The sequence below is a fragment of the Eumetopias jubatus genome, unplaced genomic scaffold (assembly GCF_037043125.1).
Source record: "Eumetopias jubatus isolate StellerSeaLion01/CBP00866 unplaced genomic scaffold, mEumJub1_p1.0 scaffold_1, whole genome shotgun sequence".
NCBI classification, from domain to species: domain Eukaryota; kingdom Metazoa; phylum Chordata; class Mammalia; order Carnivora; family Otariidae; genus Eumetopias; species Eumetopias jubatus.
In genome coordinates, this window is record NW_028274807.1 from 203,996,366 (window position 1) to 204,118,261 (window position 121,896).

At 55.1% G+C, this 121,896-nt stretch overlaps 6 protein-coding genes across 10 annotated transcripts; 4 read left to right on the plus strand and 2 right to left on the minus strand.

Moving 5' to 3' along the window:
- Positions 1-23,291: 23,291 nt before the first annotated feature.
- HOMER3 (homer scaffold protein 3) lies at positions 23,292-30,872 on the plus strand. Of its 2 annotated transcripts, none has more exons than XM_028087141.2 (10): positions 23,292-23,385; positions 25,114-25,195; positions 25,275-25,431; positions 25,678-25,809; positions 26,900-27,007; positions 27,782-27,903; positions 28,368-28,524; positions 28,854-28,964; positions 29,060-29,146; positions 30,407-30,872. In XM_028087141.2, the coding sequence occupies exons 2-10, from the start codon at positions 25,182-25,184 to the stop codon at positions 30,596-30,598; spliced, it is 1,080 nt and encodes a 359-aa protein (XP_027942942.1). In that variant the 5' UTR covers positions 23,292-23,385; positions 25,114-25,181; the 3' UTR covers positions 30,599-30,872. The 2 variants fall into 2 exon arrangements, with proteins under 2 accessions (XP_027942942.1, XP_027942943.1); XM_028087142.2 differs by lacking the exon at positions 23,292-23,385 and adding an exon at positions 23,944-24,052.
- A 623-nt stretch (positions 30,873-31,495) lies between these two features.
- Positions 31,496-39,416, minus strand: DDX49 (DEAD-box helicase 49). Its single transcript, XM_028087239.2, has 13 exons — positions 39,265-39,416; positions 37,603-37,726; positions 36,318-36,403; positions 36,111-36,232; positions 35,618-35,805; positions 35,333-35,473; positions 34,534-34,609; positions 34,178-34,254; positions 33,899-33,996; positions 33,110-33,184; positions 32,270-32,358; positions 32,118-32,189; positions 31,496-32,025 (listed from the first exon to the last, which is right to left on the minus strand). The coding sequence occupies exons 1-13, from the start codon at positions 39,377-39,379 to the stop codon at positions 31,837-31,839; spliced, it is 1,452 nt and encodes a 483-aa protein (XP_027943040.1). The 5' UTR covers positions 39,380-39,416; the 3' UTR covers positions 31,496-31,836.
- A 224-nt stretch (positions 39,417-39,640) lies between these two features.
- COPE (coat protein complex I subunit epsilon) lies at positions 39,641-55,210 on the plus strand. Its single transcript, XM_028087153.2, has 10 exons — positions 39,641-39,878; positions 45,121-45,183; positions 46,500-46,600; positions 48,955-49,107; positions 50,321-50,374; positions 50,606-50,687; positions 51,636-51,791; positions 53,637-53,705; positions 54,767-54,841; positions 54,988-55,210. The coding sequence occupies exons 1-10, from the start codon at positions 39,753-39,755 to the stop codon at positions 55,033-55,035; spliced, it is 927 nt and encodes a 308-aa protein (XP_027942954.1). The 5' UTR covers positions 39,641-39,752; the 3' UTR covers positions 55,036-55,210.
- A 3,395-nt stretch (positions 55,211-58,605) lies between these two features.
- Positions 58,606-75,573, plus strand: CERS1 (ceramide synthase 1). Of its 3 annotated transcripts, XM_088022232.1 has the most exons (8): positions 58,606-58,854; positions 61,229-61,388; positions 65,305-65,485; positions 67,091-67,252; positions 67,588-67,854; positions 67,909-67,912; positions 67,952-68,061; positions 75,531-75,573. In XM_088022232.1, the coding sequence occupies exons 1-8, from the start codon at positions 58,606-58,608 to the stop codon at positions 75,571-75,573; spliced, it is 1,176 nt and encodes a 391-aa protein (XP_087878358.1). The 3 variants fall into 3 exon arrangements, with proteins under 3 accessions (XP_087878358.1, XP_027943060.1, XP_087878359.1); XM_028087259.2 differs by lacking the exon at positions 67,909-67,912 and having other exon boundaries at positions 67,588-67,735; XM_088022233.1 differs by lacking the exons at positions 67,909-67,912; positions 75,531-75,573 and having other exon boundaries at positions 67,136-67,252; positions 67,588-67,735; positions 67,952-68,065.
- Positions 75,574-75,900: 327 nt separating this feature from the next.
- Positions 75,901-77,695, plus strand: GDF1 (growth differentiation factor 1). Its single transcript, XM_028126823.2, has 2 exons — positions 75,901-76,236; positions 76,870-77,695. The coding sequence occupies exons 1-2, from the start codon at positions 75,912-75,914 to the stop codon at positions 77,661-77,663; spliced, it is 1,119 nt and encodes a 372-aa protein (XP_027982624.2). The 5' UTR covers positions 75,901-75,911; the 3' UTR covers positions 77,664-77,695.
- A 361-nt stretch (positions 77,696-78,056) lies between these two features.
- UPF1 (UPF1 RNA helicase and ATPase) lies at positions 78,057-115,366 on the minus strand. Of its 2 annotated transcripts, none has more exons than XM_028086995.2 (24): positions 114,881-115,366; positions 100,942-101,084; positions 99,215-99,304; positions 96,795-96,962; positions 96,250-96,430; positions 94,385-94,546; positions 93,644-93,728; positions 93,361-93,459; positions 92,768-92,876; positions 92,457-92,616; positions 92,225-92,343; positions 91,574-91,738; positions 91,358-91,472; positions 90,729-90,872; positions 89,868-90,081; positions 86,323-86,440; positions 85,790-85,946; positions 84,972-85,114; positions 83,424-83,598; positions 82,911-82,992; positions 81,360-81,521; positions 81,010-81,227; positions 80,558-80,680; positions 78,057-79,953 (listed from the first exon to the last, which is right to left on the minus strand). In XM_028086995.2, the coding sequence occupies exons 1-23, from the start codon at positions 115,109-115,111 to the stop codon at positions 80,561-80,563; spliced, it is 3,360 nt and encodes a 1,119-aa protein (XP_027942796.1). In that variant the 5' UTR covers positions 115,112-115,366; the 3' UTR covers positions 78,057-79,953; positions 80,558-80,560. The 2 variants fall into 2 exon arrangements, with proteins under 2 accessions (XP_027942796.1, XP_027942795.1); XM_028086994.2 differs by having other exon boundaries at positions 93,611-93,728.
- Between the last annotated feature and the right edge of the window lie 6,530 nt (positions 115,367-121,896).

The following is a 121,896-nucleotide window of genomic DNA, read 5'->3' on the forward strand; positions in this document are numbered from 1 at the left end:
ATCCCAAGGTCCTGGGATCAAGTCCCGCATCAGACTCCCTGCTGGACAGGGAAGCCTGCTTCTCCCTCTCCCGCTCCCCCTGCTGTGTTCCCTCTCTCACTGCGTCTCTGTCAAAGAAATAAAACCTTTAAAAAAATAATAAAAAAGAAAAAAGAAAAGAAAAGGTAGTTCCAGAAACTGGTGCCACTATGCTCATGTTCACATCATTTGTTTACAAATATTACGGATGCCTCTGCTCTGTGCATGGCCCCAGGGCCCAGTGATTCTGGACCCATGAAAGGCTTCAGTCTTGAAGATTCCCCCCTGGCTGAAGAGCAGAACCAAACCCAGATACTCCCAGCCCCACAGGGTCAGGGCTAGGCTAGAGGGAGGAATTGAGGCTGGGGGATCCCCAGAGTAGGGGGCTGGGCCCTGCCTGGGGGGTTAGACAGGGCTTCCTGGGAAAAAGGTACTGGGTATTAAGGGATGAATAGGAGGTCGGCAGGTGGCAAGGTAGTGGGGGTGACCCTGACAGAGGAAATCTGCAAGAGCATGAGGGCAGGAACATTGAGCAAACATGGGAAGCCATGAGCAGGTGCGCACACCAAGGCCAGGGACGCCGCTCAGGGATCCCTGGTTGCAGAGCAACCTTAGGGGTGGGGGGGGAGCGGCTCCTGCAGAAACAGTGGCCATGTCTTCCTTGAGGTCTGCCTCTTCTGCTTCATCCTGAGACCAGTTCCCACTTCAATGTCCTGCAAGAGAGAAACTTGCTCTTCCCAGGATCCTTATGCTGCAGCGGTAAGTGGGCACCATCTCTGTGCCTCTGGAGAGCAATAATGTGACACCCACTGCATGCTGGCCACATGTCAGCCTCTTGTTGTCAGAGGCTAAAACAGCCATTCAGGGAGGTTCTTGGTTTTGGATTTGAACCCCAGCCTGCAGGGAGGGGTAACTCTGACCTGCTCCCTGGACCAAGTGGAGACATCCCTCTCCTGGATCCTGCATCACTTCATTTCGTCACCCCAACGCAGGGAGGCGGTGGCGACAAAGAGTCTGATCTCCATGTAGTGAGCCTCCAAAAGAGCATTCCTGCTCCAGGATCCACAGTGCAATTCCAAGGCATTGCAGTGCCTGTGACCCCCGCTTGCACTCATCCGCTCTCAGGAGCTCAAACTGGGCATGGGACCAAGACCCACCCTCAAGACCAGTCCCTGCAAGAGGGTGCACCCAGGGTAACTGCCCCACCCCAGTGACCATTTTCCCCTGATTATAAAAATGTTGGGCAATTTCCTGATAGAGAATCAAAGAAGCAGAAAAGAAAACAAACGAAAAAAGTCACAACCTCTCCCATGATCGCTCAGCACAGAGATAATCTCTGTTGGTATTTTCGTGCACTGCCTTCCAGCCTCTAAAAAATGGTCTCATTATTTTGTTGTCGTTGTTATCCAAGTAATGTGACTCTACTGCAGAAAAAGCAACCGATGAGATAAGCAGAAAGAAAAAATAAACTGAAATTACCTATCATTTCCAAGGCAAGAATTGCTAATACTTTCAAGTATTTATTTTTCTTTGTAGGCAACCCTTCACATCTACTGCAGACGATTTAGGAAATGCAGAATAACCAAAAGCAGAGCAGTTGCTTTTTCATTCCTCCACCCAGAGACAAGTCCAGTTAAACTCTAGTTAGATGGTTTTCCAGACTATGAATGCTCCTGAGATGAAGGATAGCAAGCGGTTTTGAGCAAAGACTCTTGGACCCAGACAGCTCAGGTTCAGATCCCAGCTCCTCCCCCTGGCTGTGTGAGTTTGGACAAGTAGCTTCACCTCTCTGAGCCCTAGTTTCCTTGTCTGTACACCAGGAAGGATGATAATCATGCTGACTGCCTCCAAGGGCACAGTGAAAATTGAGATCATGCAGCCGCTGTACCTAAGACATTTTTTAAAAACTTAATTTTTATAATTCTTTCCTCTGCTTACAAAAATAAGACATGCGTACCACACCCACAATACCTGATGTAGGAAGGGCAAGACTGGTAGTCCCATGCAGCAGAGCCCAGCCTGATCCTAGATGGAGCCAAGGAGCAGGAATAGCCCCCCAAAGTTTGTGTAGCCTTGAGGCGAGGAGCTGGGCTAGTATATCCAAATCTGCCTTCCCAGGGTCTATTATTTCTCTCCATTTTACAGAAGAGGAAACTGAGGCCCAGAAAGGGGTAGGTGACTTGTCCAAGGTCCAGATTTGATCCATGATGTGGATGAAAGAATCAAGTTATAAGGAAAAAAGGTAATTCTTTTTTTAACTAATTAGCTTTATTTATTTGAGAGAGAGAACGAGAGAGAAAGCACCACTAGCAGGGAGAGGGAAAGGGAGAAGGAGACTCCCCGCTGAGCAGGGAGCCCGATGAAGGGCTTGATCCCAGGACCCAGGGATCATGACCTGAGCTGAAGGCAGGTGCTTAACCAACTGAGCCACCCAGATGCCACAAAAGGTAATTCTTCAAACGAAGCTTCCTTTTGTTATTTTATTCTAAATACAAAAATGGGGGGTGGGCAACATGGGTGAAAGTAGTCAAAAAGTATAAACTTCCAGTTATAAATAAAGAAATCCTGGGATGGAATGTCCAGCATGGTGACTAGTGTTAACAACACTGTATTTATTGTATACTTGAAAGTTGCTAAGAGAGTAGATCTTAAAGTTTCTCATCACAAGTAAAAATACTTTGTAACTCTGTGTGGTCATGGATGTTAACTAGACTTGTTAGGGTGATCATTTCACAATATACACAAATATTAAATCATGTGTACATCTGAAACTAATGTAATGTTACATGTCAATTTCATCTCAATAAAAAATGATATATACTCAGTGTGAAAAATTCAAATTTACTGAGTTCTGTGGAATAAAGAGAAAACCTCGACTATGCTCTTTGGAGAGCAGTTTGACATGTATCCTGCCAGGAATAAATACACAGATGCAGAAATGGGTGTGTGTGTATAATTTTAATTTCACCAAAATGTTATTCTACTCTACATATCATCTGCAAATTGTTTGACTCACCAACTCTGTGTCGTGAATGTATGTGCACATCTATCCTCATGGATCTACCTCATTTTTTTCCCTTAAAGGGACCACATAAGCCCCCATTTGCATTTTTTGTAATATTTTTTCAAATTTGTTGTGAAATGCAAATTTATATTTTTCATCTTTTCTCTATTATTACGGTAGGATGTATACTCAGGAACATGCATAAGGTACACTAATCTTAGGTGTGGAGTTTGGTTAATTTTTTATATGGGCACATGTGGGTAACTACCACCCAGGTCAACCTAGAAGTTTCCCTTGGTCCCCTCCCATACATCATCCTGTTTCAAATAGCCGTTTGTGTTCTACCATTTTCACAAAGGTTGTCTCCCACTTTACAAAATAATATTTATTGTTTTCTGTTCTTTTTGATAGGGGATCTTAATCCCTCAGCATTGCAAGTTTTTGCTTGTTTGTTTGTTTGTTTGTTTTTTGTCTGTCTGTTTGTTTTTGTTTTTTAAGTAAGCTCTATACCCAACATGGGGCTTGAACTCACGACCATGAGATCAAGAATCTCATGCTCTACCGGCTGAGCCAGCCAGACACATCTCTTTTTTTCCCTTTCATTAAACTTTTTTTTTAAATTAACTTTTATTTTATTTTTTAAGATTTTTTATTTATTTTTTGACAGAGAGAGACACAGCGAGAGCGGGAACACAAGCAGGGGGAGTGGGAGAGGGAGAAGCAGACTTCCCGCCGAGCAGGGAGCCCGATGCGGGGCTCCATCCCAGGACCCTGGGATCATGACCCGAGCCGAAGGCAGACGCTCAACGACTGAGCCACCCAGGTGCCCTTTCATTAAACTTTTTATTTTGAAATAATTCTAGATTCATGTGTAGTTGTAAAAAGTAAGAGAGAGAATTGAAAGCATGTGCTCACATAAAAACTTATAGATGAATATTCATAGTAGTGTTATTTAGAATAGTCAAAAGTAGAAACCATCCAGGGCGCCTGGGTGGCTCAGTTGGTTGCGCAACTGCCTTCGGCTCAGGTCATGATCCTGGAGTCCCGGGATCGAGTCCCACATCGGGCTCCCCGCTCAGCAGGGAGTCTGCTTCTCCCTCTGACCCTCTTCCCTCTCGTGCTCTCTATCTCTCATTGTCTCTCTCTCAAATAAATAAAATCTTAAAAAAAAAAGTAGAAACCATCCAAATGTCTACCAATTGATGAAGGGACGCATAAAATGTGAACTCTCTATGCAGCGAAATATTACTCAGCCACAAAAAAGGAATGAACTATTGAAACGTGCTAAACGTGGAGGAATCTTAAACATGACGCCGAGTGAAAGAAGCCAGACATAAAAGACCACATATTATATGAGTCCCTTTCTATGAAAGGTCCAAAATAGACAAATCTATAGAGACAAAAAGTAGATTAGTGGCTAGCACGAGGTGAGGGGGAGGGGAGAATGAGAAGTGACAGCTAATGGGCATGGAGTTTCTGTGGGTGATGAAAATATTCTGGAATTAGACAGTGGTGATGGTGGTGTAACTTTGTGAATATACTACAAAAAACACTGAATTGAACCCTTTAAAAGAGTGAATTTTATGGTATGTGAGTCATATCTCAATAAAGCTATTTAAAAAAATAAAAAGAAAGAATACAAAGAGGTCTGGGTTACCTTTCACGTCACTTCCCCCGATGCTAACATCCTGCGTGATTCGTACATTATCATAACCAGGAAGTTGATATTCATACAATCAAGAGACCTTATTCAGATTTCTCTTGTTTTATATGTACTCATGTGTGCCTTGTAGAATTTTAAAGAAATAATTAATAATAATAATAATAATAATGGCAGTGGTTGCTTGAGTTCCAACCACACAACAGGCCTACTGGATCCAAGAGCACAACAGCTTTGCAAGGTGGGGACCATCTCCCAGAGGAGACTAAGGTTTTTTTTTTTTTTTTTTAAAGATTTTATTTATTTATTTGACAGAGAGAGACACAGCGAGAGAGGGAACACAAGCAGGGGGAGTGGGAGAGGGAGAAGCAGGCTCCCCGCGAAGCAGGGAGCCGGATGTGGGGCTCGATCCCAGGACCCCGGGATCATGACCTGAGCCAAAGGCAGACGCTCAACCAGCTGAGCCACCCAGGCACCCCAGGGCTTTGCCTAAGGTTGAAATTTTGTATACGGCACGAGGTAGGGATTGAGGTCTGATTTGTCCCACATGGATATCTGGTCGACCCAGAACAATTTTTTGAAAAGGCCATCCGTGTCTAAGCTCGCACAGGTAACCAGGGAAGGAACAGGGATTCCAAGCCACATCCGTCTGACTCAACGCTCAACTCCACTCTGGAACAGTCTCCGCATTCCCTGGGGGCCTGTCTTAACAGCCAGCAGCTGAGCAAGCTTTGCCCTGTCAGCAAAACGCAATGACTTTCTAGAGCATTGACAAAGGATGCAGGGTGGGGAGGCACAGGCCAGCTCTAACTCGCTTCCTTCCTGCAGGGACGATGAAACATCTCACTCGGCCTCCTGCCTGCTCTGACCCCACCTATTTTTATTTTTTCCCTTTTCCTGCCTTCTTCCAAGGGGAAAGGTGCATGTCTTGGCTGTGTGTCCATGCCCCGTGTAGGAGATCCAGCATGTCTTCACCAAGGGGATGTTTAAGATCATGCCCATGTCCAACACCTTCCTTCGTCCATTGGGATTTGTGGATGTGAGGCTCCCAGGCCACCCTCAAACCTGCCCAGTGCCCCCCAAGTCTCCCCAAATCAAGGACAGTCTTCGTCAAACACCCAGACATCCAGGAGTCTCCCTAGACTCCTCTCCTCCCTCACCCTGCTGAACATTCCCCATCCTGGCCAACTTCTCAGGATCGCTCCCTGATCCCCCCCACCCCCCAGGCAGGCTGTCTCTCCCACAGAGGCTGCTCCAGTTCATCTTTGGTCTGGGGATGGTCAGGGAGCCAGGAGGCCAGGGGCCACAGTTGGTGCCAAATCAATGCTGAATGGAACCATAGTTACACTTTATGCCTCCTGCCACCACCCAGTTCCTTCTCCCTACAGCAGGCACAGGGAGCTTTTCAGAACTTGAAGAACACACCGTTACCCCTTAAAAGTCGCCTGTGGCTCCCATCATCCTAGAATGGAACCCCCCTATTCCCTGCAGCCCTGCCAGGAGGCCCAGTCCCTGCCCATCTCCCTGGTCTTCTCTCCCTCCTTCTCCCCCTTGCTCACCCTCCTCCAGCCTCAGCACCCTCCTTGATGCTCCTCAAACACACCCAGCTCTTTTCCTCAAATATGCCCAACTCCTTTCCACCTCAGGACCTTTGCATGTGCTGTCCCTCCAGCTGGGATGCCCTTCCCCCCCATCTCAATGTGTCTGACTCTTTCCCCTCTTTCAGATCTCAGCTCAAAGGTCACTTCCTCAGAACACCCCCCACTATGCTCTCCAGGCCATCTCCCATTTCCTGTTTGATTCCCTTCTCAGTACATATTGCCATGTGACCTCTCCTTGTTTATATATTTGCCTTTTATGTTTATTATATCCCCACACTCAGCCCAGAACCTGTGATGTAAAGATGCCTTGATACATGTTTGTAGAATGGAAGAGTGAATGGAGGGACAGATACAGTTAAGGGACCAGAAATGACAAGAATCCCCTTCGGAGGCCCAGCTACAGGGTGGACTGCTTATACCTTCCCCAGTTTGGAGATGGGTACCTGGGGAAGCAGCAGGTAGGGGTGGAGGGTGAGGGTGCAGCCCAGAGCCCGCCCCCTCCCCCCCCCAACACCCGCCACTGGATTTAGCCTTGCGCTCACCTGGCGTGGTGCCCTGGGGCAACGCCAGCCGTTCTGAGCCTCAGTTTCCTTCTTGGAAAAACAGGCATAGTAATCACTGTGACCTGTCCCGCCCTCCTCCATCCTCCTGGTTTGGGCCAGGGCAGGGTCCAGGCACATCAGCTGCTGTCATCAACTGGGATGGTGGGGGGAGCTGGGAGGCCTGGGAGCCATGGTTGGTGCCTAATCAATGCTGAGGGGAGTCATAGTTATACTCCATGCCTCCTTTTGGGTCTTAGTTTGCGGAGCTCCTAGTGCTTCTCTCTGCCTCTCCTCCCCCTGCCCCGGGGCGGAGGGAAGGGAATGCTTCTTCTCTCTGGCCCTCCCTGAACCTCCAGATTTAGGAGAAGATGGGGCATTGGGGCCTTGGGGGTCCCCACTCTCACCTCACCCCAATGAGGGAACATCCACAGTACCCTGAGCGTCATGCCAGCCCAGATGGGGAAACTGAGGCTCAGAGATGCTTCCCTACCTGTTCAGCCTGAGAAGGAAGACCTTGACAAGGTCTTCCCAGCAATGCTTCTCTGGGCCTCTCCAGTACAGCCTGAGGAGGGGCCCTGGGGCTCAGGCTCAGGGAGGTTGCTTTGTCCACCCGGAGGCACAGAGCGGGGAGGGACAAAGCCAGGGTCCTCTTGATACAAGGGGGTCCAGGCTGGCTGTGCACGCTGCAGGACGACAGCAAAAGCCACCAAACACTCCTGCTTCCAAATGCTGATGACTGCCAGGCACACACGGGCCCAGGCTATAGAAACGTGAGATGATTCTGAATATCTCCCACCAGACACCCAGGAAATCCCTCCTTCCCTCCCTGTCTTGTTCCCTCCCTCCCTCCCTCCTTCCTCTAAGCATCCCCCCGAACTCATGGATTTTTATCACATCTGATGTGCTTCAGTCCTAAGGGTCCTTATCTTATTCCTGTTTACTCATCCCGTAGTCAGCTTGCAGGCGCCCGTCAGTGTTTGCTTCTTTGGCAGGACCTTGATGATCTTTAGAAGCTTCCTTGCTTTCTGGTCTCACAATATACTCCTGGCTCTTCTGGCCCTTCTTCCAGGAGCCCTGGCTTCTTTTGTGGGAAGCGAGACCAGAGTGGGCATGAAGGGGCTCATTGCTACAGGTCCGGTTTTTGCTTCCAGGCCTTTTCAGTGGACTGAGCCAAAGCATGCTTTTTCTTTTTAGAAGATAATACATTCTGTGTTCCTACTGATTTTCCCATTCAGTTATCTAGGATAGCAGAATTTTATTTAACTTCCTTGCTTTTATATGTGTACATCTTTCCTGTATCATTGAAAGCCTTGGTTGCTGACATTCACAAAATTACTTATTTGCTTTATCAAAAAAATATAATAGTTTCAGAATAGCAACACCAATATTATTACTAACACTACGATTGTCAAAAACAGTTTAAACTTTCTTAGTGATTCTGTTTGTCCTTGGAGTAAAGCCCACCAGGGAATGTACTGTGTTCAGATGACTGCATTTTAAAGTCATCTGAAGTAATTCCTATTTGTGGCATTAAACCACCAACTCAAAACCAGAGTTAGTTTCATTTGTCTCATTTTGATTTCAGGGTTTTGTTTTGTTGTTTTTTTTTTTTTCTTTCTCTCTCTCATTTAATTTTTTTTTAAGATTTTACTTATTTATTTGACAGAGAGAGACACAGCGAGAGAGGGAACACAAGCAGGGGGAGTGGGAGAGGGAGAAGCAGACTCCCCGCTGAGCAGGGAGCCCGATGCGGGACTCGATCCCAGGACCCCGGGATCATGACCTGAGCCGAAGGCAAATGATTAACCGACTGAGCCACCCAGGCGCCCTTAATTTTGTTTTATAACCATACAAAACATTGACATGATCCCAAAATTGCATTTAGAAAACAAGGTAAACTCAGAAAAAGCAGATTTTAGACTGTCCCTTTCATCCTGTTTCTTACTCTTAAATTTTGAGGATTAATGAAATCCTCATTTATTTCATTAAATGAATTAATGAATGAAATGAATTAAATAAAAAATGGATTTTCCATTTAAAATATAAGCAACAAATGACAGCATATTCTGTGCACTTTTCCCTACTTTGCTCTTTGCACTTTATAACATACTGAATGTTTACTCTGGTTGCTTACAGTTGTGTGTTCCACTGGGTGGACGTATGGGTCGTTCACCCCACCATCCCCTCTAAATTGTTTACAGTCTCTGTTATTACTAAGCATTTCATGTACGTCTCTTTGGGAAAGATCCCTAGAAGTAGAGTTGCTAGTTCAAAGGGTAAATGAACGTGTAGATTTGTTACATACGTTCACATTCCCCTCCATCACCATGCCATTATACTATTTTACATTCCTACCAGCAATGAACGAAAGTACCTGTTTCTCTGCAGCCTCACCAAGGTTGTAGGGTCATACTTCTAACTCCATGTATTTTTCTTCCCCCAAACAAAATGGAAATTTAATTTCTTTCTTGTAAAAATTTAGAAGTAGATGGTCCAGGGCAGGCCTGGCGACTGTTCCACAAAGTCCTCTGAGATTCAGGATCCATCCATCTTGACCTCCATGCCCAATGTCTCTTGGCTCAAGGTGGCTGCTTCAGCTCCAGCCATCATTTGCATTCCAGGTAGCAGGAAGGAGGAGTGGATAGAGAAGTTGCAAAGAGGTGCCCTCCGTGTAATTTTAATTTGCATTTCTCATTAGAGCATGTTTTCAAGGCAATTGCATTTATTTACTGTGATTTCTTGCCCATTTTTTTGATATAGTATAATTGATTTTCTTATTTGTTTTTGGAAAATATATATTAGGAATATTAACTCTTTGTAATATAAGTTGCAAGTATTTTTCCTACTTCATCGTCTATTATATTACATTGATAATGACGTATGGTGACATACAAAACTTTTGTTCTGTTTTACATATTCCTAACACATACATCCTTTCCCTTATTACTTCTGGGCTCTGAATAACCATTAGGAAAGCTCTCTTCATTCCCAAACAGTAAAGGAGTGCGCACACATTGTCTTCTAGTGTTTGTAGGGTGTATGTTTACAAGTACATCTCTGATCCATTAGGAATTATCCTAGTATACCTGGTGAGGTATGGACCCAATTTTATACATTTTTGTATTACTCTCCAGTTGTCTCAACAACCTTCTTCTTCTCATAGATTTGAAACTGGGAGGAGGGAGCTACTTTGGCCAGGGTGGCAGCATTTGAGCTGAGTGACCTGAAGGAACAGCCAGTCAGGAGGAAGAGCTGAGGGGAGGAGCTGCAGGCAGAGGGACCAGCATGTGCAAAGGTCCTGAGGTGGGAATGTTGTTGCCCTGTGCGAGGACCAACAGGGACGCTTGTGGCTAGAGCGGAGCGAATGAGGAAGAGTGGAGGGAAGAGAAGGTGGAGAGGAGAGTGGTCTGACTATTCTGAAGCCCCCGGGGCGCAGAGAAAGGTCCAGCTCTGGTGCACCAAAGGTTCCGTCTGGCTTGGGTATGGCATGGCGTGCTATTTGTCAGATGCGGAGACAGGCTTAGAGCGGCCAGGGGGAATGGAGGGCCGACAGGCGATGAGGATCGCGACCTCATTTTCCTGAAGAGGAGCTTAGGCCAGCGGCCTCCCCCCTCTCCTAGTGCGTGGATCACGTGGGCCGGCAGCCTCGTCTACACTCGCTCCCTGTAGTTGCCAGAGGGGACACCGCAATTCGTGCGCTACCTCCCGCGACCGGCTCGCCTAATCTGGCCGCCAGTTCATTCCCAACCGCGTAAACTTCCTCCGCCCCGCCCAGACCCCGCCCACCAGGTACGGCTCCACCTAACCCCGCCCACCAAGGGGTAACCCCTCCCCCAGCCCTGTGGCTCCGCCGACCCGACGCGAGTAGCCCTGCACCGCCGGGCGCAACCTCGCCACCCGCGCCCTGGAAATCCAGACACCAAGCTGCGCGCGGCCTCAGCTTAGGTGCGCCACGTCTAGCCCACAGAACCCGCCAGGGGCGTCTGGGTTCAAGTCCATTCCTCGCTGCCTGCCGCTGTGTGGCCTCCGGCACCCCGCTGATCTCTGTGCTTCCACTCCCCTCCCCTCCATGCAGTGAACACGGGACTAGCCTTGCCCACAAAACTGCCCCTGCACGTTCTTGCTTGTGACCCCAGGTATGTCACTTCAGCTCTCCGAACCTCAGCTTACCCTTCTGTACGATGGGTGTGGGTTGAACTCCCTCTTCAAAACTCTGCCCCTGGTTTCCCAGCCGTTTTCGCTTTGGCAAGCACTTAACTGCTTTTTGCCTCGGGTTACTCACCGATAGTGGGCTGCTGGGAGGGCAAACTTCGGGCCTGCAGGTTGGTCGCTCAACATAGAGCAGGTACTCAATAAATGTTTGAGTTGTTCACTCATTTGGTCCAGGAGAGGAGATGCAGAAACAGGCTGTGGTTGGAGGGGGCTGGCTGAGGGAGAAGCCAGCAGATTGAGGTCCCAGGGCAACACTGAACCTCAGTTTCTTTATCTGCAAAATGGGCCTGTGAGGTTGTGGTGAGGTCAAAGGGGATTCACCCTTGGGGGCTTGGTGACAGCTTTAGAAATGAGAGTTTTCCCTCTGGTCGTGTCAGTAACAGCCATCCCCAGCTGGTCTACCCTCATTCTAGAAACATTTCTTGTTGGCCACAGCCTCAGGCAGACCTATGGCGCTCCAAAGGCCTGGAGGCGGGCATGTGCTTGGCACTTTCAAGGACAAGATTTCTGAGCCTGGCTGGAGTGGGGAGGAGCTGAGAGGGGCAGGAACTGGGCATCTGAAGCCAAGGAGGATCCATCTCCACTCGGGCTTGAGCTGATGGGAGGGGAGAGTGTGACTGACCTGTGTGCAGTTCAATGGGGCCTGTAGCAGAAGAAGGGGCTGAGAAGCCAACTCCAGGTACTGAGTCCTGGCCTGGAGTCGGCCTGGCTCTCCTCACATCTGCCCCTGCACAGACACCTCACCCCCAACTCACATTCCAAGCCCCACACAACCGGGGCCTTTGGGAGGAGTTGGGAGGATGAGGAGGGTCTGGAGTCAGGCCTGTGTTCGAGCTCCAGTGCTACCCCGGCTCCTCCTCCCCCATGGGCCCAGGGCCTGTGCCCATGGCCATCACAGTCCTTGGGCTCAGGTTCTGCATCTGTGGCATGGGGATGATCATGTGAGCTCGGGAGGTTGCAATACCCCAGAGAAGAGGGGGGTGCTGGCTGTGTGTGTGTGTGTGTGTGTGTGTGTGTGTGTGTGTGCAGGGGCTGGGGAGGGGGTCCTCTTTAAAGGGCTGTAGAAAAAATGAGCAAATCCAGTGCATGTGGCATTCAATTTGGTCACTGTTATCTTAGTTGGGACTCCCGTAAGCTGACCCCAGGAAGCCATGGTGCAGAGTGGGGACATAAGACAGGGAGGGAGGGGGGGAGCCTTGCAGGTGACACTGGGCAATAGGGGCTCAGTCCCACTGAGGACCTCAGGGACATAGCAGAATGGTCCCACCCTAGGGATGACTTGGCACTTCTGGCCAGCCCCACAGGTGGGCAAAGCGGGCTAAGGCCAGAGCAATGGCATTAGGACCTGGGCAGGTCCTAGGGGGACAGAGGACACCCCACCAGCAGTCTCTCTTCACACCTCATCTCAGTGAATCCTCACCTGCCCCTCGAGCCTGGCATCAATGCCCTCTTGTGTAGCTAAAATAACCGAGGCCCAGAGAGGTGTGCACCTGCCCCCATCACACAGCCAGGACAGGGCAGACCCAAGATCTCCCCAGGGTCTGTGTGGGACAGGCAAAGTCTGGAGCACTAGCCCACCTCTGTGTCCTACCCCCAGACAATGGGGACCTGCACAAGACCCATGGCGACTGCCGTGATGGTCAGCAGGGAAGAGGCCCCAGGATTCCCAGGCCGTCGGTTCCATGGAGCCAACTTCCGGAAGGGAAGACCAGCACTTCCTTGGTCATCAGCGTGACCCATAAAGAGTCTCTCCCTCAGTACAACTTATCCCTTCAGCCCCGAAGACATCCTGACGCCACCTACTTTTACCTGGTGCTGCCCCAGTTTCCTCCCAGAAGCCCCCAGCCCTGCCTCCGACCCAGATTCCCTAATTTTGCCAAAGAGGGCTTCTCCAAATCCTGTGATCCTCCAGCCCGATGGAAACAGAACTCAAACTCCCCACCAAGACCTTGCCCCATCTGGCCCCTCCCAACGCCCCCAGCTGCAAATGAACTCAGGCTACTCTTTGCCTCCCTCTGTTCACACTGCCATGTACATCATTCCCACCGCTGGCCCTTTGCATATGCAATGCCCTCTACAGGAACACTTTCTCCTGTATCTGCCCCTTTCCCTGAGTTCCTCCATCCTTGAGCTGTAGCCACCCCTTTTCCAACTCCCCCAGCCCAGATCTGGGTCCCTGATATAAGCTCTCATAGAACAAATTCTTTTCTTTTTTTTTTTTTTTTAAGATTTTATTTATTTATTTGACAGAGAGAGACGCAGCGAGAGAGGGAACACAAGCATGGGGATCAGGAGAGGGAGAAGCAGGCTTCCTGATGAGCAGGGAGCCCGATGCGGGGCTCGATCCCAGGACCGCAGGATCGTGACCTGAGCCGAAGGCAGACGCTTAACGACTGAGCCACCCAGGAGCCCCAGGACAAATTCTTTTCTTTCCAGATAGCTCTGTTCATACTTAGACATTCATTTCTCTGACTGTATCTTCTGCACTGGATCATTGCTCCATGGGGACAGGCCCAGGTCTCTACCTATTCCCATAGCATCCCAGGCTCAGCCCAGGGCTGGCACACAGTAGGACTCAATGAATGCTGAATAAACCCCTGCCATCACCTCCCCATCCCCACCCAGGCCAGGACCTCCCTTCTCCATTCTTGCCTCCGGCAAACAGTTATTGATTGTGTGCCCCATGTGATCTACAGGACTGCAGGCCAGGAAAGGACCCAGCATCTCAGCCCTGAAGTTCCCTGAATGTCCCTCTCTCAGTGCCACGTGTCCCCAAAGTAACCCTGGTCTCAGGCCATCCTCCTCACCTACTCCAGGCCCCTGAGCCTGAAACCAGGGGTGTCCCTGATGCTTCTGACTCCCAAACCCACATTCCTTCAGGTCCCTCGTCCTCAACTTTTCAGCTCATCCCGTTTGCTGTCCCCATGTCTCCCAGGTTCCCACCCAGACCCCACCTGGACTCCTCCCTAGATCCCAGGTCTGGCTCACCCCAGAGGGTCATGCCTGGCCCCCTCCCCTGCTCATACACCTTCATGGCTCCCCAACACCCTCAGGTGCTAGAAGGAGGGCCCCGTTGCAGCCCTGCCGTCCTGGAGGCCCTGCCCTGGTGTTCAGGGCCCACAGGAGGCCAGGAGCCCTGGGACAAAACCAGAGAAGAGGCTACAGATCCCTGTACTTACCCCTTGCCCACTTCACCCAAAGGCTGCCGGGCCACAGAGGGAGCCTGTTTTTGCAGGTCAGAGGCAGCCTGCCGCTCAGCAGCCCCTCAGCTCGTCCCACAACGGCTCCCACTTACAGCCTCACAGAGTTGAGTAGTGTGGCTTCCGCTAATGGCCTGAGGCCACTGCCCGCTCTGCTTTGACCAAGCCCTGGCCTGAGACCCCGCCCTACCGCTCCTGGGCCCCGCCCCCCACCTGCAGCATCCCCCTGGCCCAGCCCCCTGGACACGCAGCCCAACCCGAGTCCTGGCCAGCCCACGGAGGCGGGGACTGAGGGCATCTCTCGCTCCCATTTCATAGGAGAGGGAACCACTCTTGTAGAAACCAACGACGACGGTAACCATAATTGATGTGTCGAGCAGCCCCAAAGCAGGCTCAAAACAGTCCTGTTTCAGGAGCAGGCACCACACTTCACCTTGCCAGAATGCTTTCTCCGGGGTGGGTTTTGCTTTTTCTTGCCTGGCCCTGATCCCGCTGTCTGTGGTGTATCGTGCCGGGCCTTTCTTTCTTTCTTTTTTTAAAGATTTTATTTATTATTTATTTATTTATTTGTCAGAGAGAGAGAGCACAAGCAGGGGGAGAGGCAGAGGGAGAGAGAGAAGCAGGCTTCCCGCTGAGCAGGGAGCCGAACGCGGGACTCGATCCCAAGACCCTGGGATCATGACCCGAGCTGAAAGCAGATGCTTAACCATCCAGGCGCCCTGTGCCTGGCCTTTCTGGTAGACATGACAGCAATAATTGGGTTGTGACAGTGGTTTCATAAACAATCTTGTGTTCAACAAATTTTTACTGAGGACCTACTGTGCGCCCAGCAAGGCTAGTGAATGAGTGAATGCATATATGAATGAAACAATGCCAGGGAGTGATGGGAGTTATGGAGACAGTACGAAGACAAATGGAAAGTGCTAGAGGATGTATGGTGGGGGATTGGGAGTGGTAATAAGGTGAAGCTTCTAGAGGAGGTGGCATTTGAGCAGAGTTTTGAGGACTTTCTGGAAGCCAGGTTGGGGCCTCTGATTTTTTTTTTTTTTAATCACAGAAAATAAAACTGTCAACACAAGAGGGTAGATTGGTGTCCAACAGTGTGGAACGTGGTCCTTGACTGGCAAATCATGTGTATATATAACAAAGGAACCCCCCCCACCCCCGCCATGGAGTCCTGGTTGATTCCTCAATGAGCTTTGGGCAGAGATCACTGGTCTTCTCCTCAGTACCCACCTCCCACTGGGGTTGCTGGGCTCCCAAGGAGCCTCAGCCCCAGGCCCTCAAAGAGCCCCCAGTCTGGGGAGGCCAAGTCAGACACATTCACTCTCAGCTCCACTGGGTCAGGCATGAACCAAGTGCTCTGTCTGAAGAGAATGGAGGGCTGCATGGAGGAGGGGACACAGAGTTGGGGCTTGAAGAAGGAGTGTGCTAGACTGAGAATAGCTACACAGATGGAGAAGCTGGGGGTAAATCTTGGACGATTCCTGCATCTGTGGGAGGGCAGGCAGATGGGGGGGATGGGTGGGAGGGTGAATGGGTGGGAGGGTGGGTGGTGAATGGCTGAATGGATGGGTGGGTGGGTGGGCAGGTGGACAAAGAGGTATGGGAGTGGAGAGGAGGCACTTGGCCTTGGGCCTCCACACTCTGTAAGCACCCCAGCACCACCTACCTCCCAGAGACCCCAATGTAAAATGTCACAGTGGTGGCAGTCCACAGCACCGCCTGCCCTGCAGCCCCTTCTCCCACCTGGCCCCCACAGGGGGCTCTTGAAGGGCCAGCCCCTTCACTCACGTGACTCCTGGACACCTGCCCTTGAACCAGCCTGATGTTGCTCAACACCACGGAGACCCAGGCTACGCACTATGACTGCCAGTTGGTGGAGGGCGCTGGCGGGTGTCACCTGCAGGTCTCTGTGGCCAGCTGCACCCTGTTTTGGATGAGGGGCTCCACTGCAGTTTCCCAGCTGGGCTCAGAGGTGCCCCCAGGAGACAGGCCAGCCCCCGAGGGCAATCCCTGGGAGTGGCCATTCTCCCAGATCTGTAGGTGCGCGTTTGCCTTCCTGTCCCTCACCCTCCTCACCTAGAGCCTCGTGGGGGATCAATATGCTCCCAGGCGGCCCAGACCCTTGTAGAAGGCCCCTGATTGTAGCCTGGACATAGTGTCTCCCCGTGTATGCAGTTGGTGCCCAGTGTGTGATCTTTTCTCTTCCCTTCAGTGGTCCCCCTCCCCCAGCCCGGGGGCAGCAGGCTCCTCTGTGACCTCCTATGGGGCCGCTCAGGGAAGCAGGTGTTTCCGTCCAGTTGGAGGCCTGGGATCTCAGTGATAAGTCCAGGGCCAGCATCAGGGCTAATGCATGGGTGAGAAAGGAAGGCTGGACAAGGCGGAAAGAGGGTTATTGAGATGGACTTCCTCCCTGAGGCCCTGGGAAGGATATAAACTCAGAGCCTGTGGGCATCCCCAAAGAAATAATGATAGTGTTAATAACAGTGTCATTTGTTTGTCAAGCACAGCCCCAGGATACCTTCTCCATCGTGACAATGGTGGAGGAAAGTTTTAAAATCAGTCCATCTGTTAAAAGCCTCCTGTGGTTCTCCATGAAGTCCATACTCTTTGCTGGGGCCCCCTGTGATGCAGCCTATGGGTCTGCCCACCCCTCACTTGTCCCCCCAACTCACCCTGTTCCAGCCACATCCACTTCCTTGATGCTGCTGCTCCAAGGAGCTGAGCGCATCTCCACCTGAGGGCCTTTGCACATGCTATTCCCCTGAATCACTACCACATCAGAGGTCACTGCTTATTGCTTTGCCTGGTTTTCTTTCCTTTGCAAATTGCTGTCAGAAGTCATCCTACCGGGGCACCTGGGTGGCTCAGTTGGTTAAGCAACTGCCTTCAGCTCAGGTCATGATCTCACGGTCCTGGGATCGAGCCCCACATCGGGCTCCTTGCTTGGCCAGAAGCCTGCTTCTCTCTCTCCCACTCCCCCTACTTGTGTTCTCTCTCACGCTGTCTCTCTCTCTCTATCTCTCTGTCAATTAAATAAATAAATAAAATCTTTAAAAAAAAAAAAAAAAGAAGTCGTCCTACCTAGTCTTCTATTTGTCTTGTTCACCAGATAGCTGAAGCGCCCTAGGTCAGGGCCTTCTGCAGTGCTGACACATAGTAGGTGCTCAATAAACATGAGTTAACAGATGAACCCCCATCTTACAGAGAAGGAAACCCTCAGGGAGGCCTCCGCTGTGTCCATGGAGACAGCTGTCAGATCCCTGGAGGCTGAGTCCAGATTGTACCAAATCTGCCTGCAGGCAAGTGAATGCTCCCTGTCCCCTCCTGTGGGTAAATAAGCCTCCAAAAGCTGCAGAGAACAGGGTCTGATCTCTCAGACCTAGGTTTGAGGCCAGGCTTTTCCACTTTGCCAGCTTTTAATTTGGGAAATTGGCTTAAGCCTCCTGAGCCTCAGTTTCCTTTTCTATAAAAATGGAGCCTGGGTGGCTTAGTTGGTTAAGCATCCAACTCTTGATTTTGGCTCGGGTCATGAGATCAAGCCCCGTGTCAGGCGCTGCGCTGGCCGTGGAGCCTGATTGAGATTCTCCCTCTCCCTCTGCCGCTCCCCTGCTCTCTCTCTCTCTCTGGGGGGAAAAAAAAGGAATTAAAGGTAGGGCCAAGGAGGTTCCTCATCCCCTAGGGTCCCTTTGTTCCTCCCTGCACGGGGCAACAATAGGGCCCCTGAGAGGCCTTGCCCTGAGCTGGGACTCCAAGGAGCCCCCAGTCTGCAGTGGGAACAGAGCTGGATGCAGACACACCCAATCCTGTGTGGTCAGGGTTGGGGCAGTAGAGGGAGTCTGGGAAGGCTTCCTGGAGGAGAAGGTGTCAGAGCTGGCATTTTAGGCCATAGGTGGGGCTAAGGGCAAGGGTTCAGGGATAGGGTTCAGCTGGTAGGACAATAACAATGAGAAGCCAGATTCTCCAGCCTCCAGCAGAGCTATAGAGGGTACCAGAGGAGGGAAGTGAACAATGCATCCAGTTAAGGGGATCCCTGCAGTGGAGGCTGGAGCTGGTTTGGGGGCTACGCAGAGGGGCACATGCTGATTCTCGCCTGTGCCTACAGACCAGGATTGGCCTCCCCTAGCAGACTGAGGGAGGAGGCTGCAGCATCTGAGTCACCCAGTTCCTGTAAGAACATTCGGCACCCAGTGGCCCCATGTGGGCTGTCACCAAGTGGGAACACGGCCCCCGGAGCCCCTCTATGTTGCTTTCCCCATGGCTTCCCGCTCTCTGTTCCCACAGCTGTTCCTTCAAGGCCACAGAAGGAGAGTAGGAGGGGAGGGCAGGCAGAGAGGAGGCCAAGTAGGAATTTAGGAGCTTGGGGGGAAGGGAGCTTCCCTGGCTGAGGGTCCAGTGTGTCCTGGGGCTGTCTGGGCCTCAGAACTCTGTCTCAGATGGGAAAATGGAGAGGCTCGAAGAAAGGGAAGGTCTGCCCCCATTCTGCACATGTACGGATACCTGATTCTCTCTCAAGAACTGAAACCCTGCCCTGGAACTTGCAATGTAAATCTGATCATGTCCCTCCCTCTCTGTCTTCAAACTCTCCCATGGCTCCCCAGTACCCCTGGGACAAAACTCACACATTGCACCACCACTTATGAGATGTCACCTGGCTCCTGTGACCTTCTTAGCCCTCAGTGACCCCTAGTCTCTTCCCATTCACTCCTCTCTGACTCCCCTGGGCCCCCACTGTTTCTCCAACACACTCAGCCCATCCCCCACTCAGGGCCTTTGCATATGCTGTGCCCTCTGCCCAGAGTACTCTTTGTGAATTGTTATCCCCGTCTGACCCCTCAGGAAAGGTGCAAAGAGAGGAGCTCACATGTTCAGTAACATGCATCAAATTGATGGAAGTCGGGATTTGCACCCAGGCCCATCTGACTATCCACCCAAGCCTTCTCCCACCGGTGGTGCCACATTTAAAACAGGCCTCCAGAGCAGTGCACCTTAGAGCTGGATGATTCTCAGTCCCTCCAGGTCTTGCTGCGTCCAGCTGGGTGCCAAAGACTCTGAGGCCTGGGGCCCAAACCCCCCTGCTCAGGGAGCTCCTGGGCCAACCTGACCCCTAAATCTCCTACTACCTTCCTGATGTGGCCACAGTTTTTCTGCCCCACTTTCTGCCCTTCACGCAGAAGGATGGCGGAGCCTTCAAGGACGACACAGCCAAAAATAATCAGTCCCCGACCTACCTCCCCAAAGTGGGGCAGCCCCGCCCAGCCACCTGGTACCGCAGAGGTAATTAGTGCATGTGGCAAATGAGGGTAATTAGGTCTGTGGGAACCAAACCACAGATCCAGGTTTGGAGTTTGGAGGGGGCTCAAGTGCTGCTTAGCCCCACCCCACACCTATCCCTGCTCCTGGGAGCTCAAGTCTATAACCCAGTGTCACTTGCCCTGCCACCCAGCCCCTTCACGCCTTCCTGGGGACTGCTTGTTTAATGAATTAACCTTGGCCTTGTGCAGAATTTGAGTTGGATCTGAATTTAAGGTGGGGTCTCGCAAGTGATGAAAAATCACCAATATTGAGTCATCAAATTCTCCTATGCCATGACCCCCATGTATCCACTCCACGCTGGGAGATGCCAAGTCCAAGAGAAGCTGCAGCCCAGCCCTTGAGGTGCCTTCAGGCTGGGGGAGTGAGGGCTAGACACAGACGCCCCTAGTCCTTGGGATCATGGTTGGGTCAGAAGGAGGGAGGGTATCAGGGAGAGTCGAGAGGGAGACATGGGAGGGCTTCTCAGAGAAGAGGGCATTGGAGGTGGGACTTTGAGGGATGAATAGGATCTTCTCAGGATGCTAAGGTCTGGTGACTGGCCCAACTGGGCATGTCTGGGGGAACATGGAGAAAGAGGAGGAATGTGGCTAGAGGAGCATATAAGGGTCCCCTAGCTAAAGATTTAGAGGTTATCATGCCAAGTTGGACCTATTTCTGTCCTTGAAAGCTCATGTGTAGTTGGGATCCTTCAACCCCTGAAAGAAAATCTTGAGAATTTGGCTCAGGATCAAAACCATATGCCCAGACAGCCAAGAATAAATATAATGTTTATGGCAACCAGCATTTATTAAGCTCTCAGGGTCATGTTCTTTTCACACAAGGACTTGTTGGATCCTTAAAGGAAACTTCAGAAATGGGTACCATTTTTATGCCCATTTTATAGATGGAGTAACTAAGGCACAGAGAGGGAAAAGGCTTCTTTAAGGTCACGCTGCTAGTAAGAGGCAGGGCTGGGAGTCCCTCCCTGGTCATGTGACTCTGGAGACCACCAAGGACCAAGACTGAGGCTTGGAGATCCTCTCCTTCTTGAAACATTTAAAGAGTTCCTGCTGTAGGTCAGGCTTGCTCTAGGTGCAGACCCATGGAAGAGGTGGACAGTAACCAAATCATGTCATAAACAGATCTAAGTGGCCACTGTCATCCACGCCACAGGGTTGGGCATGTGGCTTTGGGAAAGAGTGACAGACTCCTCCTGATCCGGTGGGACAGGAACCCTCCAGGGAAGAGAGACAATTTAGCTTCAGTCCAGAGGTGGGTCAGCTTTAACTAGGCAGAGGCCAGAGTCTAACGCATAAGAGCCACTCTGCAAATGCAGCTTCCCTAGAGCTAAATAAACTGCTCAAGTCTCTGCTCGGTCCCTTCTGTGACAGGAAGTTCGTTTTCTTATATCCTCTTTGAGGCCCAAGGGAAAGTTATCACTTCTTATCAGCCACTCTGGGGTGGTGGCCTCTGTCCACCCTGTAAGGACATCCCTAGGCAGAAGAGGGCTCAGGCTGGGGTGGAGGTGGCAGCTTGGGGCAGCCCCCTACCTGACTCTACCCAGAGGAGGGTGAAGAGCTGCTCATGTTACCTGGATTCTCCTGCCTCCTCCCTCTATCCCCAGCCCTGCAAGCATCAGCCCATTCTCCAGGTGAAAAAAGTGAAGTCCACACTGACAAAGCCACTCCCTCAATTTGTACTTGAGTAACCCAACTTCAGGTCAGGGCTGCTCAAGGCGAGCCCCATCCCAACTCCTCCTAGAGGCCTGAAGGGGGCCCAGGGAAGTGATTCAACTCCCCACTCTCCCTCATGTTGTTGCCTTCTGCCCACACAAGGAGTAAAGTCGGCCTGGGCCCCTCTCCTGGCCACCCCCACAGAATGGCCGCCTGGCCCTGGCTCTGCAGCCGGCCAGCACTCAGCACACCCTGAGTGGCTTCCAGAAGCCTCGGTCCTGTGGGCACCTTTCCCAGTCACTTTTTTTTTATTTAATTATTTTTTTGGTAATAAGGAAAAGTCACTCTTTGCACAGAACAGACGGTATTTTCTTTGTTCCCCACAATGTTCAAAGCGTTTTGTGGCTTCAGGCCTGAAAGCCAAGCCAAATTATTTCCTTGTGCAGATGCCTTGTGAAGTTGGAAGCAGCTGGGGAAACTGAGCCTGAACCTCAGTTTCCCCAGCAGCGGTGAGCAGTTCCTCTCATACTGGGGCTTGGGGCGCCAGGATGGGCTAGCCCTCCAAAGAGTGCTCAGACCTGGCCGTGATGGAAGTAATACACAGATAATACAGATCAGGGATCCCAGAGAAAGTGATGGGGGCCCAGTGCAGAACATGGCAAGATCCTTTCCAAGCTCCAGGTAGTCAGAGAAGCTTCCAGGCAGAGAGGGGCCAGTGGAGCTGAGCCTGGAAGGACAAGGCAGAATTTACGCCTTGTCTGCAGAAAGGGCTTTCCAGGTGGAGGGAAGAACGTGGGCAAAGGTAACTCCATCTCGGCCTGGGAATAAGTCTCCAGAAACGACATGACCTGGAATTCACCTAAAGGTAATTTGAAGATAGCTCCCAGCCCAGATGTGTGATTCTTGTCAGGGGGAAACAGAAAGAAAATAGGGAAAGGAGATGGGACAGAGGAGACGAGAAGCAAAATCTCTGAGGTGGTCGGAAAATTCAAACATGAGGTTCCGAGCGTTAGGGACCTGCAAGCCTTGGTTCCGGGGAGCTGCAGCGCCTCTGTCCGTGAACCCGATGGCCCTGCGTGACTTTGGAGGAGTCCAGAGAAAGGACAGCCACAGATGGACAAGTGGGTTCCACAGGTAGACTCAGGCCTGTGGAGGCTGATCCTGGCTCATCTGGAGAAGGACCCTCTCTTGGCAAGTGTACAAAGGGCTCTCCCTGACCAGAGATGGCAAACCCAGGCCTGAGGACCTCCAGGGGATTCACTCATTTGGTGGGAACTGGGCCCCAACATTCCGTCTTCCTTAGGTTCTTGGGACCCTATAACAGAGCAATACTGATAATTCCACCATGGTTGGCATCCTCCCCTTCGCTCTCTTGGGAGACAAGGTGGGCAGAAGCCCCTCCCCAACTGGGGATCAGAGCCGGGTGGGAAGTCAGGCAGGAAGGATTCTGAACGGGGCACCGCTGATCAAGCCTTATTTAATACCTACTGTTTGCCTCTCTCAGCCTCTTCTAGCTCTCTCCCAGCCCGTGTCTCTTTCATTTCCTGGTAACACCCACGGAGCACCTACTGTGTGCAGGCACCCACCTCTGTGCGGTAGAGGTGCCCCTGCCCCAAATCCCTGTCAGGTGGAGAGGGACTCCCGTCAAAAGCAGGTCATGACCTCAGGCAGTGAGAGCCCGGGCAGCAGTGACGTGGAGGGTCAGGGCCACCCCTGACAGGACGATGAAGCCACATTCTCCACCTGTCTGTCTCCAGTGTCTCTCCCCGATATCTCTGCCTCTGGGTCGGGGTCTCTGTCCCCATCCTTAAGGGGCCCTTAACGCCCTCCCGCCGGTCCTGTCCCGCCCGCCTCCCGGCTTCCGCCCCTCCCTCTCCCCCTCCCCCCCGCGCCGCGGAGGGCCGGCAGGGGGCGCTGCGGGGCGGCCTCGGCGGCCCCGGGAGGCGGGGCGGGCGGCTGCCGCGTCGGGACCGGCCGCGATGGGACCGGAGGCGGCGCGGGCGGCGGCGGAGGCGCAGACAAAGGCGCGGGCGGTGCGGAGGGCGGCGCGGAGGGCGGCGCGGAGGGCGCGGGCCCCGGAGCCAGCAAGCGAGCGGGGCGCCCGGCTGCGGGGAGTCGGCGCCGCGGGGCAGCACCCGACTCGCGCCCGGACACTCGCGGGGCGCCGAGCTCGCAGGGTGAGCCCGGCTGTCCGAGCCTGCGCCGGGGACGCGGGGGGCCCGAGGTGCCAGGGCCAGGGGGAGGGCGCGGGGGTCCCCGAAATTCCGGACAGGGAGGCTGGGGGCGGCTCGGGGAGCCCCGAAATTCCCGGGCTTGAGAGGGCGCAGGGACCCCGAAGTTCCGGAGTCGGGGTCGGAGAGGGCACAGTGCGAGGGGTTCCCAAAGTTCCGGACCGGGCGTTGGAAGAGGCTGCGGTGTCCCCGACGTTCCGGGCCTGGGGTAGGGAGGCGGCACGAGGGGATCCCGAAATTCTGGACCCGGGGCTGGAGAGGTGGCAGGGAGTCCCCGAAATTTAGGAGTCGGAGGTGGCGCGAGGAATCCCCGAAGTTCTGAACCTGGGGTTGGAGGAGGCGGAGAACGTGTCCCTGAAGTTCTGGACCCGGAGTTGGGTCGGAAGTTCCCGGGTCGAGGGTGGCACTTCCCGAAATCGGGGCGCGTATTGGGCGCCCCGCTTCTGACGCGGATGGGAACTCCTTCCTTACTGAATATCAGGCCCCCCGGACTGGGGCGCATGGGGTGGGGCTTCGCCCCCACATGCGATTGGGGATCCTGGGCACCGGGCGGGGTCGGGGCCTCCTCCGGGAGCCCCGCGGGTCGGCGGCGTCCGAGGCACATGACTAGTTGGTGAGTAACTTTCCCCAAAGCTGCAAGTCGCGGCAGGACCGTCAGGGCCGGAAGGGCCTGAGTTTCTGGGACCCCTGCACCCTGGAACCCTGCTTTGTGCCCCAGGACCTGCTCCCAACCCAGGACAGAGCGGCCGCCCCTCCCCCACACAGGGGCTCCGGTTTCAGACCCTGTGACCCGGGCAGCAGCTGCCCAGGACAGGGTGGGGGGGCATCCCTCCTCTGACCAAGGAGACCGCTCCGCGGGGGACCTCCCTTCCCCCACTTTGCCACCTCCCTTCCCCGGGCCCCTCCTGGTCCCCTACAGATCTCCCGGATTCAGGTTTTGCCGGCACAGAGGTGAGGGTCAGGAATTCTCCAGGGTAGCCATTCCTGGTTTCTATGGGGTTGTGTCTAGAGGCACCAAGAGGGGCTGGGGAGCCCCCTCTCGCAATCCTTGATGCCACCCAGCCCTGCATGGTACTGGGATTGAGTGGGTATGGGTGATCAGGTAGTGGGTACCAGGATAAACTTGTCTGGCTACATCTTATCTTTTTAACTAGGCTGGGAGCTCCCTGGGGATTTGGACTCTGACTCCAAGGTGTGCCTCTGCCCTAGAGTGGAAGCTGAGGGGTCCCCCTGTGGGTTCTGGAGGGGACTGGCCTCCCAGTAGGCACCTGGTGCTGCCCCACATTTTGTTGGAGATCCTGGTTTGGGGAGTGATGAGTGAATGTGGCAGAAAATACCAAGCAGGGGTTCACCTTAGCCTTCTCTACCTAGCCCCAAGATTGAGGGGGTGTCACTGGGGGTTCAGTAAGCAGCATGCTGAGAAGTTTATGCTGGGATATCAGGGGCCACCTGGCTCCTCTCAAGAGAGCCATTTCCTGCTTGGGGTGTGTGGGGGCTTCCACCAGATGGAGAGGGACAGGGTCTTTTTGCTCTGAGTGATCGATCTGCTGATTCCCTTACCTTTTTGATTGGCATTCTGTGAATGGTGTCCTTGGCGGTAGGTCCTGAGTTTGGATCTGCTTGGTTTCCTTAAACCTGTCCTGAGGGACACTCACAAGCCCCGCCTCCCCACAGAGACTGAGCCGGCAGCTCCTGCTATCCCTCTGGCTGCCTCTTGGAGCCCACCCAGCCCAGCCTGACCAATGTCCACAGCCAGGTGAGCCCCTGCCTCCTCAGCTTGGTCCTGAGTCCCCTGGGGGATGCCCAGCCCCACTGAGAACGCTCTCCCCATGCAGGGAGCAGCCCATCTTCAGCACACGGGCACACGTGTTCCAGATTGACCCGGCCACCAAGCGGAACTGGATCCCCGCGGGCAAGCACGCACTCACTGTCTCCTACTTCTATGATGCCACCCGCAATGTCTACCGAATCATCAGCATTGGGGGTGCCAAGGTCCTGGCAGGGCCTGGGTGGGGTGGCAGACTCCTGGGGTCTCAGAGACAGGCCTGGGTCTGGTCATTACCTTGCTGTGTGCCTGGGGGGCTGGGGGTTGGGAGGAGCCCAGAAGCGGTCTCCCTCCTGAAATGGCTCACACCAGGGACCTCCCAGGAGCTAATACGATGTGACACCCTGGGGGTTTCGGGTTCATTATTATCCGTCTCATCAACAATTGAATTTTGTTCCCCCCCCTCTCCCCAGGCCATCATCAACAGCACTGTCACCCCCAACATGACCTTTACCAAAACCTCCCAGAAGTTCGGGCAGTGGGCAGACAGCCGCGCCAACACTGTCTATGGCCTTGGTTTTGCTTCTGAGCAGCATCTGACCCAGGTGGGCTTGCAGGTGGGAGGGACAGGGCTGGGGCTGGGTCTTCTCCCAGGTACACTGGGGCCCCTGGTCAGGTGCTGCAGAACGGGCCTCAGAATTAGACAACCTTCCTGCTTCCCTGGTTCATGTCTCAGCTCTGCTGGCCACCTACTCCAATTTTGGACACACCCTGCCCTTCTCTGGGCGCCTGGCACCGGCTGGGAGTTCCCTCACACACCCTAGCACTACCTTCATCATTGCCTCGCTCCACCCACTGCTGTCTCCAGACTTCAATATTGTCTCATCCCATTGTTTCCCCCGATGGGTAGTGCTTTCTGATTCCTAATGAGATCATGAGGATTCTCTTCGCTTCTAGAAGCTTTCATTTTCCTTTCAGATTTAGGTCTTGAATCAATTTCTGTTGGTGGTAGAAGGCAGGAGTATTTTTTCCCACTGAGTATTCAGTTGCTCTTGGACCCTTTTTTGAGATGATTTCCTCCCCCCATCCCCAATGAATGGCACTGGCCCCTTTGCCCCGATCAAGGGACTGTCAGTGTGTAAACATTTTCTTTAAAAAATTATTTTCCAACTAAAGAAATCTATTTTAAAATGAAAAACAGTGTATCCTACCCATCCTAATTGGAAAACCGGTATCAGTGGCAAACATTAATACAGTAGGAATGAGAACAGGGCAATTTACGTTCTCACTGGGTACAGGTGTCCTCTCAGAGGCTCTGAGCCAAAGACCTGCTTTCTCTTTGTTATAAAAAGATAGTCACAAGTGTCCCGGGCATTAAAGACAGCAACCACCTGAGGCTCTCCTTGCTGAAATAAGCCTGACCGAGAGGAAAAGCGAGCCCTTTCTCAAGGTGGTTCCATGTAATACACTTCCGTGAACACCCCACCCCCACCAGGATGCTCAGTCTACTCACTAGGACAACATTTTCCAAGCCTTCTGACCACTCTTCCAGTTCATGAGATGAGAGGATATTCATGGCTCCTAAAGCCCCTTCCAAAGTGACAGGGCTGGTGCTGGGTGGGGGTGACCAAGTGGGGCCCCGGGAGAGGGCGCTGGGTTTTCTTTGATTATTTGTTTTGCCCCCCCTCCCCCCAGTTTGCTGAGAAGTTCCAGGAAGTAAAGGAAGCAGCGAGGCTGGCGAGGGAGAAATCTCAGGATGGGGGGGAGCTCACCAGTCCAGCCCTGGGGCTCACTGCCCACCAGGTCAGTACTCCCTGTCCCATGCCTGCCAGTCACTCAGTTGATACTGAGGGTTGGTGCTGTGCGGGTGCCTAGGACCAAATGCTCACAGATCATGTAAAACTAGACCTACAGCAGGAGCCTTGGAGGGAGCACTTCCTGGGGTCTGGCCTAGCATTGAATCACAAAAGGCCTGGAAACCAGCTTAGTTGGCAGAGTAAAAACCTGGAGGTTGAAATAGCTAAGTAGGGGCCGGGCGGCAGAGTGAAAAACTGTCCTGGGAGCTTTCCCCCATTAATTTATTCAGCATAATTTACTGCCCACCTACTGTGTGCCAGGCCCAGGGCTGGGAAAGAGGGTTACAGAGATGAAAAAGCAGGCTCCTGGTGCAGGCAGTGAATTCAGTCAGCCTGGTAGAGGGCTTCCTGTCTGAATCTTAAAAGCATGTTGAAATTTGGCCCCAGGGAAGGGCATTGCTATGAGGGGATAGCACAGATGTTTCACAGTGCTCCCCTGACCTTTGCAGATTTTGAATATGTCAGTGGGTTTATTTAGACTAGCCTGCATCAGGTGTGCTCCTGGGGGCTTGGTGAGAGCCCAGGCAGGCAAGGTGGGGGTACAGTTCCCGAAACTCTGGCCCAGGGGTCATGGGGAGCCATAGAGGGTGGATGAGGAGAGGAGGGCCTTCGCTCGCATCCCAGCGCTGGAAAGGACAACAGCCCCGACCCCAACCAGGACCTAACCGGTCCTTGACCGAAGCCACCCCCAGTGTGACCCCGATTTTACCCACACCCTTAGGTGCCCCCAAGTCCTCTCGTCAGCGCCAACGGCCCCGGCGACGAAAAACTGTTCCGTAGCCAGAGTGCGGACGTCCCCGGCCCCGCCGAGCGCGAGCGGCTCAAGAAGATGCTGTCCGAGGGGTGAGGGGGGTAGGGCGGGCACAGGGTGTGGCGGGACGGAAGGCGCCGAGAGGACCTTCTCTGAAGCCGGTGCGGCGCGACGGGCCGCGGGATCTGACTGTGTACCCAAGGCCCGGGAAGGCCAGGGGGCTGACTCGGGTCCTGCCCCTTCTGGAGCGGACCTCGCCCCTCGAACGCCCTCCCCCTTTGACCACGCCTTCTAGGGGCGGACCCTGCCTCGACCGCGCCTCCCCGACAAAATTCAAAACCCACCCGGGCCTCCCGGGCCTCCCAACCCTCACCCGGTTCTGAGCCCGCCCCGATGGGCTGACCCCGCCCCCCGGCAAGACCGCGCTCGTCCGGGACGTCCCCACCCATGGCCCCGCCCCCGGCACCGCCCCACCCCCTAGCTCCGCCCCGCCCTGCCCCTGTCCCCTACCCGGTGCGGCCCGGCCTCGCCCCCGCCAACCCCCGCGTCCCTGCAGCTCGGTGGGCGAGGTGCAGTGGGAGGCCGAGTTCTTCGCGCTGCAGGACAGCAACAACAAGTTGGCGGGCGCCCTGCGAGAAGCCAACGCCGCCGCCGCCCAGTGGAGACAGCAGCTGGAGGCCCAGCGGGCCGAGGCCGAGAGGTTGAGACAGCGGGTGAGGGGACCCTTCCAGAGACTCCAAGTGGCCCCGGCAGGCAGCTGGGGAGCCCCTGCCTCCGCATGTCCTCTCCGTCCTGGGTTCACTGCCTGGCTGTGTGATCTCTGCAGGTCGTTTCCCTGAGCCTCAGTTTCTTGTTCTGTATTATGGGTCTGAGAGAATGCCAACCTTTGTCAAACCCTAAAGTCCTACCTGCTGCGAGGTGGTAGCCCCAGTCATAGGGGGTGAGTGCCTTGTCATGGGTGTGACGGAGCAAGGGACAGATTCCCCAGGGGTCAGGAGAGTGCAGGCTGGGGTGTCGGGGGCTGACTTTCCTGTGTGCACAGGTAGCTGAGCTGGAGGCCCAGGCAGCCGCCGAGCCCCCCTCAGTCAGTGAGAAGGAAGGGCCAGGTCAGTCGCTGGAGCAGCTGGAGGCATTGGTGCAAACCAAGGACCAGGTGAGCACTGAGCATGTGTCCCTGGGCTTCATCTTCCCTGACCTCCCACAGGGGAGCCAGGACCCCCAGAATAGACCCTGGGAACTCTTCTCTAGGAGATCCAGACGCTGAAGAGCCAGACTGGTGGTCCCCGTGAGGCCGTGGAGGCCACCGAGCGCGAGGAGACGCAGCAGAAAGTGCAGGTGTGTGTTGCTGTCACTGGGTGGGGTGACTGCACAGGGGCAGCCAGTCCCTGCTGTGGGACAGACCCGGGATCTTTCCTTCCTGATGGGTCCTGAGCAGCTGTGTGCCTCTCTGAGCCTCAGTTTCTTCCCCTGTAAGTGGGGTCAGAGATTTACCTAAGGTTGTGAAGGATTGGGAGGACCAGGGGTATGGAAAGTCTGAGTTGCAGCCAGTGTTTTGTAAAGGACAGTTGTTATTAGTACAATGTTTCGTATTTTTTGATGCAACAAGAAATTTTTTTTAAGATTTTATTTGTCAGAGAGAGAGAGGGAGAGAGCACAAGCAGGGAGAGGGGCAGGCAGAGAGAGAGGGAAAAGCAGGCTCCCCGCTGAGCAGGGACCCCCCCCCCCCGACGAGGGACTTGATCCCAGGATCCCGGGATCATGACCTGAGCTGAAGGCAGAGGCTTAACCAACTGAGCCACCCAGGCGTCCCTCAACAAGAAATTTTTAAAAAGATTGTATTTGACATAGAGCATCAGGGGAGAGGAGGGGCAGAGGGAGAGGGAGAAGCATGCTCCCTGCTGAGCAGGGAGCCCAACATGGAGCTCAATCCCAGGACCCTGAGACCAAGGCGGAAGCAGACGCTTAACCAGTTGAGCCACCCAGGCGCCCCTCAACGAGCAATTTTTGAGTCCCTGCTGAATTGCCATGCTTCACCCCATCAAACCCTCAGGTCCAGGAGCCTGCATTTGTACCCAGGTCTGACTGGCCTGGCTTTCACTGAAGACTTTATCTGAGAAATGTTCATGGGGCATGTCCTGTGAGTCCAGCAGGTGAAGAGGGGGATCTGGGGACCCAGAAGAGAGAAGTTGGGGAGATGCTCCCTGTTGTCTCCGGGGCAGAGTGCTCAGCCTGTGCAGAGGCCCTGAGGTGGGGAGAAACTCAACATGTACAAGGATCCACAAGGAAGCCAGCAAGTCCGAGCTGGAATGAATAAGGAAAGGGAGGGAGGGATGTGGATTTTGTTCCCAGCCTGATGGGTCACAGAGGGGTTTTGAGCAGAAGAGGGATGTGATCGGTTCTATTACCTTTAAATTGGCTAAGGGCTTAGGGAGTGTCTTGGGCAGAAGCTGCAGGGAGGATAAGAGATGAAGGGGGCATGGCATGGCCCAGAGTGGGGTCTGATGGGATGGCATTCAGATGCTGGATGCCCCAAGCAGGGCCGGTGACTCTAGAAACTTGTTGGGACTCCAAATCTTGTCTACCCTCTCCCTGCAGGACCTGGAGACCCGCAATGCCGAGCTGGAGCACCAGCTGCGGGCAACGGAGCGCAGCCTAGAGGAGGCGCGGGCCGAGCGGGAACGGGCGCGGGCTGAGGTGGGCCGGGCCGCACAGCTGCTGGACGTCAGGCTGTTTGAGCTGAGCGAGCTGCGAGAGGGCCTTGCCCGCCTGGCAGAGGGCACGCCCTGAGCCTGGCTGCAGGGTCTGCGTGGGAGCTGGGGCCTGCAGGAGCTGGTTTTAGACGCATGATTCCCGCCTGGGGCACGAGCCAGGCCGCGGGCGGCACAGTGGGCTGTTCACCCTGGCAGGGACTGGGGGGCCCAACTCGGCCTGGGGAGGGCCTGGCTACAGTGCCCCAGCTGGCCCTGGCCGCTCACAGCTCAGGGGCCGTTTCGGGTCTTTTCATTGTGTAGAATTTCTAGAATCCCAGGGCACGTGCTGGTGCCCAGATTACATTTCTAAGAGTGGCTGTGCATGTGTGTGTTATGTGGACACCCAGGCATCTAACCGCCGTCACTGGGCCCCGCTACCCACTTTCTCTTCGATGCACCTCAGCTGGTCTGTCTTTGTAGGGCTTACTAAGTCACTTACAGGTGAGAAGATTAAGTTTCACAGCCTGAGGAGCAGGCCCAGGCCACACAGCCAGGAGCCCAGCTCTGCCCAGCATAGCTGTCCCCACCCCCTTGGGCTCAACTCCTATTGTCTGGACCAGTTTGCCCTTAAGTGGCCCTTGGTTAAGCACCCCTCCCTTTATTCTGGCTCCAAGCCCCAAATTCCACCAGGTAGGCAGGTGGGGAAGCTCCTAGAACATGGTAGGTGTTCATGACACACAAGCATCCTGTCACTGAACTTGATGGCCACGTTTGGAAATTGGTGCCCTTGCTGTGCCCATTTTCCAGATGAGGAAGGGGGCTTCTCAAACCCAAGGTCACCTGGCCAGCACTGTAGTTCAAACCTTTGGCCTGGCCCGACGGGAATGGAGAACTGGCAGTGGGGTGGGGGTGACATGATGTTCTGGGGTCCTTGGGAAGCACCAGCAGCTGAACCCTCCTCCCCTGCCCCCACTCCCGCAGTCAGACCAGGAAGTTGAGAGACCCATTTATTAAGTGACTCCTGCAAGCAACACACCTTTGCTCTGGGGCCCTGTACATCCACTACCCCCCCAGGTGACCCAGGGTCACTGTGTGTGCTGCTGGGCCCAACCTCATAGCCAGTGTTCCTTCCTCATCCACAGCCTGACCCTTGGCAGGGGCTCTGAGAAGGGCCCAGCCGGGGGCTGCAAGGTGGAAAGCTGTGTGGTGCACAACATGGGTGTCCCTGGGTCGCAAGGACAGCGACTGAGCAGGCCCCGGGGGGAGGGGAGGAGCCCTCCCACCGTCAGTTCTGGGAAGGAATCCCAGGCGGGGCTGGTGGGGGCCACTTGGCGCTCAAGCCCGACCCTGGCTGGGTGCCGGGGCTGAGTGTGCTCCAGGTGGGGCCCTGGGTGGACGCCCCCGGCGGCTGGCCCCGCCAGCCTTCTGCCGCCGCAGCACCTGCTCCACCTTCTCCTTGAAGTGCCGGTTCTTCTGCTTGATCTTGGCCAGTTCAGCCTTACGTCTGGCCTCCAGGTCAGGGTCCTGGCATGGGAGGACCCGCAGGTGGCCGAGCTGCCCAATCTGCCCCCTGCAAGCCCTCCCCCCGCACCCCCACCTGCCAGCTCAGCCCTCACCTTCCCCTCCAGGATCAGCTGCTTCCGCTTATTGATCTCCTTCTTTTCGTCAAAGTTGGCTGCCTCCAGTTTCTGGGGAGGGAAGGAGAGACCATCATGGGGGCCCTCGTGTCAAAGGGGGCACCCTGGGCCCCAAGGCCTCCAGTACTCACGATTTCACACTCCCTCCGCACCACATTGACCTGCGTGAGGATCTGCAGCACCTTGGCCTCCTCCACGGAGAGCTCCTCCAGCTTCTTCTCTGTAGGGGCAGGGGTCCCAAGGGGCGGGAGAGGGCAGACAAGACAAGGGGAGGGATTCTGGCTTGCGAGTGAGCTCCCCATGCAGTGGGGCATGCAAGAATGGGGTCATATCAGAAAAGGGTCAGGTGGACGAGATCTGGGATTGTAGACCTAAAGGAGATCAGCTGTCCTTTATTCGTTGCTGTTAGCAATACTATGAACTTGACTGGAAGTATTTTTTTTTTTTTTTTAAACGCTATCCTTTAGGGGAGCCCGGCTGGCTCTGTCAGAACAGTGCAAGACTCTTTGATCTTGGCATCATGAGTTCGAGCCCCACGCTGGGGTACAGAGTACTCAAATACTGTCCTTTGCAGTCCAGAGATTCTGAATTTTAGGGCAGTCTGTACAGTGATTACAGATTTTCCAGTGCTTCTTGGTCTGGGCTAGACATTAAAAACCACCCAAGGGTTTTTAAACACACCCAGACCCTGGCCCTGGGGCCTCTGGCTCTCCACAGGGACCATCCATATATCCCAGGCTGAGAAACCAAAGTCCTTTCCCACTGGATGTGGCTTTTGGCGGCTAAGGGCCACTGTGGGAAGCTTTCTTTGATAAGTGGGCCAAAAACCTTCATTTGGGGTTGCAGAGGATAGAAGGTGCAGTTTAAGTTCTGCTCAGTGAGTAGGCCGGCAGGTGTCTGAGGGGGGTGAGTGGGCATCACACCCAGAGGCACCCGCCTCCCCCCAGCCCCTCTCGCACCCCTCCACTCACTGATCTGCTCCTCGATGGCATGGACAAGGTGGATATCATACTGCGTCACCAGGGTGATGGCCTGTCCTTGCCGCCCTGCGAGGACACACCACAGTTACCTGCTATGAGGGAGGAGCCGACAGACAGGCTGTGACTGCTAGGCAGCTCAGGGCCCCTCTTGGTGGGAACAGAGTGAGGGCTTGGTGAACGGGGTGAGGGCAGGTCCCTCCCAGAGGAGACACAGGACACCACGAGAGGTGGCTCTCCTGCCAGGCTGGCCTTACACTGGGGTGGGTGATGTGGTTGATTTCCCTCTGGGGCACGGCTATCAGAGTTTTGTCAGCAATAAGGCTTGACGGGCCTCAGCACAGAGCTGCGCACACTGGTGTATCCAGCCCGTTTCTGGGAGGGTGACGGTGTTGGAACAGCGCTCACAGCTGGTGAGGCCCACGACCCTTGGAGCAGCACCAAACAGGCGTCATTCTTGCTACCTGTCATTTGCTGAGGAGATGGGCCCAGAGAGCTGATGTGACCTGTCCCCAGGCCACAGGACAGGAGAGAAGGGCTAGGCCCAGTCTGGCCACCCCAGAATCCCTGCCTATCCCCACTCCAGGCATGACAGAATCTGAGAAACCAGAGCATTCCTGCCTTTGCTTTCAAAAGGATGATTCCCCCAATTTGTGAACACTGCCTCTCACCTGCGGGCTCTATCCCCACATCTTCTCCCACTGGCTCCTGACTTTGGTTCCTCATGGGGTGGGCAGGCCGGAAGGACGTGGGTCCGAAGACCACCCCGCCCTGTCCACTTACCTGCACGGGCTGTCCGGCCAACGCGATGTATGTAGATCTTGGGGAGCCCGGGGGTGTTGTGGTTGATAACCACCTGCACCGTGGGAATGTCCAGGCCCCTGGAAGCAGAGGCCAGGCAGTGCCACCATCCACATGGGGAAACCAAGGCGGGGACTCACCCCAGGTCACTCAGCCATGAAGTCGGGACTGCCCCACTTCTTGCCAGGGTCAGCCCTCTGGTCCCTCTGTGGGGGTGCCACTGGGCCAGCACAGGGGAGGGAGTACACTGGGGCTGCTCACCGGGAGGCCACGTCTGTGGCAATCAGGATCCTGTAGATGCTGGACTTGAATTTGGCCAGGGCAGCAAAGCGTTCTTTCTGTGGCCAAGTCGGGGAGAGAATTGGGAAGAACGGGGGTCAGGTGGCATCTCAGCAAACGTTTGAGCACTTATTGTGTGAGGCCTGGGGACAGGGTGGAGTCCAGGCAAGTCCCACCCTCCCAGGGCTCACCCAAGAGGACAGACCAAGGCAAATGGGGGGCAGGAAGTGTTCTAGGCAGAGGGAAGAGTGTGGGCAAAGGCCCTGAGGCTGGGACAAGTTGCCAGGGATAAGGCTAGGGATGGGGGGGTAGGTCTCTGGGGCAGCCTGGTCCCATACCTGTTTCATCATGGAATGCAGAGCCACAGTGGGGAAGCTGAATTTACGCAGCATCATGCACAGGATCTGGCAGGTCCTGGGGGGGAAGGACACGCTGTCAGCCTCTCCAGAGCCAGGGTCTTGGGAAGGCACTCTGCCCCAGCACACCCCAGGACTGCAAGGAGGTGGCCCTGCACAGCTGGTGAAGGAGAAGCAAGGGTGTGGGGTATCCCGCTTGCTGACATCCTCTCTGCCGACCCCTTCCCTGGCCTAAGCCAATGAGAGTCAGCCCTACATCCAGACTTTCCTCTTCTGGTAGCCAATAAATTCTTGGGGGGCAGCAGCCACTCAGGTCATCTCCTCCATGTGACGTAGGCTGCCTATCTACTCTGGCTCATGCTACAGCTTCCTAACGACCTCCCCAAGAGCTTCAAAGGATTCTGAAGGCCCCTGGGACTGTAGAGAGGAGGGCCTGGGTGTCGGAGCCGACGTGCTGGGCCTTAGTGACACCCCGACATACAGTGAAGAGGCTGCTTCAAGGCCTTCCCGGCTGCTGCAGAGGGCTTCTGGGGAACAGCCAGAGGACCCTGCACCTTCTGGTTAAGAGCGGGTCTGAGGAACCCCAAATCCTGGTCCTGCCTTCCGGAGGGGTGGCCTCAGCAAATTGACCTCTCTGAGTTTCCTTGAGTGAATCCTCTGAAATCCCTGGTCTGAGCAGAGGCCCTGGAGTGCCAAGACCGGCGGTGTGCCTCGTACCTCGGGCCTTTGTAAAGGGCTATGGGAGGGCGTCTGAGGAAGAGAGAGGCAGGGCCATGCTCACTTGCACGTGTTGGTAAAGATGATGATGGACCAGTCCTCGTGCTCGTCCTGGAAGTTCTGAATCAGGTGGACCAGATAGGCATCCTTGACCTTCTCAGGCACCAACAGGTAGCGCTGGTCCAGCTCTTCTACTGTACGTACCCTGGGGATGGTGGGGCCTCAGTTTCCCCTACTGCTGAACGGAGTCAATGCCCCTCACCATCCGAGTGCAGTAACCTCTGTTGGGTGTGGCCCCCCACCCCTTGCCTGCCCTGCCCTGCCCCTTGGGACCTGGCTGTGGACTCACGGGGCCTGAGCCTCCCAGAAGAAGGGCTGGTTGGTGGCCAGGCCCTGAAGCTCTCTGAGCGTGTCAGTCAGTGTGGCGCTGAAGAGCAGGGTCTGCCTGCGAGTGGGCACGGCCGCCAAGATGGCCTCCAGGTCGACAGTGAAGTCGGTGCAGCCCTGCTCCAACAGCCGGTCCGCCTCATCCATCACCTGCAGCACCAGTGGCCGGGGGTAGGGGAACAGGGGTGAGAGTGCTGTCCGAGGCTTGCTTCCCCCACATGCCGCCTTCCCAGCTTTGCACACGGGCCCTGGAGCTTTTTCTCCCTCTAGGTCTCGGATATCTGCTCCCTCAAGCATTTCTGCGCCTCAGAGAGGCCCTGCCCCCCACCACCCTGACTACTACAGGCCACCTCTTGTTGATCCCTCAGCTGTCCTTGTCACCCTTCCTAAGGCTCTGCTGGATGGCCTGTGGGACACGTCCCAAATGGATGAATCCGGGCCCCAGGCCGACTCACCAGGAAACGGATCTTCTTTATGCTAAAAGTGTTGGAGCTACGGAGGTGGTCAGCCAGGCGCCCTGGTGTGGCGATGACCACATGTGGTTTCCGGGAGAGCTCCAGGGCCTGGGCCACCATATCTGCAGGTGGAGTGTGAGAGGTCTGGGTGGGTGGCCTGAGGCCACGGGGGGTCCCCTACCCAGAGCCTCCCTGGGCCCTCTGTACCCATGCCGCCGACAATGATGCAGTCTTTCAGGCCCAGAGGCTTCCCCAGGACCCGGAACTGCTCTGCAATCTGGTAGGCCAGCTCCCTGTGGGTGTGAAGGGGCCAGGCTGGGTTAGACAGGGGTTGTATGCCTGCCTCCCATTCCCATGTCCATCCCTCAGACCTCCCGGCTGGCCCTCTCCTGTTTACACACCCACCACAGCTCCCAGGTCCTTCTGGATAAAGGCCCTGATACAGAGCACTGGAGCCCGGTTGCGGCCCCCTTCCACGGCTGGGAGCCAGACATCCCACGGCCCCTCTCCCACCGGTCCCACCCGAACTGGCCTCTCCTCCTCGGCAGTGGCCTCAACACCACAGTCACCAAATCCCAAGACCTAAGCGTCAGGCCCCTCTCCCCTGGGGCTGGTCAGTGTCCATGTCCTTTCTTCCCTACCCCTCAGTCCCAGCTCTGCCCAGGCCTCTCCTTGGCCCATGTGCCCACTTCCTGTCCTCCTGTCTTGCCCTCTCCTGCCGACATGCTCACAGAGTTGGTTCTAACTCTCAGACTTCTCTCAAGTTGGCTCTAACCTGCCTGGCCCCAATTACCCCAAGTTCCCTGCCTCTCTCACACCTCTGCTTGAACACACTAGCAGTTCCCTCAGCCTAGAATCTCTTTCCCCAACCTTGTCCCTTTGAGAGACCCCTGTCATCCTTTAAGGCATCCCGAGAATGAAGCCTTCCTCGAATCCCCCCTCCCCAGGCCACACCCTCACAGCATACACACTCTCCTACTGGCATTAGAGGACTTACCATGTCAACTGCCATATTTGTCTGCCCAAGAACATGAGATGTGTCTCTATCTTGGGCTACAAGACTACTGATAACTCCAGGGCGCCTGGGTGGCTCAGTTGGTTAGGCGACTGCCTTCGGCTCAGGTCATGATCCCAGAGTCCCGGGATCAAGTCCCGCATCGGGCTCCCTGCTCAGCAGGGAGTCTGCTTCTCCCTCTGACCCTCCCCCCTCTTGTGCTCTCTCACTCACTCTCTCTCTCTAAATAAATAAAATCTTTAAAAAAAAAAAAAAGAAGACTACTGATAACTCCTGTCTAGCCGGGGCTTGCCATGAGACAAGCCCTATGCTCAGCACTTCTCACACACTATCCTGGTTAATTCTGTACCTCCCTTAAGAGACAGGAATGATTTCTGTCCCCATTTTATATGTAGGGAAAGTGTGCTCAGAGAGGTAAAAGTGCTTGCCTAAAAACACAGATGGTTAACTCACCCAGAAAGCCTGTGGGGGGCTCACCTGGTGGGTGTCAGGACGAGGCAGAAGATGCCATAGGGATCCTCAGACAGCTTCTGCAAGATGGGCAGGACAAATGCTGCTGTCTTGCCACTGCCTGTCTTGGCACAGCCCAAGCAGTCCCGACCTGAGCAGAGGGCAAAGGAACGTCAATATACTCCAGGTATAGACAAGTGTTCTACTGGGCACAGTTTATAATAGCTAACGTTCCATGAGCAGTTACCATTATGTCCAAAACTGGCCTATGTCATTTACATTCTGGGCATACAGACAAATTCTAGGAGGGTGCGACCATTATCGTCTCCACTGAACAGAAAGGGAAATGGAGTCTCAGAGATGTGCCCAGAACACACAACCAGTGAGTAGCAGGCTGGAGTGGAACCCACATCCATCCGACCCAAGATGCTACTACTCACTCCTTTTTTTTTTTTTTTTTTAAGATTTTATTTATTTATTTGACAGAAAGAGAGTGAGAGAGCACAAGCAGGGGGAGCGGCAGAGGGACAGGGAGAAGCGGGCTCCCTGCCCAGGGTTCGATCCCAGGACGCCAGGATCATGACCTGAGCTGAAGGCAGATGCTTAACGGATGGAGCCATCCAGGCACCCTGCTACCGGTCGCTATCTCATTTTGACTCCCTCACAGAGCATCCCAGCTTAGGGAAACCTGAATGCCCTCCCCCAATTTGCATCCTAGGCTCCCTTGCTGATTTCTTCATCTTTGTTTATTTAATCCCTCAACCCTCAACTTGTTACTTCCTAGGCTTCCTAAGGGCCTCTGTCTCTCTCTCTCTTTTTTTTTATAGAGAGCGGGAAAGCATGGGGAAGGGGCAGAAGCAAAGGGAGAGGGGGAGAGAGAGAATCCCAAGCAGGCTCCACGCAATGCTGGGCTTGCTCTCGACCCTGACAACATAACCTGAGTGGAAATCAAGAGTCTGACGCTCAACGGACTAAGCCACCCAGGTGCCCCTAAGAGCATCTCTTTAATGGCAAACTGGGTTGGGCCAGAGCGGGTAGCCCAGGATTCATGGGACCAGAGTCCTGCATTTACCAGTAATCTTGACACCTCAGTTCCCATTTGTTGTTGTTGTTGTTTTAAAGATTTTTATTTAGTCATTTGACAGAGAGAGACACAGCGAGAGAGGGAACACAAGCAGGGGGAGGGGGAGAGGGAGAAGCAGGGGGAGGGGGAGAGGGAGAAGCAGGCTTCCCGCGGAGCAGGGAGCCTGATGCGGGGCTCGATTCCAGGACCCTAGGATCACGACACGAGCCGAAGGCAGACGCCCAACGACTGAGCCACCCAGGCGCCCCCTCAGTTTCCATTTGTAAAATTAAGATGGTAATGCAAACTACCAAAGTTTTCCAGTAGTATCGACTAGTCATTCATCCCTGGTAGCTGCCAATGTAGAAGGCATTCTTCACGTCGAACAGCTCGTCCACAGGTCACGAAAGTTCTGGGATTATATCACATGTGTGCGGACACACAGGGAGTCAATTGTGCATTCCAAACGCTAACAATGCCCAGTCTACCTTTGGGACCCAGGCTCGCCCATAACGCCCAAGGGTATCCCTCGCCTTGCAAGAGTGGCGTGGGTAAAGGCTGCGCGAAGGAAAGGGAGCCGACGGCGGGGGGGGGGCTTCCTGGGGAAGAGGACGAGCCACACTTACCCTCTAGGATGGCGGGGATGCAGCCGAGCTGTACAGGCGTGGGCTGCTTCAAACCCAGCTGCCGACATTGTTCCACAAGCCACGATGACAGCCCGAGCTCCGCGAAGCCAGCCATCCTGCCCGCCAGACCCGTGCGAGCACCCGTGTGAGCTGTGCTTTCCGGCGCGTACCGATGACGTCACAGAAACCCTCCCGTTTACTGGATCGCTCGCTGCGTGGTCCCACCCACCTCTAGCCCGCTCTGCCATTCCCAGCCTCGACCCCATGCCTACCATGTTTCCCCGATTTCCATTGGCTCGCGCTATAAAATCAAACTACAATTCCCGAATGCCCTGCGAATCGCACTTGCGACTCCCGTCCTTTAATTCCCGTTTGGTTCATCTCCAGGCAGGAACGAGTAAACTACAATACCCAGCGTGCATTGCGGTGACTCTCTGCTTCCGGCCGACGTGTCCCTCCGGAAGAGGAGCAACTGGGACCACAGCGCTATGGCGCCTCCGGCTCCCGGCCCGGCCTCCGGCGGCTCCGGGGAAGTGGACGAGCTGTTCGACGTGAAGAATGCCTTCTACATTGGCACCTACCAGCAGTGCATTAACGAGGCGCAGCGGGTGAAGGTGCGGCCGCTCGGGGGCGAGGGGATGGTGGGCGAAAGACGCTTCCTGGTGGCCGCTAGTCGCGCTCTGATTTTTTAAAAACTCTTCCTTCTTCTTGCGGCGTTTTCCCCCCAACGTATCTCTTCAGAGCGCTGTGAGGAGTTACCCTTGCCTGTGACAAAATTCAAAGCCGTGACAGTTTTTGATATTTCTCACTCTGAGAGCTCGTTCTGCGCCGTGGAAGGCATTTGAGTAAGGGAGGTGTTTATGCCACTATAGTATTAATAATAGTAATTTTCACTTGTGGAGAGCCCACGTGTGCCACCATACCCTCAATACCCGTGAAGTAGGGATTGTTGTTTGTTCTCATTTTAGGATGCTAAAGAGAGAAATGGCTTCCTCGACGTTACCCTGCTCCACTAGCTCGGTTATTTCTCCCCAAACTTGCCCATTCATTTCATTCATTCATTCATTCATTCATTTCCTCATTGAGCTTCTCTATGGGTAAGGCAGTGTATTCGTGCTGGGTTCAAAGCAGTGATAAAATAGGTAAAACTCCGTGGTCTCTTGGAAATCTCAAGTTCCTCAGGGAGACAGTAAACGAGTAAATAAACAAGAAGTCAGGGGGTGGTGTGATGGACAGTGATGGGAATGAGGTTGGCCATTTGAGAGCTAGAAAATAGCCCTGCTAGGCAGGGCCCAGCCAGTGGATAACAAGAGGGGGCGGCAGGTCCTTTAGCAGGAACTTTTAGGGAGTGACATGGACGTTACTGACACTTTGTGAAATTTTGGCGATTCTCTAAGAGTGGTGAAATTGACAGGGTCTTGCCGGCCCTCGTTGTTGTTACCCTTAAAAAGAAAACTGGCAGTTATTTTACCAGCAAAATGGGTTTATTGGGGAAATGGATAATTGCAGTTTAGGACGTGTAACCTCTGGCAAAACCATAGGCAAATCCAGAGAACAAAGAGGACTACTCTTTCACAGGGGCAAGGGGGAATTGAGAGGGGCTGTTATAAACAAAAAAATCCATTGGAGTAAACTGGGAGCTCAAAGTCTAGTGGCTTCTCATTGCCTGAGTTGTGACAGTCTCTCCTTGGCTAGGCAGTTGCCAGGCAAGGAGGAAATCTTTCATCCTCCTGTGGGGGTGGTAAAGTGTATGTTTCCTCCTGTGGGGAATGCATGGTACCTCTCTTCTGTTGGGGTCTGCCATTGACCTGGAGTGTCAGGGCTTGAGAGCTCCCCCTTCTGGCCTCCTGACTCTGTTTTCAACTAGTTTTGTTTTTATTAGTTTTCATATAGCCTGGTGTCCTAGAGAGGTTAAACGAGTAAAGAAGCGAGTAAATATGTAATAACTTGAGTGCTTAAGGGGTGAGACAAAAAGTGCTGAGTTGGAGGGGTGTCTGGCTGGCTCAGTCAGAAGAGCATACGACTTTTTTTTTAAAGATTATATTTATTTATTTGACAGAGAGAGACACAGCGAGAGAGGGAACACAAGCAGGGGGAGTGGGAGAGGGAGAAGCAGGCTTCCCATTGAGCAGGGAGCCCGATACGGGGCTCGATCCCAGGACCCTGGGATCATGACCTGAGCTGAAGGCAGATACTTAATGACTGAGCCAACCAGGCACCCGAGCATATGACTCTTGATCTTGGTTGTGAGTTTGAGTTCGAGCCCCATGTTGGGTGTAGAGATGAGTAAAAAAAAATAAATAAACTTAAAGAAAAAAAAAAAACCCAACACATACACCTCTCTTAAAAAAAAGAAGGTTTTGAGTTGGAAAATGGGGGTGAGGAGGCTGCTGACTCTGGGAGTGATCCAGTAAGCACCAGCCTCTCTGACCATCATTTGAACCTGAGACTGAACCTTGAGATGCATCTAACCCCATAAATTGCTGCCAAGGTCCTGAGGCAGAGATGAGCTCCGGGTAGTCCAAGCATAAAAGGTTGGTGTAGCAGAAGTGGGGTGAGTGCAGGCAGGGGGAGGATGGAGAATGAAGTGGGCAGGGCCCTAGGCAGGGCCTCCGGAGCCACAGTCGGGGTTTGGATTTTATTCTGAAGGCGTGGGAGGCCATTGGAGCACCAAGCAGAGGAGCGGAGGACTTCTTCACCGAGGCAGCCAGAGGCTTGGGAGGACTTTGGACTCTGAAATAGAGAAGGCTTGCTTGGTCATGCTTCTGGCTTTTGACAGTGTACCTGGTTTCCCTGAGCATCATGGGGATAAAGCCTAAAATGGACTTCAGGTAGCTGTCACACTTGAAATGACACTTGTGCAGTTGTATTTGTTTTCTGATGCTGCTGTGACAAATGACCACAAACGGCAGCTTGTAGCCACACAAGTTCATTATCTCTCAGTTTCTGTAGATGGGAAGTCCTACATGGCTCACATCAGGCTAAAATCAAGGTGTTGGCCAAGCTGTGTCTCTTCTGGAGATTCTAGGGAAGAATATGCTTCCGGGTTGCTAGCTCTGAGCCAGGGGCCAGCCTCAGTTCCCAGAGGCTTCTCTCCAATCCTCAGTCTTGTATAGGGTCTCTCCATGTCAGAACCAGCCCCAGGGTGTCGGGTCGAATCCTTCTCACACTTGGGCTCGCTGGGATTTCTCCTGCTGCTGCATTATTTCTGACTATCCTTTGCTATTAAAGTTCTTGCTATTAAGGGCTTCTGAGATTAGGCTGGGCCCTCCCCCATGACTTGGCATACTCTCCCCATTTTTAGGATCCATAACCTTCGTCACATCTTTGAGGTCCCTTTGGTGACAGAATGGAAGCTGTTCCCAGGGACTGGCATGGACATCGCAGGGGGGTGTCCTTTATTCGGCTCACCACCACAGTTGTGTGCCTCCTTCCTGGGGCATGTAGACGGTGAGAAGATCAGGAAAGACCTGTGCTCAGACTCTGGCTCTGTTACGTTCTCTCTGCAGCCAGGGCCAAATCCCTGCATTTCTGTGCACCTGTCTCCCCTCTTGTCCAATAGGGACAATGACACCTGTCTCGCCAGGGTCACTGTGAGATTCAGTGTCACAGTCATGCTCTGCTGTCTGGCTTCTGTTGTGTGTTCTACTTACATCAGCCATACGTTCTTTGCGTCTTCTCCTGTCATAATGTTCAGACTTTCCGTCGCTGCTGGAAGGGAGGACCAGCGTGCTCTGCTATACTTAGAGAGGGACTGGAAACAGTCATGGAAACCGGACTGGTAGTCGCTGTGGGTGGAGGCACACTGCAGCCCAGCCTCTGAGCCAGGGAACTGCTCTCTCTTTGGTGACGTGGGGAACATGCACTGGCCCAAAACCATGCCATTCTCCCTATCCCCACTGAGCCATTCGATGCGATTTAATTCTGGTCCGTGGGCCACCTAAACCTTCTCTTAGGCAGCCTATACTGGGTTGAACGGTGTCCCCTAAAAGATATGTTCACCTGAAACCTGTGAACATGACTTATTTGGCAAAAGGATCATTACAGTTATAATTCCATAAAGGATCTCTGGATGTGATCAGCTGGGATTTCAGATAGGCCCTAAATCCAGTGAGTGGTGCTCTTCTAAGAAAAAGGCAAAGAGAGGTTGGAGGCAGACAGAGAAGTTGGAGGCAGAGTTGGGGGGCGATGGGGCCACAAGCCAAGCCATGCTTGGAGCCCCCAGAAGCCGGAAGAGGCCAGGAAGTATCCTCCTATAGAGCCTTTGATGGGAGCATGGTCCTGCTGACACCTTGATTTTGAGCTGCTAGCCTCCAGGACCATGAGAGAATAATATTCTGTTATTTCCAACCACCTAGTTTATGGTAGTTCATTACAGTGGCCCCAGCAATCTCTGACAGACTTGAGCTGAGGTGGCCCCGCGTGGAACACCCAGGGTGTCATTGCCCTTGATCGGATGTAGTGCTATGTCACCATCGTGACGTTTCCTTGTTTGTCAGACATTCTTAAGTGCCCACAAGATGGTGACGAAGTGTTGGGGACGAAGCAGTGAAGAAAGCCTCAAGGAGCTGAAGGTCCAGTGTGGCCATCCTGACGGTGGCCCCCATCCCATCACTACCCAACCCCCCATGGTACTCACTGTCCTCTGGATTGGCTGCACCTCTGAGCTGTCTGGGGGCAGTCAGGGGCCACTCTGGGGTCGGCTGGCATTGGTGGGTGTGGGCCTCCTGGCTTTGTTCTCAGGTAATTCTGGCGAGCTATTCCCAAGCCGCAAATGGAGAAGCATTTGCTCAGAAACACGCCATTCCTGTTTTCTCAGATCTGGAGATCTGCCTAGCACTCACCACACAGCTTCTGCCCGAGTCCTTACGAGCCTTCTTCCTTTCCTGGCTCTGGTCGGCTCCCCCAGAGCCTCGTGGCCTGGCCAGGGCTCAGGGGCTTCCCCACAGTCCCAGAGTGAGCAGTGTGTGAAGTCTTCTCACCAGGCCTCCCCGGCTGTGCAGCGGTGGGGCTGAGCGGCATGGCCCCAGCTGGACACGGATGTCCCTGTGCCCGGGCAGCTGGCTGAGCTCTCCTAGAAATGTCCTCTGAGTGAGGCAAACCTTTGTCTCTTCTGTTTTCTGTGTTTAGAAAGTGTTTCGGAACAAAAACAGGACAGGAACAGGCTGCGTGGAAATATTTGTTACAAAAAGTAAAGTCCCTTTTGCACATGTCCTGGGTCCCATCGGTTCTTCAGAATCACCCATCCACCTCTGGATGGGAATCCTCCCAGGCCTCTTTTCTCTACCTTTTTTTTTTTTTAACATATTATTTATTTATTAGAGAGAGGGAGGGAGACCATGAGCCGGGGGAGGGGCAGAGGGAGAAGCGGACTCCCCACTGAGCAGGGAGCCCGATGCGGGGTTTGATCCCAGGACCCTGGGATCACTGCCTGAGCCAAAGGCAGACACTTAACTGGCTGAGTCACCCAGGTGCCTCTGTTTTCTCTACTTTTACAAACCCAGGCACTGGGGCATTTTCCCCCAACATCTCGGACCACCCATACCACTGCGCAGCTTCTGTTTTGATCTGCTGCACCCTGGGGGTGCCTGTCAGTATGAGTGGCCACATGTCCAGTGGTTAAAGGCGTGGGCTCCACCCTGGCTCCTTGCTGTGCTGCTGGAGTGGGTGCCCCACTTTCTTCACCTGGACGGATGTGGGTGAGGATTGAGCCCCCTTCCCAGGGTGGTGGTGGTCTTGGACAAGATCAGGGCTGGGACGTAGGCCCAGTGTCCACTGGGCAGGCTGCCTGCTCCTGGCTTCCATGTGTCTGGCACGTGGCTCCAGGCACCCTGACCTGTCTCTCTCTCTCCGCAGCCCTCAAGCCCGGAGAGAGACGTGGAAAGGGATGTCTTCCTGTACAGAGCATACCTTGCACAGGTGAGTGTGGGCTAGTGACCGCCAAAGCCCTGGGACCACAGAGTAAAGGAACAGAGTGCTGGGCGGGGACGGGGGTGGGGACGACAGACAAGGAAGGGCAGAGTCCAGGACGTTGAGCAGCCAGTGTGGCCTCCACAGGTAGGTGGCCGTGTCCCTGAGGTTGTGGACTCACCAGGCCCAAGGCCCAGTGTAGGGATTTCTCCCTTTTCTTTTTTTAGGTAATCAACAGGTTTTGTTTGTTTAGTACGGTTTTAGGTTTGCGGAATAACCAAGTAGATAGTAAAGAGCCTCCCATGTACCCACCCCCAGCCCACAGGCCGCTTTTCTTACTACTCACGTCTTAGATTGATGGGGTGCTTTCATGGGTGGGTGCACCAGGGTTGACACTGCTGTTAAGTCGAGGCCATAGTGGATTCCAGGCTCTAGGAATGTTGCCCTGGGCGTGCAAACAGTCCAGATGGTGCAGAGAGGACCGAGTTGTGCCCTGTCCCAGTCTCCCCTGCCAGCGCCCACCGGCAGCCGGCCTCCCACCTGCCTCCTCCCCCCGGCCTCAGTCTTGGACTGTGATCTGTCCTGGGCACATGGCTCCGCGGCTGCCCCCACCTCACATCAGGCCCTGCGTGGCTCCCTGGTCCTGTTCATGTCTTTCCCCCTGTGGAGTGTTCTGGAGTCTGATGGGACCTCCCCCCCGCCCGCCCCCTGCCCTTGACAGTATGTGTGGCCTTCGGCAGAGGGGCTGCCATAGTGTCCCTCGGAATCTCCTTGTGATGTATTTGTGCGAAGTGTACACACAGAACACCTGTAGGTGGCAGCAGAAACATCAAAACTACCTAGAGAGGGTTGTAGTGAAAATGGGACCTTGACTCCAGTTCCCCTCCCAGCAGTGACCACTACCACCAGTTCTGTGTGTCAGCAGGGAGGGGGTGTGTGTCCTGACGCCCAGACCCCCTGTCCCTGGGCGATGCATTCCCCCCAGAGCTGGCAGGGCCCTCGCCCTGTCACCTCAGCGCTAGGGGCTGGACAGCGGGGGTCTTCAGCTAGAGTGGTGGGCATCGTGGCCTGACAGGTGACAAGTGATGCCATGCTGGCTTCCAGCAGGTGCTGTAGCAGGGCTGGCCCCTGGCAGGCTGGGAGGCGGGGGGGGGGTGGCGTCCCTGGGGGTGGTGGGTGCTGGTGGCAGCCGCTCGTTCCAGGCATTGGGGCTCTGCCAGGGTGCTGCTAGAGCCCTAAGAAGCTCTCATGTGTTCCTGGAGCTGAGGTCTGAGCCCCACAGCGGAGAGTAGGCCAAGCTGACGGCGTGCTTATCTTGACTGCAGAGGAAGTATGGTGTGGTCCTGGACGAGATCAAGCCCTCCTCGGCCCCTGAGCTCCAGGCCGTGCGCATGTTCGCTGAGTACCTGGCCAACGACAGCCGGAGGTGAGGATGGGAGGGTAGGGGTGGGCTCTCTCTCCCTACCTTCTTACCTCCCCGAGCCTCAGTGAAAGCACATTGCTACCCTGCGGGGGCATTTGTATGAGCCATTCATTCTGTTTCTGGCCAGGATACTTGCCCAGGTGCTTATGGGCTCTGCCTCTGCCTCTGCAGGTGGGAGTCGTGAGACCTTATCTCGCCCGTGCCGTGGGGCACCAGCATGACGTGGCGGGCCCCACGGCTCCTCTGTACCCTTTCCCCCACCCCAGGAATGGCTGGTCGTGAGGCCCCCCTGGGATTAGGAACTTTTATGTTCACATCTGCTCCCCACAGGGTGCCTGGGATAGGGCAACAGCCTAGCCCATGACATGGAGACGCTCTGCTCTGTGGGTCTTCCTCTGCTCCCCTGCGCAGCCCTGAGACCCCACCTCCACCCTGGAGCCTCCCTCTTAGCGGCAAGGAGCCTCACAGAACAGTCTTGCCCAGTCTCTGCCTAGTGGAACTTCCTTAGATCAGGACTTGACCGTGACCTCATTGATACCGTGCTCCTCTTATGGGCCACAGAGGCTGTCTTCGGGTCCCAGGTGTGGGTGAGACCACCTGCTGTGGCCCCTGCCACCGTGCTATGGAGGGCAGCATTATGTGCCCTGGCTCCTGATTGGGCTCCTTCTCCCTTAAAGCTTGAGGCTCAGGGCTTTACTTTGTCAGCAGTGACAGCTGAATGGGGCCCCCCCGGTTCTGATCCCCAGAACCCACAAATGCAACATCATTGGAAATGAGGTGTTTGCAAATGTAAATAGGTAATAGGATATACGGTGGACCCTGAATCCAGAGGCTGGTGTCCTCATAAGAGGAGAAGACAGAGAAGGGTACAGAGGGAGGCACGTGTGAAGATGCAGAATCGGGGTGACACATGCCAAGGGGTGCCAAGGGCTGTGGGCGGCCAGCTGAAGCCAGGAGAGAGGCTTGGGATAGATTCATCCTCAGAGGCCGCAGAAGGAACCTTTCCTGCTCACACTTGGATATCAGACTCCTGCTTCCTAGAGCGTCTTCTCTCTGAGAGAGTCTATTCCTGTTTGCCTCTTCCCAGTCTGTGGTGCTTTGTGACGGCAGCCCCAGGACACCAAGACAGGCAGGCTCCTGAGGCTATCCTTTCTCCCTCTCCACACTTCATGAGCCAGGGTGACAAGCCCTATTCTCCTTTCGGAAGAGGAAGGGACTCTGGGACCCTCTAGGAGCAGGGGCTGCTGTGGGGCCTGGGGCAGGGGCCCAGGAGGGCAGAGGGGTTCAGGGTGCATCCGTCCTGGCAGCCCAAACTACTGCCCCTTAGCCAGCCCAGCAAGCAGGCTGTGGAGCAAGTCCCAGCACCTGTAGGTGAACAATGACATGTTTGAGTAACAGAGCGCATGACGCTCGCATCACATCAACAATGGCAGGTGGCATGTCTACTCTCAGTAAGTTCCCAGGCAGGGAACATCATGGGGTGGCCGCGAGGGCTCCATGCCAACTCTCTGTCACACCCTGTATGCGGTCCAGGTGTGCAGGGCAGGAAATAGTCTCAGATGTGAAGTCATTTGTCCATCAGGCCCCTTGGTGGTCATGAGGACAGTGACAGGAGTGTCCCCATCCTCCAGGGCCTTAGATGTAGATCCTGACCAGCAGCCCCCCAGCAGCCCACGTGACCTGCATGTGTTTGTGGAGATCCCGTGGACTCTGAACAGCAGCTTTTGTCTGGTGGTGACTCGGAGCCTGGCCCTTCCCTTCTCCTGTCAACTGTTCAGCAGCCTTTTGGAACAAGGGGTTTTGGCTCTGTTTTCTAGTTAAGCAGATCATGGTTCAGATGTTCTATGGCCTTTGGGGGAACTGGCTGATTCTTGGCGGAGCGCTGACTCCAGCCTGGCCCCCAGCCCAGCATGTGGCCTACCTGCCAGGAGCAGCCAGCCTCCTTGGGGAGGCAGCGATGTCACTGGGGTGAGATTCATCTGTGTGGCTTCCTGTCTCCAGAGAGGCGTCCCCGGCGAGTTGGCCCGGCCCTCCACGTCCGGGGCGGTGTGGACACCACAGCCCCCTGGATCTGTAGGCCTAGGCAGTCATCTGCACTGCTCTGTGGACATGGCCCCTCCTGCACCACATCTCCTCACGAGGCCTCCGTTTCTTTGCCTGATGGTGGGAAGTGCCAGGTGGGAAGGCGGTGAAGCTGGCACCCAGTGGGGCTCGACGGAGACAGCTGGGCCCATTCTGCCTGCAGCTGCTGTGTTCCCCTGGGCGCCTGACCCACCCTCTCTGGACCTGTCTGCTCCCATGGGGGCAAGGCTGCTTCCCACCCCTGGCTGCAGGCCCTCAGCAGCCTTGTCTTGCAGGGACTCAATTGTGGCTGAGCTGGACCGGGAGATGAGCAGGAGCGTGGATGTGACCAACACCACCTTCCTGCTGATGGCTGCCTCCATCTACTTTCACGACCAGAACCCAGATGCAGCCCTGCGTGCCCTGCACCAGGGGGACAGCCTGGAGTGGTGAGTGTCCTCCCTGTTCCAGGGGGAAGGCCTGGTGGCCTGAGCGGCCCCTCTGGTCTCCAGGCTGCTCAGTGCCTCATTGGCCGTTGTCATGGGAACAGTGGGGGGCTGCTGGCAGAGACCGGTGGGGCCCAGGCTTCCCATTCAGGCTGCAGCTCCCGTCCTCGGTCCTTTCTGCACGGCTGGGCTGCCGTTCCCAAGGACACGGCTCCCAGGGCTGGAAACCCTCCGTTCCCGGTGGCAGAGGAGAAAGCACCTTTGTTTCTGCCTGTGGTTTCTGTACCCCCACCCCCACCATGGAGCCTTGTGTTCCTGGGCCCGGGCCTTTCCATGTCCTCCCCGCGTTCCCCCAGGCCCTCCCCCGAGGCTGGCCCCCATTCACGGCACTCCAGGGCTTGCGGCGCGCCATAGGCTCTACCCCTCACCCCAGAAGGTGACTCTGGCCAGCGCTGCATCTACGGCGCCATGTCCCGGAGAGTGCGACACCCCTCCCCTGTGAATTCTCTGGGGCCTGCTGTCCCTTGGTTGGTTGGTTACAGGTTCATTTTTGTTTCTTGTTTCTATCCCTGTTCTATCCAGAAAGGGATTTGTGGTGGTTTAGAAATCGGTCTGGCACACAGCTCACAAAGCAGCAGACTCTGTAACTATTTCTCAGACGCCTACAGAGGTTGATCTGGGCGGGAAAATGTGGGAACAAGTGACTACATACATCATCGGTGGTCATAGCTGTCAGGCAGAGAGGGAAGCCACGGGTGCGGGAACCAGAGGGGGTGAGCACCTGCCCCATGCAGCACCTCTGTGACTGGACCCACAGCCTTCCCTGGGCCTGACCCTGGGCGTGGCTGCTCAGCTTGCTCCCTGGGCTCCTGCCACTGGGCGGTGGCCAGTGTCCCCCTCACACCAGGAGTGGGGCGCAGAAAGGATGCCCAGCCTCAGGGTAGTCAGAGTGGGACGATTTGGGACCTCATGAAAGCTCCAGCCCCACGTGTGCTTGGTGAAATGGGGAAGCCAGGGCCCTGGGAAGCGGTGGGAAGCTTGGCCCATTGCACAGTGCCTGGGTCTAAGTCCAGTGTGGCTCAGCATCGCCCTAGGCAAGGCAGGGCTGGTGGCCTAAGCACTCCTAGGAATGTTCTGGAGGTGGCGCCCACACGGGGGAGTCCTGATAGGCAGCAGAGTGGCGAGGGTGCCGGCTGACTGCCTCTCTATCCTGCAGCATGGCCATGACCGTGCAGATCCTGCTGAAGCTGGACCGCCTAGACCTTGCCCGGTACGTCTCTCCCATGCGACCCTCCCCGCAGGGTGTTGCCTGGGACGAGGGATGGTGCCGTCCTTGCCTCAGTTTCCTTCTGTGATGTGGAGGGTGGGACCTGCAGAGTTGGGGTGGGCTTCCCAAGTGTGTAGTGGGGGCGGCCGGGTCAGGGCCGCGATCCGGCACCAGTGTGTGCCCTTTGAGCAGGAGTGCGGGGGGCTCCCTCCTACCCTCCTGTTCCATCCCCAGGAAGGAGCTGAAGAAAATGCAGGACCAGGACGAGGACGCTACCCTCACCCAGCTGGCCACCGCATGGGTCAATCTGGCTGTGGTGAGCCCCTGGGCCGTGCTGGGGGAACGAGGGAGCATCGGAGAGCTGGGAGGTGGGGGGTGCCCCCTGCATCCCGTGCTGGCCGCTTCTGTGGGGAGGGTGCTGGTACAGGCTGCTGTGGACACATTGGACCTGCTCCTTCCTTTGGGGCCAGGACCCGTCCCCCAGGGGAGCCCCCAGCTCAGTGCGCCCCGGCACATTTTGCACTTGCGCAGCCCCAGCCCCATTCCTGGCTCCTCACAGCTGAGCAGCGTGACCAGAGCCAGAGTGAATGAGCTTGGGGTGCTCTGGAACCAGACTTGATGGCGCGAGTGGGCCTGCCTGGCAGTGCAGCCTCCCAGGGCTCACCCTGGGCTTGGCTCCTGCTCAGCTTGCTCCCTGGGCTCCTGGCACTGGGCAGTGGACAGTGTCCCCCCATACACACACCTTCCCCTGTGCCCAGCCCCTATCTCCCCCCATGCCTGGGCACCCGCTCCCCCTTTCTTGGCAATGGCCCTTTTTCTGGGTTTTGGCACTGGGCTTCCTCTCTAAGCTATGTTTTTTGTTTTTTGTTTTGTATGGGCTGTTTAAAATGTGTTCCCCATCCGCGTGCGCCTGCACTGGCCTTGGGGGACTGAGGCCTCACCCAAGCTGGCTTCCAGTATCTAGTTTAGCGGGGTGAACCCTGCCCACTCTTCACCAGCTCTGCGTTTTTTCACAAGCACGTCTTGGTCTCAGGCTCCCCTCTAAGAGTGATGCTGCGTCTTTAGCAGGCAGACAGAACCTTTCATTCAGAACCCGGACTGCCAGTGACAGGGCTCCAGGGACTGCCTGCCGCGCTCTGGCCACGCCGGCATCACCTCAGCAAATTGCTGGCATGCTGGCATCACCCTGCTCTGTGAGGGAGCGGGTGGTGGTAGGGCTGGGAAGCAGGGTGACAAACCGGTGATGTTGGAACTGTCCCTGCAGGGTGGCGAGAAGCTGCAGGATGCCTACTACATCTTTCAGGAAATGGCTGACAAGTGCTCATCCACCCTGCTGCTGCTCAACGGGCAGGCGGCCTGCCACATGGCCCAGGGCCGATGGGAGGCCGCTGAAGGCGTGCTCCAGGAGGCGCTGGACAAGGTACGGCAGGCCCAGCCTGCACCGAGGCTCCCGGTGGGGGCGGCAGGGGATGCGGGGCTTGCTGCAGAGGCAGCGCCATGGGCCTGGCATGTGACCATGTGGGAGTTTATTTTAACACCAAATCAGCTAAGAATCGGATTGCAAATAGAAATGTTGATCGTGGCTTCTCTTAGAAATGGGAAGATCCCATCGGCCTGGGCTTTAGCTGGCCTGAGCTGAGCAAGAGGTCTCCCTGTCACCTTGGCTGCCGGGCCTGGGGGCCTCTTGATGTGACTCCTCACCTGAACCAGTACTTGGAAGAGATGCCTGCCGTTCATTACCAAGGGGAGGGCGGGATGCAGATGGGAGACGTTGCCTGCCCGGGTCTAGAAGAGGGACTGAGAGTGGGGCCCTGGCAGGGCAGCCCTCGCTCTCTTCCCCCGACCAACGCGTGAGGTCTTGTGTGTTACTTTTATAATCAGAGGAAACGTGAAAGTTTTTTCCGTTTTTGGAAAACATTTCGTGATGTAACAAGAAACAGACACCAGTAGGAGGCTTTCTCCCTTTTACCTGTGCGAGGGGTCGAGTTACCATCAGGAAGTTTTTTGCAGACCAGGGATGGGCCAGGGGCCATCAGTCAGGTGCTCCTTGGGCTGCACGCGTGGAGGTGCCTTGCCCCGCCAGGGTGCCCTGTGTCCATGCCGGCCACCGTGCCTTCCTCACAGGCTCTGACCTTAGCTGGACTGTTGGGTGCAGTCAGGCCTCGTCAGGAATGCCTGGCCTGGTGGGGCATCTCTGCCCCAAAACGAGAGGGCAGCGGGGTCCCCAGTTAAATGACACCCATCTGTCCTCATTCTCCGCGACCCCGCCTGGGCTGGCTTACTGCCCCGTGGCCCTGACCCCTCGATGGCCTGAGGCGTGCCATGGCCTGTCGTCCCGGTCCTGTGGGCCACCCCGTGCTTTCCCACTGTCCTTCCCATTCCTTTGGTGTTCCCCTCGTTTTGCTTCTGTGAACACGTGCCATTGTCCCCCATGACAACCGCTGAGGAAACTAAGGTGGGAAGGCGTTGAGTCTCCCCAAAGAAGAGCAGCCATGGAGTGGAGCCGGTCTGTGCAGAGGCTGGGGTCCGTGCGGCCCCTCGAACCTACAACGCCTCGGGTCCAGGTTGCCGTGTCTCTGCTCCAAGTGCCCAGTCAGGGCTCCCTGCAGTGGTCTGACCGTCCTGGCCAAGGTGGTCCAGGGCCCGTTCCCGGGATTCCCTGTGCCTCAGAGCCCCGTGTGGGTGGGTGGGGTGAGGTCCCTCGCTTGGATGTTCTGATAATTTCCCGGCAGCTTCTTGCCAAGGGCCCTGGTGAGCAGGAGGGGCGGACGCAGTGTGCCCCGTGGTCTCAGACCTCATTTTTGCAGCGAGAGGGACAGCTTGCCTGTGATGGTGTTCAGGCTGCCTTGGGCTGGGCTCTGTTCCTTTGCGACTGGTGTGATAAATAACCCCTCCCAAACTGCAACCGGCAAGGGGGCTCTGTCTCATCCTGGCCCGCAGATGAGACAACAGGCTCAGAGGGGAAGAAGCCGCTGCTGGGGAGAGGCAGGGAGGCCAGGAAGGCGGGGTGGGGCTGGGGCCCCCCCTTGCCACCGCACTGCCTCCCAGGCAGAAAGGAGAGCCCTGAGGTCACTGCCTTGCAGAGTGGCCAGTGGGTGGGCTTTGGGTCTCCTAGCCCCACCCCCTGCCCCACCTCTGAGGGTGTGACTTTGTGTGGGTCATGTCTTCACCCTGGGTCAGTGGGAGCACCTGAGATGGGGGTGGGCAGGCCAAGTCGGGGGCCTGGGGGAGCTGACCCTGCTCGCTTATGCCCCTGTGTTTCCAGGACAGTGGCCACCCGGAGACACTGATCAACCTTATTGTCCTGTCACAGCACCTGGGCAAGCCCCCTGAGGTAGGACCCCCCCCCCCGGCACAGGGAGGTTTTCTGCTCTCCACGGCGCCAGCCTGAGGTGGGCAGAGGTCTGTGGTGTGGCCCCAGCTCTGAAGTTCAGGGTCTTGGGCACAAAGCCACTCCTTTGGACGGGGTGCAGTTGCCATCAGTGCTAGGGGCCCTGGGAAGGTGGTGTTGTGGGTGCCGAGGCTGTAGGCCAGCTGCTCCCGTGGGCCCCGTGAACTAGTGGCGTGTGTCTCAGAGCGTGCCCGGGCCAGGGCCAGCTGAGCCAGAACCCCCACCTGTGCTGCCTCTGGGTGGATGGTGGGCGAAAGAACAGAAGAAGAGGGGCCCGGGGAGCAATCCCTGTGAGCCCACGTTGTCTGAGGGCGGGGAGGGAGGGAGAACTCTGGGGCACCACTGGTTAGGTGGCTGACTGGCCCAGTTGGCTGGGGACCCACCCCCAGGCTTCCTGGCAGTCTGTCACCCATGCCTTATAGAAGGGCCCTGGGCAGCCTCGGGGCTAGTGTAGTACAGACAGGACTACTCTCCCAGTCACCCCACAAACAGCACTGAACCCCTAGTCTCAGGGAGACAGCTGCCCCCGCTCCATGTAGTGGGGGTGGGCCTGGGGAGGTGGGGCGAGTGGCAGCAAGGGCTCTGTCTGGGGTTCAGGTTCTAATACCAAGACCTCTGGGGTTTCTCCATACAGTGTGCCCAGAACAAACCCGCTTCCCCTCCCAGCCCTGTTCCCTCTGACCTGCCCTCTGCTCCTCCTGGCCCTCCGCCCTCTCCTAGGGCCTGGGTCCCTCCCACCCCACTCGCCTGAACCCTGTGGTGCATCCTTCCACTGTGTGCTGAATGTAGGCTCTGTGTCAGCTGCCCCCCTCTTCCCGCCCCAGCCCTGAGGGTCCTGTCATCAGCCAGATTCCAGGGTAGGCTGATGGAGATGATGGAAGATGGGGGCTCTTGCTTGGGGTCAGCTGGGCAGCCCCCACCCCACCCCAGCCCTCCCTTCACCCTGTATGTGAGAGGTGCCTGGGGGCCCCTGTTCAGCCCATCTGGCCTCCTCTCCCCTGCAGGTGACAAACCGCTACCTGTCCCAGCTGAAGGACGCTCACCGGTCCCACCCTTTCATCAAGGAGTACCAGGCCAAGGTGAGCCCGAACTGTTGGGCTGTCCCAGGTCCCCAGACCCCCAGGCGGGGCTGGGGAAGGCCAGTGACGGGGGTCCCGACTCATATTCTCTTTGTTTCTCTCCCCCCCCCCCCCCCCCCCCGCGCCATCCACACTCTGTGTTTAAGGAGAATGACTTTGACCGGCTGGTGCTACAGTACGCTCCCAGCGCGTGAGTGCGTGAGGCCGGCTCCAGCCGTGGTTCCCGAGCCACAGGACAGCGACCTGTGCCGCCGTCAAGGCGCCCCTTCTCCTGCTCTCCTGCTTGCTCTGGCCAGAAGTGGAGGCTGGAAGCCCAGCCCAGCCCCGCTCTTGTCAATAAACATCTCCACCGTGGGAAGCCCCACCTGATCCATGTCTGCTCTGGCCGCTTGGGGAGGGACATGTGGGAACCAAGGCTCAGAAGGGAGGGTCCTGGGCACCGTCCTCCAGGGCCTTCACTGGGAGGGGAGCCCTGGAGACCAGGGCCTGTGAGCAGCAGCTGCACCGACTGCCTGCCCCTCAGACAGCCACCCCATGCTGCTGAGCTCTGGGTGGCACAGCCATGTCTCCCAAGCTCCCTTGGCATCCAGGGAGACTGAGGTATAGAGTGGTGATCGCCATCACCTGGGGCATCAGGACTCCGAGCCAGTATCCCAGGGTGGTCTGTAGGTGGCAAGGGAGGTAGGAAGCACTCAGGCCTCAGTTCAGTCACATGGGGAGGGCAAGGAGCAAATGCATGCCCACCCTGCCCCGCCCGACCCGTCCCTGCTCCTCGCTGCTGCCCTGTGGGCAGTCCTTGGCCAAGACTGAGACCTGCCGTGGGGGCCGTGGGCGCAGGAGGGCCACAGTGGCTGAGGCGCTGAGCTCTCTACCTGGAGAAGCCCATGGTGAGCACTCTTCCATAAGAGAAAGCCAGGGCACCAGCTGGCCCCTGTTGTCCAGAGAGGGTGGTAGGCGGGCAGGGGAGAGTTGTTGGCTGGGCTTCTCAGATGAGGTCACCACCCGAACAACTAGAAGGATCTGCCAGTCCAGGTTCTGGGGGGACCAGCATTCATTCAAGGCAGCATGAACAGCCCCTGCAAAGCCCCTGTGGCTGCACTGGGCTCTGGGCTGGACAGGGTTTTGTGCCCTTTGTCCCGAGGTCAGTGTCTGGGCCTCTCCCAGGAAGGAGGGAAGACCTGTGTTGCCGGAGTCTGGCCTCATCTGCCTCAGAGGTGGCTGCCTGACCAAGCTGGTGCTTGGTCGCCAGGACAGGGCGTAGAGCTCAGAATTCCCAGGAGCAGGGCCCGCCCCTATCCCCTCCCTGCCTGGTGAGGAGCTCAGCAGGGGAGATAGGTGACAGAGGCATCCCGCAGGGCTGGGGATGGGGGTGCCTGGGGATGAGCTCCCCCCGGGGGAGAGGAGGCCTGCCGTCAGGTGGAACAGGGAAGGGGCGCCAGCCTTGGGACCTTAGCAGCCGCTTGTCAGGTCCCAGGGGCCGGCACCAGGAGCCACCTTCCCTTTCTGCCCTGCATCCACCCACTCACGAGCCCAGCCAACAACTCTCCCCTGCCTGCCTACCACCCTCTCTGGACAACAGGGGCCAGCTGGTGCCCTGGCTTTCTCTTATGGAAGAGTGCTCACCATGGGCTTCTCCAGGTAGAGAGCTCAGCGCCTCAGCCACTGTGGCCCTCCTGCACCCACGGCCCCCACAGCAGCAGGTCTCAGTCTTGGCCGAGGACTGCCCACAGGGCAGCAGCGAGGAGCAGGGACGGGTCAGGCGGGGCAGGGTGGGCGTGCATTTGCTCCTTGCACACACCCCTCCCCATGTGACTGAACTGAGGCCTGAGTGCTTCCTACCTTCCTACCTTCCTCCCAGCTGGCCCCACCAAGATGAAACTCAAGGCAGCTGGGGCTGGGCTGGTGGGCTGGGGCGCCTCTCCCATTACTGATGCTGCCATGGTGACCAGAGAGCGACAGATAGCGCCGGGTGGGAGGGCGGAGGTGGGGGAGTTGGAAGGTCTAGGGCTGAACCACAGGCCCAGCCAGACCTCTGGGGGCATGGCTAGCTAGCTGAGGATCGCCGAGGCCCCCTCTGCCTGCTAGGCAAGCTGCAGCATTAGTCAGGTCTCTGACCCCGGGCTGAGCCTTACTACTTGACCAGGCCAGGCAGGCCTCATACCCCCAACATGCTGGGCCTGTCACTTCCTGGTCTGATGGGCCGGATGGACCCTGGCCCACAGAGAGTGCACGTTCAAGAATAATGAGTAGGAGATAACAGTGAACATATGGTGACAACTGCCAAGAAGACTGATGGGAAAGTCAGGGGTGCACTGAGCAGGTGACACTTATAGGTAAAGTCTGAAGGAAGTGAGGGAAGGTCCCTGCTAGCACCTGGGGGAACAGGATTCTAGGCAGAGGGAACAGCCAGTGCCAAGGCCCTGAGGCAGGACTGTGCCAGGGGTGCTAGAGGAACAGTGAGGTGGCCAGTGTGGTGTATGGGGAGCAAGGTGGAGAGGAGAGCACGATGGTAGGATGTGAGTCACAGTGAGGAGGTGGCCTTTTACTCTGCATGATGGGAGCCATGGGGGCTGTGAACAGAGGAAGGACAGCAAGCAGACTCCTTCTGGCCTCTGTCCAGGGTAAGGAGGAAGCCAGGATACCAGGCAAGAGGCATTAGGGCCTCTTGTGGCCCTAATGTGGCCCAGGGCCACAAGAGGCCATACAGGTGCAGAGAAGTGGCTGAAGTGAACATTTCAGAGGTAGGGCCAACTGAGTGTGTTGCCAGACTGGATGAAGGTTGAGGGGAAGGAGGAGAGATGTTGCCTCCTCAGTCCTGCCTGTTTTCCCCCATGCACCTGAAGGTCAGGTCAGGCCTCCTGCGGGGCCCACACTGATTTTCACTCTGCATCTTAAAGGCTTTGGGATGACGTCCTTGGTGGGAGGGAAGGAGGAACACAGGAATGTGGGCGTCCTGGGGGGCTGTCAGTGTCAGGGAAGGTGATATTCGCAACAGGTGACTGGTGTCCTTGGTCATGGCCATTGGGGGCTTCAGACACAGGGCCTGGTCACTTACAGTAGAGTATCACCAGGGGTGGTCCCAATGGAGCCAGCAGTCTTGATCCAGTCTCTCAGTCCCAGCAGGTGTGTGTCCACTCTCTCTGCCTCTCCCGCAGGCAGGCCCGTGTTAACCTGCTGCGGGGGAGGGAGGCCTGCCAGGTCTTTAGGGTCAGGCATTGCAGCAGGTGGCCCTGACGGCAGGGAAAGGGAAAGAGTTACCTCTGAAGGGCACTGCCTGTTGGTGCTCACCGTGCCCCACATCGCAGACACCGAGTGGTGGGGTAGGGGAGCCCAGAGTGGGCAGGGGCACTACGGAGCGGGGACGGGGGTGCGGACACGGGGTCCAGGCCAGGCAGGCGCCTGGCAGACACCCTCCCCCCGTTGTTCCGCGCCTGTTTCCTCCACTGGAAAATTGAGCAGGAGCGCAAGCCCGGCTCCAGGACGCGTCGCGACAACGCCGGGTCTTATTTGCCCGTGGTCGCCGCTGCTGTCTCCGGGAGACCGAGCACCCGCGCGCCCTCAGGGTCTCGGACGTCGCGACCAGGCCCCAAGTCCCCGCCGCCCGCGCCCCCGCCGGGGCGGAGCTTACGCCGGCCCCGCCCCCCGGTCCCCAGCTCCGGCCGGCCCGCCCCCGGCCCAGCTGCGGCGCGTGACGCGGGGCGCGCGGCTCCGGCGGCCACCGCGGGCGGGCGCAAAGCGGCGGCGGCGGCCGGCGAGCGGGCGGCATGGCGGCGGCGGGGACAGCGGCGGGGCCGGAGGGGCCCGAGCCCATGCCGAGCTACGCGCAGCTGGTGCAGCGCAGCTGGGGCAGCGCGCTGGCGGCGGCGCGGGGCTGCGCGGACTGCGGCTGGGGGCTGGCGCGCCGCGGCCTGGCCGAGCACGCGCACCTGGCGCCGCCCGAGCTGCTGCTGCTGGCGCTCGGCGCTCTCGGCTGGACGGCGCTGCGCTCCGCGGCCACCGCGCGCCTCTTTCGGGTCAGTGCCGCCGGGGGCCGGGACGTGGGGCCGCGGGCTGGGGGGGGAGGCGGGGGTGCGGGCTGTTATGGGGGGCGCGGGACCCCGGGCCCTCGCGTACCCCTTTTTGCCTCTACGGGCCGGGTGAGGAACGTGGGGGGCCTCGGGCTGGAGGAGCTCGTCCCTTTCGGGCTGAGAGGGGTGGGGGTGGGGCGGATGCGGGGGTGTGGCCGAGCCGGAGCAAGCCCGGGATGTGGGGACCCCCACACGAACGCGGGGTGTTCGAGATGCGGGGGGAACCGAGGCCGACTTACGCGGGTCGGTGCGGGACGAGGGACGGTGCGGGCAGGGCCGAATCGGGGACGGAGGAGAGGAGGACGCGGGTGGGGTGGGCTCGGGACACAGAAGCCGCCTGCGCCTTGAGCCTCGGGGCCGTGCGGGGCGCTCCCGGAACCGGAGCGGGGCCCGAGGTCCACGCGGCGGCGGAGCGGACTTGTCCGCTGCTCACGGGAAGGAGGCAGGAGCTACCCGGTCGCTACCTCACGCATGTCTGGAGTCAGCGCCACCCTCCGACCCGGGGAAGCAAAGGCCTGGACTCCCCCAGCCACGCCGGTGGTCGCAGTTTTGAGAGGTGGCAAGGCCTGGGTCTTCAGAGCTGAACTGGGCTGCCTCCAAGGTGCTGCGTCCGAATTACCCGGTTTCTAGCGAGTCTGGGGAGGCTACCGCCCCAGGTGGAGAGTGACCCTGTGGGTGACATTGGCGCCAGGCCTCCCTCCCATCCTTAGGGAGGGGTCGCTGCTATGGGAGCTGGTGAGAAGGCATTTGGGCCCCTAGCTTGGCTGCGACTCCCTCATGGACTGACTGGGGTCACCCCGCCCCAATCTGGCTGGAGGTGGCAGGGGCTGCAGGGACAGAGAGCCCGTCGCCAACAAAGGGGCCTTTCTCTGCTGGCTGGGAAGAGGCTGGCCCTTGTTAAGTCAAGGATAGGGCGTTGTTTGGAGACTACTGTCCCCACCACCATCCCCTATCACCCACATGGGGAAGAGCCCCCCCCCCCCCCCCGCCACCACCCTTCTCCAGGCAGGGGGGAGGCAGGCATCAAGGCCCCTCCACGGGTCAGCCTTGGTCCCCATCTGGCTTTGTTGGTCCCCCTGCTTTCCCAGTTTCCAGCTGGGAAGTGGGAGGTCCAGGAGGTTGAGGGTCAGAGCCCAGGAGGGGCATGTGGTCGCTCTGGGACAACCAGAGTGTAGCGGGTGCCCTCCCTGAGGAGGCGGCTTGGCAATGAGGGAGCCTGATGGGGGACAGAAAGAGCATGTGCACCCACCCTTTTGGAATCCCGGGAGCTCTGGCCAGTGCGGCCCGTCCGGGTGGGGCAAGAGCAATTCGAGGCTCGCCCTTCCCAAGAAACGGGTGCAGGGGCTGCCCTTTCCTCCAAAGCTCATCTTCTTGGCAGCCGCCTGGTTGCCAGGGGTGACTGGAACTGGCTCTGGCTGTCTCCATGGCAACCGCTGGTGCTCCGGCCCCCACAAGCCTCTCCTCGCGGAAAGGGGGCGGGCTTGACCCAGCAGCTCTGGAGCCCCGCCCCCAGGGAGCTGGAGGCCGGGGCACCTGGACTCCTGGGGAGCTGCGCCCCTCAAGTTCCTCCATACTTCACAGTTACGTGACCTCTCTTTCTTCCAGTCCTCCCTGGTGTGTCCTTAGGTGACTCAGTTCATGTCCCCTATCTCACTGTACATCCTTTCCCTGCCCTGCCCCCTCTTTCTCTGCCCCATTCTCTCCTTTGTCCCCCTACATTGTCATGCTCCCCCATGTACCCACCCCATCTTCCCCAACCTCTTTTTCTCTCTAGCCTACCCCCAAATTCTCCGAGGTACACCTTCCCCTCAGGTTTCTCCCCGGTGTGGGGATCACTTGGGGCTCCAGCCTCCCCATGTTTTCCCAGATGCCCACATACTCACCTCCATGCTCTCTTCACAGCTTTGCCCCTACAGGCCCCTCCATATCTTCTCTTTAATCTCCCCTCCTCCCTGGTATAGCCGCAGCTCCCTCTGGGAACCCCAAGTCCCCCACCTCCCCTGGGCTGGCCCCATTGGTCTCTCTTGCACTGTACTCACATGTCCCCTTCCTCTCTGCCATGGCCTTCCCTTACGTTTCTTTCAGGTCTCCCCCCACTCCCCTCCCCACACTGCGCCGGACAGCTGGGCACTAAGTTTAGCCCTTGGCTGGCACACGTGGGCTCTGGTTACGCTCCAGGCGGCAGTGGGTACCAGGGCCTGGCCCTCCCCAACACTGCCCAGCCTGGAGAGCACCTGAGCCTGGCTTTCCCCACCCTGGAGGAGTGGTCCCTGGCCCTTGGCACCCAGCACTGATGGCCACCGCCTTCTCACCCATATAGCCCCTGGCCAAGCGGTGTCGCCTCCAGCCTAGAGATGCTGCCAAGATGCCCGAGAGCGCCTGGAAGTTTCTCTTCTATCTGGGCGCCTGGAGCTACAGCGCCTACCTGCTCTTCGGCACCGACTACCCCTTCTTTCACGACCCACCCTCTGTCTTCTACGGTAGGGGCCCTGCTGGACAGAGCAGGGTGGGGAAGGGTTCTGCTTGACATGGGGGAGTTGGACACTCATCACACATTTCATGCTGGATGTCAGCCCCAAGATAGGGCCGCCCCAAGGTAGCCCCAAGACAAGGGTGCCTAGAGGGCTCTGGGGACAGGAAAGGGTTCTGTTTAGGACTTGGTGCTATTAGGGCTCAGGGAGGTGTCCTGAATGAGATGACCCCTTGTGTGGACCCAGGTGGGCATTCCTGGTGTCTGGAACAGCATGTGCAAAGGCCCTGGGGCCTGCCTGAGCTTGGTGCGTGAGGACGAGAGGAGGGTAGGAGGAGTTTGAATTTCATTCTAAATGGGATGGGTTTGTGGATCATAAAAAGCTGCTTCTTCTGGCTGCTATGTGGAGGCAGGAGAGTCTCATATAAGGAAGAAAGGGCCCAGTGGGGAGGTGAGGGACTAATGTGGCTTGGACCAGCTTGGCGAAGAGATAAGGATGGTGAGAAATGGCTGCATCCATTGATTGGATTAGATGTGGGGGTCATCAAGGCCTGAGCTTGGTGGGGTAGGCAGGAAGGTGACTGTAGTGTCGTTTATCGCCTGCAGGCAGGCTGTTCTAGAAAACCCAATCTGTGATGGGGGTGTCGGGATTTCTCTATTCCTGTGCTGACCACTCAGGCTGTGTACCAGGGACACACATGGACGTGTTCCCTGCCACAGGATGTAAACAGTCTCTGAAGCCTCCTGGTGGCACCAAGCCCCACACTCCCATCCAAGGGCCGGGCACAGAGCTTTTGTGTTTCAGTTTCCCGGTGACGAGCTTTGCTGGGCACCTGTCTGTCTTGGTGGGACTGCGTCGCCCACATGGCCACTCTCCCCATGTGCATTGCCCTTGTTATAAACCGCTGGAGGGCAGGTTTTAGCTGTCATTCAATTTCCCTTTGTGTGACTGAACCACCGTAGATCCCTGTCAGTTTCAGGCATGGAGTTGCCTCTGGCTTTTTCTTTTAAATTATGCTGTGATAACATGCTTGCAGGTGAGCTGCTGCTTTGCATGTGCACTTATTGGACACCTACTGTGTACTAGCCACTGTGCTGACAGGGCTGTGAGTGTTCCAGAGAAAGTGCCCCCACCTTGATGTCTTGTGGTGACAGTTAAGTACAAAATCTGTTAACAGCTGATGAGAAAACAGGGGGGCGGGGAATGTTCTACAGAGATGGGGATGGCCCCACCAAAAGTGACCTTTGCATGGGGACCTGGAGGTGCCTGGAGCAGATAGGAATGCAAGGGCTACCATGGGACAGGCACACTCCTGGCAGGATGCTCAGAGGCAGAGAGCAGCCCCCCAGGACAGGGGGTAGCTACCGGGGGGGCTGTGAGCAGCGGGGGGTACTGACAGGCCCAACTGAGAAGGGGGCTGAGGGCAGGAGCCAGGACACGAGGAGGCTCTGCTCAGGATGGGGCCCAGAATGGGAGAGAAATGGCCGGCTTGAGAAAAGTTTTGAAGGCAGAACTGACAGGATCCCCTGCTGGGCCGGAGGCAGGGGTGAGCAGGGAGGATGGATGGGGATGACACCAGGGACTGGGATTCGGGGTAGGGAGCAGGTTTCAGGGAGAGCAGGAGCTGGGTTTGGGACGCCGCGGCGCTGATCCCAGAGGCCGGGGCGGGGGATGCGGTGGGGGTGACACGAAGCATCCAGAGCAGCAGGTTGGATGTGAATGCGGAGAGCAGGCTGGGGCTCCAGGGCCCCCCGAGTGCAGGGAGGTGCAGGCGGAGTCTGGATGGGGGGGTCCCCTGTGTGTCGCACTCTCCCTACCCCGCCCCAGATCCAGGGCTCGAGGGTGGAGGGGGATGCTCGCCCAATGGTAAAAGTCTTGCCAGTGCGATTGGTGGAAAGTTCGGTGTCCTGTTTCCACAGCGGGCTGGCTCTGTGCACTGAGGCGCCCCTACATCCCTTCCTTCTCAAGGGGGACAGAAGCGCCCGGCAGGTGTGTGTGTTGGGGGGGGCTCCACTGGCTGCAGCATTCCCACAGAGCTCGGAGGGAGGGTCCTGCCAGAAGTGTGCATTTTGCTGTCAGACTTTGAGGAGCCCCTGGACCTGATAAAGTGGTGGGAGGAGATCCATTGTGGGAGGGGGTGCATTTTTTTTTTTTAATTAGGTAAAATATACATGACGTAAAGTCAACCATAATTTGCCAGTCGCCGGTACTGTCCGCTTGCATGAGGTCCCTGGAGTAGCCAGATAAGTGGAGATGGAAGCCAGGACTCGGGGAGGGCACGGGGAGCCGGGGTTTAATGGGCACAGAGGTTCAGGTGTGCACCACGAGGAACGTTCTGGAGATGGCCGCGCCGTGGTGCGAACACAGTGGTGCCACGGAAAGGAAAAATGGCTGAGGTGTCAGTGTTCACGTGGTACGTGTCTTACCACAGTTTTTAAATATTCACCATGTTCAGGTGGGCATTTCAGTGGCACACGTAGCACATTCACCGTGTTGTGCCTCCATCCCCCCTGAAGGAGACCCCGTCCCTGCGGGCAGGTACTCCCCAGGCCCCCCCCCGCCCCCCCCTGCAACCACGGATCTGCTTTCTGTCTCTACGGATTTGCCTGTTCTGGACCTTTCCTAGACGTAGAAGGGGATTACGCTCTGTGTGACCTTTTGTGTCTGGCTTCTTTCACTCAGCACCGTGTTTTTGAGGTTCATCGACACCACAGTGGAGCTGGTGCCTCGCAGCTTTGTACGGCCGGGTGGTAGTCCGCTGTGCGCAGGGCCGTTTTGCTCACCCACTCACACGTTGGTGGGCACTTGGGTTCTTCCACCATTTGGTGGCGGCCCACGGTGCTACTGTGCACTTGCGTGTGCAAGGAGCCCTGGCTTGAGCTCCCTTGAGCACCTTACTAGGAGGGGACTTGCTGGAGCACATGGGGCTCGTGTGTTCACAGCCACTGCAGCCACCATGGGGAGGGTGGACCGTCGGGGACAGGCTCTGGAAGGCCAGGAGGAGCCGGGGCCAAGCTGAGCGGGAGACGGTGCCCGGAGCAGGGTCAGGGTGGCGAGGGCAGGGGAAGTGAGCAGAGGCCTGGACAGAGAGGGGCCCCCGGATGGGGGTCCACGTGGGTGGGTCCCTGTTGCATGAGGAGTCAAGGTGCAGATGAAGAAGTGTCGCCGAGGCGAGGCACTGGGCATGGGGGTTAGGGGACAGCCAGGCTCCAGGTGGCATGAGGGTCTGGCTCCAGGTCTCTGAGGGTGGAGGCAGGAGCCCCTGGCGGGGAGCCCAGGGCAGCTGTTTTGGGGGTGCGAGCAGAGAAGGAGTGGCCAGGGAAGTCCAGGTCGATGCAGGCCGAGGCCTCTTGGTGATGGTCCTGAGAGAGGAAACGGAGAGAGCCAGGGTCAGTGTCACCGGGAGCGGGTGAAGCCTGAGTGTGGGTGGGCACAGGTGCCAGGAGGAATGGGGTGGCCTCAGGAGCAGGTGGAGGGGAGCCACACCCCACTGGGTGGGACAGCCCATCCACAACGGGATTGGCCGGTCAGCTTTCTGCGTCAGCAGTCCCACCTGGCATGGTGAGGCAGGTGGCAGCCTCCATCCCGCAGGGGGATTTGCCGGGTTGGGAGAGCCTGGGACAGGGGCATCGAAGCTGCCTCCCGAGAGCCTGATAAGTAAGAGAAGACAGGAAGTTGAAACCAAGCCAGAGTTGGAAATCCTGGAAGGGACAGATTTCAGGGGTGGGAGCATCTTTTTCTATAAATCTAGAACCACTCCAAAAAAAGAACAACCGTTCGTAAAAAATAACGGGTAGAGAGTGGGAACAGACTACCGGAGACCAGTGTGCCTGCAGAAGGGGGTGGCACGCCCTGGCTTGTGGAGGCCGCACCCCAGCTGGAGGGGTCCTGGAGGCCCCTGACCACACAGGCCTGCTCTCCCCAGACTGGACGCCGGGCATGGCAGTGCCCCGGGACATCGCAGCCGCCTACCTGCTGCAAGGAAGCTTTTACGGCCACTCCATCTATGCCACGCTGTACATGGACGCCTGGCGCAAGGACTCGGTGGTCATGCTCATCCACCATGTGGTCACCCTGGTCCTCATCGTCTCCTCCTATGCCTTCCGGTGAGTCTGGGAACGGGCCGGAGGGCAGAGGGCACAGCATGAGCAGAGAGGGTAGGCTGGCGGGGGCCACAGTGGGTATCCATGGGGGTGGGTTCTGGAGAGAGACTGCAGAGGGATGGGGTATATCAGGTGCAGAGAACCCCCAGCCCGCTCATACCCCATCCGTCCCCCTCTGGCCCCTCCAACCCGGTGGCGGCCTTGGCCGGGTCACTCAGAAGTGCTTCCTGGGCCACCGGCCGTGCCAGGCTGCTGCAGGGGGTGCAGCTAGGAACACAGCCAACCCACCCTAGCATTCTAGAGCCCACGGCGGCCACCACACGTGGCCCCTGAGGGCCTCAGACGCGGCCCGTCTGTACCTCAACCTGCCGTACGTGTAAGGTCAAAGACGGTGGAGAGTGAGTATCTCTTGCCAATCCTTTTATTGTATCAGTCGCATGTGAAGATGACAACATTTTGGACTTACCGAGTTAATTAGAATATAGCGTTAAAATTAACTATGTCTTCTTTACCTCTTGTTTAAATGTGGCTGATAGAGAGTCTGAAGTAACATGCACGGTTCACCTGCTGTTCCCGTTGGACGGGCTGCTCCACGCCTCTAGAGCTGCCGGCCACCGGTGCCTATGTCAGCTCGGACTGAACTGAAATAAAGCTGCATGTTCTGTTCTGCAGCCACAGTAGCCACATGTCAGCTGCTTAGTGGTCACGTGTGGCTGCTGCCTCTCCTACTGGACACTGCAGGTTTAGAACATTCCTATCTTTCTAGAAAGTTCTATTAGGTAGCAATGTTCTAGAGTAGAATGAGATGATAAGACCCAAACAAACAAACAGACAAGAAAAGAACTAACAGTTTGTTTGAAGGTGATAACTATGGAGAAAAATCAAGTGGGAAGATACGGACCGTGGGGGTGGTGAGGTGTGGGTGGTTGGGTGATAGGTGAGCAAAGTCTGAAAGGTGAAGGAAGGCTCCGTGAACACTGGGGAGGTGCGTGTTAGGCGATGGGAATAGCATGTGCAAAGGGCCTGTGGCACGTGAACTGTCAGGAGGGCAGAGTGAGAGAGGTGCTCAGGCATGTCCAGGCTGAATTCAGGTCCAGTGGCCCAAGCAGCTGTCAGGTGGAATGCTGGGGAGGGACGGGGGGACGCCTTCAGGCTTCTTTAGAGCCTGGTGGGGACTCGGCCTTCCCTAGGCAGGTCTGCAGATTGCAGCAATGGTCAGGTTAAACAAACAGACCTAGGAGGGTCAGCGTGGCAATGATGTTGGAGGTGAGGGACAAACTTGTGGGGGATGCAAAATGGCCCAGGCCACTGAGGGTCAGGGGTCACAGAGACGAGGAGGGGCAGACAAGGAGCTTCCAGGGAGGCTCCTGGGTCCCCGGGGGGACAGTGAGGCAGGGAGGGTGAGGGGGTGGGTGGGGCCGCCAAGGCGCAGGCACAGCTTGGGTGCTGCCCCTGACCTGGCCCGGTGAGGAAATGGGCAGGTCACGGAGGCCAGGGAGGGCAGCTTTGAAGGGGCCCACAGGAGGCTTGGTGTGCAGCCTTGGTGCAGGGTAAGGGTCCCCAGTGCGACCCACCTTCTCTCCTGCCCTATCCCACTCCCCTCCCCAGGTACCACAATGTGGGCATCCTCGTGCTCTTCCTGCATGACATTAGCGACGTGCAGCTGGAATTCACCAAGCTCAATGTCTACTTCAAGTCCCGCGGGGGCTCCCATCACAGGCTCCATGCTCTGGCGGCCGACCTGGGCTGCCTCAGCTTCAGCCTCAGCTGGTGAGGGGGCAGGGAAGGGGGTGGGGCTGGTGAGAAGGGGAGGAGGTGGGGCTTGGGAGAGGGGGTGGGGCCTAGCTGGAAGGGGATGGGGCCTGGTGAGGTGGGCAGGGCCTGGCGGGACAGGGGCGAGCCGCAGGCAGGGCAGAAGCAGGGTTGGGCAGGGATGGAGACAGATGGGCAGGGGTTGGGCAAGGAAGGGGCAGGGGGACCGGGATGGGTGGGGGTGTCCAGGGACAGATGGATGAGTCCAGGTGGGTCAGCACAGGGCCCAGGTGGGGCAACCCTCCCCCTCTCCCCGACAGCTTCCCCAACCCCCCCCCCCCCCCCCGCTGCAGGTTCTGGTTCCGCCTCTACTGGTTCCCGCTCAAGGTTCTGTACGCCACGTGCCACAGCAGCCTGCGCTCCGTGCCTGACATCCCCTTCTACTTCTTCTTCAATGCACTCCTTCTGTTGCTAACCCTCATGAACCTCTACTGGTTCCTGGTGAGTCGGCAACCCACAGCTCCTTGCCCACCCTGTGATTGGTCCCCAAGCAGTGGTCCAGGCACAGGCCCTTCTCAGGCACGCCCAGGGAGGGGCATATTAGGCCCTGGGAACAACATGTGCAAAGGTCCGGTGGCAGGAGCACACAGCCATCGGGAGGGCAGCAGGGTCAGGGAAGTGGCTTTTTCTCACTTGTGCGCCCTCCTCCCCCCATAGTACATCGTGGCTTTTGCTGCCAAGGTGCTGACAGGCCAGGTACGCGAACTGAAGGACGTGCGGGAATACGACGCGGCAGAGGCCCAGAGCCCCAAGCCCAGCAAAGCTGAGTGAGTGTGGAGGGGCCACCGCCCCGGTTCATCCCTTTAGCCATATCTGTCTGGTGCGCACACTCTGGAGGCCGGCCCTGGAGACGAGGCAGCGGATGATGCTGCCACAGATAGCGACAGAGTTAGATGCCATCGGGCCAGACAGGAAATGGGTAGAGTAGCCTGGGGGTGGGGCAGGTTGGCGAGGGTGGAGAATCCGGGTCTCAGTGGTAGGAGCTAGGAGCATGAGGGCCAAGCTGAGTCGCTGGCCCAGTGGGTGAGCAGCCATGATCCAGGTCAGAGGGGAGCCTCTAAGCAGGTGGCAATGGGGGTGGGGAGGAGGGGGAGCCGTGGTGGCCCAGAGAGCCCACACTCGGTCTGTGTTGACGCTCCCTGGCCTTGAGGCCCAGCAGGGCAGCCCACAGGGCAGTCAAGCAGGAGAGGGGGCTGGGGGCTCAGACCCAGTCTGGCCCAGGCAGAGTCCTAGGGAAGGAGGGTGAAAGGGGCCTCATCAAGCACCACAGAGGTAGGACCCCCGGGATTCGCCAGCCCCAGGTTGTAAGCCAGATGATGTCCACTGCTCCCAGCCTGGAGGGGCCCCAGGAGTGAATGGAGGCAGTTTTGGGTGACCAACAGAGTCTAGGGTATACAACACCCCAAGGTGGGGGGCTGCTGACAGCTCGCAAGGTACCGGGTCGGTGGACCCTGTGATTTGGCTTCTAGGGGGCTCATCAGTGACCGACCTGAGAAAGGGGGTTTCAGGGAAGCAGTGTGCTCAGAGATCGATGAGATGGGTCAGAATGGGCTGTGAGGAGGATGAGAGAAGCAGAGATTTTAAAAATCCCCTTGGAATACATAAGAAGGGGAGCAGAGAACCGGGGGGTTCCAGAGTGGAGAGCTGAGGGCTCTCTGGCCAGTTCACATAAATAAAAGCACTTTGTACCCTCCAAGCATGGAACTACAGGTGGGGGGTGTTAAGGCCAAAAAGCCAGCGCCCAGACCAGAGAGGGACCAGACAGACGAGCAGGGATCACGGACATGAGAGGACTGCACAGCACGTGAGGTCTCCGCAGCTGGATGGTGTGGGGGCCTGTCGGCCAGGGTGACTGATCACCACGCGGCCGTCCCTGTCATCGGGGTGTGCGGGCACAGGGGCCGTCGCCAGGACGAGTGTGGTCAGTTCCCAGCTCTGCTATAGAACCTACCAGACTTGTTTTAGGTGAAACAGAAATAAAAAACAAAAAAAACAAAGACAATCCAAGACTTCCGGCTCGAGCTGCCATTTACTGAGATGGAAGTTGGGGCTGAGTTGGGGTAGGGCTGTGTGCACCGGCCAAGGGGGGGGCTGGGAATCAGGTGTCTAGTTTGGGGGCTGTTTTGGTCGTCTGATGTCCAGAGAACGTGAGTTGGGAATTCCACAAAGACATCAGTGAGGTCTCACCAAGGAGTCTGACCAACCCTCAGAGAAAACCCCAGAAAAAGCAACGGCTAAAGCAGCAGGTGGGAGAGGGGAGCACCTGCTTGGCCAAAACGAAAAACTGGAAAGATCTTCCTGCTGTAGACCGGTGAACTCCTGGTGGAGATGTCCAGACCGCCTAGCCCCACTCAGTGCGGCTCCCTAGCCTGTCTGCCCTGGGAACACCCGGCCAGAAGTGGGGTGGGGGCGGGGGCCTGGCACGTGGCCCGCGTGTCCAGTAGGATGAGAGCGTGAACTCCGCACAGAAAGGACAGGGCAGACCAGGGAGCGCACTGCCAGGATCCACCCCCCAGGCGTCACCCGCAGAGCTCAATTCCCCAAGGTTGGCCGGAGTTCGCGCAGTCGAGTATAACATGGATAAAGAAGCAAGGGGAATGTGGAACATGCTGCCAAAGAGTGCTCAGGGCGCCTCCAAACCCTCAGGTCGTGGAAAACAAGGCAGCTGAGGCGCTGTCCCCGGTCAGAGGCAATGAAGGCACGTTGACTGAACGCAGTGTGGGCTGGTGGGCCAGAAAAAGGACATCCGTGGAAAAACTCGGGAAATCAAATAAGGTCTACGTTTCATTCATAGCACTGTCCCGGCCTTGGTGTCCTCGTGACAAATACACGGTGGAGGTGTGAGATGGTAACGTTCAGGGAAGTCGGGCGAGGGCTACCCCACAGCTCCCTGTCCTGCCTTTGCAACATCTCCACAAACCGACGATTACCCTAAAATAAAAATCTTATTAAAAAAAAAAATGAAAGACCGTCAAAAATGACATTGGATGTCATAGTGTGTTGCCAGTTCTGTAGTAACAAAGTACCGTGAGTTGGGGGGCCTTAGAACAGAAATGTGTCTCTCACAGCCCCGGAGACCGGAAGTCTAACATCGTCAGCAGGGCCGTGCGTGCCCCCTCCGAAGTCTCTTCCAGCTTCCGGGGACTCCACGGGTCCCTTAGCTTGTGGCCGTGTCACTCCAGTGTCCATTCTCTGTCTTCATATGACCTGCTCTCCGGCTCTTCTCTCTTATGAGGACACTTGTCTTCAGACTGAGGGTCCATCCTAAATCCAGTCCAGCCCAGATTCTTTCACCTAATCACATCTGCAGAGAGCTTTTTTCCCTAATAAAGTCACATTCCCAGGTTCTAGAGATTAGGATGTGGGGACCGCCCATCAGCCCACTGTGGATGTTAAGGCTCATAGAATTAGATGCTGCTGGAGACAGAATCAGAAAGTTCAAAGCTGCCAAGAAGTGACCAAGGTTACAGTGACCGCAGCTAGAAACGATGACAGCTAGAATTCTAAGCATGACCCGGCCTCGCTGAGTTCTGATAGGAGACGGACACGACATGAGAAGACACAGTGCTGAGAATTTTCCAGACATAACGATGTAAATCAGAAAGAGGATGAATAAAAAGACATCCATGCCCCCAAACACGTCGTAGCGAAAAATGCAAAACAGCCGCAGGAAAGATGACCTATGCGACCTATGCGACAATGACACAGCGGCGAGGGACGCTGGACGGGTGTGGAGGGGGCTATCCTGTCCAGCGCCCGAAAAGAAGGAAGCAGCAACTGGGCGCATTTCTTACACAATTCTGAAAACGTTTGCCTGAGGGAACCTGACTGGCTTTGTCGGTAGAGCACGTGACTCTCGATCTCTGGGTCCTGTGTTCGAGCCCCACGGTGGGTGTAGAGTTTACTTAAACAAGTAAAATCTTTAAAAATAAAAACAATTCCTCAAGAGACAGGACACCCACAAGAAGAAAGACTAGGAAAGTTTGCCACCCACAGACCTTTTTTTTTTTTTGAAGATTTTATTTATTTATTTGAGAGAGAGAATGAGACAGAGAAAGGGAGCACGAGAGGGGGGAGGGTCAGAGGGAGAAGCAGACTCCCCGCTGAGCAGGGAGCCCGATGCGGGACTCGATCCGGGGACTCCAGGATCGTGACCTGAGCCGAAGGCAGTCGCTCAACCAACTGAGCCACCCAGGCGCCCCACCACCCACAGATCTTGAGGGGTGTATTTCAGAACACAGGAAAGCTATCCCAAGAGGTGGATCAGCAGGTGAAATGACACATATCTGGGCAAAAAAATGTAAATGCCTGATTTGAGCTTTAAAAAAATGAGAACTGAAGCAGTAAATACTGAAATGGGATTGGGGCCTTTGCACTTTGCAAGAGGGTGGGGATTAGCTTTAGGCTATATTAAGGACTTCTGGGAATGCTAGTGGGGAGTAGAGGGGAACCCTGGGCAGGCACAACAAAAAAAATGCAAAAAAGGAAGGTTAGTAAAAGCAGGATAAGGGAGGCAAAACCAGAGGGTAGACTCTCAAATATCACTCATCCAAATAAGCATACATGGAATAATCGTGAGGTACAAGGTTTTTAAAGTTTATTTAAAAAAAAACTTATTTATTTATTTATTTAGAGAGCGTGCAGCAGGGAGGGGCAGAGGAAGAGAGAGAGAATCTCATGCAGACTCCCTGCTGAATGTGGACCCCCCGACACGGGGCTCGATCCCACGACCCTGAGATCATGACCTGAGCCGAAACCAGGAGTCAGATGCTTAACCCACTGAGCCACCCAGGCGCCCCACAAGTTTTTTTTTTTTTTTTTTAAATCCACCTCTTCGCTGGTTAAAGGACTTCAAGTCCAGGGTACATGAAGGTTGCAAGTAAAAGAACAAGACAAGAAGTTCAGATGTAATCCTTGATCTGGAACCTTCCACGTGACACAACCCTAAAATCTCAGCATGACGGGACCACGGGAGGTAGTCCGAGCTCCTCATTGAGCAGCTCAGAAGCAGAGGGAACAGATGTTCTTTTTAAGCACAGGACACTTCTCCGAATTGACCAAACCCAGCCACAGGGGAAATCTCCAGGCCCCAGAACCAGGTTCCTGCAGGTTGCGTGGATGAAAGTTCAGCGAGGTTTGAGAACTGTGAGGAAATGTTGACTGAGACCCGCAACTCCGGAGCTGGGAAACCGAGCACGTGGCCAGTAAGTAGTCCTGCCCCCTTCCTCGTGGTGCCCGGCTTCATTCATTCCAGCTGCTTCTCGGCTTCATTCATTCCGGCTGCTTCTCGCTTCTCTCTTACTCCCTCTGCCTCCCAGAGCCCCTGCTCCTCTGGCAGACCACCCTCAGGGACCACCAGCACTGCCTCCGCCGTCAGCCCCCTGGAGGGGGCCCCGTGCCCCAGTCCTGACCCAGCCCCTTGGTCTGAAGCCCCCCATTGTCGCTTCAGAGGCTGCTGAGACCAGCAGCCACCAAGGGCCCTCACCCGACTCGGTCTGCTGACCTGCCCTGCAGCACCCACCACTTCCCTGTGGCCTCCCCTCTCACAGCCCCTTCATTTAATTCACCTGACTTCCAAGTTTCTCCCCCAGCTCCCGATGCTCCTCTGCGCGCCCATTCTCTGTCTCCGGGTCCGCCTGACGTTCCCAGCTTCTGTGAAACTATCGGGAATCAGCCCCGCTTCTCTCCCCAAAATACCTTTCCGGAACGTTTGCCCATCGCAGTGGAGGGAAACTCAGGGTGGAAACCGTGCCAAACCCTAGGGCGTCCCCTCGCTCCCTGTCCTCCTTACCTCCAAGGAAATATCCAGAATCTTCCCAAGATGCTGCCTGCTTTCATCTCCCTCCAGTTTCCACCCTTGTTCTGATTCTCTTTTCCCCATAGTGGGGCGATGACACTGAAAAGCGCAAATCTGACATGGTAGAGAAGCTAACCCCCCCTCCCAAGCCCCTTCCCCCACCCCCCGCCAAATACTAACACTGGTTTTGAGTGGGGAGGGGTGCTTGGAAGCTTGTACAGAAAAATAAACCAGCATCATCGGGAAAGTTCTGATAAGGTGCATGGCGGGATACCGATCCTTGAACGTATTAAACCTACTATAAAAGTATAGGAACTGAAATAGTGCAGAACAGAGCTGAGGCCGTAAATGGAATAGACTCCAGTCCTAAAGATCACTGGGAGCGAAGAGCTGTCAGAAATACTTGGTAACCATCTGGAGAAAAGAGCAAACTTGTGTATCTCGAAGAAGCCCGAGGCCAGCTTCCGATGGATCAGATGTCGAGGCCGAAGCAGAAGCTGCGAAATGAAACCCGAGCCGGAAAGGGAGATTGTGGCATCTAGCAACTGAGCCATGAGAAGAGTCTAGAAGCCAAGAGCCCCCACCTCTGCTCTGTCTAGAGAACCAACAGGCAAAAATGGACGACAAAGGACAAACCTGAGGGCTTATCTCTGGGAGCTTATCCCTAACCTCACAGATCAAGGGCTCCTGCCGGTGGTAGCAGCCAGAGAAAGGGCAGCAAGCCACAGAAAAGTGGGCAGAGGATGGGATGCGCGCTCCCAGGAAGGGACATGCCGTGGCTCCAGCCCAAGGAAAGAATGAATTAAAGTGACTGAGGTCATCTCGAGGGAAGTAGGTTCCTATGTGAAAGGGTCTCTGAGCTAGAGTGCTCTGCAAGACGAGGGGCTGCCCATGGTGGTAGCGCACGCCGTGAGCCAGGATCTGTGTGAGATACCCGCAAGATGTGTGTGAAATGCTGCACGGAAGCAGGAAACCCAGGTTGATTTCCAGGAGTGGCTCAGGCAAACTGTGAGTTCTCTGTGCTCTCTGATGTCTAGATCGTGAGAATATATAGCAGCTCAAAAAACTTGATACAGGTGTACGTAAGCCGCACCGTAGGACCCACTTCTGCAAAGACACGGATAGACCCATGTGCAGAGGCAGGAGGGGGCTCCCCTTAGTGGGAACAGCAGTAGCCGATGCCATGACCAGCAAGCGGCAGTGAGATGCTGGGTCAGCACCAGCAGGCATTGCCAAAGGCCCCGAGGAGCAAGGGCAGACACCCTTGTCGAATCTGGTCAGGTGGTCGTGGGCAGACCCCGAGGCGGAACCCGAGACCTGCCACTCACGTGGGCAGGGAAAACAGAATTTATGGAGAGCAGTGGAGCGCACAGCAGCAACCTCTGGGTCGACTTTCGGGAACATTGGGGTGCAGGAGACATTTTTTTCATTTTTTTAAGATTATTTATTTGAGAGCAAGAGAGGGAGAAAGAGCACAGAGGGAGAGGGGGAGGGGGAAGCAGACTCCCTGCTGAGCAGGGCTCTATCCCAGGACCCCCGAGATCGGGACCCACGCTGAAGGCAGACGCTTAACGGACTGGGTCACACAGGCGTCCCCCAGAAGACATCTTTATAGTTTGAAATATGCAAACCATACATTATTTAGAAATTAGGGGGCCTGGGGCGCCTGGGTGGCTCAGTCGGTTAAGCGTCTGCCTTCAGATCAAGTCATGATCCCAGGGTTCTGGGATCGAGCCCCACATCGGGCTCCCTGCTCAGCTGGGAGCCTGCTTCTCCCTCTGCCAGCCGCTCCCCCTGCTTGTGTTTCCTCTCTCTCTGTGTGCGTCAAATAAATAAAATCTTAAAAAAAAAAAAAAAAAAGAAATTAGGGGGCTTTCTCTGGACTTAACCTGGACACTTACCATATTGACTGGAGTTTTTAAAACACTGCATAACTTGTTTTCAGAATGTGGAAGGCAACTAGGGGCTGTGTCAGATGGAGACAGAGGCCAGTGGATGGAGAATCACAGGGGCTGTGAGGACTTTCCTTGTTGCGCTGTGAGCCCGCTGGGGCCACCGGAGCCAGGGAGGAGCCCTACTCTGGGCGGAGTGTCAGGGAGCTCTGGCCAGTTTCGCCCACTCACTGGAAGGGGAGGAGGATAAAGTGCAGGGTTTATCCAGACCCAAGTGGAGGGGTTAAATCAGGCGGAAGGCTTTTGCCCTCCAGCGGCAGTGGGTAGCTCCGGAGGGAGGAGAAAGGAGGGTTTAATTGGGAGGAGCAGGGACGCCATGCCCACTAGGCGGAAGGCAAGGTCTTATGGCCGTGTGGGCAGGGAGGAAGGACCCAGGTGGGCCGCCGCCTGGCAGGAAAAAGGGATGTGGAGGGCGATGCGGGCGAGACAGGGCGGTATGCGGGATATGGGGTCCCGGGGCTAACCTGGGCCCGGTTCTGGCCCCCAGGAAGCCGCTGAGGAACGGCCTGGTGAAAGATAAGCGCTTCTGAATTCCTTGATCACCGTCCCACCCCTTAGGACCCAGCCTCGCCCGACCACGCCCCCCGGGGACCGACCACGCCCCTCCTCCGGGACTCTGGCTCCGTCCCTCCCCGCCCCACCTGGGCCCTGGCCACTCCCGGTCACCTCCCCCTGGACTCCTGCCCCGCCCCCGGGGTCTACCCCCGTCCGGCTTCAGGACCGCGGCCACGTCCCCCGGGACCCTGACCCCGCCCAGCCCCAGGCCTCCGTCCAGGCCCCTCCAGGCACCTCGGCCCCGCCCCCAGCCTGCAAGTCGAGGGTGCCCGGCGGCTCCTGAGCACTCGTCCGGCCGCCGCCAGCGAGGAAGATGCCACCGCCGCGCCGCCGTCCTGGCCACCGCGTCCTTTTCCTCCTCCTGGCCCTGCTGCTGCCCTCACCGCCCCCAACGCGCGCCCCAGCGCCCCCGGGCCCCGCCGCCGCTCTGCTCCAGGCTCTCGGGCTGCCCGACGTGCACCGGGGCGCCCTCACGCCCCGGCCCGTACCCCCCGTCATGTGGCGCCTCTTCCGCCACCGGGACCCCCAGGAGGCCAGGGTGGGCCCGCGGCGGACGCCCCAGGGGACCACCCTGAGACCGTGCCACGTGGAGGAGCTGGGGGTCGCCGGAAACATCGTGCGCCACATCCCGGACCGCGGTGAGTGGGGCCTGCGCTGGGGGCGTGTGTCCGGGAGGCTGGACCCCAATGTGCGCCCAGCCACGAGCCTGAAGCGCCGCGTGGGGGAAGCCAGAGCGGCTCCGAATGTCCCCACCCGTCCCCTCCAGCCCGCGAGCAACCTGGACCCCTGCACTCCATGGGCTCTTTCCCGTGGGCACCTGCGGGGACCGGTTGGAGTGGTCCCACGGCCAGGCTCCCTTGCACGGGGCAAGGCCCCTAGCTTGCGGCTGAAGCCCTGCCCCCACTCTCCCCTCGTTCCCCCCGCTGTTTCACACCATTTGATGCCTTTCCTGCAGATACCACCTCTCCAGCATCGCTTCCCCACCGGCCCCAGGCATGCGTTCATCTCTAGCCCTGCTTGGGTCCCGCTGGCAGGCCGCCCTGCACCGGGCCGGGCCTCCTCTTACTTGCAAGCGATGCCCTGCCCCCACCCCCCCTCCCCGCCCCCCCCGCCCCCGCGCGCCACTTCACACCATTTGACGCCTTCTAACGGTTGGCGCCCCCAGCCCCAGGCGCTCACCTTTCCCGGTCCTCAGCAGAAACCCCCTCGCGGGCAGGCCAGGCAGGCCGCGGGAGCGCAGCGCGAGCCCAGCCCTCTCCCTGCCTCCCCAGGTGCGCCCACCCGGCCCCCGGAGCCCGCACGGGCCGCGGGGCAGTGCCCTGAGTGGACCGTCGTCTTCGATCTGTCGGCCGTGGAACCTGCAGAGCGCCCTAGCCGAGCCCGCCTGGAGCTGCGCTTTGCGGCGGCGGAGGCGGCGGAGGCGCCGTTCGGCTGGGAGCTGAGCATAACGCAGGCAGCGGAGGGCGACGGCGCGGGCGCCGGGCCGGTGCTGCTCCGTCAAGCGGTGCCCACCCTGCGAACGCCGGTGCGCGCCGAGCTGCTGGGCGCCGCCTGGCCCCGCAACGCGTCGGCGCCGCGCAGCCTCCGCCTGGCGCTGGCGCTGCGCCCCCGGGCCCCCGCCGCCTGCGCACACCTGGCCGAGGCCTCGCTGCTGCTGGTGACCCTCGACCCGCGCCTGTGCCACCCGCTGGCCCGGCCGCGGCGCGAAGCCGAGCCCGCAGTGGGCGGCAGCCCCGGGGGCGCGTGTCGCACGAGGCGGCTCTACGTGAGCTTCCGCGAGGTGGGCTGGCACCGCTGGGTCATCGCGCCGCGCGGCTTCCTGGCCAACTACTGCCAGGGCCAGTGCGCGCTGCCCGCCGCGCTGTCGGGCCCCGGCGGGACGGCCCCGCTCAACCACGCCGTGCTGCGCGCGCTCATGCACGCGGCTGCCCCCGGCGCCGGCGGCCTGCCCTGCTGCGTGCCCGCGCGCCTGTCGCCCATCTCCGTGCTCTTCTTCGACAACAGCGACAACGTGGTCCTGCGGCACTACGAGGACATGGTGGTGGACGAGTGTGGCTGCCGCTGACGGAGCCAGATGGGGGCCCAGACAATAAACACTGCGTGGTCCGCTCCCCTGTCTCCCGTCTGGTCGCCTGGGGGCGGGAGAGGAAGCAGCCAAGGTGGTGGGACAGTGACACCCCCCCCCCCCCGCCGGTGACCCCATCTGCCTAGTTCTCCCAGGGCTGGGTCCCACATCCCAATCTCCAGGTAGCCCAACAGCTAACCTGCCCAAGAGCCTGGGAGCTGCTGCCTAATGTAGGGGCCTTGGTCACCCCCCCCACCCCCGCCCCCAGTCCCTGACGTGCTGAACGATCTAGCCATTCTCAGCTTTACCGTCCAGGTGACCCCAAGGCTTCCAAAAAGCCAGGCCCCCGGACCAAGAGCTCTGCCATCTCCCTGCAGTTCATCTGCCCCAGTGTGAACACAAGAGCTGTTTATTAAGATTTTATTGGTGACAACAGAGCTTAAAACAAATCGACCAGAAATCAAAAGTTACATTGCCTTGGTACAGATGCTCCTCAATTTGGAAAACAGTAACTGCTGCTATGAAGGTGGAGAACAAAGCAAACAGCACAAAGCAGAGGCAAAGCATTCCAAGGAATAGAACAGGGCAGGTGGCTGGGCACAGGTGTTGCCCACGGGGTGTCGCACAAGGGGTCATAGCGGAAACCTATCCAAACTCTATGCCTCTATGTGGCCTACCAAAAGAAGGGGAAAACCGAAAGCCCTACAGCAATGGTAATAAATAAGAGGCCTAGCCAGAAGGAAGGTGGCCTGTGTGTCCCCGTCTCCCAAGTACAAGCTGGAATCTGGAGGCTTTGATAAGGGCCAGTGTCAGCCTCACAGGGACGGGGACGCTGGGGGGGCGGGGGTGTGTGTGGTCAGGGTCACCAGGGCCTGGGTAGGCAGGGGATGGTCCCCAAGTAGATGGTTGTCAGGGAGACTACTACCCCCACCGTGGTGTGCAAGGAGCTGGGGGTGGCTCTCCCAGCTACAGTAACTTGAGTTGTGGCCCAGACCCCACCAGATAGAAGCCCCCTCTACTAGCTGATGTGACAAACTGCTCCAAGCCCCTTCGGCATAGAACCAACTTATTTCTGAAACTCCTTTTCCCCAAAAAAGCAGAAATCACCCCACCCCATCACAGCTGTACCCACAGGTAGAAGGTCTCTGAACTTGGAGGGTGGGGTAGAGAACAAGGCAGGTGGGGCGCTCGGCATGTCCAACCAGCCACGGGGACTGTGAGCGCCTCCCGGGGGATGGGTCCTCTTGGAGGCTGTCTTCCACCAAATCCTCAGGAAGGATCCCAGGGAAGAAGCCACTGGCCGGGGAATAGCCACATCCCCACCCTCTGGCCTCACACAGCCAGTTCTGCCCAAGGCCCGTCCCGGGGTGGGTGGGGCACAAGTCCGCCGCGCAGGAAGCACCTGGCTTCTCAGAGTCCAGCGGAGACCGTGGGGCTGCCTGGCCCCGGACGAGACCGTGCTCTCTCACCGCCCTGACGTGCAGGGAGAAGCCGCTGGAAGCTAAAACTGAAAACAAAATTTCTCCTCGCGATCCCGTCACAGGTGTTGATCCTAATCTTGAGATGTGTTGGCTTGTTTAAACTTCGTTTCTGGAAGCTTCTCACATCTCCCAGGTCCACCACTAAGATTTGAGAGACAAACTCAGGAAAGTATATTTTTCAGTACTCATTTGAAAGAATCTTTAAAAAACAAACAGAAAAACCCCAAACACCGTGTTTTCTTCAAATGAAACCCTCTTAGAACACAGGCAGCGTGACCAGAGCCGTTGCAGAGCTGGCGTGGACAGAACCCACACCTCCGCGGGGCTCTCCCGGCACGGCCGCCCCGGCAAGGAGCCTGCTCGGCACAGAAATGCGAAGTTTTTCCTGCTAAAACGTAGTCCCCTTTCAATAAAAGAGAAACAGAAAGAAAAGAACAGAGGAAAGGGCTACTCTGAGATGAGGGTGTGCCTCCCTCCGCCCTGGTCGCAGACCCAGGTGTGCACGCGGCGAGCGCTGGGCCTCCTTGGCGAGCGGGGCAGCCTGGCAGGGCTCGCTGGCGGACGGTCCTCCGCGGCCGCCCGCCTCCCGCTCTCCCTTTCTCCTTCTCCTCGCCGCCGCGGGCCAGCAGTGGGCGCTCGCTCGCTCTCGGGCTCCTCTCTCCCTCGGGTGCTCCTCTCCCTCTCCTGTTGCTCACAGTGGTGCTTCAGTTTTAGCAGTGGAAAACAGGTATCCATTTATTTTTATTTTTTATTACCCAGAATAAGATGCTGATGGACTAAGCCACATAGCTTAGCTCTTCCGCTGCCACCTGCAGGGAGGGAGGAGGGCAGGCGGCCATCAGAGCAGCTCAGGGACCCCCCCCCCCCGCCCCGGCCCCGAAGGTGCAGGGCTCCTCCCTTCACCCCACTGTGCACTTGTGAAATGGAACCTCGGAGGCTGGGCGGATGCCCAGACTAGTGACTCCCCACGCCAAGGAGAAGGAAGCTGGGAGTTAAGGGGCCCTTCTGCCAGTGGCACCAGCACCCCAACTCACCCAGTACACACACAAGGAGGGGACCTGGGCCCAGGCTCACCCAGCTCTGGTCACACCACGTTCAGGGGAACCCTATGTCAGGGTCTTAACGGCACCCTGAAACCCCTCGTGCAGAGGTGCCCCGTGTAGCTGGGACAGGACTCCCACACCCACCCCTTCCTCACGGAGTCCTAGAACTCTCTCAGGAAAGGACCACCACGCAGGGAGCTGTGCATGAAGCTCCTATCCCCGTCACCACAAGCAGATGCACAGGGGCCAAAATGGCCAGCCACAGGACAAGCTGGCCTCTTGGGGACTTGAGACCCCTACCACACATTTCCCTGATTTCCCATCAAGTCCAGATCCTGATGATGAAGACCTCCTGCAGGGGTCAGCTTGCCTTCTAGTACTGGGACAGCCCTGTCACTCCGCCGTGCTGGTATGCCCGCTCCCCTTGGTACGTGGAGTCTTGCGACAGTGCCACATCAATCTGTGACTTAAACTCATCGCCAAGGTAACTGTCCTGAAAAACAAAGTTGGGGAGATAAGCATCCACTTGGAGGATGTGCTCACGTCCTTCCAGTCTCAAGTACCTGCCCCAGAGAAGAATCTGGAAAACCCAGTTCTGAAGCCTAAGTGGCAGGAGACCCACACTGGTTACCCCACCATCGGACACAGGTCACCCAGACCAGCTGCCTAAGACCGCATCGGGAAGGTGATGCTTTAGGCCCCCCAGTCCCCCTGCTGAGAGTGGACCTATGCAGAAGGCCAGGCGGAGCCGTGCTCAGGTCTGCAGGGGTGAGTATGGGGGGGTCAGTCCCGGCTGTCCTGACCTCTCTGGCGCCGGCTCACCTGGGACAGCTCGGGCTGGGAGAGGCCAGGCTGGCTCATCTGGGAGGGCTGGCTCATGGAGATGTAGCCCTGGGTGAGGGCGCCCTGGGAGAATGGCTGGGACGCCACGTCCTGGCTGGCCTGGCTGTTGGGGAGATTCGTCTGGCTGGGTCCAGGGAGCCCAAAGCGGTTCTTCTGGCGCCCCCCACGACCAGTCTTGCCTTTTGGGGTACCCCGGCCTGAAAGACAGCAGTCCACGTTCCTTGAAGGAGATCTGCACACAACCGACAAGCCCAGCTGCCCAAACCCCAGACTTGAACAAACTCCAACGCCAACGTGCTTTTTCCGCCGTGCTGCCGCCTGGTGCTCACCTGCTGCTGGCCCGTTCGCTTGTCCAAAATACCCTGGTGGGGGCATGGGGGGCATGACGAGGTTGAAGGGGATGGGAATGTTCATGGCGGCCACATGGCTGGGGCCTGCACTGATCATGCCGATCTGGTCGTGGGTCTGGAAGTACATGTTTGAAGGCCGGCCTGCAAGACACAAGGCGGATGGCTGGCGTCACCGCCACAGCCCAACGAGCCTGCTGCCTGCCCCGCCAATGGCAGCTGGAGTGGCTGGAATGTCACTCGCATCCTGCCACTGCTCCGACTGCCACAGTGTTTCTCAGGGCAGCCCGACAGCAAAGCTGCCCGAGTGATACAGAATCTCACCACTCGACCCCCACTCTTGATAGCCTCCCTGGAGCTGGCTCCTGGGAACAAGCCTTTTCTCCCAGGGGATTTGGAGAATCCCTGGCCTACAAGCACCCAAAAGATTGAAGCTACGTTGCATTTCCAATTGAAAAAAAAAAGTTCTTTGTGGAGAAAATTTTATACTCATATTACCCGCAACCCCTCTACCATTACCACCAAAAACAAGAAAACACCTGACTGAACAGACCAGCGGATCCCACTGAAAATGAAGGCCCCCAGGCACCACCCCCCCGCCCCCGGGGCTAGGCATATCCCAATCTGCACAGAGCTGCCCCAGGGCCTGGGAAGTCAAAGGGAGCCAAGGCATGACAAGCACAGCCTTCTGGTCCGCCCCCAACGGCCGAGAGCCTTAGCTGGGCTCATGGTGAGCTCAAGGATGAAAGATGGACCCAGAGCACCCTACACGGCAACTCACTGGATGTGGCAATGAGATCTGTCACTTGAGCCAACAACCAGGAGAATACTGGGCAAGCAAGGAAAGCGGGGGCTTGCTCACTTCACACGTGAGAGGAACTGCCGGGGTGCACCCGGCCCCAGGATGGCCAGTGAGCTCACGAGGGGATGAAGCTCAGTGTAAAATGCGGGCGTGTAGCACCAAGCACCTGGGTGAGCCAGTCACCCTCTGTAGAGGCTGGTGCGGGGAAAGGTCCCAGGAGGCAGGGATCTGGGGGATGAATGGGAACCATCCAGACACTGGCTCAGGCAAGAGGAGGTGTTGCACACAGCAGGGGTAATGTTCAGCTTCAGGACAGAGACCCTACACAGGAGAGCGGTCTGAGAGAGCAAGCAGAAACGGGAAGACCGGCGAAACCAAAACCAAGACTGTGGGCGGCCTGGAGGAGCTGCAGCGGTGCCCCTCCCACTGAGTGGGCAAAGGGCAGGGGGAGGGGAACACCGTGGCCTGGGGCCCAGGAGCAAACAGGCAGAGCTACAGTATTTGCTTGCAACCCTCCATAAGCAGAGCTGTGATATTTTTAAAAAATGCGTATTTAGACACTGGCAAAGACCAATTCTTTGATTTCAGACAAGGGATGGTGAGAAGGAACTGTCAGGCAAGCTTCTGTGGACTGAGGCATGGGAGTTGACCCCAGGAGTGACAGGGCCAAAAGCTGCAGGCGTGGGAATGATCAACATCCACAGGGCCCACGTGGTCCCCCGCAGACTCACCCTGGCTGCTCCGATCATAGACCGATCCTGGGATAATGGCCTCCCGAGCATCATACATGGCTGTTGTCATGAAGCGGGCTCCCTGCAAAGGGTTCAGACAGGTGAGGAATTTACCACCTCGACACAAGAACGACTCTCTCAAGATCTGAAGGCCAGGCCACGCCTAGGCCGACCCTAAGGCTTGCTGACTGCTGGGCTCTGGGCCTTGCCCGCCCCTCCCCCACGGACCTGGCCTTTGATGCTGCACGAACTCTGTCTTCAGGCTTCACCTCAAGCAGCACCACAGCTTCTAGGTCCCCCAGAGCACCCTGCGTTCACAGGGTTTCCTAGCTGTGTCCAACTCCTGGGCGCCACCCATGACTTTGCATCCCAGAAGGCCAAGTGGAAAAGCTTGGAGATGTGGGGCGGAGGAGCTCTGTGACAACTCAACTCGCACCTGCCGCCACCCACTGGCACACGCCATGAACCGCAGTCAGGCCCTGTGTTCCTGCCACCCCACCCGCCGCCACTCACCGGGTTGATGGTGTTGACCAGCTTCCTGGGCTTGCTGAACTGCATGAGGCTCTCCCGCAGGTTGTTCAGGGGCCCCTCCACCAGCACCTTCTGCTCCTTGTAGTAGTTCAGCAGGTGGTTCCAGAGCGGCTGCTTGGACAGGGCCTTCGGGTTGCCCACAATAATGACCCCATACCTGCAAGGTGTGGGCACGAAAACACGATGTTTGGGGCTCTGCGTGGTGAGTGGAACACCATGTAACACAATGAAGCAAGACTGAACAGAAACTCAAAATCCATATCCAAGGTGACGGGCCATTCTCCTGGCACCCTGTCTGCCGCCCTGCCCAGACGCCCGGCCTGCCCATGACAGCGCCCACCGCTGAATGCCGGGGACAGAAGGGCACACTGCTGGTCACGATGACCTGGCACTGGAGCCCACCACGCAAGCTGCCCACAGTGCACTGGGTATATCTGCAGACAATTTTTTTTTTTAAAGATTTTATTTATTTATTTGACAGAGACAGACACAGCGAGAGCAGGAACACAAGCAGGGGGAGTGGGAGAGGGAGAAAGAAGCAGGCTTCCCGCTGAGCAGGGAGCCTGATGTGGGACTTGATCCCAGGACTCTAGGATCATGACCTGAGCCGAAGGCAGCCACTTAACCGACTGAGCCACCCAGGCGCCCTGCAGACGATTTCTGAGGCGCCCAGACATCAAAACACCTCCCTGAGCAGAGGAGCTCAGACGAGTCTCCTTGTTCGCAGCCACGGGTCGGCCTCCTGGGAGGTCAGCCCCAGCAGGCTCCGCGGCCTCGGGAACCCCGACAAGCCAGGGCACAGACCTCAATGACCAAGCCAGGGACTGGTTTCTCTGGTGGACGCTCACCCCACCGAGCTGTTTCAGGACCCCTGTGGCCCAGTGCTGGCCACCAAACAAGACAGCACCTTAGAAAGGGGGGAGGTGGTAACAGATAACAAGCAACATGTCCTGACAGGGGAAGGAACCAATGTGTGAAGCGAGCCTGACTTCCGGCTGGTATGGGGGCAGCTGTAATCTGGTTTTACTCAAAGGTGACAAAGGGCCACCTTATTCTCTGGGTCCCCTCTGCTATCATTGTTATTTCAAAAAACATTACATTTTAGGGCCAAAAAGGTAGACAAGACCAAATGGTGATTCAGGGATTAAATGTCTCCACGTGGACACAACCTGCACTAGTGGGTTTTTTAGGTCAAAAGGGCCTAGATGACCCTTCCCACAAAACTGAGGCCACACAAACCCACCAGGACATGAAACAGAGGCGTCTCATGCGGAGGCATTCTCTCTAAACTGCTGCTTGGGAGTGCTATGACCTCTGGCGCTGGCGAGGCCTAGTCCTGCCCCAAGTGCAGCCCAAGGTTCAGGTGTGGTGCAAGAAGAACCGGACGAAGAGGCAAACCAGGCAGGAAGCAGCTCTGGGGCGGACCCTCCCAGCTCCAGACTCTAAGGGAAAAGTCCCTCCGAAGACCTCCCATGGCAGGAGGGAGGCACCTGCCACCAGCAAGGCCCAACGGGATGCAGTCCTCTGTACCTCGCTCTGGTCAGGGCCACATTAAGTCGCCTGGGGTCGTTTAAAAATCCGATGCCTTGGTGCTCGTTGGCTCGCACACAGGAAAGGATGATGAAGTCCTTCTCTCGCCCCTGGAACGCGTCCACGCTGGCAATCTCCACCTCCTACAAGGGACACACGGTCACAGCCAGCCAGCTGGCTGCCTTCAAGGACCCTCAGACTGTGAGAACATTGTTGAGGTGCACTGTCCAATCCCAAGGAGCCTGGGACCTGAGGCCTACAGAGCACCCCCATGCCACCCACCTGCTCACTGCACCTCCGGACAGCAAGGACAGAGCCCCTCTGGCTGGGCCTGCTCCCACTGGGCCTTCATGGTCCCCAGCCCCCCTCTCCTGGCCTTCCTGTGCTTCAGCTGCCTTTTTAACTGTGGCAATTTGTTTCCCAATAATAAAAGCATACGTGCTTGCCATAAAAGACCTTAGACTGGACCCAAGTTAACAAAATAGAGACCACCTGTCATCCTCACTCAGTTGCTACTTTGCATTTTGGCTCATTTCCGCAGAGATAAAAAATGTCATCCCGCACCCTTTCAGCACACATATCCTGGACATTTCATCCAGGCAAGGATACAGGGGTGAATTACATTTTCATGACTACATAACATCCACTTTAAAACTGCCTCATAATCACACCGTACGGTTCGACTTGGAATTATTTTCAGTTTAGCTCTGAAAACTATCCTGAGAAAAGCCTGAAGGAACACGCGCCCTCCCAGGCCGGTGCCGGCACAGCCGCAGGCCAGGTGGGGGGAGCCGGCAGGCCCAAGTGGGTGCGCGCACCTGGTAGAGCTTGGTGTGCAGGGAGCCGCTGAACTGCATGTACTGCACCAGGTAGGAGCGCTGGCCCTCGTACGGGGTGATGATGCCGATCTGGTCAGGCTTGGCACCTGCCTTCAACAGCTTCGTGGTGATCTTCTCCACGTTGGCAGCTTCCGTCCTAAGAAAACCCACCTTTCAGCTCCTGGGCTGTCCCCGCAGGCCCGAGACCAAGGCTGGAGCCTATGGGAGGTGCAGGGCCAGCTCCACCTCCGGGGCAGCCCTGAGAAGGCCTTACCAGCTGCGCCCACAGCCAGGCTCCCCATCATTTACCAAGGGAGTCACAGGGGATGGGACAGGCTCACACGTGGGCTTAGCACTATCTGCTCAATAGAAGAACCCACACTGAAGATGCAAGGTGGAAATACGCTGTTGGTTTAGGTGTCCACACAGAATGGGGACGAGGAGGGCGAGGAAAAACTTCAGCACCACGGTAGAAAACGTAGTGCCAAGCTGCCACTGAAGCCTGCAGATGCTGAGGGCGAGTCTCTGCTTACCTGTTCAGGTAGGAGGTGCCTGAGCTGGCAATCTCCTCTTGGCCCTGGGTCACGTAGAAGAACATCGGCTTATCAGGTTGGGGCCACTGGAAGTCAAACCCCTTCTTCACTCGGTCCGCTATCACCGGGGAAGGAAAAAAGGCAACACTACCCATTAGAGAAAAAAGCTACAGCCCATCTTGACTGAGTGCTGGTGGAGCAACACAGAGACCAGGCCATCACAGGCAGAGGCCTGTGCCAGAGCAGTTAACAGTAGGCTTCGGGCAAGAGACCCTGGTCAACGGGGCCCTGAGGAGGCCACCGGAGCGGGTCCACTGCCCCAGAACGCCTCGGATGAAGGGAAGCTGCACATACCAACACCCAGCTGCCCAGTGCACAAAGCTGGTTCACTCCCTGAACATCTCACCGCTTGATGCTTTCTGTGGCCTGTTTAAGAAATCTCTGCCTACCCCAGGGTCACAAAGATATTCTGTTTTCTTCTAGAAGCTTTACTGTGGTGCCTTAAAGGGCCCGTAAGTCCCTCCAACTGGCTTTTGTGGATGACACTGTTGAGTCAATCTCATCCTGTCACAGGCCAAAGCCTACGGACGGGTGGGCCTGCCTCTGGATTCTACCTTGGGCACCATGCCCACAGTACCCTGGCAGTTGCAGTTCTACAGTACTCAGGACATGTGGTAGTGTAAGCTACCACCTCCACTGGGCTCTTCATGTTCACCTTGGCTATTCTGGGCCCTGTGCATTTATTTCCTTATAATTTAAAAAATTAGCTCGTCCATTCACACGCCCCACTCACCCCTTTGGGAATTTTGGAGCTGCATCTTATCAACAGATCAGCACGAGAAAAATGGCATTTTTGCATCAAAACAGCCTAACATCAATGATCCACTTTATGTCAAGCTGAGAAAGAGGCCACATCCATCTCCATCCTTCTCGCAAGGGCAGTAGCCAACTGGCTAGCTCAGTGGCACACTAGCTCAGGGGCTGCCGGCAAACGTTTGCCCACTGGGGGTGGTGGGGGCAGGGCTGGTCTATAATGCTCCTGCCACAGCTAATGTCAGGCTACTCCAAGAGGGAGTCTGGGTGGGTGCCAGCACTGCCTTGGGCAGGGGCCACCTCGGGGCTCAAGGGGGCTCCTGGGAGCTGGTCAGGCTGTGTTCTGGGTTCAGATACGAATTACACAGATGTGTTCACTTAGAGAAGACTCACCAAGCTGAACACAGGATTTGGGCGCTTCTTTACACTTTAATGAAGAACTTAAAAAATATGTATTCAGGGCACCTAGGTGCCACAGTTAATTAAGTGTCCGACTCCTGGCGTCTGCTCAGGTCATGATCTCAGGGTCAAGAGATCAAGCCCCGTGTTGGGCTCTGTGCTCAGTGTGGAATCTGCTTCAGATTCTCTCTTCCCTCTCCCTGACCCTCCCGCTCATGCTTTCACTCTAAAATAAATAAATTTTTTAATGGAAAAAAAAAATACACATACACATACATATATGCGTATGTACTTACTGGGTGCTGACCACGTGCCGGGCACACAGGACACTGCAGGGAACCACCAGCACTATGGCTCCCTGCCCCCCCGAGTTGCCGCCACGGAGGAAGGCAGAGTAGGGCCAGCAAGGTCCAGAACTGGTGCTAAGTGGTGGCTTTCCCAACTAGTGTCAAATGGCAAACAAGCTCCTTGTGGCCTGGCCTTTCCTCGCCCCACCACCCAATGGACCAGCACTGTTCTAAGTGTCATGGTGATGGTAATGGTAACAGTGCCATCAACCCCCAGGGCTGCATGACACCGCGGCTGCACGGCCGGGCCAGGCGGGCACTCAGCCTCCGTCTCACCCAGACGGCAGGCCGGACAACGCCGACATGGCAGGCTGCTGGCATTACCCAGACATTAAGAACGCCAGTCTCAGGACCCCTTATACACCCTAAAAAGTTGAGGAATCCAAGCAGCTACCATTTACATAGCTTGTATCTACTGACATTTACTGTATTTTAAAACCTAGAAACATAAAATATTTATGAATTCCTTTAAAAATACACATATCAGCCAAAAACATATTTTATAAAAAATAACATTTCCCACTAAAATATGTATCTCTTGAGTTTCTGCAAATCAGTTAGCGACATGGCTGACTCTGCTTCTGTGCTCAGGCTCCCATCAGCCCTTGCAGTAGCACTATCGAGCCTCAGAGATGCACGTAGTTGGAAAAGGGAAGAGTGTTTTATAACTGGGCGCCTGGGTGGCTCAGTTGGTTAAGTGACTGCCTTCGGCTCAGGTCATGATCCTGGAGTCCCGGGATCGAGTCCCGCATCAGGCTCCCCGCTCTGCGGGGAGTCTGCTTCTCCCTCTGACCCTCTTCCCTCTCGTGCTCTCTCTCATTCTCTCTCTCTCTCTCTCAAATAAATAATAAAATAAAATCTTTAAAAAAAAAAAAAAAGAGTGTTTTATAACTTTCCCCACAACCGTGGGGTTCTGACCAATTCCAGACCAAAGCTGGACAGGAGGTCACCCTGCAGGTTCGTGATGCTGGCTTCTGCCCTGCCCTTGGGATGGCCTCTGACTTTGTAATGCCCTTGCTGGCCATCAGAATGGGAAGTACTTGCTCACCAAGCCAAGCAGAGCTCCCAAAGACTCGCACACCTCACGGACATTTGGCACCACCACAAATCCCACCAGAAAAGCCACTCAGCATTGGAAAGACTTGGTCAGCCCAGATTAGGGACATGAGTTTTCCAAAATTCTGATTTTCATTTTGAATCCTCAGGTTTTATCACTGGAAATAAATACTGTCAATTGTTTTCCTTGAAGCCATGGGCTGACTCACTTTGACCATTTCTGACAAAGCACCTGCTGAACTCAACCCCAGTCTGAATGACCGACCATACTGTGTCCCTGAGTCCTTTTAAAAGCACCTACCACACCCTTCAAGTGTCTTAGAACTCCCTACCTCGTCATGCACAGGGTCATACGGATGGGCACCCAAGGGGTTAGTAAAGTGAGTACTCTCCACTGACGCATTCAGGGTCTTGCCTGCTACAAGCATGTGGTGCTGACGACACATGGCAGTCTGGCAGCACTGTCCCCATTCATGTCGAGGCACCAGCCAGCCCTCCAGGGTTGCTTCTCTACCCTCAGCATGAGCGTCCGCATGGCAAAAGGGCACACGATCCCTCAGTGTTACTATGAGAGTAGTTCTGGCCTCAGTCCTGTGAAGCCCCAGGGCCCGGGTTGTGAGAGCACCAGGGTGAGGAGTGGGAGGCACGGTCAGCTCAACCACCTCCTGTTCTGTCCACCGTGTGATAGGCCCCCAGTGTGAATTCTCATGTAGTGACCCTGCATTTTACAAGGACAAGCTCCCCCTTGACCACAGGACAAGGACGTCCCACACTCCAGAGTGGACATGCCATCCCGCACACCACTGTACCTCTCTGAGGTGCCCCCTACACATAAGTGATCACCATGTAAGGCCGCTTAGGCCGTGACAACAGGCTTCATCTCCCCAGGCTGCACTCCCTCCGGGCCCCCCACTCTGGGCTGAGCACTACCTGCAGTGACGCCATTCTGGAGAGAGCCCTCGTAGAAGATGTTGGATGGGAAGGCACTGAGCGCAGGGTGCATCCGATACTGGACCTGCAGGCGGATGGGACGGATGCCCAGCACCACCAGGCGCTCGAAGAGTGATTGAGATAGTCCGGCCTTGGCTGCCTTCTTGCACATCACCACAGGGCCCAGCTGACAGTGGTCACCCACGAGGATGAGCTGTGGCGAGAGGCCCACACAGGTGAGGAGCTCAGGTGTGAAACCGCACAGACGTCCACTCACGTGGTACCAATGGGCCCTGGTGTTATACAACCACCCAGCCACATGAATTCAACCAGGAAGAGGTGACCAGCACAGGACACGGCCCACCACAGAAGCATCCAGCTTTGCTAAATAAGTTCGTGTCATGCCATTGCTCTTTTATGAAAGACCTACGTTAGAAGTTAATGGCTTTTGTCGTAAAAGCAAGAATCCTCTTCAGATTTCTTTTGGTTGTCAAAAACAGGTACTGATGTACGTCTTTTGTAAAAGCAAAATGGTGTTAATAAGAACTTTCAGAAAGTAGGAATATTCTTCCCTTTATCCCATTTTGGCTTATCAGAGGTTTCAAAGCAGTGTTTCACTTTCAGAAACCTATATATGAAACACACAGACTTGCACTCAGGACCCACAAGAGGTGCTGTGTGTGGCACCCATCCTTCCAAGAACCACTCAATGAGCCCGTTGGGTACCCCTCTCCTCTGCCAGGACATCACATGGCATTACAGAGCATTATCAGAAACGAACCCCCAGCACTGAGAATGACATGGAACTGGAACAAGAGAACACACACTGGTTTTCAAACAGGACGACAGTGAATGGCCCACCTGCTTGGCGCCAAGGACCACAGGGACCATGCACTCTGGTTCGGTGGCCTGGGTGCTCTCATCAATTAAAATGGAACGGAACTGCATCTTGGCGAGCCTCGGGTCCCCTGCACCCACACACGTGCAGCAGATGACATCTGCATTCTGGAGACGAGAGCAGGCAAGGCATCAGGGAACCTGCACGGTAAATGCTACCAGGCCCCAAAGGGCAGGCTGGACAGGACAGTGATTGGCACCCTCCCCGACACCTATGGAAACAGGCCACTGTCCCACCTGGGGGATGCATCTACGTCCAGGCTGTAGTGGCACTACCTTTTGAGACCCTAAGTGATCACGCTTCATCACAAAAACCTCTCAGCACAGATGTGGTTCTGTGCCTCAAGACGGCCTCTGAGAGGCAGTGCTGAGCTGGGGAAACCTTGGTTGGTCTGTTACGAAAGAGCAGAGGAGTGTCCCAGACCCACCTCCAGGCCAAGATGTACAACCACTGAGAAGGCAATTACGGGAGGTATAGAAGTTCTTTCTCAAAAGCAAACTAAACTGATGTAAAGGCTCCATGGCATGCTCCGCATACTGCAAGAGGTCCCACGGCCAAATGGAACCAAACGGCCCAGAGGTTAAGCGCTCACCATGAGCAGCTCCCTCTCGGCAGTGCGCTTCAGGGCCCGGTACCGCTTCTCGTCAGCAGAGGACAGCTCCCCCGTCTCGTCCTTCAGCTGCTGTAGCTTCTGTAGCTCCGGCATGCTGGAAGCATGGCGACACGTCAGCAGGCACGGGAGCCAGGCATCACCAGGGATTGCGCACGGGAGACGCGCTACACTCGAGGCAGGCTACCCAACACCCACCTATCCATGTTCCTGATCTGGTTGTGCAGGGCCAGGAAGGACACTGGGGAATCGATGGCCTCGCGGCTCTTGGCGCAGAGCCGCACGACTTTCAGCCCAGTCTGGTGTATCTTCTCAGTCAGCTGATCCACAGCTATGTTACTCGGAGCACAGACGAGCACAGGCCTTCAACACACAAGGTGAACAAAGGTCTCAGAGCTCAGCCAGAGGAAGTTCAGGAAACACTCACTGCCAGGACTGCTGTTCTGAATCCTAGGCAGTGAAGCAGCACCCCCAACTGGTGACCTAAGACTAAAGTCAGTGAACAAAGCTGAAGGAGCTGAAATCCACCTGGTCTGGAGCTTCCTGTTCCCAGCTGGTTTTCACACTTCTCGTGTACAGCATTGCTACTAAGTGAATCCTGCCTCCTCACCCTCCTGGGTCCGCACCGTAAAGCCTCTCAAAGCTCTGCGACGGGCACAGGCCCAACACTTGGGATGCACTGACCCACCACTGCCTCTACCAGAGCAGCAGGCTTGCTCGTGAAAAGCAACCACAGAGACCAGATCACACACAGATAATGTAAAACACACAGTGCAAGGTAACGGGGGCCCCCAGGCGTCCCGGCAGACAGGTCTCTCCCTTCCCACCTGGGGCCGTGCTGAGCCCTACCCATTGCCCTGCCGAGCAAGGTGGTAGACGATGGTGGCAGAGGTCACCGTCTTCCCCGTGCCTGGTGGTCCCTGGATCAGGCTCAGCGGTCTCTGCAGTACAGTCTTGACAGCGTAAACCTTTGGATAACAGGGAGTTGTTAGGCTGCAGCCACCCCCGGGGAGCGGGGGGCCACCCACCTAAGCAGGCTCTGCCGGCCAGGCCCCTTCTATCCCCCAGAAGGGGTGAGAACCTGCGAATGGTTGAGGTCAGGGAGCCCCTGTGCCGTGAAGCGCTTCGGCAGCTGGCACTTGATGATCACATCCTCCACCTCGTGCCCGAGCAGCTTGTGGTAGATATAGCCTGAGACAGAGGTCTCATCCACAGCAAACGTTTTCAGCGCACTCTGCATCCTGGAAGGCAAGCTCGGGGTCAGCGGCATACACGCAACTATGGAGCGGTGAAGCCTGCCTCTCGCAGGTGAGGAGAATCATCCAGATGCTGGAGGCAGTGGGGTACCCCAGAGCAGATGCAGTGGCGCGGGCAGGGGCAAGGTGGACGTACCTATCAAACGAGGTTGACTTCCACACGAAATCCACCTGGAAGTTGTGAGTCACCTCCACGGGTGCACCCACACTGCTCCGAAGCTCAATGGCGATCTCATCGCCATAATCTGTGCCGCTGAGTTAAGTTTCATCGTTGTCAAAAGCTGAGTTTACCTTTCTGAGGAGCCTTTACTTGGTTACTGAGGAAAAGGACCCTCCTCTGCACCAAACACAGACTCAGCCGCCCGGCCCATGCTCACTGCCAGACGCCGGCCCGGTGTCGGGGCCCCTGCTGCCAGCTCCCGCGCCCTCCCTGTGAGTGCCCGGGCAGTGCCCAGCATGGAGCACGCCAGCCGGGGTTCGGGCTGAGTCACCAGAGCCCTGGCGCACAGAGCTGGGAGCACCCTGGCCTCAGGATAGGCAGCTCTTTGATCAGTTTGATACACACGGTGCACCTCCGAGTACAACTGAAGAAAGGACTCAGTGGCAAACACCACTCAGAGGGGCCCCCCCAACGTGGCCGCCCACGACACCCTCTCCTCTACCTGCGGCGATCCCCGCACAGGCCGCCCGTGCTCAGGATGAGCTCACCCATCTTTACACAAAGGATACTATCAGGGACCTTGATGACGTGGCCGATCCCTTTCCACAGGGGTGCCAGATCCCCTTTGTACCTCAGGCATATCTCATCCCCCTGCATAAGCCGCATGTCTTACAGAGAAAAGACAGCAAGAAAGTTAGCGCTTTCAACACGTGCCGAGGCTGCCATCATGAAGAGTTCAAATTAAGGGACACTTTACAAGGGTGAAACTAGGAATTTTATGCTACTTATGGTCACAAATATTTTAAAACTTAAAATCACCTCTTAACCAAATTATGACTAAATCCTCATTACCAGAGTCAGTCTTGGGCAAAGTGAAGTAGGCGATTCTCTTCTTGTTAAGGCCCAGGTCCCACCTGACCGTGATGTTATCTTGAGTCTGAGCACATGAAAAATAAGAGCCCTGTTAGCCTGAGACACTGACACGGACCTGGACTCCTCGTGTCTGGGTTTCCACAGGTGTGTGCCCTATGGCGACCTTACGAGCCGTGACGTCAGGGTGCCGTGTGCAGCACCCAACAGCCTGCGACACCAACAAGGGCACATCCGGGAGAAAAGCCATTAGGACCCCCAGAACCCGCTCAAGATGACCAGAAGACCCCCACACGACGTCTGCTCTTGGAGGCGGCTTCTCCGTGAACTGCGGAGGGAGGAGGAGGCTGGCGGCCGACCCTCGGAGCTCCCGCTTCCTCTACGTGTTCTTCACGAGACCAGCACAAGGGGTGCCCTCGGTGTGCCACAGGCTCCTCGGTTCTGACTCTTGTAGCCGTGGGCAAAGGCCGCGACTGTGACTGTGAGGGATTTTTGTTGGCTTTTAAATCAGAAAACACTGAGGCCAGTGTTTGGCGCTGAGAGGCCGGGCGTCTGCCCAAGGATCACTCCCTCGCCTGCCCTCTGTCCACCGTTCCGTCTCTCTGGGCGCTGCGCCTCGGCCCGCGGCAGCATCCGCAGTTTGCACAGGAAACCGCCCTCCCCAGACCTTAGGAGAGAGGCTTTGTTACAACGACCGAAACCCTCCTGCACACACCACATCACCTGGGACTCCTTCAGTTTCTTATCGTAGTCGGCCTCCAGCTTGACCAGAGGGCCGAATATGTTCTGGTACTGGTAGGCGTCCTCGTACCGCAGGAGCACGTGCTGAGGCTCCTCATCCACGCCGGGCTTCTCCAGGTCCTCCAAGGTGGCAGAAGGGTTTTCCTAGAAGACAAGCACCGCGCCTGCTCTTCCCCATTTTTGCCTACAAACGAAAGGAACTACACGCGGGATCACTAGTCACTGGAAGAACAAGGCCTATCTGTCACCTCTCAGAACGAGCCAATGCCGGCCTGTCACACAGAGGGCCCCGGTGGTTGGTGGTGTCCACCCCATGAGGAGAGTTCTCGTGTGGGCAAGTGTATGTGGCACAGGGAGGTGGACACTGGCCTGGATCTTTGCGCACCCTTCAGTCGTCGCCCCTAACCCTCCCCTGCCCAGGGCGACACCAGCAGGGTGAATACCGGTGATGGCACCTCAGGGACACAGCCCGACACGCCTATACCATCAAATGGCTACATTCCCCAACCGATGCCTAGCCCCTGAAAACTGAAAGAGAGAATACCTCTTTCGGGCTGCCAGGAAGACCACTAGTTCTCTGCTTGTGTAAACAGAAGGGGAGGCCCTTCTTCCCCCCACCAGCCCCCCAATTTCCTCCTGACCCTGTGCTGCACCGACAGGGGCGACATACTCCTCCCTGGCAGGGACAGAACGGTATCTGGGCTGTGTGGCTATAAACAGGAAAGGTGAAAGAGCTCCGGCCACCCAAAAATCGAAGCAGAGGGCGCCTGGGTGGCTCAGATGGTTAAGCATCTGCCTTCGGCTCAGGTCATGATCCCAGGGTCCTGGGATCGAGTCCCGCATCGGGCTCCCTACTAGGTGGGGAGCCTGCTTCTCCCTCTGCCTCTGCCTCTCTCTCTCTCTCTCTGACTTTCATGAATAAATAAATAAAACATTAAAAAAAAACAAACAAAAATCGAAGCAGAAGGGCATCTTACTAGATGATACTTGAGAAATATTCTGACTTGCACTCAAAGTGAAAATAAACTCACATTTCAGATTTTGGATGATATGGGCACCTAATTAAAATTCATAGCCCGGGGCACCTGGGTGGCTCAGATGGTTAAGCGTCTGCCTTCGGCTCAGGTCATGATCCCAGGGTCCTGGGATCGAGTCCCGCATCGGGCTCCCTGCTCCTTGGGAGCCTACTTCTCCGCCTCTCTCTCTCTCTCTGTCTCTCATGAATAAATAAAATCTTTAAAAAAATAAAATTTATAGCCCGATTACCAAAACTTTATCATAAAAGCTGAACGGCCAGAACCAGAGAAGGGCTTCCTGGAGAACTGGGTCTGTCAGGCAGGGCAGGCACCGCACCACCCAACCTGGAAGGCCCTCCCCTTCACTCATCCAGCTGCCAAAGGCCCTGCTTCTCTGACCTTTGTGACCTGGACCCCTTTTCCCCTGGACATTCACCCCTGGCCTGGTGTTACCCTGGCTCAGACACGTCACAAGCCCAACGAGGTCTTACAGCGGCACCCTCACAGTCCTGTCTCCCCAGGCCCGGCCCCTCCTGCCATGTGCACCCTCAGCCGCCTATGGCCAGTTCTGACTTCCCTCCTTCCCACCACCCACCCTCGCCCTTGCCCTCGCCCTCTCCCTCTGCAACAGAAGAAAAATTCCAACAACTGGAGCTGTCCTTTCCTAGAGGCCTGGCAGGAGGTGCCTGTGGGATTCCACCAAAGGGCCATTCCAGGTAGAGACTCTCCCTCGAGTTCCTTCCAGAACCTCCTGTTGTGAAGACACTCCCAGCAGCTCTCCCTGGACAAGAACCGTGCTGAGGCAGATTTGCATTCTCAGCAGGCCCTCACCTTCCAGAGCTCCTCCAGCTTGTTGATCTGCTGGGCGGTGATCTGCCGGGCCCGAAGCTGCTCCTGCTCAGAAGGGATCTTGACCAGCCAAGAGAGGAAGCAACGGTCCTGGATCAGGGGCTGCCACTGGGAGCTGTCCCAGTTGATGTCCTTGAGGCTGCTCTGACTGGCGCAGGGCTGCCTACAGAAACACCAAGGGCAGGGAGAGCCCAGGTGAGGATGATGACCTCCGCCCACAAGGCTTTCCTTTCATCCCCAAGTGACGTTCCCTACATTTTACTATGTGATCATATTACCTTTAAATTGTTAGTAATACATTGCCTCTCCCCATGCACTTGAGCTCTGAACTCTTAAAACTCCTAACACTGTTTTTACAGAATTCTTTTTATGATTTAACCAGAACACACCCCAAAAGAGTTACTCAGCATTCCCAGTTCTCTAACTAGCCCCAGCCCCCAAATATCCTCACACCTCTCTAATCGGCAGAACCGGTCCGTTGGGGCTAAATGCGCCGCCCCCGCTGAATGGGGGGCGTCCGCCCTCACCTGCACAGCAGCACCACTACTGAGTCGGCCTTGGCAGGGATGAAGCCGAGGAGGAAGACATTTCGGCAGCCACAGTTGTAACACTCCAGAACTGTCTCCCCCAGGGGCCCATCCTTGTGCAGAGTCACCTCTTTGCATTTTGCCCTCACGAGGTGATTTACAATGTGGCTGAAACCAGGAAATGATAAATAGTTAACACCCAAAGTTTGGCTTTTCACCACTTCCAATTTTCGAGCCCCCCGTTAAAAGTTCCGGTACCGTTCACAGTCCATTAGCAGGGGCGGTCACACCTCATCCATCTGGCGTCCCGGGGGACCAGCCCGCCCCTGAACTGGCTCCCCACTGAGCGCAAAAATCAATCTGACTTGAACAGCCTTTAAGGAAAACGTTCCTAACACGTTTCACATAGTTCTTGCTTCTTTCTTTTAGTTCCTGCTTTCTGAAATCCTACGGACAGGGCCTGAATGAACCTATGGCGAGGCAGACGGCCTGCCCCTTCCACGGCTCCTCTCCACTTGCTGAGGCTCCTCGGCTGCTGCCCCTGCTTTCGAAGTCACCTCTCCGGGCCCCTGTGCCTGTTTCCAGGAGCAACAGCCCCTCCTAATCTGCTGTAGGCCAGGAAACTTGATAACCAACCGTATTAGAAACCTGAGGACAGTAAAAAATATTGAGCAGCGGGGCTCAGGGCTACTTTCAGGAAGCGGAGGGCCGGTTCTGAACTGTCTGAAACCCCACTGTCTCCGCTCTTTCCTTACTGCCGCGTGGCCAGGACTCTGCTATCCCTCCCATTTCCAGGACACAGCTCACTTACACCCAGGGCTTGCAAACGCTGCCCCAAGACAAGCCAGCCTTGCGTGGGGTCCACAGGTGGTGCCTGGCTCTGCCTCAGGATCTCCCAGCTACCTGCAGCCTTACTGCGGCTCTGTCAGACTCCGAGCACGCCTGCCAGGCATCCAGCCTGCCTGGCTGCCGCCCTCCCTGACCTCGGGGAAACCCCTTCTGTTGCAAGCTTCGGCTCAGACGCCACATTCTAACCCTCTCTGGCCCATTCTAACCCATGAGGCCAGTCAGATTATCTAACCAGCTGTCACCACTCTCTGCACCCACAAAGCACCCACTCTTCTGAAGCTGTCACAACTGGGCATTTTACCAGACTCTGACTTCCTCTTGTCTTTCCTACACCCACCTCACCCCATTATACTGGAAGCTCCCTGAAGGCAAGTGGCTGCCCCATCATTTTTACCATCTGGCCTCATACAAACACTCGGTGCTGGCTGATGGGAGTCTGTTTTCTCTTAGAAGCCTTTCACTCACTTCCCTGATCTTGGCTCTGCTGACCGGAAGCTGGGGTTGCCAGCTAAGAAGTTTTATTTAATTGCTTTTCCTGCAGGAGAGGAACTAATGCAAACATAGCAATGCTGAAATTACACAGAACATTCTGAAAATGGGACATGAATCTGGTTACCCTGAAGATGCTTTCCCTTTCAAATCTTTAGAATTAAACATCAGCCCACTTTCTTGCCTCACCCAGAATCCCACAGTTCGCACTGCTAACTTTTAAGATGACACGAGATCTGACCACTGTATCCTCAGGCAGCACGAGATGGTGAGGCCTGGCCTGCAGCTGTGGAAGACACCGGAAGGGTGGGGGCTCTGTGCAAATAAACCTGCCTATGGGGTTTTGTCACTGTATGTCTCCAAAACATGAGCCCCAGGAAGATGCTGCTTTCTCGCTGGCGGCCTGGAGCCCTGTCCCACAAGACCCTGCTCTGCTTCTCCATGACAGTGTCATGAGCTGTCACATACCACGGCAGCTCTGGAAGAGCCACCAGGACTGGATCCTCCCCTGGAATCCAAGCACCAGCACAAAACTGGTCTCACCCCAAACACAAAACACAAAACAAGAGACCCAGTCACAGCTGCTGCTGATCAACAGCAGGAAGGGAAGCCCAGAGACGACGGTCAAGTGAACTTAATTTAATCCGATGATTCAGGATCTGGCCCGTATTAGCCTCAGGACTGCTCCGATGAGCTAAGGCCAGAGGGAGCCTTCTCAGGAAGCGGCTCCCATGGATGCCCATTACTGTCTTGGGAACATCCTCCTCAGGCACCCAGTAATGAAGATGAACGGGCATGCCAGGAGCTCATCTTGCAGAAAAATATAAATAAAAACTGGGAACGAGAATTAAGCCAACCCTACTTGCATAATAAAAAGAACCACAGAGAATAAATCAAGGGTAAATACATTAAGGCATTCACACACCACCATCTGTTTCAAGTTAAACCAGTCACAGAGGAGGGAAAAAACCAGGTTTGTTAGCGTGATTTTACATTGTGCTTTTGCTTCAACATTTCCATAATTTACACACAAATCTGAGCACAGCACTGATTAAAGACACACGCACGGTCTGGTTATCTACCTGCCGGAAGTGTTCCCACGCCCGTTACAGAACCACTTCTTGCTGGTGTTACAGTAAACCACGCAAGCAGGATCGTGTATTCCGCAGTAACTAAAAAAGTCAAAACATCAACAGTTAAAGCTGGAAGGTCTCTCTCTGGTTTTAATTTGGCAGGATGTAAAATTCTTTCCTCTTACAACATTTTTAAATTTTTCATTAAACACATACTCAAACCCAATGATCCCACTAGCAAAATCCCATCAGTTAAACTGCAGAGGCTTCCTGACCCTGCAAATGCAGGGAAAGGGTACAGGGTGCTGTGGGGGTTCCCGAGAGAGGCCCCAGGCAACAGCAAAGCCCCTGCCAGGTGGGGGATGAGAGCTGTGGAAGGTACCAGGGGAACCCAACAACAGAGGTCTGATGCCCCAAAGCAACCCCTAGCCACCCCACTTTGGCCTTAAGTTTCAGAAACCGTGACTTATCAGCAAGGAAATCAGCATCCCTGGCTCTGGGCACACAGAGTCAAGCTGTGACCACGGCGCGTTCACAAGGCGCTCCACTCTCCGGCAGAGGGCGCCATGCTCCCAGGAACGCTCGGGAGCTCGGACCCAGCAGCAGAGGGTCTCTGGGTGCGGGTACAGAGCTCAAGCTTGCAAGGAGCACCTCAAGAGAGCCCCCAGCCTCATTCTTCTGAAAATCAACACATCAAAAACAAAACCCGGCTCACCACAGAGTTCTGAATGTGTATGAAGCCAAGCCTCAGTCTCAAACTAGAATGTGCTCCAGACAAGAACCTTCCCCCAATAACCCCACACCATGGGGACAGCTGGGCAGGTGAGGGGGTGTGCAAACATTAAGCACCTGCAGCTTTACTAGAACCACTTCACCGGCAAATGTGTAGGTAACAGAAACACTAACACATCACTAACACATATGTAAAAAAATTTTAAACAAGTGAGAAAAAAGCCAAAATAAAAGTTAAAAACAGAGAGCCAAAATAAAGTTTTTTGTTTTTTGTTTTTTTTAAAAGGGTCTCCCCACAGAGCAGGGAAAGGAGCAGCACTCTGTCCTGTGGCGGGCACAGACTTCAGAGGGGCAGTGTGCCTGGGAGGCCGGCAAGAGAGTGTCATGGCCCAGGTCCAAAGTGGCCCTGACTGGCCAGGTGCCCTGAACAAGATCAAGTCATCTCTTTTGGTTTCAATTTCCTTGTGTACGTGTAACAGAAAAGTAAGAAGTCCAATCTTAAGGGTCCAAATACAAAGGATGGGTCCTGCTCTAGATGAGAATTCCAAATTTGGTCAAAAGCAGTTCTATCCACTGACTATTCAATTCCAATTTTTCGGGAATTTTGAACATATCAGAGAAGCAAATATTTTAAAGTATCCTACAATCATCTCTTTGTAAAAGAAATCTTAGCTGCTGTTTACCCTCTGAACCCAAGTCCTCACCAAATGTGAGTTCGTTTCGAATGAGTGAGTGGGACAGGTACCGGGAACCACCAGAACCTGAGAGAAGGCAGAGAAGGGGAGGCTCTCCCCTACCCTCTGGGTGAATCAGGGGTATCAGAGGGGGCTGATCCCACCCTCCTGCCCAGTAACAAGGACCACGTATACACTGGCCTGGAGAACCTAATTTTGTAACACCACGTCACAGTCCATCATCTTAGATGGGCTTCTAAAGCCAGCAAACCCACTCAAGAATGCAAGAGCTCTGGGAGGTGAGTCTGCACCTCCGCCATCAGCACTTACCTGCAGGCATGCACAGGGAGATCCTTCGTGTAATAGGTATCTTCTTCATCTTCTTCAAAGTTCAACTCAGCCAACAACTGGCTGGTCTTGGCCACGCTGTCATCCACGGCCCCATTCTGCAGAATGCCCTCTGGTCCACCAACCTATAGCAGAATAGCACCATTACCATGCAAGGCTGCAGCTCTCGGGCCTTAGATGAGGCACATCGGTTCTCCCCAAACAAGCAGCCACGGCAACCTTCCCATGAAGCGCTGGCCTGCTCTCTACTTCGAGAGTTCAGCTTCTTCTGATTGGACTTTTCACACTCTCCACCTCCCTCTTAAACCTACCTGGCCAAAAAGAGGGCGCTGGTGGTGTAGGTCATCCACCCTGCCTCCTGCATATCCAGGTCCAACCCCACCTGGTCACGGAGCCATGACCAAACCAGGATGCTGAAGAAGACGCTTCGTTCCCAGGACGGGGGGCCACAAGGAGCAAGATGACTTTTTACAAAGCAGTTGCAATCCCCTCTGGGGACAGCTGCACAATGTCGGGCCAGAGGGCCTGGAATCCCACCAGAGTGAAGGTTCCTGCCAAAGCCTAAGCCAAAAGTAAAGGCTGTGTCCACTGGAAATGTGAGCGAGCAGTTCCCTCGTTAGTCAACATACTTCCTTCACTGCCAGTTTCCCTCTCTAGAAGGCAGCCCTTCTTCATTCTGAATTAGAAGTTCAATGTTTAGGATAACCTTCTGAACTCAGGCTATAACCTTACTACATGTATTACCTTTTACATGTTACAACAGCAAAAATATACAAACAGGCAACTTTAACAACAGCCATGAATTTCACAGGCACTTCTGAGCTCACATGTCCATTCAGAGGCACACGGATTCAGCTTGCCAGAGAGTAACAGGCATTCCTAAAGCCGTCCCCAGGAGCCTCGGGCGGCACTCAACAGTCCTTGTCATCTCCCTCCTCCTGTGCAGACGACACATCTCCCACGTGAGGCTCGGTCAGGCAGCAAGGGCCTGGAGTGGTGATGAGGGCAGGGAGGAATGACAGGAGCCCCGGGGCAGGCACCAGGTTTCTCTGAACTGTGAGGGAGCATCAGACACTGGCCCCCCCCCCCCAAAAGAGCCCCTGCCACCTAGAGCCATGCCATGTGGGGCCAGCTCAGGCCAGTGCAGCTCAAGCCAGCAGTGCCCACAGGACCCTTCCCTCTCCACTGCTCCAGCCAAATCACCTGTAAGATTCTAAAGACAGCAGTTCAGGGACTCCTGCGTGTCTCAGTGGGTTGAGCCTCGGATTCTTGGTTTCAGCTCAGGTCATGATCTCAAGGTTGTGGGATTGAGCTTTACCCCCCACCCCCTGCCTACTCAGCTTGGGATTCTTTTCCTCTTCCTCTCCCTCCCCCTCTGCCCCTCCCCTGCAAACGAACTGCGCTCTAATAAATAAATAAAATCTTTTTTTTTTTAAAGATTTTATTTATTTGACAGAGAGAAACACAGCAAGAGCAGGAACACAAGCAGGGGGAGTGGGAGAGGGAGAAACAGACTTCCCACAGAGCAGGGAGCCCGATGTGGGACTCGATCCCAGGACCCTGGGATCATGACCTGAGCCAAAGGCAGACGCTTAACGACCGAGCCACCCAGGCGTCCTAAGTAAATAAAATCTTAAAGAAAAAAAAAGGGGGGTCGCCTGGGTGGCTCAGATGGTCATGATCTCAGGGTCCTGGGATCGAGCCCCGCATCGGGCTCCCTGCTTGGCGGGGAGCCTGCTTCCCCCTCTCCCTCTACTGTTCCCCCTGCTTGTGCTCTCTCGCTCTCTCCCCGTCAAATAAATAAATAAAATCTTAAAAAAAAAAAAAGACAGCAAGCAGTTCACTTGGGGGGGGGAGGCAGGAATTGTGGGTGCATTGCCCCCTAGGGGACATTCTGGAAATTGCAGTGGTGAATTTGGGTTGTAAAGTAGGGGGTCAGCCCAGACCAGAACACCATTTCACAGCTTCTGCCACTACTTTAACATACTTTTTTCATGTAGGCAACAACCAACTTAAATGCAAGAAAACTGCGCTTTGTTTGGGGGGGGGGAAGTTCCCCCCCAAGAAAAATCAAAATCAACTTTTGGATTTTAATGCAAAGAAGATGGTGCTATAACATAATTACAAGCACTTCTTTATGAATCCCTGATCTCTTTTTAAAACTGTGGTAAAATACACACAATATAAAATGTACCATTGTAACCATTTTTAAGTGTACAGCTCAGTGGCATTAAGCACATTCATGTTATTTTGCAACAATCACCACCACCCATCTCTAGCACTTTTTCATATTCCCAAACTGAAACTCTGTCCCCATTAAACACCAACTCCTCATTCCCCTCCCCTAGCCCCTGTCACCCACTGTTCTATTTTCTGTCTCTTGTGAATCTAACTACCCTAGAGACACCATAAAAATAGTCTCATAGTATTTGTCTTTTTGTGACTGGCTTATTTCACATAGCATAATGTCCTCAAGGTTCATCCATGCTGTAGTGGGTGTCAGAATTTTTTTTTCTTTAAGATTTTATTTATTTGACAGAGAGAGCGAGCGAGAGCAGGAACACAAGCAGGGGGAGTGGGGGAGGGAGAAGCAGGCTTCCCGCGGAGCAGGGAGCCCGATGCGGGGCTCAATCCCAGGACCCCGGGATCATGACCTGAGCCGAAGGCAGATGCTTAACGACTGAGCCACCCAGGTGGGCCAGAATTTCCTTTTTGAAGGCTGGGGGCACCTGGGTGGCTCTGTCAGTTAAGCATCTGACTCTCAACTTCAGCTCAGGTCATGATCTCAGGGTTGTGAGATCAAGCCCCACATTGGGCTCCGAGCTGGGGGTGCAGCCTGCCTGAGATTCCCTCTCTCTCCCTTTCCATCTACCCCCCGGCCGCCGCACATACACGCTGTCTCAAAACAAAACAAAACAAAAACTCCTTTTTTAAGGCTGAATAACATTTCACTGTATAGATACACATTTTGTTTAGCCATTTATTCTTCAGTGGGCACCTGGGTTTCTTCCACCTTTTGGCTTCTGTGAACATGGTATACAAATACCAAGTCCCCACTTTCCATTCTTTTGGGGATATGCCCAGAAGTGGGCTTTGCTACATCTTATGGTAATTCTATGTTTAACTTTTTTAAGAAACTGCCATAGGATTTTCCACAGAGGCTACACCATTCTCCATCCCCACCCACAGTGTACAAGGATTCCAACTTCTCCACAGTCTCATAGATACTCATAATCATTTTTGTATGTTTTTAAATAGCCATTCTAATGAATGCGACCTGATACCTCATTGTGGTTCTGACCTGCATTTCTCTGATAGCTAATGAAACCGAGCATCTCTTCATGTGTTTGTTGGCCCCTTGTTTATCTTCTTTGGAAAAATGTCTATTGAAGTCCTTTGCCCATTTTTAATCGACTGTTAGATTTTTTGAGTTGTGCTCTGAAATTCTGATAGTTGACTATCACTTTAAAAAAGTCACCTCTCTGGGGGCGCCTGGGTGGCTCAGTCGTTAAGCATCTGCCTTCGGCTCAGGTCATGATCCCAGGGTCCTGGTATTGAGCCCCACATCGGGCTCCCTGCTGAGCAGGGAGCCTGCTTCTCCCTCTCCTGTGCTCCCCCTGCTTGTGTTCCTGCTCTCGCTGTGTCTCTCTCTGTCAGATAAATAAATAAATCTTAAAAAAAAAAAAAAGTCCCCTCTCTGTTTTACAACGCTTCTCCTGACACCACTCCTGGTGTGACTGTGCCCAGGCACACACACGATGGTTTCCTGAAAGTGTGTAGCCAAGTTAGGGCACCTGGATTTCACCTTACGGCAGCAAAGGAAGTATACATATCACACTACAGAAGGCAGCGATTAGAAATTGACATCTGTGACCCCTTAAACTCAATAAACTGGTTTCTCAAGTATCTGAGGTAACAAAGTTTTTAAGAATAATATGAAACTCCAACTTCTTTTTACTTGATCTGAAACTATTCTTTCCACAGATCTGGTACCCTGAGCTTAGATAAATGGGTATTGACACCTTTTATGACTTAACTTTGATCAGCTTTCATCTTTCCAGAGAGAAATGTGCTACTTTTCCAACCTAATCTAAGCAGAAAAAACACCTTAAAACCCAGGATCACCAGAGGGCTAAGAAGGTAGTCCAGTAGGAATCAGCTCGCGGGCCCCCACCCCCCAAGCTCAGAACGGTACTTACATTTTTGAATGGTTGGATTCTCAATTTTCCTTCTTGTCCCACAAAGTCTAGAATATTTACTATTTAGTCCTTTAAGAAAATGTTTACAGATTTCTCGCCTAGAACAACTCGTATAATTTTTTTATCAGGTTGCATAAGCTTTTACGTATAAATAAATGCCCTTGGTGATTTTACTTTCCTGAAATATCAAAATTAGTACATAGAGTAATATAGAAAAGTACACAACACCCAGCTGCCCTCTTTCAACCCATTCCTGCCTCATCTGGGCCTCAGATCCCACAGTTTACCTCCCATCACCAGGGGGAGGCTTGAACCAGCAGAGGACACATCCTGACCAGCCATGTGGGGACCCTCCCTGCACCACACTTACTCCTTCAGGTTAATAAGGGGCAGGAAATTTAGGTCTGCTCTCAGAACTCTTGGGAGACAGTATGATACAGATACAAGATCAGGTCGACTCTCCGCACCTCCCACCTAAAGCTGGGGAGGCTGGAGAGAAGAGTCCAGATTTCCCAAGGCCCAGGAGCCCCCTAGCCTCCTGGTTGGGAAATGTGTACATGCACCCTCCCTACACCCCCACCCAACTCCCAGCTCCCACTCAGCCCCACTCCTGCCCAGCTATGATCTGGCCACAACACAAACTGACTTCTATAGCTGGGTTGTTAGTTTCTCCCTCTACTCTCTGGAAAGTTTTAAGATAAACATTAACTTCAAAAATACATTTGACCTTAGAAACCATAATTAAATTAGTTAAAAACAAAGCTCTAGAGAGTGCCCGGCACAGAGAAGGTCCGCAAACCGTGCCAGGTGACATGACGGGAGGACTGAAGGGTCCTTGTCCTTGGCCAGTACAGGATTGAGGTCCTCTGAGGTTATCAACCTCTCACTTCCAGCCAGGACCCCTGGCGCCTGCTAGGCTGAGGGGCAGGACACCCCCCCCACCCGGGAATATAGAGCCCACCCCCAGGCACATCACTGGGGAAATGATTCCCTCTTCACCTCTGCTCTGAGTACTATTTGAAATACATCTATGAGCTGCTGAGCTGATCAAGGCCTGCAGACATTCTCTGCCCAGGGAGAGTTTCATACAACTGACTACAGAACTCAGACTGTGCACATCAGAGTAGCAGGAAGAAAGGTCATTTCAGACCCACAGAGGAAAAGCATGTAAATTCAAAAATTACTCCTAAATGTGCTGGTAAGAACTTTCAGACCACAGATTTTTACTCCAAACCTCATAAGCACTGTACCACTCAGGAAGAAATGGACCTTTCACAGTCCCTCAGTCTGCCAGTGCCCCAGGGCCTTTGCACTCACTGTCCCCTCGCTTCTGCACAGCTGGCTCTTGGTCCTTTGGGTCTCAGTGCACAGGGCATCTCCCAGGGAGGCCTCCCCTGGCCCCATCTGTGGGGCCCCATAGCAGGAGTCCCTGCTATCACCCCAGCACTTAGAAATGAGCCCACACCCCAGGAGGTCCTCATAGTGTAGGCTAGATCTTCACATCCAAAAACATAAAGACTGGAATGTAAAATAACTCATTAAGTATTCTTTTATCCCAAGGTTTAAATAAAAAGAGTGGGAAATCACCTTTCCCTCAGTGTGGCCCGCGGCAGAGGGGAGTGGCAGAGCCTCTGAGCCTCACCTCAGGAAAAGGCTAACAGAAGTTCTGGCCTCCCCCTAAGCTGAGAAAGTTTCAAAACTACAGAGGGTAAACAACTCACACATCTGTCACCTGTATCCACCAGCCCCTCACATTTTGCCATGCTTGCTCTCCCCCTTTGCGCACACACACGTTTATTTTCCAGATCCATTTCAGAGCCATGGGCCCCAAGACAAGCACTTTCTCCACATAATCACAAGCCTCCCGCTCAGGAAAAATACTGATGAAATTGACAGAATACTGCTATCTAATAAGCACAGTCACAATCCCTCAACATCCTAATAATGTCTTATAGTTTTTTACATTCAAGACCTACATAACACGTTACTTGTGATGTCTCTTTAGCCTTCTTCAATTCATTAGTTTTAACCACATGTAATGGCTGAGATTCAACCATTTCTGACCTACAAAGATGATGTCACATGGTCCCACTCAAGAGAGCGGTCCCCAGGTTCTGGATGAAAAGGATCTTCAGGGATACCTGGGTGGCTCAGTCAGTTAAGCATCTGCCTTCAGCTCAGGTTATGATCCTAGGGTCCTGGGCTCAAGCCCCACGTCAGGCTCCCTGCTGAGCTGGCAGCCTGCTTCTCTCTCTCTCCCTTTGCCCCTCTCCCTGCTTATGTTCAGTCCGACAAATAAACAAATCTTTAAGGAAAAAAAAAGAAAGAAAGAAAGAAAGAAAAGGATCTTCACCGGCCTCTCCCTTTACAGTGGACCCTTTTTCTGATCAGCATGCTGAGTCCAGCCCTATGATTCCATTTCAATGCTCAAAGTATCCCTGACGTGTCCAAAGCATCCCCAGCTCGTCCTGGGCTGTCCCTGCCTGCCCAGTCCTGGGATCACCACTCTCAAAGGAGCCCACTCCACACCTGCAGAGAGAAGCCAGGGTGTGACGGCTTTTCTCTCCAAAAACATAAAAGCTGGAATGTGACGGGAGGCTCAATCCAAAAACCAGGATACATCACAGGACAATGACCTAGACTAAACCCCAGCTCAGGGGCATGAAAGGAAGAGGGAGGGGCTGCCCTGGAGAGCAGGACCAGGAGACAAGACAATCACATTAACGCTGGACCTCACAGGGGACCAGACCAAGCCAAGACATTTTCTGACGAGTGAAGAATCTGACTGTGGAGAAAGAGAAGCCCCACGGATTAGACGTTAGACGATCCCAAAAAACTGTTGGTGCTGTTCATGTGACAACAGCAGTACTATGACAGAAAGATGGCTTTTGTTTCTAGAAATGCATACTAAACATGATAAGTCAAAATGACTGGGTATCACTAACTCATATGGCTCAACCTCAGAAGGAAGGGTGAAAATGACAAGTTGGATTTGCTTTAGAACTCTTCGGCAATGAAAAGAAAGGGGGAGAAGAAAATCTTCACAACTGCTGAACTGAGGAGATGGATGGTCAGGGTTTGTTTTATTTACCGAGAATTCATAACCAACATTTTTACACAATACGGATGGACGAAGTGGCCTCCTGGGATCTGGGTTAACTCTGTGGAGCCATGCACTCAAAAAGAGTAATGGAAAACAAGCACAGCTCTGACCAAACACCTTCCAATGCAGGATAAGGAGAGCCACCTCCCCAGATTCACTGGCAGCTGAGTTCTGCAAGGAGCTAAGCAGACAAGAAGGTGCCGTCCTCAGTTGTGACAAATGGCTGCCCACCAAGTTCAGCAAGCAGCCTATGTCTAGAAGCCATCCTGGCAACAGTCTGCAGGGATCCTAAGAAGCCTGGCTTGGCTCGGTAGTCCAGCTCACAAGGTGCTACCAGACCAACATATATATAAATGGCACAACGACCCATGGGGTCCCAGGACCCAGCATCCTGGTGTTTATCAAAGGAAGTAGGGTTCTGCTCTCAAGGAAAGCTCCTCTGGCAAGAAGAGTTCAAAGCCCCCAAGAGCATGACCCTGAGACTTGGAAAGAAACATCAAAGACTCAGCCAGACTCACTGCCCTTTTGCACCTTCCAGGCCACACTCTGTTCTGGGTCCTACTGAGCAGAGCAAGGTGTCATGACCCTTCTCTGTGGTCAGGACTATCACACACCACTGAAAGACCACACTGCCACCCTGCCAGGGCGACAACCCCAACTGCCCCTCAGCTGAGAGCCACTGCCCAGCATCTGCCCCCTCCAGTCTCCGTGCATGCTACTCTGCTGGGGCCTCTTGCCCTTCCCTCTCAGGGCAGGGCCTCCAAAGGCTCTGCTAACCAGCACCACCCCCACCCATACCTCCCATCAGAGGGGAGCCCTGCCTCACCCTTGGGGGATCATTGGCCCTGATGAAAACCACGGACAGGAACGCATGTCTGCTCCAGCCATAATTCCTCTGAGGACTCAGGGCCAACAGGGTATCCAGTGCAGTGAACACACCCCAGGAGGAGTGGCCACTCTGGCCGCCTGGTACTGTGGCAGCTCACACACTCATGGGTACACACACGCACTAGTGCGCACAGGCACATGTCTGAGCACCATGCACTCTGCCTGAACTCCCCTCTGGCCTCGTCCACACTCTGCCAGGTCTACCTGCCATCTAAGGGCCCTTCCTCTCAACTGAGGTCACGGCACCCTCCAGCAGCTCCATGAGGCTCCAGGATCCAGTCCGAGCCCCGTGGCATGGCATACCAGCCTGTGCCTACACCCACTCTCCCTCTACCCCAAGCCAAGTGTAGTGTCCCATGCCCACCCCTCTGCCTAGCAAACATGCCTTCCTGAACAACTCGAGGACCACTACTCACAAAGGCTTTCCCTGTGCAGGACAAACCACTCCCTCTTCTGGGCCCTCATAATCCCTAAGGTCAACTGCAGTTTGGGCAGCACCTGTCATTTCTAACAAAACAGTTACAGATGGTAAAGGATTCACTTTGACCCCCAGCGCTCAGAGAGCACAGCAAGGCAAGGAAGCAGGAATTGCTGAGAGGGCCAAGAGCCAAGGACCAGGCCGAAGAGGTTGGCCTGACAGCCTGTACAGTGGGGACAAAAGGAAACATGAACAGATATATGAGGGCTCCCAGGCTCACCCTGAAGGCAGTGTGGCCAGGCCTCAGTTCCTGACTCTGAACTCAAGTGGAGGGCCCAGCACAAGGGTGGTGAATCTCCCCAACATGTGACCGGGAGTAGCTGAGCATGGAGTCACTCCATTTCCCTACATTAGAGCTGCTGAAGAGACACTACAAAGATTAACAGGAGCAAAAATGAAGGAGAAGGAAAGAAAAAGAAGAGTGAAGGAGAATCAAAGACAATGAACAACTGTGGGACGATCGAACAACTCCCCAAATTTACTATGAAACACTGAATTGCACACATACAAACAAGAGACTCTACAGTATGTGATCATACCTCAATAAAGCTATTAGAAGAAATGCCTCCTTTTCTTTCGTTGTGAGAGCTGGAAAGAGAACTTTTTTAGTTAATACTGGTATTGTACTAGTGTTAACTTTGCCCCCAATCATACTGAATCTGGGTTAAGAAATTAGGGTAAATAAGGTAAGAAGTCATTTCACTTATGTGACCGACACATAAACCCTTTCTCTCCCCTGATTGCCCAGAGAGTCCTAACCATTTGGAAACAAACCCACGAAATCCAATAAGGGGAAAGTGCCGGACAAACACTTGCCAGAGCTCCTGCAAGGTTACCAGCGTCTTATCTCCAATTTTCTCAAGGTGTGCTTATATCACAGCTGAACTGAGTGTTCACAAAACCAGATGGAAAAAGTCCCACTCAAATTTTAAACTCACCACTTTCCAGAACCCCTGGACTGTATCGAACCCATTCCTCCTCTTCATAAGCTACAGGCCAGTAAGCAGAAGATGATCTGTTTACCTGGCTGATCATGAATATGTCAGGACAGACTTCCATGATGAATTCTGAAGGCAGCCAGGACTATGGTTTTGAAGACGAGGTAGTAACTCTTTAGCCAAGTATCTTACTACTAAATAGGAAAAAGAAGCCCAAGTGTATGTACACAAGACTACAACTGATGGGGCCACCAGGCTGGCTCAGTTGGTAGAATAAGCAACTCTTCATCTCAGGGACATGAGTTGAAGCCCCACGCTGGGTATGGAGCCTACTTAAAAAAGACTACAGGGCACCTGGGTGGCTCAGTTGGTTAAGCAACTGCCTTCGGCTCAGGTCATGATCCTGGTCGAGTCCCGCATCCGGCTCCCTGCTCAGCAGGGAGTCTGCTTCTCCCTCTGACCCTATCCCCTCTCATGTGCTCTCTCTCTCTCTCAAATAAGTAAATAAAATCTTAAAAAAAAAAAAAAAAGACTACAACTGATGCGGAGCCTCTGTTTATCTGTTTACCTGTTGATGGCCACTGGCATTGTTTCCAGTCTGGGGCTCTCATGAATGAAGCAGCTATAAACGCTCAGAACAGCCTCACGTGGGGAAAACCGCCTTTGTTTCTCTGCTGGGCCACAGTAGTGGGTGTGAACCATTCCACCAGCAAGGTATGAAAGTTCCAAGTGGTTTTCCATCCAGCCTTTTAAAAAATTTGAGCCACTCTTGAGTGGGCAGTGATATCTCTGTGTGGTCTTTCTTTTAAGTTTCACTGGGGTATAACTGACATACAATAAACAGTGCAGGTTTAAAGTGTACAATTTTACAAACTGACATACATCAATATATGTAAACACCCACAATCAAGATAATGAATACATCCATCACCAAGTCTCCTTATGCCCTTTGTCATCCCTTCCTTTTTTTCCTTCCTCCCCCAACCACTGATCTGCTTTCTATTACTATTAGTTAGCTAGCTCTTTCTAGAGCTTTATATGAACAGAATCACAGAGTATATACTCTTTTTTTGTCAGAGTGCTTCTTTTACTCAGCGTAATTATTCTGAGATGCATCCACATCATTGTGTGTATCAACAGTTCATTCCTTTTTTTTTTTTTTTTTAAGCCGGGTAGTGTTCCCAACTTAGATTTTTACCATAATTCCCATATTTGAAGAAAACATGACAATAGCGACCATCAAAAGGAAATATTCAACTAGGCAGGCCAGAAGGTTTGTTAACACCAGCTATTATGCAAAGCGCTTCTGAAATTACCTTTCCCTGCCCTTTGAGGGGTGGGGGAATGGCCCAGGAAAGATTCAGATAAGCAAAAGAAAATGGTCCCTTGTAGCTTAAGGACACTTGGCAGGACTATGTCAGCACTTTTCATCCCAGGATCTCAAGGGCTTTAAGAAATACCAGTTTTATTTCATATATAAGAAAACAAATGTTACTTGAACTGACTCAGAGCTCAGCAGGAGTCACCCTTGCCTGCCATTCTCCTACTCTGGCAGGTACACATATTCTGCCTCTAAACAAACTTTCAGGTAAAACCAACTGAACAAAACTGGTATCAAATGTGGTTGCACGTCCGGAAACAGTGTGGCAGCTCCTGGAAGGGCTACACACAGAGCTCCCACACAACCCAGCAATCTCACCTACAGCCACACAGAAACTTGCACACGAATGTTCACAGCAGCATTGTTTATAACAGCTACAAGTGGAAACAACCCAAACATCCACCAACAGACAAGCGGATAAACAAATTGTGGTCTGTCTGTACTGTGAAATATTATTCAGTCACAGAAAGAAAAGGGAGTAGATACATGTTACAACATGGTTGAACCTTGAAAACATGCTCAATGAAAGAAGCCAGACACAGAAGACCACACATGGTCATTTATATCAAATGTCCACAGTAGGTTAACCTGAGACATTAAGATTAGTGGTTGCCTGGGGTTGGAGAAAGCAGAACCAACAGGCTAAGAGGTGTGGGGTTTCTTTTTAGGGTGAGGAAACTGTCCAAAAATTGATTATGGAGAAGGCTGCACACCTGTGAATATACTAAGAGGTACTGAACTGTACACTCTAAATGGGCAAACCGTACGGTCTATGAATTCTATCTCAAGAAAGCTGTGAAACAGGGGTGGCTGCACAGCATTTGATAAGTCACAGCCACTCACCCAATAAGATAAAATCAAAAGGCATTCAAAATGGGTTTTTTGAGTCTTTCTGAAAGCCCCATCATACAGTTAGCTACACAGCCAACTCCTAAGGACAAATAAGAAAAACCCCAAATGTTGTAGGCAGCCAAAGCCACCACCTGGCCCAGGAGATAATCAACTTTTTTCTACTTCCCAATTCTATTCAGACTTTCCTGCCCCCAAATTCAGGGCCTTCTCTTGCGATACAAAGGATATTACTCCCAATTCCCAAACACAAAACTTAGGCTACAGGTGAGTGGGTCATCAGAGTTAATTAAAGGCAAGGAAGGACAGACCCTTTTGATGTCATCAGAACTCAAGTGAGCTCAACTGCAACATCTACCTTTGGTGGAGAGTTTTAAGGCTCTTATTTTATACAGCTCAGTGTCCAGGTGCAGAAAAATAGATTATTTCAACTTAAAGAGAAGGACACACCCTGCAATTAATTGCAAACGGAATGCAAGGAACAAAACTAGAAGTCAGAGCTGCTGTATTATATTACAGTTTAAAAAGAATTTGCAATAAAACAATCACCTTTCCCAATCCTGAGCTGCCATGAATCATGACACACTGCTCAACTGAGAAATCTTTCTCCTCAGCCTTCTGGACACACTGGACACAAGTTATAGACAGCACTTATCTGATCCATCTGAACATAAGTCCAGATTTCATCTATGTTTAAAAGTAACAAAAATAAAACTCCTTATACCCCCTTTTTACAGCTGTGGAAACAGAGAAGTCTACAGAGTATGGGAAACTACAGGTGTTAATATGAGCCTCCAACAGCTCATTCATTTCTCCAGGCAAACTCTTCCAGTCTCTACCTTCCTCCACCATATGTACACCAAACTGAAAAAACATACATACTTGCGCACCTGTTCTCCCTGATGCTCCGCCCATCAGGCGTCTATTTTTAAGGAATCTGGGGTTAGAATGAGTCAAATGTTTTCTGCTTCTATTAGGGGCTAAAAGAAAATCCAAGTGGGTGGTCTACCCACGGGAGTGACTCAATCAACTAGAATGCAAGCCCTCCTCCCCCAAGGACAGAGTCTGAGCTCACTCTGGCTGAGATGGGGTGGCTCCCCCAGCCCTGACAGTGGGTCCTCATGCCAAGGGACCCCTGTGACAAGGGATCCCAGCCCAAGACCCCAGCCAGTCCTCTCTGCCACTTCAGGGCAGGGACCTAGGTTCAAGAAGTGTGAGCGTGATACTTCCCATAACACAACCCAAACTTAAAATACCTAAGTAGCTTTCCCTAAACATTCACATCATTGAAAACAAAATTTTCCAACGTGGCAGTACCACTTATGTAAAACCCGCTATCACTGCCCCGCTTGAGGAACAAACTCAAACCTAACTTTTCCAAGGCAGAGCTGTGGAATTACATAACACGTCGGTTTCAGCAACAGGCAATGTAAGGAGGAAAAACAAAACGCAACCTGACTCTTGAATAATCTTGTAACAGCCAGCGAGTATGGGATTCTCCACTGGAGGCAAAAATTCCGTTTCTGCTCCGGGAGCTTCGACCCTCCCCTCTCCAGCGTCCCTGGGCCCGGGGAAACTTGAACCCGTGGCTCAGTAGGCATGATTAAGGGGGTGGGGGGGTGGGGCAGGGAGGACGGATCGGCCAGAGGGGGTACCGGGACAGATCACCACCCCGCGAGCTGGCTTGAGCAGGACACGGACCCAGCAGGAGGGAAACTCGGAGACGGGTCACCCCCGACCTGGCTAGGCACGGACCGAGAGCAGGTCACCTCGGACACGCCCGGAAGGGACTTCGGGCAGGTGACCTAAGACGCGGCCTGAGATAGATTCTGAGCAAATCACACAGACCCAACTAGAGCCGGACTCGGAAAAGGTCTCCCCGGGCCCGGCTGGAGACCGAGAACCGAGGCAGGTTACTCCGGACCCGGCCGGAATTGCGGGACCCGGGGAAGGTCAGCCCGGGCCGGGCCTGAGTGGGGAACCAGGGACAGGTTACTCCGAACCCGGCCAGAGTGCGGGACCCGGGGCAGGTTCCCAGGCGCCGAGGCCCGGCCCGGGCTTCCGGCGCCGCCATGTGCCGCTCACCTGCGCGTCCAGCTGTCCGGCCGCAGAGCCCGCGCCCGCGCCAACCGGGCCGCCCGCGCCACCTCCTCCGGGGCCGCCGGGGCCCCCCGGGGGCGTCTGCGTCTGGCTGGGGAGGGTGAAGTCGGTGAACTCGAACTCCGAGCCCTGTGTGTCGGCGCCGAGCAGCTCGGCTTCCTCGGTGTCCAGGAAGGTGAGCGTCTGGGAACTGGGCCCGTATGCCTCCACGCTCATGGTGCCGCCGAGTAGGGCCCTCAGGCCGGCTCCGCGCCGCACTCGAGCCCGCCGCCGCGCTGAGGCCTAGGCCGCAGGCCTCGGGCCGCCGCCGCCGCCGCGCCCACGCTCCTGAACCGGACTGAAACGCCCGCCGCGGCGCGAGCCGGGCCAAGAGCCACGCGTGCCGAGCCGCCGCCGCTGCCACTGAGCCCCTCAGTGCCGCTGCTCCCCTCGGAGCCGCCCGCCGCTCGCAGCCCCCGGCAGGAACCGCCGCCGCCGCCGTGCGCGTGCGCGAGCCCGACGCCGGCGCAGGTGCGCGTGCGCGAGCCCGACCCCGGCGCAGGCGCGCGCGCTCCTCGCGGACGCCTCCAACCGCGCCCGGACGCCCGCAGCCGAGCGGGCCGGTGGAACACTCAGCGCGCACGCGCGGGAGGCGGGGGTTTTAACCGCCGTCGCGGCGGCCGCACGAGGACGTGGTCCCGCCCCAACCGCTGCCCAGTGGCGCCCGGCGGCGTGACCGAGATGGTTGCTTCCGTGGGGGTGGCGAGAGTGCCTCAGGTTAATTGAGCACTATCTGGTTGCTTTACAAAGGTGGTCTCGGTACAACCAGTTGAGAAAGCTGGGCAGGGACGATGTACCTCCATCTCTGGGAGAAGCTCCCTGGGCCTCAATTTCCCCATCTGTAAAATGGGGTTGCCTGGCACAGAACGGGTGCTCCGTATTAATTGGTTGAATAAAGGAATGGGGACAGTCCTTAGCACGGAGTTTGGCACAGGGCAATGGTGATGGCTGCTGCTTTGGACGATAATCATAACAATAATGTTAATTATTAATTATTTCATTAGCTATAATAACGATATATTGTAATTATTAATTACACTAATTATAATCACATAATTTTTAATCTTATTCAGAGGCAGTATATAGCAAAGTGATTGGGAGCACTTGCTCTGGGGTGAAATCCAGACCTGGACACCTGCCAGCTGTGTGACTTTGTACACGTGACTTCACCTCTCAGGGCCTAGAGTTTCCTCTCCTGGGAGAGGGAAATACCATCCATTAATGGGATGAAGAGGGGCCCCTGGCTGGCTCAGTGGGTGGAGCCTGTCACTGGATCTCCAGGTTGTGAGTTCGAGCCCCATGTTGGGTGTAGAGATTGCTTTAAAAAATAATATAAAAAAAAATGGGATGAAGAATACATGAATTACTATTCACTCCCTTAAGTATTTATAAAGGAAAATTCCACATGGACAGAGGTTGGCTTTGTTCACAGCACAGTCTTTCCCAAGGGGAGAATAATGCCCCCACGCAGTAAGTGCTCAGGAAACGTTTGTTCAAGTTCAGCTACTGGTTTATGAACTTAACTCCAAGCCTCAGCTTCCTTTTTTATTTTTTATTTTTATTTTTATTTTTTTTAGATTTTATTTATTTGTTTGACAGAGAGAGACATAGCGAGAGAGGGAACACAAGCAGGGGGAGTGAGAGAGGGAGAAGCAGGCTTCCCCGTGGAGCAGGGAGCCCAATGTGTGGCTCGATTCCAGGACCCTGGGATCACGACCTGAGCTGAAGGCAGACGCTTAACGACTGAGCCACCCAGGCGCCCCTCAGCTTCCTTTTTTATATAGCAACTCAGAGAACCTCCCCACCTCCACTTCCCTTTTTGTCACAATATTCTGGGGCCCTATAAATACTTGAAGTTCACAGGGCTCCTGGTTTGCACGGCTACACTAAAAGTTCCTGATCCTGCATGGTTCCTCATTTTCCAATATTCCTGTCACTACATTGATAAGAGTTTCCTTTTTCTTTCTCTACATCTTTTCTGGCCTCCTACCATGCATTAAAATGTGGGAATATAGAAATTAAATAATTAGGTCCCCAGGAAGACACAGTTTAAGAGGAAATTCCAACAAACCAATAGATGGTTTCAATAAAACACAAAGCGCTCTTTGGAAAATATTCAACTGAACTGATAGAAGCATTTAAAACCAATCTAGTAACACCTATCAGAGTTTTAAACACCTCCTCCTCCTCTCCTTTGACCTAGCCATTCCACTTCTAAGGAGTGCCTCCTTATTTTCTACGTACAGTCACATTTGCAAAATGCCATTTTGGATGATACACTAAAACACTATCTACTTAACACAAAAAAAGTTGGTAATGGAATTGTGGGGAGAAAAGACACAGGCACATAGAAAATAAACAGCAACATGGCAGAAATAAGTCCCTATTCGTAATTACTTAAATGTAAATAGATTAAACTCTTCACTTACAAGGCAGAGATTGTCAGATGGGTTAAAAAAAAAAATGATCCGACTAGGGGTGCCTGAGTGGCTCAGTCGCTTAAGTGTCTGCCTTTGGCTCAGGTCATGATCTCAGGGTCCCTGCTTCTCCCTTTCCCTCTGCCCCTCCCCCTGCTCATGCTCTCTCTCTCTCTTTCTCTCTCTCTCTCAAATAAAATCTTTTTAAAAAATGATCCGACTGGGGCACCTGGGTGGCTCAGTCGTTAAGCGTCTGCCTTCGGCTCAGGTCATGATCCCGGGGTTCTGGGATCGAGCCCTACATCGGGCTCCCTGCTCCGCGGGAAGCCTGCTTCTCCCTCTCCCACTCCCCCTGCTTGTGTTCCCTCTCTCACTGTGTCTCTCTCTGTCAAATAAATAAAATCTTAACAAAAAAAAAAAAAAAATGATCCACAAGAGACCCAGTTTAGACTCAAAAACACAAATAGGTTGCAAGTAGAGGGATAGAAAGAGATAGTCCATGCAAACAACAACAAAAAGAGAGCTGGATTGGCTATATTAATATCAGATAAAATAAACGTTAAGACAAAAATTATTACTCAAGACAAAGAACATTATATAATGACAAAAGTTTCAATCTATTAAGAAGATACAATAATTATTGGGATGTCTGGGTGGCTCAGTCGTTAAGCGCCTGCCTTCGGCTCAGGTCATGATCCCGGGGTCCTGGGATCGAGCCCCGCATCGGGCTCCCTGCTCCACGGGAAGCCTGCTTCTCCCTCTCCCACTCACTCTGCTTGTGTTCCCTCTCTTGCTGTGTCTCTCTCTGTCAAATAAATAAAATCTTAAAAAAAAAAAAGGAAGATACAATGATTATAAACGTGCATGCACCTAACAACAAAGTCCCAAAATACATGAGGCAAAATGGGATAAAACTGAAAGAAGAAATAAACAATTTAATAGTAACTATGGATAACAATAGAGAAAAGAAGTCAAAGACTTGCTTCCAGACTGGAATGTTAGAGTGGATTGTGATTTAAGACCACCCCCAGAGGGTCCAGAGGACACAATTTTTCTCTGTGACTAGGAGAAGTGAATTTGTGGGTGCGGGGGTTGGGGGGAGCCCCAGCATCCTTAAGGTGAGCTCTCTGATCACTCATCTCTGTAGGCCAGAACTTATAGTGGCAACAGTGGCCACTGAATTGGGAAACCTAAATGTAATGAGAGTAATTGGACTCTGGGGAGGTAGGGGCCCAGTGGTGGCCCTCAACCACCAAAGGCAAGGTAGGTGTGGTTACGATAATGGATAGCAGGGTCAAAGGAGCACTCAGAATAGTCTGACCCACAGAACAGTCTGTGGTTTGGGCTAGTTGATCAGGGTACCCCCAGAAGTGAAATAGATGGGAAGCTTACTAAACCCTTATTTGTTCTATTTGTTCTGTATGAGCAGAAGAGTTCTAGATCAAGTGAACGAAAGTCTAACTTGAATCATAAAAACAGAGAGTCACAGCCCCTCAATCAACTTCTGGAGTTGAGCCAGTTCACAAACCCAAGTCCCTCCAATAAAGGGGAGGCCAGGTCACCTTGAGGAAAGACCCTAGTATACTACTGAAAATTTATACTATTAATCTTTCTCTCAGCCTCCCCCCCTCCCCGGGACCTATGGCTGGCCCTTTACCAGGGTGACCGTGCGTTGGGGAAAAGGCAATAATCAGACCTCTCAGGGATTACTGGACACTGGCTCTAAACTGACACTAATTCCAGGAGACCCAAAACATCACTGTTGTCCACCAGTCAGAGTAGGGCCTTCTGGAGATGAGATATGGGTCCAGTGGGTCCCCAACCCCATCCTGTGGTTATTTCCCCAGTTCTGGAATGCACAATTGGAATAGATACACCTGGCAGAATCTTCCTATCGGTTCCCTGACCTGTGGAGTAAGGGCTATTATGGGAGCGAGGGGCATAGCAAAGGGAAAGCCACTAGAACTGCCTCTACCTAATAAAATGGTACACCAAAGCAATACTCTTGGGATTCCAGAGATTAGTGCTACGATTTTCACTCCATTCCCACTCAACGCTCCTATGTGGCTTGTGCAGAGGACAGATGGAGCTGGGAGCATGACGGTGGATTATTGCAAGCGTAACCAGGTGGTAACTCCAATTGCAGCTGTTCAACCAATGTGGTTCCATTGCTTAAGAAAATGAACACACCCCCTGGTACCTGGTGTGCAGCTCTTGGGCAGGCAGATGTCTTTTTCTCTAATCCTGTACCTAAGGGCCGCCAGAAGTTGTTTGCTTTCAGCTGGCAAAGCCAGCAATACAGCTTCATGGTCCTATCTCAGGGGTATATCCACTCTCCAGCCTTATGTCCTAATTTAAGTATCAGGAATCTTGACCATCTTTATCTTTCCCTTCCAGGAGATACTGCTCAAGGCCATTACATCGATAACATTCTGTCGACTGAGCCTAGCGAGGAAAGAGAAAATCCTCTAGACTTATTGGCAAGACATTCTCTTATCAGAAGATGGGAAGTAAATCTGACAAAATTTCAGGGACCATCCAGGTCAGTGAAATTTCTAGACATCCAGCGGTGTGGGGAAATGCTGAGATACCCCTTCTAAGGTAAAGGATAAGTTGTCGCATCCGGCGCCTACCACAACCAAACAAGAAGCATAATGCCTAGTGGGCCTCTTTGTATTTGGAGGCGACAGATTCCTCATTTGGGTGTGCTCCTCTGGCCTTTTTACTGGGTGCCTCAAAAAACTTAGTTTTAAGGAGGGGAGGGGTGGCCAGGACAAGAGAAGGCTCTGCAACTGACCCAGCCTGCCTTGCAAGTCGTTCTGCCACTTGAGCCACGAGATCCAGCAGTTACGATGGTGCTCAAAGTGGCCATGGCTGATAGGGATGCTGTAAGAGAATCACAGCGCAGGCCCTTAGGATTTTGGAGCAAGACCCTGCCCTCCTGTGCAGATAACTACCCTCCTCTTGTGAAACAGCTCTAGGCCTTGGTAATGACTGAATACTGCCCCATGGGCCATGAAGGTACCATGTGACCTGAGCTACCCACCATGAACTTGATATTGTCTGACACATCAACCCGGAAAGGTGGGAAGGCACAGCAGCACTCCACCATCAAAGGGAAGTGGTGTATATACCAGATCTGGACCAAGCAGATCCCAAAGTCACAGGTAAGCCCCATGAAGAAGTGGCCCAAATGCCCGTGGTCCCCACCTGTGCTCTGCTGCCTTATTTCTCCTGTTTCTGTATCTATGGTCCTGTGGAGTTCATTATGATGGGCTCACAGAGGAAACGATCTTAGGCCGGCATTATCCAATACGTAGGCACCACCTAAAGGGGACAGCTGCAACACTAGCATCCCTCTGGGACATCCGGGAAGGGCAACGGTGAAGGGAAGTCTTCCCAGCGGGCAACGCCTCAAGCAATACGCTTAGTTGTTCATTTTGCTTGGAAGGAGAACGGGCCAAACATGCAACATTATACTGATTTATGGGCTGTTGCGGATGGTTTGTTTGGATGGTCAGAGAATTGGAAGGAAGACGATTGGAAAATTCATGACAAAGAAATCTGGGAAAGAGGTATGTGGAATAGACCTCATGGAATGGGGGGAGGTGTGAAGATATTTATGTCCCGAGTGAATGCTTACCAAAGAGTGACCTCAGCAGAGGAGGATTTTCATAGTCAAGTGATAGGGTAAAACCTGTTCCATGGATTCCAGGCAGCCTCTTTGCCCTGCCACCCCCACCATTGCCCAGTGGGCTCATGAACCATGAGGCCATGTGGCAGGAACGGAGGTTATGCATGGGCTCAGCAATATGGACTTCCATTCACCAATGCCAGTCTGGCTGTGTCCACAGCTGACTGCCCAATCAGCCAGTAGCAGAGACCAACACTGAGCCCCCAATATGGCCCCATTCCCTGAGGTGAGCAGCCAGCCACCTAGTGGTAGGCTGATTACAATGGTTCCATTTTGGGAAGGATCCGCCATCATGGTGTTCCACACAGCGTTCCTCCCTACCAAGGAACTCGTTTCCCCTGTAAATAAAATGCAGTGATGGACCCATTCATGTGGAATTCACTGGTTTTCTCATGGTCCCCGCTGCCTTGAAGCAGCTGGTTTGGCAGAGCAGTCGAATAGCCATTTGAAGACTCAGGTACAGCCCCGGCAAGGTGGTGGCACTGCATTGCAGGGCTGGGGCACGATTCTCCAGGAGGCTGTGTGTACTCCAAATCAGCATCCAATATATGGTGCTGTTTTTTCCTCCAACCAGGATTCAAGGATCCAGGAATCGAGGATCCAGGAGTTATTACCCCCAGTGACCCACTAGCGAAGTTTCGGCTTCCTGTCCCTATGACCTTATGCTCTCCTGGCCTAGCGGCCTTTATGTCAAAGGGAGGAATGCTTAGACCAGGAGAAACAATGATCCCATTGAGCCAGAAGTTAAGACGACCACCTGGCCACTCCGGGTTCCTCACGCCTTGGAATTAACAGGCAAAGAAGGGAGTTACTGTGCTGATGGGGGTGATTGATCCTGACCACCAAGGAGA

Coding starts and splice junctions, on each gene's coding strand:
- DDX49 (XM_028087239.2), bottom strand. CDS start 39,379: ATGGCTGGCTTCGCGGAGCTCGGGCTGTCATCGTGGCTTGTGGAACAA. Junction 36,404..37,602: donor CTCGTCCTGACACCCACCAG/GTGAGCCCCCCA, acceptor TCACACCCACAG/GGAGCTGGCCTACCAGATTG. Junction 32,026..32,117: donor AGCTGATCCTGGAGGGGAAG/GTGAGGGCTGAG, acceptor CTCCCATGCCAG/GACCCTGACCTGGAGGCCAG.
- CERS1 (XM_088022232.1), top strand. CDS start 58,606: ATGGCGGCGGCGGGGACAGCGGCGGGGCCGGAGGGGCCCGAGCCCATG. Junction 58,855..61,228: donor CCACCGCGCGCCTCTTTCGG/GTCAGTGCCGCC, acceptor TCACCCATATAG/CCCCTGGCCAAGCGGTGTCG. Junction 65,486..67,090: donor GTCTCCTCCTATGCCTTCCG/GTGAGTCTGGGA, acceptor TCCCCTCCCCAG/GTACCACAATGTGGGCATCC.
- GDF1 (XM_028126823.2), top strand. CDS start 75,912: ATGCCACCGCCGCGCCGCCGTCCTGGCCACCGCGTCCTTTTCCTCCTC. Junction 76,237..76,869: donor GCGCCACATCCCGGACCGCG/GTGAGTGGGGCC, acceptor CTGCCTCCCCAG/GTGCGCCCACCCGGCCCCCG.
- HOMER3 (XM_028087141.2), top strand. Junction 27,008..27,781: donor TGGGGCTCACTGCCCACCAG/GTCAGTACTCCC, acceptor CCACACCCTTAG/GTGCCCCCAAGTCCTCTCGT. Junction 28,965..29,059: donor TGGTGCAAACCAAGGACCAG/GTGAGCACTGAG, acceptor ACTCTTCTCTAG/GAGATCCAGACGCTGAAGAG.
- COPE (XM_028087153.2), top strand. CDS start 39,753: ATGGCGCCTCCGGCTCCCGGCCCGGCCTCCGGCGGCTCCGGGGAAGTG. Junction 45,184..46,499: donor ACAGAGCATACCTTGCACAG/GTGAGTGTGGGC, acceptor TCTTGACTGCAG/AGGAAGTATGGTGTGGTCCT. Junction 46,601..48,954: donor CTGGCCAACGACAGCCGGAG/GTGAGGATGGGA, acceptor CTTGTCTTGCAG/GGACTCAATTGTGGCTGAGC.
- UPF1 (XM_028086994.2), bottom strand. CDS start 115,111: ATGAGCGTGGAGGCATACGGGCCCAGTTCCCAGACGCTCACCTTCCTG. Junction 93,729..94,384: donor AGAAACTGAAGGAGTCCCAG/GTGATGTGGTGT, acceptor TCATGTGCTCAG/ACTCAAGATAACATCACGGT. Junction 81,228..81,359: donor AGCGAACGGGCCAGCAGCAG/GTGAGCACCAGG, acceptor GCTGTCTTTCAG/GCCGGGGTACCCCAAAAGGC.